This window comes from Aulonocara sp. 'chitande type north' Nkhata Bay, linkage group LG6 (assembly GCF_057382095.1).
Source record: "Aulonocara sp. 'chitande type north' Nkhata Bay isolate Kocher_YH1m ecotype deep benthic linkage group LG6, A_spYH_male_GT1.1, whole genome shotgun sequence".
NCBI classification, from domain to species: Eukaryota; Metazoa; Chordata; class Actinopteri; order Cichliformes; family Cichlidae; genus Aulonocara; species Aulonocara sp. 'chitande type north' Nkhata Bay.
Window position 1 is genome coordinate 36,450,500 of NC_141349.1, and position 144,179 is coordinate 36,594,678.

The 144,179-nt window shown below is 40.8% G+C and overlaps 1 protein-coding gene across 1 annotated transcript; it reads left to right on the forward strand.

The window, feature by feature from the left end:
- Positions 1–24,882: 24,882 nt before the first annotated feature.
- Positions 24,883–103,134, forward strand: xylt1 (xylosyltransferase I). Its single transcript, XM_086296714.1, has 11 exons — positions 24,883–25,261; positions 66,407–66,983; positions 72,338–72,510; positions 72,610–72,812; positions 78,807–78,887; positions 80,109–80,325; positions 80,690–80,866; positions 86,619–86,884; positions 91,438–91,636; positions 97,179–97,512; positions 101,709–103,134. Exons 1-11 carry the CDS (start codon positions 24,983–24,985, stop codon positions 102,029–102,031), a joined length of 2,829 nt encoding a protein of 942 aa, XP_086152840.1. The 5' UTR covers positions 24,883–24,982; the 3' UTR covers positions 102,032–103,134.
- Positions 103,135–144,179: the final 41,045 nt, after the last annotated feature.

A 144,179-nucleotide genomic window follows, 5' to 3' on the forward strand; every position in this document is an offset into this window, starting at 1 on the left:
AACTTTGGAATTCTACTAGAAACAGTCGATCATATTTGTTTGTCAAAGCTGAATCCAGGGCAACCTACGCTAAATTAGCGTTTTTAGCTAACAGCTACAATAAGCATAAAAGTTACCTTACAGCTATCATTTGTTAACATGACGCTTGTTCTTATACATGTAATACATTTATTACCAACCTGAGAGTTTATCCGCTGGTCATTCGACATGACGAATGACTTCTGAAGTCTTAATTCAGCTCAAGACGCTGTAGATTCCCATCAGTAACACTTTCTAGTAAAACTTAGTTCTATTAATCATTACTCTTGAACCGGAACCGGATGTAAGTCCCAAAAAATGAATTGTAGAACTGAAACTGAATGGTGGGAAGTGAATCTGAAATTATTCGAGAACTAAATTTTTAAAGGATAAAATACAGTTTCAAAGCAAATGAATTCATTTTCAAAATATAAAATTCAATTTCAATTTAGTGATAATCATTTTCAAACCAATAAATTGAATTTCAAATTAGGCTAATTCAAATTCAGTTTTTAAAAGCATTTATTCAAGTTACAATTCAGATTCAATCTGAGCAATTCAAATTCAAATTTAACTTGTTCAAATTCAGTTTCTGATGGCACAGATTTCTGCCCATAGGTTTAGCTCCTCTGGGCTGCACCTTGGCACAGTCCAATGTTTAGTGCTTTAGAGCAAGAAGGTCCAGGGTTTGAATGTGATGGCCATTATCTTGCTCAATGTAAGAGTTCTCTTACTTTGGTTTATTCCCACAATCTAAAGATTATTACCATGTGAATGGCTGTCTCTTTATATTAAATGGTAAATGGCCTGTATTGTAGCACTTTATTAGTCCCTAAGGACCCCAAAGCACTTTACACATCCAGTCATCCACACACACACACACACTCACGATGGCAAGCTACATTGTAGCCACCGCCACCCTGGGGTACACTGACAGAGACGAGGCTGCCGGACACTGGCGCCACCGGGCCCTCTGACCACCACCAGTAGGCAACGGGTGAAGTGTCTTGCCCAAGGACACAACGACCGAGACTGTCAAAGCCAGGGCTTGAACCGGCAACCTTCCGATTACAAGGCGAACTCCCAACTCTTGAGCCACGATCGCCCATATTAGCCCTGCGTTACACTGGTGACCTCTATATGCTCTCTTGACCAACATCAAGAGAGCTTCAGCCCTGCTAAAACCCTGAAATGGGAAAGACTATAGAAATGGACGAAGAGGAAAAAATCAGCAGGCTTATATTAGAAAATATTGGACAATTATGGAAGGGGGAAGTTGGCTGAATTTTTTGTGCACAGAAAAAATTAAAAAACAAAGAACTTATTTCTGTTGAATATATGACTAAAATGGCTCTTTTCAAAGGGAGGGATCCAAGTGAGTGAATATCTGTAGAAAGTAGGGGTGAAACGATACTCGTATCGATATTGAACTGTTCGATACAGTGCTTTCGGTTCGGTACGCATATGTATCAAACAATACAAAATTTGTAATTGATTTTATCAACTTTCCTTCCGACGATGCTGTCTGTGTTGAGCGCTCAGTGAATCTGAGTTCGACTACTCCGCCTAGGCTGCACTGTCGAGCGCAGATCCACTGAGCGCTCAACACAGACAGCATCGTCAGAAGGAAGAGCGCAGGGCAAGCTAGCGAGACAGAAGTTAAGCTCTCCTTGCAACATGGCAAATTGAACCTCCCCCACCCTCATTCAGATCTGGTGTTTGGAATTATTTTGGTTTTCATGTGACGTATGACCCTGAAGGTAAGCGCGTCATGGACTAAAGTACAACAGTATGTTGGATGTGCCACGCAATGCTCAATTACATGGGTGGGAACTAGTGTGTTAGCGCAGTTAGCTCGTTAACGTGTTGGCCGTCTAGCCCCATGCACGGGGCGATCAGGGGTAGCTCGTTAACGGAGATTTGCCGTGTTGTGGCGTTAACGTCATTTCGACGAGATTAACGCTGACAGCACTAGTGGGAACACAACTAATATGACTGCACATTTACGCCGACATCATCCTAGTGCAAAGACAAGTGGAAGCAGACAAAACAACAAGCATGCATGCTACAAACTTTACCCGAGTCATTTAGACAGCCGTTTGCACATGATTCTCCTTATGGGGACCTGATATGTTTAATATTGTGGTGAGCTCAGACAAGGAGGAGACGGAGGTGTCGTTTGGTCTTGCTTCACGTGAGCTAGCCAGGGAGCACAGCCGTTTATTGACATCTGCAGAAGAACACTGCCACAAGCTAACTGCTCAGCGCGGCAACCGCACAGCAACAACAACAACACACAGGGCGCCCTCTGATCCCGGAAGGACACACCGTCGCAGCGAGAGGGCGTCACCCGTCACTATGGCAACATAAACAAAACATAACTGTACAAACAGAACCCCGAACAGCCCTGACCCGCTACATAGCCCCCACCTAAGGGGTCAGTCGTCCCCGACGACCCCATTACCCCACACAAAGTCCTGCAAATGTCCAGGTGCCTTCTTTTGGCGCACCGGCCGGTCACGACCGGCGGGGGAAAAGTCACTCGGGTCAGAACATAGGGTGCCACCATCATCCCACTTCTGACACCAATGTGGCGAGCTCAGACAAGGAGGGGGCGGAGGTGTCGTTTGGTCTTGCTTCCCGTGAGCTAGCCAGGGAGCACAGCCGTTTATTGACATCTGCAGAAGAACACTGCCGCTAGCTAACTGCTCAGCGCGGCAACCACACAGCAACAACAACAAAAACACACAGGGCGCCCTCTGACCCCGGAATGACACACCGTCGCAGCGAGAGGGCGTCACCCGTCACTATGGCAACATAAACAAAACATAACTGTACAAACAGAACCCCGAACAGCCCTGACCCGCTACAGAAGAAGCGTATAGTATAGCTTTTATTTTGGAAAGAGCCATTTCTCTGTAATAAACTCTCTTTTCCAAAGATGAGTGATTCCTCAATCAGGCTTGCAAAATCGCTAGCCCGACGTCCCGGGGCTAGAACACCAGGAAAAGTATTGTAGACCTGCACCAGACTGGGAAGAGTGAATCTATAATAGGCAAGCAGCTTGGTGTGAAAAAATCAACTGTGGGAGCAATCATCAGAAAATGGAAGACATACAAGACCACTGATAATCTCCCTCGATCTGGGACTCCACGCAAGATCTCATCCCGTGGGGTCAAAATGATCATGAGAACGGTGAGCAAAGATCCCAGAACCACACGGGGGGACCTGGTGAATGACCTGCAGAGAGCTGGGATCAAAGTAACAAAGGTCACCATCAGTAACACACTACAACGGCAGGGAATCAAATCCCGCAGTGCCAGACGTGTTCCGCTGCTGAAGCCAGTGCATGTCCAGGCCCGTCTGAAGTTTGCCAGAGAGCACATGGATGATACAGCAGAGGATTGGGAGAATGTCATGTGGTCAGATGAAACCAAAGTAGAACTTTTTGGTATAAACTCAACTCGTCGTGTTTGGAGGAAGACGAATACTGAGTTGCATCCCAAGAACACCATACCTACTGTGAAGCATGGGGGTGGAAACATCATGCTATGGGGCTGTTTTTCTGCCAAGGGGACAGGACGACTGTCCTGCAAATGTCCAGGTGCCTTCTTTTGGCGCACCGGCCGGTCACGACCGGCGGGGGAAAAGTCACTCGGGTCAGAACATAGGGTGCCACCATCATCCCACTTCTGACACCAATGTGGCGAGCTCAGACAAGGAGGGGGCGGAGGTGTCGTTTGGTCTTGCTTCCCGTGAGCTAGCCAGGGAGCACAGCCGTTTATTGACATCTGCAGAAGAACACTGCCGCTAGCTAACTGCTCAGCGCGGCAACCGCACAGCAACAACAACAACAATACACAGGACGCCCTCTGATCCCGGAAGGACACACCGTCGCAGCGAGAGGGCGTCACCCGTCACTATGGCAACATAAACAAAACATAACTGTACAAACAGAACCCCGAACAGCCCTGACCCGCTACATAGCCCCCACCTAAGGGGTCAGTCGTCCCCGACGACCCCGTTACACCACACAAAGTCCTGCAAATGTCCAGGTGCCTTCTTTTGGCACACCAGCCGGTCACGACCGGCGGGGGAAAAGTCACTCGGGTCAGAACATGGGGTGCCACCATCATCCCACTTCTGACACCAATGTGGCGAGCTCAGACAAGGAGGGGGCGGAGGTGTCGTTTGGTCTTGCTTCCCGTGAGCTAGCCAGGGAGCACAGCCGTTTATTGACATCTGCAGAAGAACACTGCCGCTAGCTAACTGCTCAGCGCGGCAACCGCACAGCAACAACAACAACAACACACAGGGCGCCCTCTGATCCCGGAAGGACACACCATCGCAGCGAGAGGGCGTCACCCGTCACTATGGCAACATAAACAAAACATAACTGTACAAACAGAACCCCGAACAGCCCTGACCCGCTACAGAAGAAGCGTATAGTATAGCTTTTATTTTGGAAAGAGCCATTTCTCTGTAATAAACTCTCTTTTCCAAAGATGAGTGATTCCTCAATCAGGCTTGCAAAATCGCTAGCCCGACGTCCCGGGGCTAGAACACCAGGAAAAGTATTGTAGACCTGCACCAGACTGGGAAGAGTGAATCTACAATAGGCAAGCAGCTTGGTGTGAAAAAATCAACTGTGGGAGCAATCATCAGAAAATGGAAGACATACAAGACCACTGATAATCTCCCTCGATCTGGGACTCCACGCAAGATCTCATCCCGTGGGGTCAAAATGATCATGAGAACGGTGAGCAAAGATCCCAGAACCACACGGGGGGACCTGGTGAATGACCTGCAGAGAGCTGGGACCAAAGTAACAAAGGTCACCATCAGTAACACACTACAACGGCAGGGAATCAAATCCCGCAGTGCCAGACGTGTTCCGCTGCTGAAGCCAGTGCATGTCCAGGCCCGTCTGAAGTTTGCCAGAGAGCACATGGATGATACAGCAGAGGATTGGGAGAATGTCATGTGGTCAGATGAAACCAAAGTAGAACTTTTTGGTATAAACTCAACTCGTCGTGTTTGGAGGAAGACGAATACTGAGTTGCATCCCAAGAACACCATACCTACTGTGAAGCATGGGGGGTGGAAACATCATGCTATGGGGCTGTTTTTCTGCCAAGGGGACAGGACGACTGGTCCGTGTTAAGGACAGAATGAATGGGGCCATGTATCGTGAGATTTTGAGCCAAAACCTCCTTCCATCAGTGAGAACTTTGAAGATGAAACGAGGCTGGGTCTTCCAACATGACAATGATCCAAAACACACTGCCCGGGCAACAAAGGAGTGGCTCCGTAAGAAGCATTTGAAAGTCCTGGAGTGGCCTAGCCAGTCTCCAGACCTCAACCTCATAGAAAATCTGTGGCGGGAGTTGAAAGTCGCTGCTCGGCGACAGCCCCAAAACATCACTGCTCTCGAAAAGATCTGCATGGAGGAATGGGCCAAAATACCAGCTACTGTGTGTGCAAACCTGGTAAAGACCTATAGTAAACGTTTGACCTCTGTTATTGCCAACAAAGGTTATGTTACAAAGTATTGAGTTGTATTTTTGTTATTGACCAAATACTTATTTTCCACCCCAATTTACGAATAAATTCTTTACAAATCCTACCATGTGGATTCATGGATTTTTTTTTCACATTCTGTCTCTCACAGTTGAAGTGTACCTCTGGTGCAAATTACTGACCTCTGTCATCATTTTAGGTGGGGGAACTTGCACAATCGGTGGCTGACTAAATACTTTTTTGCCCTACTGTATCTCACAGCAGAACATGCAATCAGTACTGTTCACTTGAAACAATTCTAATCTTATCTTTAGAAGACTTAGTGTCCTTCTGCTAATGGCTTTGGTGACAAATACAATGAAGAACATTTAGGTACTTGATGGTTTCCCTTTTATAGACATACTCTGTCCAAAAGTCTTTGCAAGTATCTGTCATGTGAAGGCTGTGTGCAGGCAGGAAAAGGACTCAAAGGGCAGACACTCGGAGACAAAAGGTGATCTTAAATACAGCTTTAACCCTCTCAAGGCAGGCGTTGCCGATTTGCAACAGTTAAAAACTAACAACCTGATTACCCCACATACATATGTGGTACCACTGCAGGACTTGGTTGTGCATTAGCAACAAAAAGTTTAATTTGAGCCTGAGACGGTTAATGGTGAACTAACAAAACTAAGACTCCAAGGTAAACTTACACAAAAAGAACACACAGCAAGATAAGGGTAGATCACAACACGGACACAGAAACACAGGGCTTAAATACACAGAGGGAGCAATCAGGGAATGGGTAACAGGAGGGAAACACAGCTGGGGCAAATCAGGCCTAACGAGACAAACGAAGCAAAACCAGACGCATTTACATGAAACACGGACTTTCAAAGTAAAACAGGAAACATAACACAGAGACGCGAACTTGACAAGGGGATACAGCTGACAGGGGAGACAGAGCAACTAGAGAACACGGCGACATAAACCATAAGACAGCACTCTAAGAAACCAAAGACTAGAAATGAATAAATAATATAATAAACTCAAAGCCCTGGGTCACCGGCTCAGGCATCCTAACACGATCAGGTTATATGAAATCCAATATCCTCCTGTTTACATAGAGGTCACACATGGTCCAGCTGATAATCACTTCTGGCTTCCATGTCATATGAATAATCATTCTCAAAAAACAGAGAAGCGGATTCCAGTGCAGAAAAAAAAATCATTTTTTGCCTGTCAGACATGGAGATCCAGTCATATCAATTTAAATGTGGTCTGTATTATGTCAAACTAGCAAAAAAGATGAGAGAGGCTGGATTTGGGAAAGACAATTTATTTGGTGCTTTAATGAAGATGCATAGAAGCAGATTTTTCTGTAAAATGGAAAGCAAATTCACTGAGTGACTCGGGACAAACAGAATACCTTTAAGGTCATAGAATATCAATATTAATAGATGTAAAACTACAGAGAGCTGTGCTATTCCCCAAAGGTTAATGCTACTGACAGGATACATGACATAACATCCATACAGTCTGGCTAAAGATGAAAACTGTAGTTAAAGGTGCCCTTTTTCTGGTGCCTTATGGTGACAATTTGTGGCACAACTAATTACAGGATGGCATGACGGAAAGATACTGCCATGTGTTCAAATGGTATTCACATTGTGTTCCAAATGCTCAACATTGCATTTGGCTTTGCAAAACTACTTCCAGGGTACTAGTGAGCATTTTTACTGATGTGAAAACAGCTGACACAAATTATCTACTGTCATGTGCTGCTTGTGAGAATGAAAACAATGGACTACAGCCAGATCCAACTCTACCAATATTTTCTGGCGTTAATCTTGTGAGAGTAATTTACATTTTTTCAGTAGCTATTAATATTAATAGAAATGTATGATTGCTCGTGGTCTGGTAAATAATTCCGAGTGACCCTGCTCATCCTCTGACTCTTAACCATCACAACATCCTTTGAGCTGTTTAAAAAATGAAAACATTTAAACAAAAGTTTGCTTTCCAGTGTAAAAAGCCTTAGCCTCTTTTCATTTCTTGTCAAAATTGGACTCTTCCCTTCCTTCTGGGGGACTTTGTCATGTAGAGCCTGATTGTGCAATAATACTGCAGAGTGGAACTGCGCACCATTACTCTTATGACAGCTAAGCCTTCTTGAACCGCCTTTGCAGTCATATGAGGGTTTAACTTTCCATTTCTGCCCTGCAGTTTTATTGGAAAGTTTTCTTGCTCTTTCAGGTCTCTACTGCCGCAGTTCCCCTTAACTGCCATTTCTTAATGACATTTTGGACAGTGGAAATTACAAGCTAGAAGTGTTTTCATATCTTTTTATAGCTGTTCTGCTCTGTAGGCATCAATTAGCTTCATTTTCAGATCAGCAGCAAGAGGAGTTCATGGTTGTTGAGCATTACCGCAAAGTTTGAAGAGTCAGATAAATTTTCATGCTCTGTAAATGTCATTCACTGTCAATTTTTAATGACAAGTCACCTAACCAGTGAATTAAGTGTTTTACAAATAGAATACATGTCGCGCAATTTTTCAGTTCATGAAGTAAAAGTGTATTTTTATTAATCACAGATAGACTGTGCTGCTAGTACAGCAGTACTTTTCTTTTTTTAAAATGTTTATTTATAAGATTTTAAGTTCAAAGTTACACAACGTCACACCAGACAAAGGACATAAGATTCAAAAACAATAACATTTAAGCACAGAAAAAAAAAAGAAAAACCAGAAACCAAACACACAACAACAACAACAACAAAAAAAAACAAACAGGAAAGAAAAGGAAAAAATAAATAAATTAAAATACACCAGTTAGCCAGTACAAATCAAAAGTTCAAAAGAAACACCATTGTCCAAAGAAGATGATCTTCTGTGTGAGTTTAGACAGGGCAACAGAGAGTTCACCAAGACCAAAAGATGTGGGAAACAAGTCCAGGAAGGAATCAGGGTCCGGCAGAAGTGCAGTTTCACACAAACACAAAGTGCAGTCAAATGGGTTAAAGTTTATGTTGAATTCCCATTAATATGATTGAGAAAAGGGCCCCAGATTTTGACAAACTTAAAATGGGTGTCAGCCAAACGATAACGAACCTCTTCAATATACAAACAAGCAATCATCTCACGTAGCCAAACCCTGAACAATGGAGGAGATGGTGATTTCCAGGCTCTAAGAATAAGTCTTCTAGCTACAATCATGCCAAACATTAAGGCTTTCTGAAGAGGACGTCTGAGTGCCAATGAGGTTAGGGAGCAGCCTAGCACTGCAAGTACACCATCCGGCTCTAATTTTAAGTCATAAATCCAGTTATATATATTAAATATCTCTGCCCAGAAACTCCTGAGTGTGGCGCAAGACCAGAAAAGGTGACCAAGGGTTCCATCCATTGCTTTGCATCTATCACACAAAGACGAAATAGATGGAAAAATGCTGCATAGCTTTGTTTTAGAAAAATGCCAACGATGAAGGACCTTGAACTGTATAAGTTGTAGTCTGGCATTAACAGAGCATTCTTTAATCTTCTTCAACCCATTGGTCCACAAAGCATCCGATACGTCTACTTCCAAGTCCTTAACCCAAGCATCCTTGATGTGGTTAGTAGGTGGTATAAGTGTAAAAAGTGTAAGTAAAGTAAAGTAAATTGGCTGATTAGGTGTTTGGAAGTGGGATTTTTATTCAAATAATCATAAAAGTCACTATGAGTAGGGGGCTTATTCAGATGGGTAAAAGAGTGTTTAACAAAATTCCTAATTTGTAAGTATCTAAATAAATGAGCAGAGGGGAGCATAAATTTTGATTGCAGCTGAGCAAATGAAGCAAAACAATTGTCGATGTAGAGGTCCTTAATAGTGTGAAGACCTAATTCTGACCAAAGCTTAAACACAGGGTCCATCAAGCCAGGTGAAAAAGAAAGGTTTTCAGTTATGGGAGCAAAAACGGATAGGTCTGGAAGGCACAGAGCACCCCTAACTTGCTTTAAGATCCTAAGAGAACGACCTAGGACAAAATCAGCAGTACTTTTTAAGCTTTTTTTCTTCTTTTTCTTCTCTTTAATGCACAAAGTAGTAAGGACTAAATATAACAGGAAACAATTATTTATTGTTAACATGGTGGGAGACTGCAATGCGATTTCACCCAAACCACGTTACCACCATGAGCTGCTTTATTCTCTATCTGCTGTTCTAACAGGCAAGAAACCAAAACAGAATTTTTCTTCTTTATCTCTAAATGGTTTACACCTATGAGTGAGAACAAATCAATTATCATGACCGAGAAAACTGTAAAATGCTTTAACTGCCCTGAAAACACAATACTTAGTAATATGTACAATGTGTAATTAGTACCGACGTGGAAATGATATACGCCCCCTAGGATGGTTGAGAATGGCCAAGCTAAGAAGTCCTGTGGGACTTCCGAATACAGATGCACAAATTGGTGATGGCTAACCAACCGGACATAGTAGTGGTGGACAAGCAGAGGAAGATGGCCGTAGTGATAGATGCAGCCATACTGAGTGATAGCAACATCAGGAAGAAGGAACATGAGAAGCTGGAGAAAGGCTAAGACCTGAGAGAAGAACTCGAGAGGATGTGTTATGTTTATCAGACGTACAGTCAGTGTTGGGAAGGTTACTTTTAAAATGTATTCCACTACAGATGACAGAATACATGCCCCAAAATGTATTTTGTAACGTATTCTGTTAAATTACTCAATGAAATACTAAATTTTGCTCTACAAGGTGATATCTACTTACAAGGAATTTTGTAGGTTATTATTTACAAAATGGGCATATTATAAAATATGAAATAATAAAATATTAAAACTTTTTTAAATTATGTTTTTTCACTTACATAGACACAAACTGGTGTTTTCCAGTTTCTATGAAAACTCAGAGCATCTATCTACACTCACACCTTAAGCCAATTTAGAATCAGTAGTTAATCCGCAAAGGGGCTTTAGTAGAAAAAGATCATCCCTGTCAGACCAATGTTTCTTTTTTAATCTAACTTGAAAGATCATTTAAACTTTACATCTAACAGTAGAATTTATTATTTGTCTAATGTCTGTTTGCATTTAGACAAACACAGAAGGTCTCATGATATTCCAGACTTTAATCTAGAAAAAATACTTTCAAGCAGTTATCATTAAAAAACACAAACATGTGCCTTGTACTGCTTGATAACATATACGCCCTTTCAGCCTTCAGAAAGGTAGTCATAATTACCTTGAGGTCCAATAATTGGCTGAAACGTATGCATTCTTGCAGGCTGTAGACGACACTATCCATATTTCTCACAGTTCACTGTCTGTTCCACATTCAAGTCCCATTATCAAGTCAAGTCAAGTCAAGTCAACTTTATTTGTCAATTCTGCCACATGTACAGGACATACAGAGAATAGAAATTGCGTTACTCTCAAACCCTAGTGATTAGAAAAATGCAAATAAAATAATTAAAAAGTAAAAATTTAAATAAATACAATACAATTTTACGTGTATGCTTATATAATAACTAAGTAGTCGGTTAATTTAATAAGGTCTATATTAACTTATTGAAAATCATTTTAAATGTAGTTTTTATTTCTGCAGGGACTAGACATGATCTGTGCTAATTCACTTTTTTTTCAATGTCATTGGAAACACTGTGAAAAAGTAAAACAAAAAAGTGGGAAGGATAAAAATGCACCCCAACTCCACACTGATATATAGAAACACGAAGGACAAGCTGTGCTAACCTTTTCCAGCTCTCCCAAAGCAGTGGCAGCAATGAATTCGTTTTATGGATCCTTAAAAATGGTGTGTTATGTTTGTCATTTGTCATCAACTAATGTGGTCTTACAGATCACTAAAGATATATAAATTCCTGTTATATAAAGAAACAGGAATACCATAAGATTTTGCATTTTAATACAAGTTTGTATAGTTACAGTGAACTTAAAGGGGAACAGAGTCTATTCTTAATAGCAAAACAACCAAAGTAGGTGGGTCTTTTCTTTAACTATATATATAGCATGCTAAATATAAACCCTGTTGCCCAAGCAAGTCAACATTTCTCTTGGATCAAAAAATGTCTTAATGTTGGCTAGCATACACAGCATCTACCTTTGTTGCTTAGCAACAAAAAGATTTTATGGAACTGCAAAAATGATGGGCTGAACTTTTGATTTTCTTTGAAGAGGACATCGGAAACCAGAATGGTTGCTATGGTATTTACTTCACGTCTCCAAAGGCGCACAAAAATCTTGATATAACAAACACGAAAATTTGCCCAATTCCAGCAACACATGAAATCACCACTCTGATGTGCAAATATGTTTCCACATCTTTTGATGGTCTCCCACTTTAGAAGCTATGTGGCATTAATGCACTGTCTTGTAGAAATTTTCTTCTGCCCGACTTCACTTTTTCTTATCCATTTGCCCTTTTGAAGCTGTGGATTCACATTGTACTGGATGGTCTTTTTCCCTGGAGGTGATTTCAGCTTTGTACCTGATAAGAAGTGCTGTGTTCCTCCAGGGTAAGCTGTCTGATGTGAGAGAAGCTTAGTACCCTGGAATACATCCATTTCCTCAGGAAATACACTCACGTTCATACACATGAGCACACACGCCAAAGGAAACCTACAGCTCTTCACTGTAAGGAATACAACAACTTGAAATTATGGTCCAAATAAGCCAATCTCAACAGCAATCTGTACTTATTTACCACAAGCACTTCACACAAAGTAGGTTTCTACAAAGGCAATATTTTGATTCTGCCTTCAACTATATTTTCTTTTATTGTTGTTATATATGCTTTAGGATAATTCAATTCAATACAATTTTATTTTTTAAAACGCCAAATTACAACAACAGTCGCCTCAAGGCGCTCTATATTGTAAGATAGAAACTACAATAACACATACAGAGAAAAACCCAACAATCATATGACCCCCTATGAGCAAGCACTTTGGCGACAGTGGGAAGGAAAAACTCCCTTTTAACCTCCAACAGAACCAGGGTCAGGGAGGGGCGGGCATGTGCCACAACCACTTGGGGTTAGAGATGGATGACAAGATAAAAGACAGATAAAAGTGGTAAGAACTAGTCTTGTGTTGAACAGGCAGGCACAGTGTTAAGAGACTCTGATTGGACTTATAAAATGGGTGCACAGGAAGATACTAATGGCAATGTTGCAGCCAGAAATAAATCAGCAATGAGAGATGAAATAACTGTTAGCGACACAGACTGCACAAGTCCAGAGCTAAACTGGTCTTAACTCTGGTGAAGTCTGAAATGTTTTAGATGGTTACTTATACAACCACAGTCTGGAATGGTCACTAGAGTGGCCTTTTGTCAAGTGCAAAGCAATATGAAATGTGACAGTTTTAGAGGTAAATCGGCCTTTCGGCTAAGTAGGTATGCCATTTTCTTAAAGCAGACCATCTAAAAATCTAAAAAACACTAACTAAAAATCCAACTCACATATTTTCTACACTGTAGTGTTTTTTTTTTTTTTTTAAAGGCACAAGTTAACTGTCTTTTTGAGAAGGATTGCCTCATCCTTTTCACAGATATTAATAATTTAAGTCCTAACTTATATGACGATATGAAAAAAAGTCCTCATCTTGTTTGGGGTAGGCTTAACATATTAGTATTTGCCTTTTCCACAAAGAAGCAACTTTCCTTAGCATTTAGATAAGAGGTCATTTCACAGTTAGGAGGTTTCCTGTAGAAGAACGAGGGACTCTTTGACCTTGTCCTGTGTCCGATTCTGTAAATCCTCTCAGTGACCGTTTGCTAAGCTCACCCACTTAGTGTTGCAACACACATGTAATTTACAGTGAATGTGGTGCTATATTTAAACTTGGAATGTACAGTAATTAAAGAGTACACAGAGATCTAGAGAAGAAAAAAAACAACAAGACTGCATGCAGCATTGTTCATGAATTTGCAAAGTGGAGCTGTTAGTCTTTTTTAGAAAAAGAAATGCAACTGTCTTTTAACCCCTGGTTGGTTTTAATGTTTGAATGCATATATAGACAACACAGAGCTAATATTTGCAATTTAGCATTTGTGTTTCTAAGCTGTGTCTATTCACCAAAAGGATTTTATGGTGTAGTGCCTCTCTGTAACCCCTATTGCCCTTGCATTGGCAATGCAAGAGTCACGTCTGGACTAATTGTCTGCATCAAGGCATGCCTGGGTTAGCTTGGGAGATGGTTTTCACCAGACCTTATAGCCTCTTTGTCTTAATAACATTTAAAACAAAATCTGTGTTTTTAAGAGCTTTCAGGACAGTGTCCACTGTAATATTTGGAATGTGAGTTGGGTCAAGAGGAATCAGTTAATCAAATAAAGAGCAGAAAAGAGCAGCTAACATTGTTCATATCTCTGATAGGGAGCGTCTTGGATTCTATTATGCAGATACTCCCTTCCTTCCCTTTCTTTTTTGATAATATTACCAATAGCTTTATTGAATCAAATAATAAGCATAATGCTAAGCTTTTTGTTTGTAGAGGGCCATTTAGTCGGTGGGATAGCTAAAACCAAAATGAACAAAAAGCGTATCGCTTAATACTGAGCTCAAGACTGACATCACCTGAAATGTGTACCATAGACCATATGGCCATGTACCATATAGCATTTTATTACATGTTAAACAAGTAAAGTAAATTAAAATAAACCTTTATTGATTGTGAAAATTTTTTTGCAAATATAAAACTGGATTAGAAGCAAGGTGTTCTCAACTTTTTGATGATGCCATTTTCAGGCTTTGACACAGCAGTGATTACATGCGATGACACGTCTTATTCTTTTAAGCATCTTAAACATTACACGGAGAGTCTAGCAGCTTCTTCTCTCCTGTGCATACCGTGGCCTCAGCTATGTATGAACAATGTCTGCTGCTTTAGTCTCTTGTCATATCACGGTGAGAGAAAAAAGACTCCCACTGGTCCCCTGGGGCAGCTCTGTCAAGGACACCTGTCTGCTACTGTGTTTCGCTGTGTTCGACTGCACTCCAGTCAGCACGCTGGCTGATTACATAAAACACTGAGTGCAATAAAGTGTCCTACAGCAGGACGCCTAAGGCTTCACCAGTCCTGTTGTGCAGGGCCCATCCAAGTTCCTCTCCCTCCTGTCCCAGACTCACTCCACCAGCTGTCTGCTCATCTGTCCTCCTCTCTGCCTCGCTGTTATTTATTCCTCAAAAGACACAGGCGGGCTGTTTGAGAGGACAACTGCATGCTTGCTTCAATATCCCAGCAAGTTCTTCTGGTCAGTCGATGTGTGTGTGCCTGTCTGGTAGAGTGACAAAGAGGTCGGCTCTAATTAAAATCAGCATTTGTTGCCGCCGGGAATGGTAACCATCGTTGTGGCGATAGTCAGCCCACTTGGTCCCCTAAGCAACAGAGCTAATGAGACGGGAAGACATGGCTCTGCTGCCAGAGGAGCAGTGCCGCTCTCCATTTCATATTATTTTTTTCTTTTCTCTGGCTTTAATCTCTTCATATTGAGTTCATAAATGGTTTTGTTTTTCCTGCTCGCTGTCTTCCAGTGATTATAACATCATCTACCTCTCTCTTTTACTCTTTACTAATTTAGTAGACCTATAGGCACACTTGCCATGCTTTGATTATGTTTTCTATTCTCCCTTCCATTTTCTGACTTCACCCCTACTTTCCAATTACATCTATTTTCGTCCTTTAACTATTCTTCATCTGGCTCTTCTTTCATTTTGCTCTCATTTGTTGCAGTATGTGCATCTCCTCCCTCACTGCCTTTCCTTCCTCCTTCCTTGTTCTCATCTCTGTCGTAATTAACACCTTTACTTCTCTGCAGTTTGCAGCCTCTCTTCCCTCCTCCTGTCTCTCACTCCTCAACAAAGTAAGAATTAACATTTATAAGATGCTCAAATATTTTTGGAGTGCCTGCGTGCATATAAAGAGATTTTGAAATTCAGTGCAACAGTCTGCGGTCTGGACCCTTATCTCTGAAATGTTTGCATTGTTTGCCTGCAGAAATGTCACCAAGTTAATCACTTGCATGGCAATTCAAATGCTTCAAGAAATCTGTATGATCAGAACGCAGATTAGGTGTTTCAAAATGCAGAAACCTACCGAACTTTACTTTTTGACAAGGACTTCACTCAAGCTCCATTGACATTACTTTTCTTCCCATCTAACTGCATGATAGAAGCAAAACAAATTCATTTTCCTCACATTTTCCTTGAAATGGCCCGCTTCTTTTTAAAAGTCTTTCCTAAGCGAAAAGTCTTGTACAAGACAAACTTGGAGTTAAGCTGAAAATAAAGATGGAAGCCTGAGGATGGTAAGAATGTCTTATTGCCTTGTCACAGCGTTAACAGCTCACATTCTTTGTCTTGTATCAAGCTGTGGTTTGGGACTGCGTGTGCTTTGTGTCTGTGTCAGTCAAGGCATTCCTGAAGATGAAAAACTGCAGTGTGAACCTCAAAAAGATAATTTCAAACCCACTACAGCATATACTTTACTTTCCAATTCTGTGCAGGATATATTCACACAATGACTAGTGTCAGAATTTTTATCAAGAATATTTTGTCCATTCTACTTCAATTATGTTGTTTTGACTTTCATTTAGCTACCAAGTTGCCAGAAAGCTATAGCCACTGTCTGTGTCCCACGTGTCTTCTTATTTATTCACCTTGGTGTTGTGTTACTCCAAAACAAAGAAGAATGAATAGCTCTCACGAAAGACTCGATTATGAAATAAAGTCGCTAGTGATGTCTCATATATCCAAAAGCTTTCTGATCCTTAGTGCACAACCAGCACTTAGGATTTAGCCAGGGTCAAAGAAAAAATCAAAGCACTATAGAAGTACATTATTGTTTAACGACATGTTTAACTGACATGAATAACTAACCCAATTTCAATCCCAGGTCCTCAAATAAATTGATTATAATGGATGATGAATATAATTGGATACAGTTTTGTGTCATTTTTCTTTAGTGCAGAGGATAGTCTGATAATTAGTGTATTCCCTCAATATTGGGCACATTGAGTGTTGTAGGACACAGCCATGGAAATGCTGGAAAATCTTGTTCCAGCTGGGAACAGTTATTCTTTCAATATGCATTCAACATAGTATTGAAAATCAACACTAAAGCCTTGAAAAGAGCATTTAAATATCTCTTTTCAAGGCTTCCTGACCACTCAAAGCTATTTTACATGCATACACACCAATAACAGCATAGGGGGGCAATCTGGAGTTCAGTATCTTGCCCAAGGATACCTTAAAACATCAAAAAGAGGAGGTGGGGATCAAACGACTGACCTTCAAATAATTTGGCAAACCACTCTACCTCGAGAGCCCTCGTGCAACCGAGGAAGTGGATCTCATGTGCAACTTCTTGGATGTGGACAAATGGGAAGGTGTAAAGGTCTAAGTAAGTTTGACATGAGCCACAAGATTGGGTTGGAGCCAAACTGCAAGGCCTGCGGGGTGCTCCCAGGCAGCAGGGATAAGAGCCTACTAACAGTGGTTCAAGTAGGTAGGCACAAACAAGTGATGGGGTGTTGGGGGATGCTGGAGTCCACGGTAGCTCATACTCCCAGCTTACAGGACATAATGGAACTGCTGTTAAAGTAGATCCTTAATAATACAGGACACATTTAGAGGTCTCAAACAGCCCATGCCTAACACAGTAGGTTTTGGTAGACATAATGTTTTGACACAATTTTTTTAAACTCTCCGGACAGTAAACCATTTTAAATTTGCCTTTTGAAATGTTTTTAATAGTCATCCTCATTTTTCTTTAGTCGCCTAAAGCTCAATCACTTATTCAACACCACAGAGTAAACATGATAAATGCTTCAAGTAGGCAGCAGGCTATTTTTTCATTTACCAATTCTCAGGGTCTGATGTAACTGTCCCTGGTGTGTTATGTCTTGAAAAATACTCCCTAGCCCAGCAGCTTGCATTAAAAGCTTCAGTTTATGCTTGAATGTAAGACAGATGAAACTGGAACCGTTACATCAAATAGAGCTGTTCATTTTGAGTGATTAGACAAACTAATGGTATGGCTGCTTGAGCTTTAACATCAACAGGCTCGGTATGTTGGATCAATAGTAATTGTTGATCACGATGTCGCAGTTGTAAGCCACAACACTGTGAGGGTTTTACTTTCATCATCACTCATTCTTGTGATGTGTCTAATCAAATTTAAGTTTAATAATCAGTGTGTGAGTGGATCAAACAGCTGTATGCTATGTAAAAGCTGTTGCTTTTAGACCAAAAAACAAGACAAAGTTAGTGACTTGCTAATAAACACTGTCAAGTATTTGACCCCACCATGGCTAAAATAAGCTGAAATTAGAGGGATGCCTCCCATGGTGTAGTTGTTAGGGCATTTAAGGTTGTTGGTTCAATTCCAGCCAGAGACAAAAATCTGCCCTTAGGAATATTTTGGAAGAGGATCTAGTAGAAGTCTGCCAATTCAAACATGCAGAGCTACCTTCTGTGGTCAGCCCTTGTGGCAAGTACCTGAAAGTAGGCCCCAAATATGCTAGATTTTCTTTTTATTAGAGTTGGAAAAAAAGTATAGAAATAAGTCTGTGTAAATGTTTGCTAATGTTAGATATAACTTTTAGGCTTAACGGTGTTCTCTAGTTTTTTTCACTCTCCCTTAATGCTCAAAATTAGTGAGTTAAGGCAAGAACAGGTAGGAATATGAAGGCTAATCATGATCATAATTATGTAAGATAGCCAGGCACCTTTATCATAAAACATCTGACTGGGAAATGTGAATTTTTCAGAACTCTTCTCTTAAAGAGATGTATATCACAGCCACAGGGAAACTCAAGGCTAAACATCTAGTGGGAAATTGAAGGGATTGTCCTCTTCTTCTCTCTATAGTAAACTAACCAACAGAGAGAGCCTTGTTTTCTGAGTCACCACTGGTGGATGGACTGCAGCTTCATCTCATGGTCAGTTTGCAATACTGGGGCCAGTATACAGTCACCCACGTAAATTACAGTCTTCAGTGGACTTAATGAAATAATCTGAGAGTACATTCTGCATATAATTTAAAAATGTTACATAATATCTTTACATATATAACATGTTAAAACTATTCTCATCCCCTATATGATTTAGGGCACAGCAAGGAATTTATTGTAATGCAGGCAGGAAGTGCACATAAATGTTCTAATATAAAATAAATATGCAAAACAAAGAAATATGCATATATTATATATAGAGACCATATGTCTAATAACTTCTAAAGGAGAATGATCATTTTTAATGAAAGGTCTGTTCGTGTAAACAAAGGAAATTCAATGGCTGTGTGTCAATTAAACTAGGACGTATCAGAATTTGCATTTCCTGGGTTTGACCCAAAAGAACCAACAGAAAATGTAAAATCTAAAACAGTTTGGATGTTTTATAGTGAGTGGCCGCCCATAGGTGTGCTGTAATCCATGTTGGATGGTGTAATGAAGCCCTGATACATTCATCTCCCTGTGATTGGCTGATTGACTGAGCACATTTACTGAGTGTGGTAGCACTTCCTACGGAGCCCACTGAGCCCAGTGGGTAGGCCACTGCTGAAATTCAACACTCAATGAACTTGATTTCAAGATTAGTTTGGATTCAGCTTTAAGTTTTTGCACCCTGTTACACAGTACTCAGCCCTACTTTTGTTATTTTTTTATTTTATTGACTCATAGGTGAAGGTTTGTGACTGCTTTTAGTGATATATTGCATTTATTCTATAACAGGACCAGGTCTTAACCGTGGTAGCGTGAATGTAATCCTACTGTAGAAACGGAGCATAACCAAACTGCAGGTGTAGGTGTAGGTGAAGTATGGGGCTGTGTATCTAAGCTTTCTATCTCTGTTACTCAGAGATAGAAGAGCCAGTAGAGCTCAGGAAGCGTATTTAACACCCATCTCTGAATCACTCCGAAGAGTTCAACTGAAAGTTTGATTGGTATAAAAATATTCGCTCCTCAGAGTGGGACATGAGAGTTATTTGTGAAGCTTCCTACACAAACTCTCAGCGAGCGAATCTCCTTTTAAGTGTGAATGACATCATCAGTGCCAGATTCTTTTTCTTTTTTCTTAGTCTGAATGTAAATGGTAATTAGTAACAGTAGGTGCAGAGTTTGGTGCGGGCTTCTGGTTACTCGTCAGCATTACAGAGCTTTGGATTTTTTCATGGATTCATTTCTAAGGTGTACGTACGCCTTAAGAAATGGTTTTATGTAAGTGATTAAGTGACCTATCCAAGATGAGTCACCAGTCTGAGGAGAACTTTTTGAAATTAGGCTATGAAATTACTGAATAAGTGTGTCACTGGAGTGAAATAAACACAAACACAGTTGCTAGAGAATCAGTGACACTGTGGCGTTGTCACTGGAACTCAAATGGCAAGATTTCCTTTCTTCATATTAACCCATCATAATACCTTACCTAACTAGCTGTATCACATGTTAATTCAATTCAATTCAGTTTTATTTAACCAGCGCCAAATCACAACAACAGTAGCCTCAAGGCGCTTTATATTGTAAGGTAGGCCCTACAATGATACATACAGAGAAAAACACAATAATCATATGACCCCCTATGAGCAAGCACTTTGGCGACAGTGGGAAGGAAAAACTTCCTTTTAACAGGAAGAAACCTCCGGCAGAACCAGGCTCAGGGAGGGGCGGGGCCATCTGCTGCAACCGGTTGGGGAGAGAGATGGAAAACAGGATAAAAGACATGCTGTGGAAGAGAGCCAGAGGGGTAAAGCTAAACTATAAAGCCATTAAAGATATGTCCTTCTTTATGAAAATGCTAATCATTTGAGCATTTCAATGTCACTTCTAGTTGTTTTGAAATGTATTTAAATTCTCCAAATTTTGAAGCCATTCTGGAACAATAACAGAAACTTTTTGTGTAGTTATGTAGCAGCATTGTCTAAAAATTGACTTATAATTTAATGGTTATGTGGACATTAAAAAAAAAAACAATATGTAAAAAAATAATAATCAGTCAAATCTGATCCGATAACAAAAAAACAAAAAAAAAGTTTAAAATGTTTGCTAATTTTGCTGTTTTAAAAGCTTTGAGTGCTTTCACTTTCAGTTTGGTTGTCTCTAGTGGTTTCTGTTTTTTTCTCATGAGTGAGATGTTAAACGCAATAAGCTGCATGTAAATTTAAGATAATAATAATAATAATAACAAACTGGTGCCATTTGCATGAATATTCGCCACCTGCTGATTGTTAGGACAGCTCCACTCTCCAAAGACAGGCATTTTTCACATAAGTCATTTTGGCATGTCACAGCAGGGAAAGCACAGCTGTAAAAGAATAAAATTATTGATGACTGAATTCTATTCAGCTTCCTCAGTTCCAGGCTCCTGGTATTCTTCATGCTGGGTCACTGTTGTGACTTACTGGAACACTTGAGCCATTTTTAATGTTTTTAGCAACACCTACGCTTTTTCTACAATGGCAAGTCAAAATGCCTGCTGTGTATAAAAAGGCCTGTTGGAGGAGATATTATTACTTTCTTTCTGTCATTTATAAAAAACCTGGGAACCATGGAGCGTTTTAGAAGAGAGAAAGAAAGTGTAAGACAGAGAGAGTGGCCAAAGAGAGGTTTCCTCAGAAATACTGTACAAGTCAAAATAAAATAAACTACCAACGAACTGAAGGATGGGAAAATAGTTTCATCTTGAATCTATCAAAGGGTTTAGAAAAGCCTTGGTAAGATGGTGAATCCTGCTCTCAGTCTATTCTGAAATCGTAATTATGTTGCTGGTATGAAGGAAGAACGTTAGAGAGAGCGAGAGACTCATTAAATCCATGGCAGAAGGTGTGCTACAGTAACCAGCAGAGATGGGCAGTAACGCGTTACTTGTAACGCGTTATTGTAATCTGATTACTTTTTTCAAGTAACGAGTAAAGTAAGGGATTACTATTGCAAAATCAGTAATTAGATTACCGTTACTTTCCCGTAGGAACGCTGCGTTACTGCGTTACTAAAACCGTGATTTTTTTTGCGAGAATGTCTCATGACAGTGACGTAAGCAAGTGCGACGTTGGTGACAGCAGCTGTGTGCAGATCAACAATGGATAATATATCGAGTGCGGGAGAGAGTATGAGCGTGCAGCGTTTAAAGTGTGGAAGTACCAGAGGTGGGACCAAGTCATTGTTTTGCAAGTCTCAAGTAAGTCTCAAGTCTTTATCCTCAAGTCTCAAGTCAAGTCTCAAGTAATGTCAGGCAAGTCAGAGTCGAGTCTCAAGTCACTGGTGTAAAAGTCCGAGTCAAGTCACAAGTCTGAAACTTTGAATTTCAAGTCCTTTCGAGTCTTTAAAAAAAAAAAAACGAAAAAATAATGTTGCAGTTATGCTAAATGTAAATATTAGACCATGTAATTTTTTAATCTGTGTTTTTCTCAACACATGACAAAATAGTGAACTTAGAAAATATACACAAATTGTGAAATTGCACCTCTTTAAAATGCAGCTCAATTAAACCTAGCTCCAAGAATAATTTTCACCGACAGTTCTGAGATAAGCTGCATGTTATTCTTGGATGCGGTTGTAGGACCAGCTTTAAAATCGCATGACAAAAATATCATACATATTAAAAAAAACTGAATCACCAACGTAGCCTGGACAACATTTGCTAGTTAGATGAAGTCAGCTATCTCATCTTAGCATATTTATATGCATATTTATAATCATACGGTTCTTGGAGTGAGTGCACACACTCATGAAGTTTAGTAACTTCCGGTCACTGCAACAAGCCCAGGTACAGTTTACCGACGGATGGGTGCAGGACCTTGAAATGCACCGTGTAGAACGAAAGACCATCGTACGTATCATAAGTTTACCAGTCTCACAAATCGTCGTCATAAATACACATTCGTTAACCGTTTATTAATAGGACCTTTGAGCTCAACGGTAATTAATTAGTAGTGGAAATAATTTCTGGTACCCATCACAGAAATGTAGCAGTGACAATAATACTGTATGCTGTAATCGTACTGGGCAATTAGTGATACAAAAAACCTGTTTTATCCTGTGAATAAAAGTATATGTTTTTGTCAATGTACCATAATAACAGAAGCGAAACACAATATTGTGTCAGGACAATTCACTATTTATGCACAATAAATAAAGGAGCATAGCGCGACAATTTCTGTTCAGCGCCAGACTTGCTTGTAACCTATATCACCAATTATGTTATGAAAATGACGTATTAAGTACTAAAAAACACTGACCTTCGTGTAAATGCTTGGAGCAGACTAACCTGTGAGCTGGAGTGTTATATTTGATCTTTGAATGGCTGCAATCCAGACCATCCGTCGCGTCTTTGTTACTTTGGAAACATGGCTCGAACAATTTCTCTTCAACGACGTAATCCGATAACAACCGATCTCTTTACCCGTCGGCTTCCCGTGGCTGTCATGCGACCGGCTATTGCAGTTAATAATACAACAGCTTCTTGACATTTTTGTGTTTCTTTTTATCGCTGTGTGACTGATTTCAATTGAAAGCCTGCGTGCGCTAGTACCGCTTGCCACGAGTTCCCAGAATCCTTTGCGGTTCTACCCGTGAATGACGTCACATTTTCAATCTCTATATAATATGCATGTTAAATTTTATATTTGGGGTAAAATATCAAGTCTTTTCAAGTAAACCGGTTCAAGTCCAATTCAAGTCCCAAGTCATTGGTGTAAAAGTCCAAGTCAAGTCACAAGTCTTAGAACATTTTTTCAAGTCAAGTCTAAAGTCATAAAATTAATGACTCGAGTCTGACTCGAGTCCAAGTCATGTGACTCGAGTCCACACCTCTGGGAAGTACTGACCTTACTTTGAGTTTGATTCCATAAAAAGTGACAAAAACATTAGCGTCCATCGTGCGTGGGAAGAAAACTTCTTTTTACAGCGAAAAAAACCCCTAAACTTCCGAGCAAGCACCGAGTAGCTACGACGTGATGGGAAACTCACAGAGACACTCGCGCGGATTCTTCAACTGACCGCAGCACACCTGCACCAGGGTAACCCTCCGCCTACCCTGCTCCTGCTTTACAGGTGAAAATAGAGCAAAAGGACCGCTGAGTCTTTGACTTTATTTATTTTCTGCTGTGTTTTACTTGCATCTGTTTGAAAGAGTGAGTGAAAACACAAAAAATATTTTATTTTATGTGCTGGAATGTGTAGAAAATAGGTTTAAATGTTAAACTAATTTATTCAAGTCAGAGAATGTTGCATATAATTAAATGTTTTGCTTGATGCATAAAGTTAAAAGATTAAAACTGATAAAACAAGTTAAAAAAGAGACTTTTCCATTTGATTACATTTTGTATGATGGATTATGTAGAAAAAGTAGAATTGGGCTGAAAGATCTATCACTTTATCACCTCTTCAGGTTGTAAATCGTGTTTTTAAAAAGTAACTAAGTAACTAAGTAACTAAGTAATTAATTACTTTTGAAAATAAGTAATCAGTAAAGTAACGGGATTACTTTTTGGGGGGAGTAATCAGTAATTAGTTACTGATTACTTTTTTCAAGTAACTTGACCAACACTGGTAACCAGTCAATGAGCACTTCTCTTCCACACAGTAACAATAAAAAAACAAAAAGTGGCTGTGTGGACATAATCACACAGCCAGTACTAAAAGCATAAATCTGTGCTAGACTTTATGAATTTCTAATATCGTCATAAAGTCCAAACTGTACATTTTCTTCTCGGGGCAGCCACCATCTCCAGCACTCTTCCAGATCTTACTGGGTGAAAGATTAGTGTGAACAGCAGGTGGGTCTATTGGTTAAAAGGACAGTTGACCAGATGACCAGCCCCCATAATGAAAATTATATTTCATTTTGGACTGGGGGCAAATCACCAGCTTCATTATTCAGCTGTAGCACATGGGGGAGGACAAATGTAATTTTCCTATTGGATCCCAGCTGGGCTGCAGCAAATGTAGTGCAAAGGAGATAATCTTTCTAAAACCCAGAAAGGCCCTAAAAAATTCCACTGGGGTGCATTAGATAAAAGCTGCCAGTGTCTGACAAGAACCCATTTAAGCCTTACTAATACGGCTGTTTTCTGCCCTCTAATGATAGTGACATCGGCCATTTCAAACATTTGCAGGTAGCTATTTGGTCATTACCTGAATTCCTTTAAAAGATGAAAAATGAGACTTCAGTTCCTCTCACGGACAGTGAACAGCAGAGACAGCCGTACAGATGCCGGGAGCATCCTCTGCTGCTGGAAAGCTCACCGAGTTTCACCACACGGTGGCCCTGTGTCTCCTTCTCGACGCTTCTCCTCGCCTCAGCCGCCGTAAAACCGAGACTCCCTCCCTCCTTCTCCACCACGACCTCCTCCTCCTCCTCGTCCTCCCTCTACTTCCACTCTTTCCTCCCGTCGCGCTGCGCAGAGCCACAGACGGTCCTCCAGCTCCGTGCAGCCCGGTGCGAAGATGGTCGGCGGCTTGTGTGCTCGCAGGCTGGCCCGACGGTCGCGGTCCGCGCTCATAGCTGCCCTCACGGTGCTGCTGGTGCAGACGCTGATTGTGTGGAACTTCAGCACCCTCGACTCCGGGGAAGAAAGAGAAAACGGAGGGTCAAACGTGCGGGAGAAGAGGGACCGGGTCGCGGGCAACAAAGCCGCTGGCAGCCACTATTTCCAGCACGGGGACAAGCAGCGGCAGCATCTCCCTCCGCCTGGGAGAGGGGGGTCTCGCCACACACAGCAGCCGGTAAGACAGAGGCGCTGCCGATGTATTCATATCGTATCCCCCGCGAAAAAAAGACTGTCTCGCCGGGGATGAATGGGGTTGGCAGGCAGGTCAAACATCTCCACGCACACGGCAGGGCCCAAATGAGTGTTTGAATTGTTGTCAGTAGAGCAAAGGCTGTCTCGCAAGGAAATGATAGGATGTCAGATGCAAAGCGAGCCCTTTTTTTTTTTTTTACTCTACCAGTGCTGGGAGACTGGCATCCTGGATGCTCGCTTTGGTCTGGAGCCACACTGCACCGTTTGAACGTCCGTTTAAATGAACGCACTCGTGTCCAGACTTGAGTTTGAAATGCCAAAGCTGAGTATGAAATCTGGCGTCAGCCCGCACACACGCTGCTCTCTCCAGTGTGGAATAATAGCACAGAGGGGTAAATCCTTCTCTAAATAAGGCTGTTTTAATAGAAGAGTCAGTGGCTGAGGTTGTAGCCTATACCTGTCATGCTCTGTTTGGTATTTCAAGTCAACTACAGTTGCTGCATGGCTCAGCAGCACTGTCTCAGGCAGCAGGCCAAATAGAAACATAACCTAATTTGCAAAGTAGTTTTGGAGTGTACAGAGAGCCTGTTTGTGAAAACAGGAACAGTTTTATTGGTTGTGGCAGCGTGAATCACGAAGCACAAGACAGACGTGGAGCCGAAACAAACTCCCAGACCAGCATAATGAACATCTTCAAAACAATATGAATAAATCAATAATACTAAATCAAGTTAAGTTATTGCCTGTGGGAGTGTACCCATTTACAGTCATTTAGAGAATCTAATTTCACGTTTGACTCTTTGAAAATCTTTAAAAAAAAAACTGGCTTCTACAAATCCAAATATTTATTTGCAGGTTCCACAAAATGACATTTTTTGCCAGAGGCTAACATACTGAACGGTTCCACAGTTCTTCCACACATCGTTTGATTAATTTTCACAACCTGATGTATCAGATTACATTCTCGAAAACCGAGCTTCTGACTGGGGTTCTTGTCAAGCAGCTAGGTTGCCCTGAAAAAGTTGGACACCGTTGTTCCTGGCATGTGTGCAGTAGTTTCCCTTCATAAAGCTGCCAGTCATTCATGTGTAGCCCACTCCTCATCCACCATGCAACCAGTAGATAACAGGCTTTGATGTAGTTTGATACACTGTGCGACAGCCAGTCTCTCAGAGCCGTGCACTGTATCATCTGTCTCCTCCGCAGATTTTCTAGTGATTCACTCGCTTCATGTGGTGGGACACTGAGTTCCACCTGCCGGCATCTCCGCAATGCAAAGTCACGCCGAAGCAAGGTTATATTTGAATCAGTATTCTATTTTTTGACAGAGAATCCTCTAATGAAATATCCCTGCATAACTCCTGTGTAGACAGTGGTCCTTCTTAGTGAGTTTATCTTCTAACGCTTTATGGTTTTATATCTATTTTAATGTGTTGTACATGTATGACATAAGAGTAACAGTTGGGTGTCAAGACCTTTTTTTTCCTCGCTGCTTTAAAAACAATCTGCCAGATGTATATGACTGTTAAAGCACATACAGTCAGCCTGTATCCAGTCAGTACAGCCTATGAGCGCACTTGCTCCATGCCTGTCGGATTTCTGCTTGCTCTCTCCACTTTGGTGGCCCCCCCGGATTCATAAATTCAACTGGTGCTCTCGGCCACATACACTGGTTAATCGCTGCATTTTTTTTTTCGCCTTGTGGCTGGTTTGTGTGTGTGTTTTTGTGTATGTGGCTTGGCATGGCAGAGTTGTCCAGCCTAAGGCTGATGCATAATTACCTGCTAACTGATGCTATATGAGTCACCACATCAGAGAGAGGGGATAGCAGCATTTTGATCCAGAATAGAATGAGCCACAAGCTACAGTATGACAATAGAAGAATTTCTATGTGATAACTTGTGTTGGATGGAAACATTATGCATAGCTTTGGATGTGTCATCCCAGCAGGCAGGAGCTACAGTTGTCATTAGTGGTTGTTTCCTGTCGTGTCTCTTCAGGGAAATTCTGCTCGAGAGTGTAGACATTTTCTTTTCTAGTCCAACAGACACCACGGCTTTCCTTCACAAATAACTGGATTTAATCACGAGTGATATTATGTCAGCTCTGAATTTGTCTTTTCACGCACGCTGTGGCTACCTGTTAAAGATTCATGACCAAAAAGTTCTGCACGTATTAATTAGTCTGTCTTGTTTTGCCTGACATCGGTTTATTACAAGAATTGGTATCATGATTATTATTAATAGGTGCTTATTAAGGCGGTGCTGGTGATAGATGTGAAAAACTGTTAATGTGCCAGAATTAAACCAATCTACCTTCAGCAGCAGACTGAGGAAAGCTCTGAAAAGAGTCTGGCTTCACATCTGGTCGTCAGCGGTTTCTTTCCATCTGCTGCACTAGTCATATACTATCATCATCCCCATGTGCCCAGCGGGTGTCCACCTCACACGTGTTGTAAAGAGTTTTCCCATTAGTCATGGTAAGACACGTAACATTACCACTGATGTACACTTTTTCCATTGTGCTGAGTTTTCCTAATGGTTTCCAATAGCAAATATGGCATTACAAACCATCTGGAGATGTCTTTTTACTGTTTTTTCAACATGTTTCCACAGTGTGGTGATGATATATGATGTGCTTAACCTCAAATTATTATAAATTTTATTGTAATATAAAGATATTCAATACAGAGACACATTTGGCTTTGGTGTATATCCAATTTCTTCAAAGAAGCAAAAAACAGCAGATATGTTAATCAAATTGTTTGTGATTGACAAGGCCTTGTTAGTTCTGAGTCGGAGCAAAACACAAGTTTTGCTCTCAAATTAGGGAAAAATTTTTGGGAGGAAGCTTCCGATTGCTGTCCTGTGAGCTGTATCTCTAGGTGTTCACATCCTTGGCCACACTTTGCTTGAATATCAATATTTTATTGTCATTAAAATGGATTTAAAGAGTGTCAGAATTAACATCAAGTTTAAAATGGAAACATTTTTTCTCTAGTCATGCTGGGACCAACGTTCATCTTGCCATCATGCACACCGCCTCACATGTACACCTTAGATTTGTCATATTTAGGAGCTTTGTTAAAATCCATTGTTGCTACCATCTATCCTCCAACTACCACCACAACCAACACTGTGTCCGTGATCACACTGCTGACTCACACTGACACACATACACACCAGCACGCTCAACAAACACCCAAAATGTTGTGTGCGTGCAGGGAAACAGTTCCCCACAAACACCCACATGCACTTAGAAATTTATAGCTACACACAGAGTGTGCGTCATTTTTTTGTTTTCAAATTTCCCTTTTTGAATGTACATATACATGTAGTGCTGTAGTTTAAAGAGCAGACAGGATAAACGATTGCATTTGTGCTAATGTTGTCTATATTTATGAGCAAATGTTCATTTTTTTTTTCCAAGAAATGTCCACTGCTTGTGCTTCTTGTGCCCCCTTTTGCTAGCAAACACTGGAAAATAATGATAAAAAGCTTTTTAAAAAGTGTAACATGAAAGAGCAGCTCAGATTTACACCACGGTGAAACAAATAATAGATTAAGATACAGCCGCTCACCTAACTGACAGTAATGTTGGCTTAAATCCCCCCAAGTGAAGCAGTAAAGAACTGGCAAGTCTGCAGAGATAGTTAAAGATTAGACTGTGTGCTGTGTTTACATTCATCCATCCATCCATTCCATCCATTCGCTTCCGCTTATCCTTTTCAGGGTCGCGGGGGGCGCTGGAGCCTATCCCAGCTGTCATAGGGCGAGAGGCAGGGTACACCTTTTACATTCATTCACATGTTAATTGTCATTCATGCAAATTTGATTTTTGACTGTGACACTTCAGGCATGCACTGTAAATCACTGTGAAGTAATACAAAAGTGTGATTGTATTATGAGTTTAGGGTCAAAATATTCATTTGTCCTTCCCTGAAAGTCTTTTGTTCACTTTGTGATAAAAGCTGCTTGTTCACCTTCTTCCATTTTTAAATTCAGTGCTTTCTCATGTTGCCTTCCTGGCGGTATCACTTGCCCTGGCGCTACTTCATGCACCAGTCACTGTCAGTGCTGGGTTTTGTATCCTGTCAAAGCCATTTTCACAGTGGTAATTGTCAGTTAAATTGGCACTCCCCTAAAGTAAATCGTTGTAGAGTGCGAGCTATTCTGTTTTAAACAGACCTTTGAACATACATAATTACAGTCCATGAAGATGCACTGTGTGATTTAAAAATTCAAACGTCTCAATCATTACATCAATAAAGTGTTATTTTGTTAAACCTGTAATGAGGCAAAAGTAAAGCACAGCCTGCCCGTCAGTGCATCCAACTGTGGTTGTGCTTTTACACACAGGGAGTTTCTTTTTTTAAGTGCCTTTAGTCACAGAGAGAGGTGGGAACATATTCAGATCTAAGGGAGGAAGTGTGCACCTCAGACTTGAAAGAGACACATCGAAAACCCAAGACACTTTGATGTTGAAGTGTAATTTGTATACGTGACACCGGTGCTTCTTCCAGCAACGGAAAAAACATTTTATCATTATCATAATGCAATACTCTTAAAACCCTGTCATGTTATTTCACTAAGCTGAGCCTACTAAAAGGCAAAAATGTCAGTGTCAGTGTGGCATCCTAAAACTTTGATTATGTGCTCTGTAGCATGGAGACTGAAAGTTTCATAGAATCCACAGCACAGATATTTCCCTGTTTAACACTCTTCCTAGCACACATTATGCATGTATTGGAAGCTTTTTCAGTGTAATCAGTTTGCAGCATTCGCTCCCTTGTCTTCCTCTTCTCCACTGACATTGTGCAAAGGAGGAACAGCCATTTAACTATTCAACAGGTGTCACAGCATGAGAAACATACTTATCAGGAGCAGAACACAGAGAAGAATGACTCACACAGTCCTGTCAGTCATCTTGACTCTTGCTTAGGAGATGAGCATCAAGCGTGTTCCATTAATTAATTATTTAACAGTTCAAAGGGCTAACAGCATCATGAAATTAACTCACTGTCCGGTAGGTTTCTACTATAGTTTACAAAAAAAAACCCGGAATCAGCAGCAATAATTTTGATAATTGTTTAATAGATCAACAAATTTATGCAAGTGCATTTCTTTTATTTATTTTCATTTTCTCAAATTTAAGCGTAAGAATGATGTTTCTTTTGTTCTGTTGGTTGGAGATGATGGTCGATCTCCATGCAAGATGACGACGCTGACATTTTATTCAATCAAAAATTAATGAAAAATCGAACTGATGAGGTTAACGTCCGTAATGACAAGGCAGATGCTTATCAGACAAGCTTCGCAGCTTTTTCCTTAATGACTGTTTTTCTGGACAAGAGGAATGAGAATCTAAATGTTATTCTCCCGTTTACCGAAAAACTGTCAAACGTGTCACTCCAAAATCGGGCTGAATTTTGGGGAGTCCATGAGGGTTAACACCAACTGCGGTAAACCCCTAAGAACTATATACCTGTCATTGATATTTTTTTTCATATTGCATTTGCATCTGCAACTTATTAGTTAGTTAGCTAATGGGTGGCATAGTAATAACTACAACCACAGCAATGACATGAAGTCAGTGACAAAGGGGACCTGGCTTTTGCCCTAGAAAGTCCAAAACTATGGACAACCTGCCTCTTATTTATTTATTTAATTCACTTTTTATTTTTTTATTATTTCTGTATATATTATTTCTGTGAACCTTATAATCAAGTCTTTTTTTTTTAATAACAATTCAAGCCCATGCATTTTCTCAGCTGCATGAAAGCTAAATATAAACTGGATTTACTGTCAGTCCATTTCTACATGTGCTACCCAGCTATCTGTTGTTTACACAATTGCTTCCCAAGTGTTTTTATAGTACCTCAGCTAACTTTTACATTTTTTTAAAAGAAATATGGGAGTTGTTGATGTTGCATCAGGTCAAGCGCACTTAAATCCATATGTATTACAGTACACTCCATCAGGTTGTTCTTTTGCTGATAGTTCCTTTTTCCTGCAGTGCACACACAAAAAGTGTGAACTTCCTCCAAAAGCTATTTGAACTACAAAAGCTTTCTCCAGTCCTAAAGTGCTTTGTGAGTCTTTGTGTCCTGTGTAGATGCCGTTGTGTTGGTTATGTTTGTTCACTCGTTTATGCAGGTTTTCCCATAAATTTGAAAGGGATAAAGTTGAAAGAAAATCAGCTTCGGTGTCTCTCAGTGCACTCTCAGAGTAATGTGCCAACACATTAGACTCTGTATATGGATGTGTTTCTGTGTGTGATGTGCTCTGCTTGATGCCTTTGTTTGCCTCATCTGTAAAACTGCACAATCAAAGCTCATAACTACTGTTCATGGTGCTTCCGCCACGTCAACTCAAACAAAGCTCACTTATTATCACTCATTACAGCTCTGCGTCAACCCGACATTTGCATACACAGAAATCACTACACACCACAACTTCAGACCAGCCAACTCTCCTGCCTCAGTGTGACATACCCCACCCCACCTCTCCGTCACCCACCCTGCCCTTCATCCTCCCATCATCCGTTGCCTGTCGTTACAGATGGTTTCATTCCCCAACACATTAATAACGCATCATCCAGATGAATAAAGCTATAAAATACGTAGCGTTGCCAATAATCCCACAGGTAAGAGGCTTAGCAGACAGCCTTAAGGGAGGGAGAGACAGAGAGACGAACTTTGGGGGGGGGGGGTGAAATTAGATTTATCTAAAATCGGGTATCCATGTTAATATTTAGCACAGAGTTTAAAGGCTGAATATAAATGCACACATACACGCACAAACACTGGTTTGGACTAGAACCTCGCCATATGGAGGGATTATTATACCAGTTTTTTGTTTTTTTAATCTTGCTGTTTTTGAGTTTCAGGGTTATCCCTTTAAAAAGAGCGTTTATTTTTTGTGTAAACAGTAAAGAGATGAATGCCACCCACTGAAAAACTCAGATTCCATATGTAAAAATGTTTTTTAACAAACAATGAACAATCAGTCTGACAAAGCTAGATGTTTGAAGCTCAGTTAAACAAAAGTAATACATATTACCATGCACAGTAATCAGAGATTAGCAAAACTCAAGCGCAGTCCTGTTGATTTTCATTTACTAACGCTTAATAAATTACAAATCTCGTGAGAGTCTTAGATGTAACTGAGAAATATTCTGCCAATTTTTTTACACGATCATGGTTGATTGGCAATTTGCTGATTAATAAAAACAGGTGTGAGCATCTCTGAAGCAGTGCTGTCTGAGAAAATAAACTCGATGATGACATACTGAGGTCATAAGCGCTATCAGAAAACAGAAGTGATGGTTTTTGGTGGCGCTTCTGAGGCCACTATTATAGATCTTGGTTCACTGGCACAGTATGTTAAACCAGTCATCACTAATCTGGGAGTTAAAATAGAGGCAAATCTTAAACTTGAAAGCCAGGTCAGAGCTGTTGTAAGATCTAGCTTTTTTCATTTGAGGGAATTAGCCAAAATAAAGCCTATCTTATCGAAACAGCATTTTCAGACAGTAATCCATGCCTTTGTTACTTCTAGGCTGGATTATTGTAACGCACTTTATTTTGGGGTTAGTGATGCGTCCATTAGGCGCCTGCAGGTTGTGCAAAATGCTGCAGCACGTCTTTTAACTGGAACAAAAAAGTTTGAGCACATTACCCCTATTTTAATTTCACTCCACTGGCTACCTGTACATTTTAGGATTGTTTTTAAAATTCTCTTATTTGCTTTTAAATCTCTTAATGGCCTGGCCCCCCCCTACCTCTCGGAGCTACTACAACCATATACACCTGCCCGTTCCCTTAGGTCCGCCAATCAGCAACTCCTTAAGGTACTGAAAACTAAGTATAAACTTAAAGGTGATCGTGCTTTTGCTGTAGCTGCTCCAAAGTTGTGGAATGATCTGCCCTTGCATGTTAGGCAGGCCTCTTCTCTCTCTGAATTTAAAAGTCTTCTTAAAACATATTTATTCGCTGAAGCCTTTGGCATTGATTAGAGGGGTTGACTCAATTTGTTTTAACATGTTTCAATTTATTGTATCTATTTATTTTATTGTATCTCATTTTAATTTTCTTTACGTATGCTATTAACATGTACAGCACTTTGTGAAACTCTGGTTTTATGTTAAAGTGCTTTAGAAATAAAGTTGGTATGGTATGGTATGGTATCTTAGTCTTTCTGATTTGATGTTAAAAAGCCTATTTTACATTCAGCTTGAAGAAAATTGGCCATTAAAAGACTAAACGCTGTGAGAAATTATCACCCACTATTTTTTTTTAAATATAAAAATCATCTCTGCCACCGGTGCACACAAACTGTTTGAGTTCAGTTTTTGATTGATTTAACAACTCATTTCTGCAACTCTGCAGCTGGTTTCTGCTAAAACACAAACTCAAGTAATCTTTATCTTTTTTCTAAAGGAACATACAGTAAGTGATTTGCTTTCCTCCTGGTGTAGGCTGTCAAGTAGACATGATGAGAAACTGCAGGTCAGATTTTCTGTACTGGCACTCACGTCTCTTTTCTTGCTGATGTTTTGGCCTTGATGACACTGCACACTGCATATGTAGCATCTCTGTTGGATACCCTGCAGCATTCACCATGAATGAGCTTTTGCTGTGGCTCATTAAACAGTATGGAGATTGTTCCTCTTTTAACCCTAATGGTCACATCTTACTTAGGATGACAGTCTTGTCAATGAGGAAGCACATGACAGACTGTCCACTTCCCTTAAATCGTTGCAGCAACATGCAACACACTGGTCCACATGTAAAATGCAAATACATTAACATGTAATCATGCCCACACGTACTAATGACACTGACAATGAGCCAGCGCCTTGCTATTTCCTCCTCAACATGCCATACACTAATCTCCATGTACTGTGTTATTGTAGTAAGACAGAGGGAGGGAGGATGACAGAAAGAGAAAAGAGCACATGGCGGTGTGGTGAAGACACAGGGTAAAGACATGATGGCTGGGTAGAGATAGGGCTATCCGGTCTGTCAGGGAAAGCTTTTGTCCTTCCAGTCCCGTAGAGCAAGAGAAGAAGAACTGACAGCAGTGCTTTTATTCCTCTTCCTCCTCCTCTTTTTTTTCTTCTTCTCACAACTGGAGCTGAATGCCAACAGCCCAGAAGACTTGTCTGCGTGATTAAGAGAGAAAGTCAGAGGGGAAAGAAAAGAGAGATAGAGACATGCAGAGAAAGAAAGACAGATATGTAAGACAGAAGAAAGAAAGAAATGTTGGATGGAAAAAAGAAAAGATGAACGTCTCATCCCTTCTACAAATCCGATGTCGACTCAAATCCCAGCGTAATCCTCTGGGGAACCCGGTTTGGTTTGAAGGCTTGTTAGTGTAGCTTGAGTCCCACTGGCATAGACTTCTGTGGTTGGAGACCGTTTCTGGAAACTAACCTGAGCCCAAATAGTCTCCACTCCTTCAGGGTTCAGGTCTGTAATTTTTCTCTCTGTTGGTAAAATCTTAGATTTAGTGGAAATCTGGTGCCAAGACAGTGATCAGCAGGTTTTATCAACCGTAAATATATAATAAGAGCTCTGATTTGGGATTAGACTGAGGAAGATGTTTGAAAGAATAATCTCAGCTTGATGTTTCAACACAACTGACTTGGTGTGACTCCACTGGTTTACTTCTTCACTCTGACTGATAAGTTGTTCCATTAGGATATTTCTTTGTATTAACCATGGATAAAATTCTAGCATGCAAGCTCCATGCATGCAATGGGGCAGTCACCTACCTGGTTTACTTTAAATAATAAAAATGCAAGCAGGTGAATATTAAAGAACAACATCACATTATTTGCAAAATAATGCAAAAGTATGATTTAAATTCACCTATAAGTATCAGTATAATATGTATCCATTCATGTATTCTTCCCCTTGTGGGGGAGTTGTGGGGGAGCTGGAGCCTATAACAACTGTTGTAGGGCCAAAAGTAGGGTACATTCTAGACAGATAGCTAATTTGTGGCAGCGACAGAGACAGATAAGACACAAATAGAGACAGATAACCCTTCAAACCTTCATTCAATTTAGAATTACCAATTAATCTAACCCCCTGCATGTCTTTGGACTGTGGGAGAAAGCACAAGCACCCGCAAAGAATCCACGCAGAAATTGGGCGAACATGCAAACTCCACACAAAATGGATGGAAAGTACCGTCCCTACACACTGCTCCCCGGGCACCCAATGGCTGCCCACTGCTTCACTGAGTGAATGGGTTAAATGCAGAGAGGAATTTCCCCACGGGGATCAATAAAGTACACTTTCTTTTCTTTCTATGAGGCAATAGTGCACCACAACACTGTGCTTCCTACCCCAAATCAGTCTTTTTTATTTTTTTCTCTTGCTTTAAAATTTCTTTGCTCTTGAATGCTTGACAAACAAAGACACAAACGACAGAATAAGAAACACAAAGCTAAGCAAGCCAGAGTAATTAGGACACAATTAGGGAATTAGAGAAATGAATGAGACAAAGACAGGAAGTATTATGATTAACAAAATAAAACAGGAAATGCCAAACACAGTAACAAACAGCACACTTTGAAGCAGGAAGACAGAAAACTGGAATGGCCAGAATGGTTAAAGACTAAGAAACCTGAAGGAGGAGAACTATAAAATCAACACGAGATCATAAACATAACAAAAACCGAACTAGGACTATTATTTGTGTGAGTTTTTTCTCTCCTCATGAGTGTCCCGGTTTAAGCTCGAGTTTGGTCTCCAACAGCTCCTAAGGTAAATACCATTTCCTGTTTAACTGCATTGACCAGCTAGTTATGGTTTGGCCCGTGGCAGGTTGCAGGTAGAGTCATACATTCAACAGAGCTGAAACCTGAAAACCTGCTGTGTTGGAAATCAAGTTGATTGTATCAAGCAGTCAAGAATAAAAATTGTTGAAAAATAGTCAAATATGGTGTGATGGGGGTAACTGAGTCACATTTAGTCACAAATTGGAGAACAGTCATTACAAAGCAGAGGGATTAAAAAACAGTTAAAGGCATTTGAAAAGGAGTTAAATCTAGATATGAAAGTCTGTAGTAATTAAGAACAAGAGCAAGTAACACTAAAACTTAAAATTAAAATCCACAAAGGAGTTGCTGGATAGTCAAATGTTTGGTTGAAGCCCTAGTTGTATTAATTCAACAATATTCTGAACATTATTTAGATTGCACAGAGTGGTTTAATTAATCTCTTACAAATAAATATTTAGAAAAGCAGCATTAAAGATACATTAAGGATATGTTAGATTAAAATTAATGTGCTCAGATTACACTAACATAAAGAGGTTATCTCCTGTGATAAAATCGTAAAGTGCGGCGATGTTTGAAAGAACAAATCATAATCGTGATCATGACATGTTATGCGGGAGAGTTTATTGCCAAGGTCATATTAAGTAATCCCTCACCATGAAGTCAATTGTAACAGTTCAGCTGAAGCTGCCCTTGCTGTCGGGTAGCCACTGTACAGGAAATTCTCAGGTACACTAGAGACAGCAGGGATGCACCAGTAGATGCAAACACCTACATAAAATGCCTACATGTGCATACACACTCCCACACACTCTTCAGTGTCCCTTCTGTGCTAAAGGCACGCAACAGCAGAATGCATAAAATCATTAAAATGGTCTCTGTCCTGAATCACAAAAAACACTCACACATGCAATCTGCCTCTCACAGACGTACACACCCCTACTGCATGGACACAAAGGTTTTCATCATTCTGCTTTCTCCCTTGGCTCATGCATAACATACACACACTTTGGGAGTAAATAAAATTATAAAGCACCACCTGAATAGCTGCTCTTCAGTATTCATATTAAAGCACCGGGAACAGCCGGAGAGCTGGTACCCATTACTGAACAGGTGTTTTCTCCATCAGCAGCGCATTTAGATCCTGTCTGTCCTTCCTGCCTGCTTCCACTCTGCCGAACACTTTAAGTGCAGAGCTCATGAGATTTCGACGCAGACGCTCCCATATTTTTCACCATTCTCCTTAAATACTCGCTCAGTCTCTTCATACCACTCTTTCACTCCCCGGTCGTCCTCTCCTGCCTCCTCTTCTTCTCCCTTCTCAAGTGGGGATGTCTTACCGCACTGCTGAGTCATTCTCTGGTCCTCCAGACGCCGCAGGCCTCCCAAATCAGCTTCAATGAGGAGCCCTGCAGAGGCTGTCGCTGCCGGGGAGAAATTGCGGTGTAATTGAGCTGCGTGATAATAATACGTTCTTCTCTCTGATTTCCTACCAGCGGTGAATCATCAACACCATCATCATCATGCCATCACATCAGCAACGCTCCGTAGACGCTTCCACACTGCCACCGCCTGAGTTGACCTGCTCTTTCACTAGATTCTCTTTCTTGTCGATTGCTCTCGTTCCACTTATTTTATTCCCATTTCCTCTCGCTTTTACTTTCCCTCACTTTGTGCTCTCCACTACTCACCCTTCTCATCTGTCTCCAGCTATACTTCCAGTTTCTGTTCTACTTCATTGGATACAGGGCCTCAGAGGTATAGAGAAATTACACTGTACAAAAAAAAACATGTATATGTGTGAGCAGGAAACAGGGGGCAAAGGAAGAGAAGTTAATTAGGAAGTGTGATTGTGCAAGCGTAATATCAAACACATTTTGGATACATACTACATAAAGCATTCATGATTCTATTTCAGTAAACAGGGAAGCTTGGTCATTTTTTCACAATAGCACTTAACAATTAGCTCAAGTGTTGCATGTTTTTCACTCTCAAGACCCAAGCTCACGTGTATGAGTTATACTTCATGTATAACGGCCTCTGTGTTTCCTGCAATGGCCGTTACAGGGAGTTTGCTAAAGGTGAAAGACTGGGTATGCCTGCATATCAAAAGAAAGGGAGAGGAAAGGTTAATCCATACACATGCACTTTGTTGTAAAGGAGAAAAAGAGAAGTTAAACGGAGGTTGAGAATTTGCCAAGGCAGGTTTTAGACTTGCGTGTGTTTGTGTTTATATCTGTGTTTGAGCAGGAGTAGAGTTTACACATGGCTTTCAGTGTTTTAAGCATCCTCAGGAGAATTGGCTTTCCATAGAGGAGAACCATTAGGAAAATCATTGACCGCTTATTGGTGTCAGCACTCTGCTAGTGTTTGTGTGTATGAGCTCAAACAGAGAACAATGCTGCTCTTTTTTCCTCTCGCGTGCCCCTCCAAATAGCCAGCCTGAGATTTTCTTCTTTTTTTTCTTTGTCCTCAAGTTTCTTTGCTTAATTGCCGTGGCAACTAGGCCTACAAGAACAATTTTAGACAATTCTCAGTTTAATTGGTGTATAGATGATACCTCTTTTTTTTAGAGGTCTGGGCAGAGCTTCTGTGGGGCTTAAAAGGAAGTACACCAATCCTGGCGTATACATTGGATGGATGATTTTCAGCGTGTGACCAAGTTGGTGTGTTTATTCATATTAGGCTCGTGCACATTTGCTCCAGAGGTATATAGACTGTGCAGATATAATTTTCTTAACTGCTGAGAAAGAGATTTGGTCAAGGCAATTATATTTCAGCCAGGGCATGTCTGCTTGCTTAGCACTCAAGTCTATTTGCCTAAAAGACACAAATGACTGCAATTTAACAGCAATAGAGGGGGAGTGTAATGAGTTGGTAGCTATTTGCCTGATGTGAGTGTGTTGCTGTAAGGTACAAAGAACAATCAAAGGCATAGAACTATATTTTCCCTGGCATTATGTCCAGTGGCAGTGAGGGAGATTAATAAGCAGGATTATTAGCTTCTCTAAATTATTGTGCGTTTTTTGCTAGACCTTCTGTGAGTATTACATTGCTTTAACTGAAATTATTCCTGCACAATCCTGTTTAACCAAAAATGTCAAAATTGTCATATGTGCTAAATAGATAATAGCATGTTTATGAGTGAAGGATTTTGTTACCTCTGAATAAAGCCTGGCTTTCTGTTTCTCCCAGCATACAGTCTGCTTAATCTTTTCTTTTTATAACTCAAGAGCAAGAAAATTCACAAGCAGATCTTCCAAAAATGTCAAATATTCCTTGTAAATTGCCATCCTGGTTTTGATCATCCTTGTTTGTGTTTTGTTGGTGTTTATGGTAGTCCATGTCCACAAATGCATTATGTCATTTTCTGGGATTTGGTGCAAGGATGTTGCAAGAATGGCTCTTTGTCAGATCTTTGATGTCTAAGTCCACTTTTTTCCCCCTGCTGCCTTGACACAGGCAATTTTAAGACGAGAGCAACAAGTGAGACTTTATCTGCTACTACTTCACATGATCCCCTCTAGCATGTTCCTTATCAGCAGATGGAGGCTGCTCATTTAGGTCATGGAGATTTTAATGCTCAAATTTTCCATTATACCAAGCGCCATCTGCTAATAAGGATTGCTTAATATTGTCAAAAAGCAGCAGAATATGTAGGTAAGAGGACCTTGAAATTAAGCTGTAGTTTGAACAGGACCTCCAGGGCTGAAAAATGAATGGAAGTGCTACAGAAACTACAGTTTCTGGAGTGGCCACTTTTCGCTGGCTCAAAAAAAGTAAGGTAATCCTCTTAGATGTCCACCAATACAACATTAAAAAGTATGCTTACAACCAAGGCAGTTGTAGTTTTGCTCTCTATAGCTAATATATATATATAGCCCTTAATACCAACTGTGAAAGGAAGTACTTTTACATCTCACGCAATAAAAGTTGCAGTATTAGGTGTGTGGCCGTGACTTACAGGTAGATGCAGTGCACTGCAGTGGTTTCTGTCTTTTAGGTGCAGTTTATCCCACCTGGTGACAATGCAGTCATCAAAAAAGTGAAACCTAGTTAGGTTATTTCACCCTAATTTATGTAATTTGCATAAATGCAAAGAGTGAGTTAGCTTTCCACAACAAATGTGAGAACAAATTGCTTTTTGCAGTTTCTTCAACATAATAAAGCGACAGCATGTTATAGGTCGCTGCATTCCTCAGTTATATCTTTTTCCGTGCCCAATAGGAAGAGTAAGAACATCCCAGAGAAAGTACATGCACAGTAAATTATAAATGCACTGTGTGGTAAGCGTCAGAGAGATGCCCGAGATCTCACTGTTTGTTACTTGTAAGGCCTGTCAGTGTGTGCTGCATACTATATATATCATGTGCAGAAAACCTGCACCTTATTATGTTTAATGGATGAGAGTTTGTGAATTTATCATACCCCTGAGTATGCGCTCTTTAAGGGTGTATGTGGGTAGGTGGATGCAGCGTTGAACGTCAGAGGTCAGGGAAAGCTTTAGTCCTGTCTTGATATGTTCGTGTGTGTCTGTGTGTGTCTATGTGTGTGTGTTCATGTCATGCTCTGCATGTCGTCTCAGCCTCCAGCTGACTCGTGATTCAGAGGACACAGGCTGCGTGCCATGCACTGTCTTTGACCCTTTCCTATAGCAGCTGTTAATATAACGCTGCAGCTGTGTGTATATTTTTGTTGTAATGCTAGTAAATATGGTAAATGGGGCTACATATGCCTGCTGGGTCACCCCAGGCACTCTACGCTCATACCAATACCCTGCTTTGGCTCCCAGGGGCCCTAGAGGATTTTTGCTGGGATATGTTGACAAATTGATACTGCCGGACTGGCTAACTGCTTCTACTGTGGTTGGCACCGGCTGCGATGTACTCTGAATACCAAGCGACCATGAGCCGTAAACACGTTCTTCTGTCGCTTTGTTTCCTACAAATACGCACATAAACAACATGACATCGCTGAGCAAACCCTGACTTTCAGATGGACCCAGCTTGCGGAAAAAGCTCCAAATCCAGACTAAAATCTGGATCAAAAACTTAATCCTCAGCTCTGGGGTATCTTATCTGACTCGCTCTGGGGTATGACTTTGGACCATTGCTCCCTTCCTCATTGCACTCTCTTTCTCTTTCCCACTCTCCCTTGTTCTCTTATTTCTCTCCAGCTTACACTCTCAAATTTTGGACAGCTGTTTCACGATGTGAAAAAGGGGGAAGAAGCTTTAATTTTGCCAATAATGCCTCAGTCTGTGCATCTGCTATGTCGGAGTGATTAGAGCAGCAGAAGCTGTCTTTACTATGATGACAAGCCCATATGGTTTCCGTATGTACTAGTAGGCATTAGGCTAGATCTGTCACTTTCTATTAGAATTTGTTTTGCATGGTAATAGAATCATTAAATCTCTCCACAATACAGTGGATAAAGGCAATGTTTGCACATTTTGGTCTTTGATATTTTTTGGCACTCTGTTCAGTCTTATCACTGTTTCTGTTCACTGTGTTTTTGTACACTTGTATACTTCTGTATGCTGGACTACTGGGAAGCACTTTGGGTCAGCTCCTGTTGTTTTTCAGTGTATTTTAAGTGACTTGATTTTGTTGGAGGGCAATAAATGCCCCAAACAACAATGCAAAGGTCTGTGGGTTAATCCAAATTATGTTTGTGTCTGCTTAGGGAGGATAGTGGCCAGTGATTTGGTCAGTAAGTGACAGATTTTTCTTTGTGCTTTTTTAGAGTTTGGAACTCTTAAATCTAATCCCCTGAACACATACAAACACCCAACACATGCATACAAAGCAGTCTTTAGATTCATAGTGTGGCTGAACCCAGTGAACCTAGGCTATCCCTGCACTCTTAAGTAAAAGTACTCGCTGCATCGCATTCACACACACATGCACACAGGAGACTCTGTGTGGCTCTTTAAACAGTTTCCTCTCGGAAAGAGGGAGTGTAGCTCCCGACTGGTTTCGGTTTGCCACACAGTGCATCACTGTAGCTGGCTAGTGGAGCCTTCGGCTTCTGGTCCTTCAGTTGTACCAAGAATCAGCTATCCCCCACCACTTGCCAAGGCTAACCACATAATTACTTGTCTGGCAGAATCTCTTCGAAATGGAGTGCAGAGACACAATTCGAGCTGCAAAGAGCTGCTTTAGCTGAACCCTCAAGCACATGAGACAACAAGGCTAGAGCTCAGCCTTTATAGCCCTCACTGTGTGGTGACGATAGAGCAGGCTTTCTCAGCTTATCTCTCTTAGAAGGTCATGTATTAGCAATCTTTGGGCCTTGTAGCTCTGTTTCATTCTTATGGATCAGCACTGAGCGCAGTCAACAGCGTAACAGTTTGAAGTGCTCCGAGTTGTGGTAGGAAAGTCTGATTGGTGGTGGTTGGACTGTGGTAGATCAGGATGTGGCAGGCATTCCTCTAGAGGACTGTGTCTCTATATCAGAGTACCAGAATCGACCAAACAAACTCTGCAAAACGATTAAAGTATTTCTACTTAGTTAGTAATTTAAAACGTTGTTTTCATGGTAATATCAGGTGTATATTTATTTATCTGTGTGGCTGAGTGTACAGATGTCTGTGTCTTTTCGTAACTACAAGTGTGCAAGTGGATATGGAAGACTTGAATTTCCCCTGGCTACATCCCAACTCCATAACAGGAAAAGAAGCAGCAGACAAAACTAAGCCAGGAAATTCTTAAATCCAAAGTCTCACAGTGCAGTCAGTCCTTATGTTTTTTCCTGAGAGCGAGAATACAACTGTAAGGAATACAAGACCCAAAAGAACTTCCTTAGTGGGTCAACTAAATGAGTTTTTATATTTAACCTCCTAAGACCCGAACTCTTTCATGGCATGCATTTTTGATTTTTCTTTGCTATTTGGGTTGATTGGGACCTGATGAATTTAAAAACAAAGAATTACTAGATTTTTATTTTTTTTTACCGAATTTTTGTTTCTGAGAAAAATGAGATCCACATATGAGGACATTCATTTTAAATTTTGATAGAACAGTGACAGTATAATGTCCTCGTAAGTGGATATCAGGACCTTGTAGAGAAAAATTACGTATTTTGGTCCAGGCATCCCAAAATGTGATGCCAGGTCCTGGGAGGTTAATTCACCTTTCTCTGCTTGAAAATGCAGCATTTCAGTTACATTAAGTGTAGCGTGAGTGATATGACCCTGATACTCAGAAACGAGATAAGAAAGGAGTATCAAAAGGCCATCAAGCCCAAGTTGGATTTTAATATTAACAATCAACAAATCATTACTAGATCAATAATCTAATTATTCACTAGCTAGCTAGCTGGACAGAAGAGGTAAGTCCCAAACAAGTCCTCTGTCCTCCTGACTCTCAGCGTGGAATTCCATACTGACTTTTTTAAGCTTTTGGTCCATCTCTTAGCATCATGTTACACTAGCGTGTTTACTGCATTAAAAATTCTTAATGACCTCAATGGAGGGACCCATATCTGGTGTGGACATTCACAGATTGAATGTCGAAACCAGTTTAAAACTGCTTTCATGTGGTTATGATTATAACATCTCTCATCTCTTTCTTTGCAGTTCCTAATTACAGTTTATTGACTTATGTGCCATGCATCATATCACTCGACCAAAACATCAGCCGAAACATGAGTGGCAATAGACAAAACAGCCGTACACGCTACCAAAACTACTAGTGACGGTCGCATGGAGACATTTTACCACGACCTAACAGTCACCATACCAAACAGTCATCTGTCAGCGTGGTGTTTTAGGGCACTTACTCCTACTGACTGATCATTAAAGGGAATTGCAACCAGAAGAGAACTGTTTCTGTTCTGTGTTAGGCCCCTTCAGCAAAGCACTTAAGTCGCAGTGTATGTCCTGCTGCGCCACTGGAAAACGTGGTAAGGATTTTGCCTTGTCTGATGCTTTGCAGAAAAGTAATTTCCTCTTGTTTCCATTGAGGCTGGAGATAAGCCAGAACTCCTGCCACACTCAGAAACAACTTACAGATTATACAGAACATATTTTCTCTTATAGTAGAGAACAAAAAAACTCTCAGAGTACAACTACACACACACACAGAGGTGTGCATAGTGCAGGGAGCCATAGGAACTTTGTATAAGGTCTCAAGGAGACACTTATGCAAAATATGATGTCACGCCTCCACACACACTGCAGACACTAACCTACATTAACATATATAAGCACATATACAGCACAGACCATAGCCAATTTAAAGTTGACAGAAGCACTTCAACTATTTATTTCCACTAATCTTTACATTTTTTTCTAATACATAAATACCGAGAAGACATTTCTTTATTTAAACCCACTTTTTAAAAATGTATTTCCACGATTCAATTATGTATTTACCTCTGCTGTATTTACTTTTGGCAGGAGCAGGTCGGAAAACTACCGTACATCATTAGTGAGATAACCCACTGAGCAAAACTGACAAGTACGAAAAAGGAAATGAAAAGAGAGAGAATGAGAGAAGAAGCAGGCAAATGACAAATATGATGAAATAAAAAAGTTTTTCGGAATAACGCTGCGTGGGAGGAGATTTGGAGTGACCTAATTAAAATGTTGGAATCCTGAGAGGAATAAATTAAGAAAATGTCAGTTAGGCTGAGCCGGAGGAGGAGAGATTAAGAGGCGCAAGCTCATATACTGTCTGATTTCTGCTCTTCTCCTCTTTTATCACTGCTGCATGGGAACATTGGTCTTTAATGACAACACAGTGAGCTGTTGTTGTCTCAGTATTAACTGGTGGAGCGTATGGAGAGAAGTTTCAGTGGTGCATACAAAAAAGAAGGATGCTGCAGATTCAGAAGGGGTTAAGGTGTCATGAAAAAATCAACTGAATAGGCTGTAACTCATCTGATATGAGTGATGTTCTGTTCTTTAAACTTCCTGAGAAAACTCTGAAATAAAAATGAAAAGAAAGGAGACAGAATGCAAGAAAATAGTCCCACCTTGCAGTTTAAGCAGCTTACGTTTCCACATCATTACAGCACAACAGTCACCGGTCTATAAGCATCATCTAGCTACTGTCCCCACTGCCATCCAGGATACATTCCCTCTGTGAGAAAGCTCCCTCCATATGGGCCCCGCCTTTTTCTGCTGTGCTGGACAGGATGGGACCATACAGGTGTTGTTGTTGGACTGCACGGGTCGCGTCTTAGAGCAGATGACAGCGATGGTAATGTCTCGATTGTCAACACGGGGGGAGAGAGATGGCATGAACAACGAGAGGCAGCCCAAGAGGAGGAAGGGAGGAGAAGGAAGAAAGGACAGCTGGTACCAAGATTGGTGTTAGTTAAGGATGACTAAGTGACATGTTGACAAGAGGCTGATAAGAGGACTCCATGGAACAAAGATGAAAAAGGCGAGTATCAGTAAGCCTCTGATGCCAGTGTGCTTCCATAAAGTACAAGATCTTTGATTCTACTTCCCTTTGAAGTGATCCGTGGAAATAACACCATGTGGCATGCATTAATTTCAGCACTGGGTGGAAAAAAAGAGCAAGTCAGGCGCAGCATCTCTAATGCGGAGGCTTCACAATCGTCATTGACTTGCACAGCTACGGTAATTTCCATGTGCTCTGACAACATTACACCCGCGTGCATCCTCGCACTGTTTGGCCAATAAGAACTCACTTTATTTTCAATTGCAATCAATTCTGAGAGCTGGATTCGATAAAAGTTTGAACAATGCAAAACTTCTGCTCCGAAAAGGATGTTATATCTAATCTATTGGGCAATAATCGCTTGCAAATGAACAGCAGTTTCAGTTTACATTTTCAAGCAAGCTGAAATGAAAGTAAATTACCCCCCAACACTTGTGCGCCACACTCCAGCACTCAGCCCTGCACTGTGTAATCCACGCATGGAGTGTTTGCTCAGAAAGCATCTATTTCACTGCTGTGCGCCACAACAACATCACCAGGTCATTTGTTTCAATCTAACAAGAGATGGTTACAACAGTAGGAGGGTAGTTTTTTCCCCGTTCTCTCAATTTCTCCCCAAAACTCATGTCAGCTGGAGGAGGCTTTACATAATTTCTGTCATCATCACTTACCACAACCTCAAATCTCCTGTGGACTGTTAGGTGTGTGGTGCTCTGCTCAACTTTACAGCAGCAGCAGCAGGGTCGGGACTGGTAGTTATTGGTGATACTGTTACAATGGCTGTGGGGCTACACTCCACTTAAGCTGTCACGCCTGTAATAAACAGCAGATTTCAGTGTGAAGAAGCTCATCTGTGGGTGTGTGAGAGTCTGAAAGAGAAAAATGGAGGGTAAGCTGAAGTGTAACACGGCACACACAGTACCTAACAGGAAAACCGCTGTCCTGACCATTGTGGGCTCAGGTGTCATTATCCGCATCGGCCACAACAATCGATCGCTTTTATCCCGTGGAACGTGACAACCAAAACAACATGTTAGCGACAAATAAGACGAGACAAAATAAGAAAGGATATTGTCTTTACCCACAGGTTGGGTCATAACAGCACACATTTGCCGGCATGCATTTGCCAAATCAAATAGGTGTCTTTATATATGTGGTTTGTTTTTTTGAACCACCGTTTTGTCCGATCAACAACCCCTATGTGTTATTACTAGGAAATATCACAGCACTGCACTTCACTGAAGAAAGTGCACGAAAAGCTTTCATTTTATTAGCTCCTGCAGAACTTTTGAATCCACCAAACAAGGAGTTTAGATTTTGTCGTCAGACTATGCAGGGATTTATTCAAGGAACGACTGAGCCAATGGAAAGGATTTTTCAAATTCACTTTCATGTGCAGAATCTGCTTTTTGTGAAGGCTCCTGCTCTGTAGGTTGATTTGGATTTGGATTTGGTTTATTTAATATTCTGCAATCTGTTCTGGTTCATTTTGGTGTCGGAGTGTGAGTGGGTGGTCTCGCGTGTCCCTTGCTTGTCTCTGGCGTCAGCACCTTACAACACTACACTACGTCCTTACACAATTACACTGCCGACACTGCGGATTACTACGCTTTATGTGCACCTCTTGTTTCTGATAAATATTTCATCTTTGCTAACATTTTGCATGACCCATTTTTGTCACAGACCATTAGCTGGTTTATGACATTTTGAAGACAAAGTATTGGCTTTGAGCTAAAACTTTAAAAAGGTATAAAACAGAAGAAGAATAAAAACTGTGGGCTGTTGATTCAGAGGTGTATGTGCCACGAGTGCAAAGCCCAGATGGGAGTCGTAACTATATGTCACCCGTATTACACTATCAGCTGATGAAAACAATCATAAATAAAAATGAATGCATCAGATTTGCCACAGCAATGAGATGTTGTGATTTATGAGTTACAAAGGCTCAATTAATTTTGTAATCTTGTCCTGCGGAATATGTTAACATGACTGTACTTGAAAGAAGCACTTATTCACATTTTATTTAGCAGCAACGTCATACTAATGAGGCTCAATGCCGTTTGATCATAATGATGATGATGTTGTCTGGCAGAGCTCAGAAAGTTTTTCTTCCCCCCACTAATATTTTTTAATCATTTTTAATAATAATAATAATAATAATAATGGATACTTTATTGATCCCCATGGGGAAATTACTTGTTTTTCTTTTCTTTGACCCATTCACTCAGTGAAGCAGTGGGCAGCCCACTAAGCAGGCGCCCGTGGAGCAGTGTGTAGGGACGGTACCTTGCTCAGGGGTACCTCAGGGTAGCCGTTAAGTGGATTCGAACCGCCGACCTTCCGATCATGGGGCGACCACTGTCTCTCATTTGCACAATTCCCTGCATGTTTTTCTCTCCTGCTGTACATCTGTGTCTCATTTGTTTCTTTTTTAGTTTCCTGCTCGTGTTTCCCCCCCCCCTTTCACTTATTTTCACACACTAGCTCTGTCGCCTCAGCACTTCTCACACTGCGTGTGTCTTCTGCTCGGGGTGTGTGTGTGTGTGTGTGTGTGTGTGTGTGTGTTTCTTTTCGTAGTGACATTTCCGTGCCAGGTGTGACAAATGGCAGGCAGAGAGGAAACATTTATTCCCTGTGGTGAGCTTAATTAGCCTATCAGCTAAGCCTTGGCACCAGCTTGTTTTGAAAACCACACAAACACACACACGCAAGGATGCACACGATATCCTCAAGTAAGGATCACCAACAAGTGCACATGTAGGCATGCACACAGCACACATACAGCAGACAAATCACTTCAGTATATGAACTGCACAGATAATTGGACAGTACAATTATATGATGTCTAAATCACTGCTCCAGTCCATATTTTTCCTCTCTGACTTTACATCCAGAGGGACTCAGTTGTAGCCAACCTCATCTTTTCTCTATTAAAAGGTTAAATCATTTACAAATTATAGCTCTCTTCTAGCCATTAGCATATGGTGGGTGTGTAGAGGCCATACAAGGCCAGCAGGAAAGGCTAGAGGAGAGACAGTGAAGAAAAAGCCTGTGTGTCCCTGCTGTGTGCGAGTCAGTGCAGTTTTACATCACACATCCATCTGCGTGTATCTTTGTGTTCATATGTGTATATGTGGAAACATCTGTCCATGCCAAACTGTACAGCTGGGATGGGGGCGATGAAGAAATCCTGGTGTCCAGCAACCCCTCTGTTAAGCAAGATGGCTGTAACGCATTGCTGCTAATTACACACACACACACAAACACAAGCTCATAAATGTGCTTTCAACTAAATGAGTGGTGTCTGAGGGCTTTTCTTTGTCTCTTCTGGCCTCAATCTGTGGACAAATTACAGACATTATTGGCTGCAAAAGAGACTCCCTGTCTACCTCCATCTTTACCTCTTTCACACTGAGCCGGGCTTGGCATGTCCCTGCGCACCCCTGCTGTGGAGAAGGAAATGAGAGCCAGAAATGTTGCTGATGTGTCCTGCAAAGCGCTGGGTTTTTAGGCTTTGATGCCAGCCAGGTGGTGGAGGGGATATTAAGGTGCCCTTTAAGGGTAGAAATGGGGGAGGTGAACATTGTAATTTGACCAGATTGTGTTGCAGCTTGTTTTGGGTGTGGCCTGGTCAGGCAGCCCTGCTGTCTTTTGATGTTGGGTTTAAAAGGTTTGGTGAGATTTTAGAGAGACTCCATGGTGTTTTGAAGTGGGATTAGTTTTGAAAAGTCAACACTGAGGGGAAAAGCTTACTTGTTCTCTAGAACCTTGGCAGTTAATTTAACAGTTTCCACAGAATCTGATGTTGCGTCTATGTAAATGATGCCAAAAGTGTGTTTTAAATATATGCAAAAATAGGTTGATCTTATCGGTATTAAAGGCAGTCCACTCATTCCACTCAGAGTTTGGCATGAATAAAAAGTCACATATTGGCGGGACAGGCAAAAAAAAAAAAGAGAAAATCCATCAATCCATCAAGCAGTGCTGCTTCATAGCTTACCAAAGTCGTGCTAAAACAAAAAATGTTTTGACAGATTTTGAGCGCTGTGTACCACATAAAATCGGTTCGAGGTCAGTAAGCACAACCAGAATTCATACACAAGGTGCACCGGATTATAAGGCGCACTGTCAATTTTTGAGAAAATTGAAGGATTTTAAATGCACCTATTAGTGTGGAAAATACGATATATATTTCATTCTCTTATTTTTTTTGAGACACCAGTTGAACACTGAGAACAGCACTCTCCCATCTCACTTTAACTTTTACTTTGATCTCTGTAAATGTGTGGAGGGCAAACAGTTTCAAAGGGAGGATCTCACAAAGACAAGCTCTGATTATGACACACAGCGGGAGTGTGATGTTATTGTCTGCTAAGAATGGCATAACTTTACAACATCTTTACAGAGCAACTTGTTTGTTGCTAGGTCAGTGTTTCAAATCTCTCTTATCTGATCTTTAATCGAGCGCAATGATGCCTCAAACTCACCATTATGTTCTGTATTTCCCATAAAATGCCAAGAAAAGTGTTATTTTAGAGAACCTTTGTGACCCTGGTAAAACTGTAGTTAAGCAGTGAAATCTCTAGATTTTATAAAAGAAAAACATTCTGTTACAAATTGATGTCTTTTTTGTTTTGTTGTTTTTTTCAAAGCCATAGTGCAAAATTTTCATTCTGTAAATTCTATTATTGTGGCCTGTTGATTTTTTTTCTGTGTGTGTTTCTGATAACTGTGAAAACTGCTTAAAGGCTGAAATCACCTCTGTGCCTCAGGATTGTCTCTGTTGGACAGTGGGGCCTTCAATCATTTAGAAGTTTTAATGATCTGGGTGTCAGGCCTGAAGATCGTATCAGCCATCTGTGCTCTCGTTATTGCTAGCTTAGGTTCTTAACTCCTCACCTTCACTTTCTTCCCCTCCAACTGCTTTCCCTGTTTTGCTCTGATCTTTATCTACCTGTCATTCTGCTTGACAGATAACTTCTGGACTTCTGTGACTTTAGACAGTTATTAACTGCATTCCTCTAAAGCAGTAGATTGTTATTTAAGTCTATTTTATTACATTTTTAGAGGCGACAGCATAAACGTGTTACACATTGGCAGTGTGTCTCACAGGATCACAGCTGTTTGGAGAAAAGTCATTCGTTTGTGTGCATTTTTTGTTCAAATGCAAATCTGACGTGACTTCCAAATGAATTGATTATAATCATTTGGAAAATTATATTCAAGACGAATGTTTAACTGCTCAGCATGCAGAATGCATTAAGCAAATGTAAATGTAACAACTGAACCATTCACACTTTTGAAAAAGTAATTTTTAGAGTTTTTCTGCTTCAGTAAACATTTGTGCTGCACCCTGACAGATTTGCACCCCCAATTCTCTCAGCAGATATCCAACCAGAAACTTCCTCTGCACACGATTTCTGATTCCTGCATGACAGCACCAACTGTTTTCTGTCTGTCTGAGATGAAATCATTATAAGGGACCAGACTTAAATTATCTCCTGGGGAAATAATTGGCCCTCTTAAGGGGTCTTCATTCATACTGTAATGCAGTGGTAGGCAAATAGCAGTAAGGGAACCCAATCTAATCCTCCAAGAAAAATATTTGCCACGCAATAGTGAAGCCGTTTCTTCTTTCATCGTCTAATTCAAGACCTTTGCCTATTTTTCACAAATCTACTGTTAGTTAGCAATGTTATACCACCCAATATATAACAACAAAAATGACTCTGTAACAATAAATATAATTTCATGTTTTAAACATAATTATGAAGCTGAACAACTAACCACAACTGAAGTGAATAAATTAAGTCACCAATTATTTGTTATCTACTGCGGGAACTTGCAGTTCTTTTAGGGCGGCCTGCAGGTTTGTGCGTGTTCAGACTTCACAAACGGCCTCTGAAGGACCTCTTTCAGGGCTGTTTTTTGGGTAGAATTGGTTCAACTCAGAACAAACACCATTTTTGGAAAATAAAATAAAATAAAAGGATCAAAAGCAACAGTAAGAACAGACTGCTTCTCTCGCTCTTGCCATCACAATGCAAAATTCGCCATGTAGGTGGACTAAACAAACAGGAGTGCAGAAAACACTATTTCCTCCCGTTTTAGACATTTTCATTAAGTCTTGCCGCTATCTAAAATTGACAATTTAACATGTGTCAATTCTCCCTGACCATGTAATTATTAGCTCTTGCATAACCTTGTGAGGGCCTCATATATTGATTGCTGAACAGCGATATAGACTTTTGCTTTGAGACTTGAACAGATGATGCTTTGTGTCAACTCATTTTGACCCAATGAAAAGATTGCAAATCTTTTTTCGTTGGCGGCATTAGAAAATACCAGTTTATGTCTCCTTTATAATATTTAAATAAAACATTATGATTGACACCTGAGTGAAGCCAAATAAATCTCTAAGCTTCTTTATCCCGAAGGATCGTATGATTCAGTCATCTACCTTTAGCTCAGGAAGTTGTCTAATCTCAGCTAAATGGTTTTGCATACATGGAGAGATAAATACTCTCAGCTATAACTTCTCCTTTATCTTTCCTGTAGCAATCTGTAGTTTGGCTTGTAAGAACAAGCAAGAACATTATGCATCCTAACTATCTTTTCATCACCTTTTCACTGTGAGTCTGTCAGTTCTCCAGAATTAATTTGCAATCCGGGTATAAATGGACAAGATAGGAACGTAACTTCTGTTCATAATACGCATGTTTGTTGTATTAGTGCGACCCAGGTCACTGGCAATACAGCTATACAGTAGTGCAGTTAAGATAGGTGAGGGTGTGGATAATTTCTACAGAGGCTATATAAAGTGCTAGTGGTTGTGAGTGGTGGTTCACTCCATGTTATTATTGTGTGTTTGAGGGTACAGTTGTCCATTTTGTGTGTGTGTATGTTCAGTCCATGAGTTTAACGTGGGTCAGATGTCAGGAGGCAGAGTTCAGGAGTCTGACAGCTGTGGGGAAGAAGCTGTTCCGGTACCTGGTGGTCTTAGTCCGGAGGCTCCTGTAGCGCCTCCCAGAGGGCAGGAGGGTGAAGAGTCCATGTGATGGGTCACTGGGGTCTTGTTTTTGCCATTTGCAAAATTGTTCCCCAGCAAAATATCTACTGTTATTGCATGGTCCTTGATGTAGTCATGTACCATTCTTTACATTTACACTGAGTAAAGAGGAGAACAAGTTAAAGCATGTGTGGCAAGAGATGCAGCTAAATTTATCCGTGTAATTAACAGGTGCCTTTCATCCCCATGACAACATGTGTATTAGTCACTAGATCAAAACAATTTGAACTAATACCCCGAGCTGTGATTATCTCACACAGAAAGTGTTTGTTTCATGTTTGTTAATCAGGAAGCAAAACCTATAAAGAAAATTATGAAACAGCAGGGAGAAAATTAGGCTGTGGCACAAGAAAAAGGTGATTTTTTTTTGTTTTCTGGTGCCAATCTGTTAGCACTAATCCAGGAACCTTTTAACAGATTAACAGTGTTACACAAGGAGTATTTGTTGGTTTACTGTATGTTTCCATGAGCCTGTGCTGTTCTCATTCTGTTCTCATTGCAATAAAAGATCCCTGTTTGAATTTCAAGTTGAAGCTTACATGTTCACTGTGTTCCCCGTGTCGGTTTTCACTATAAAAGGAGGACGCATCCACCATGACATCACACATTTTGCAGCTTCAGCATTAGCGTTTTGCTCGCCACCATGTTGGGTTTTTTGTTTTGTTTTGTTTTTTCTTAGAGCCAGCATTTGCCTCTTATGTATGGAAGGGTGAAGCGCTAATTTATCAGTTAACAGAAACTAGCTTGGTTCGAAGGCTACGTTCACAAAGTCTGCAACGCACAGATACACATATTCCCTAATTAGTGTCACGGATTGACCTAGTAAAATACTAGTATTTCCCTCACCACTTCTAGGGGGTTGTTACTTCTTAGCAAACCACAATATTAGTCAACCAGTACATGGAAATTGGTCCAAAACACGCAGACAGCACACACACAGTGGACAGAGCCAGTGGATGAGACAAGAGTCAACTCCAGCTGCCTGTCTCAGAACTGCTGTCAGTCAATGCATTTTTTGCTCCTTCTGCGTCATTTTCATTTATCAGCTCTGGAAGATGCCCCGAGGATTACTCTGGGTGCTACAGCTTTCTTCTATAGGCTAAAGACTTATATGTTATTTTAATAATAATGTGTACTTTATTAATCCTGTAGGGGATTGCTTAGTCCTCTGCATTTAACCTATTCACTCAGTGAAGCAGTGGGCAGCTACCAATCCACCACCCGGGGAGCAGTGTGTAGAGACAGTACCTTGCTCAGGGTTACCTCAGGTTTGATTTGAACCCCCGACCTTCCGATCACGGGGCAAACACTCTACCTACTGAGCAATCCCTGCACAACATGCTGTAAATAAAAGCAGTCAGAATATCAAAAAGGCGTACCATAGCAAGAAGTAAAACCGGGGAGAGTTCCTACTATAACCATTGAGTAATACTACCCCAGATGTGACTGAGCTTTCTCTGCAGAGCTATTCTGTCACCATATTTTATTCCACTGACTGCCTGGACCCTGTATAAAATACACCTCTTCTAAACGCTATAGCAGTTTGTCTTATTTCCCAGAGGCTCTTTCTCTGTATTCTGCACATTGTCTTATTTTTTGGACATATATTAAATGCATTACATCATTCATATGTGTGACATGGCCTCATACAGATAGCAGACGAGCCAAGACATGTGAATTTCTCTCTGGGATCAATAAAGTTATCCTTATTCATAAATAGTCCATCATTCTAAATATACCATAAATGTGTATGTGAGCAAGAATAGTTTTGCCCCCATGGCCCACTGGCAAACCAGGATAAAATGGGAATTTAAACCAATGTATTAGCCAAATTGCATTTTCATGTTTGTTAAAGTGAAAGAGAATCCAAATGATTATAAATTATCCTCAGTATATCTTTTCTGTATAAGCAAGACTACAAGAAAGAGGCAGCAGAGTTCGTCATCTGGAAGTCTGCAATTTCACGGCAATCGATGAAAATAGTTTTTGAGATACTTCAGCATGAAACTGGTGGCTTGCCCAACCATTTGTCAGATTGACGTTGCCATTCACAGAGCCTAGCCGTGTGCATGACTAAATACATTTCTAAAAATTCTGAATATTTCTAGAAGGTTTGTCATGGTGCAATTTAGGCCTGTGCCAAATACCCTTTTTTGAGCTTTGAAGCTTCGGGAGTCATCAGTAGTGAACATTTGACGCTTGTAATGTTACTGTGAAAAAAGCATGATGAGGTGTTGCTTTTGTTGCGATTTCAGCTGTTTTTTTATGTGTAAAAAAAGTTTGAAGCAACAAAATGTTTCTTCCTGCCCCCTTTTTTTTGTCCTTTTTGGCATCTCCGATAAAAACGTCACTACCTGTTCTGTCACAAAAAGCAACAGACACAGCTCTTTAACTTAATGCACATTTGCACCCAAAAAAGTCCAGTTGGTCACCAGGGAGTTTTTGTGTTTTTCATGTTACGCAATAATGTGATTCTAGAGGCCTGTCCTGCAGAATTTGTGGTTGCATAGTGGAAGTGGAAGTGAAACCGTAATGCACGGCCTTGATATATTTGCACATCATTAGCATGTTATTCTGAAACACAAGGCACAAGAGTGAATTTGCACATGCACGCTGTATTTAACCCAATCCTTACTGTATATCACAGTCATGAAAGGGCATTGTTTACTGTAGAGCCATATCCAGTCTGACTTCTCCAGTAGGGTCACACTAGGGTCATGGTATACTGCATCACTGCTATGCCACACACAATCCTGGTATTTCAGCTGTTTTCTGACACACTCACTGCAGAGCTTACATCATAATTTCACGTGTTGCTTCCACCAGACTATTAATGCTGTAGAAAGAAAGCAAATGTCCCAGCCCTTTCCTTACCGTTCTGCTTTTTCTCTTGGTCTTTATCCTACACTACCCCCCCAACCTCTTCTATGTGTAATCTCTGTTTATCATTTCCACACCCTTCCTCCCCTTTTCTGTTATTCTTATCCCCTGGTCTCTTTGGATGGTATGTAAAATGTTTGTGAAGGGCCCTTGGTCCTTGTATCATACCTCCTTTGCATTACTATACATTAGCAGTAAGATCCCTCTGTGCTGTCGGACCATGTGGTCTCAATGCATAGAAGAGACCCTGTCATTCCTTTTAGCGGGCACCCATGATGTCACGGGGCCTTCATCTTTCACACACACACACACTATACACAGAGACGCAGCCCCTCCCCCACCCGCTTTTCTTCTCATCGCCGTGGTGAATGGAATTGCATGGCTGTGCAGTTCAATCACTGTCAAGTGCAAAGAAAAGGGGTCTCTTGTGCAAAATTTCATGATTCACAATTGATTAAATAGGGGTGTCATTTCATGGCTGAACAGGGAGGTGTGCAGTGGGGGGAGTAAGGCGTTTTCATGCCCTTGCAAGATATGGCTCAGAAATCGCTTGATGGGGCCTATTCAAAGCTGGAGATGTAAAGTTCTGGGGATTTATTCACAGAGGAAAATAAGAGGTTGGTATAAGAGAGAGAAAGGGTAAAGAGACACAGTGGGAGAATTGCCAGTATCTTCTAACAGCCTGTTAAAGGACTTTCATGCTCTTGTGAGATATGGGCCTAATATACTGTATATAAGCTGTGTGATTTAGATTCCTGTTGTCATGTGTAAATTGCAAACATTCACCCATCTGCGAGGTAGAGGAGGACAGGGGACAAAACGATGATGATGGTTTTAAAGGACTGAGCATAGTTAGACACCAGACAGTCAGACATTCATGATCAATATGTGAAGAGCAAATTTTGAGCATTAATTCAAGTATTTTACACCAATTCTTAAGTAAATGCAGTCATTAACATTTAAGGATTGTTTAATTTGAGGATGAAAATCAGAAGATGACTGCCTGGCTTCACCAAATGCTTTGTTTCCTCCTTTGAGATGCTGTGCCAGGCCTTTACTGCAGTCACCTCCAGCTGCTGCTTCCTTTTGCATTTAGCGTTTCATGTAATACCTGAAAAACATATTGTACTGGGTTGAGATCAGATCAGAAGAATATCCCATTTCTTCGCCTTGAGAAACTCTTGGGCTTCTTTTATGCTTTGTCTCATTATCATTTGCAGTGTGAAACGCTGCCCAACCAGTTTTGCAGAGTACACTCCTGTACACTTCAGAATTGACTTTGCTACTTCTGTCAGCAGTCACATCATCAATAAACGCAGCCTTACATACCCATGCCAACAGGGATGTGGTATGCTTGGGATCATGACCTCTTTTTCTCCTTCTCCATACTTTAATTTCCTGTTATTCTGGATAAAAGATAAACTTTGTTTCAAACTTGCTCATACCTTTATTAATTCTCTCTGTCTTTGTGTGTCTTTCACTTGCAGTGACCTCTATTTGGAGCTCATATTTAAAAATTATGATAAAAAGCTAAAAATACAAATTCAACAGTTTGAATCAACTTCCGACACTATGTCTGCTTCATTTGTCCTGAAATAACAAAGGAATAGCCCTCACCTGCTCATGAAACGGTTTGCCCACTTAATTTTGAGCCTGTTAAAATAGAGAGGACTATAATATTAATTATATTGGTTGCGATTCCTAAAAGGTTAATGGTTAATTTTTGTAAAACCCATGAAAGCTTTTTGCAGCTGGAAGTCTATTCTTCCGTGAAACTGGATTGGTATACAGAGGCAAAATCGGAAAAAGGTGGAAAAGGTCTTTGTCCAAATTATGGACCCAACTCTAAATGTTTGACTCAAATATTTCCAAGCTATCAGAATTGACATGAGGAAATATACAAACTTGAGGGACAAATATATTTGTCAAGAAACAGCAAATAGTGGGGACACAAGAGGGGAAAATACTCCCGGCATTTTATTTATTTCTATCAGCTTGCATCAGGTCAAGACCACAATGTAATTACCACATAATGCACAAGCACAAGCATAAATGCTAGCAATGGTGTCAGCCACTTGCATAGGTTATGTCACATGGTATACAAAGTTTCCCTGAAGAAGTCTAAATCAGTGCTTATTCATCTTATATTGAGCTGTAATGCAGCCATTGAGTCCATCCTCTAATTGACACAAGCCGTCATAGCTCCCTTGTCGCCCCTCTTTAATCAGCCTGTCTTTTCATTGGCTGTCCCTCAGTAAAATGTTTGCTCATGGCCAACGCTAAGTGGCTGAGATAACCATATCGATAATGTCCACTCTCACTAGCATTATACAGTCAGAAGTAGCAACCTTAAAAAAACATGTTTCTTTGTGTCATTTTTTACGACATTTACTAAAATATTTGTAACTTTTTATATTTAAAACACAGTTATAAATGTCAAATCTAAATTTTAGATCTAAATATTATATTTAAATCCAGTGATTTAGCTGAAAACATCGGAAGAGCCATTTTGTCGGCCATCCAAAGGTTCAGCAGTAGTGCACCCTAAGCAGCTGCAGTCTCCACAATCGCTGCAGCACATGTCCAGCTAAATCACTGGACATGTTGGTAGGCAAGAAGTGAAGCAGCTCATGGCGGTGAGAAGTGACCGTCAGGGGAGAGCAGACACACAACCTGACCATTAGCGGCTATCAGGTATAAGTATAAGTATACAGGTATAAGTGGTTAAGAACAAAGCAGCCATCGAACAAAGAACAAAAGAACAGTATAGGTCAGAAATACCATAAAGGGGCATATAAGTACAGTAAGGTGACCTATCATATAAAAGTTGAAAAAAAAAAAAAAAAGTATGCACATACAATCTAGCTACATCAATTGAAAAGCTGCATCAAAAATTCAAGTAAGGTGTGAGCTTTATTTAAGTCTAATGAAGCCTTCCACAGCAGGACTTCATTTTTAAAGCCAGGAAAAATCAGAGTAATTTTCAAGAAGCGACATTTGTGAATGAAAGATTTTGCAACTATAAATAAGTTGTTAATCCCAAATTCTATTTTTTTTTTCTGTTTGTAGGCTAAATCTAATTACTTGAAAGGTTAGAGAAGGGCAGTCAATATTTTTGGAGGTTAACCAGTACTGAAAATCATCACAAAAAGATGTGGAACTTTCACATGAATAAAAAAGATGCTCTGTAGTCTCTATATCAGTATTGCAGAAATTGCATGCGTTCGTATCTATATTGAATTTCTTGTGAAGATAGTCATTGGATGGCATTTACAATTTTAAAGTAATTTTCTTTTGCTTTAGGTGGAATTGGAAAAGAAAGATACTTAGTCAAAATTAGCGGCACACTTTAGCACCGGAGGTTTACATAAAGCTTTTATTTTGATATTTCCGTTGACCCGTACCATAAATTTGCATGTTAGCTAAATATTTAGTTTACCGTAACATTTAGATTTAACATTTAGATTTAAATATAATATTTAGATTTAACATTTACAATTGTGCTTGTAAATGTTTGTAAATATTTTAATAAATGTTGTAGAAAAATGACTCGAAAAAACACGTTTTTGTAAGATTTTGAGCTAAATGTGGAAAAATGTTGCCGTTAATTTCAGCGTGTTTCAGTTTACAAACAGTGCCCCATAGCTTAAACCTATTTTGTCCCAGATATTTTAATCACAATGACTACCAGCTTAGAACAACCTGTCTTAAGTGTGGCATTGTCACATTTAATAACGAGTTACTGTAAGATTTTTTTTTGACTTCATAATCCCATAGATAGTTAGCTGGTTTTACAAGTTATCTCATGTTTGCATTCACTGTTTAGTCTACATAGTTTTTTGCCACATTTTGACTAGTTGTGTGATGCTAGCTGTTGGTTTGGGAAGCATTGCTATCTCAGTGTTACATTTTTGAAGAAGCCTCAACTCGAGTAAGGGAGCAGTGCGAGGATTTCAGGGTAATGGGCCGTAGTTGCTGACCAAAAAAACATTGTCTTACATTGTCATTTAAAAAAAAAAACAATGACTGTACAATAACTGGTGCATTTTCCTCTTTTCAAAGTCTTGATTTAGTAATGCTAATGGTTTAGTAAGCTATTTTTTGCTGTTTGCCATGCATTGAAATATTTTGGTGGAAATTAATTTGCAAATTGCACTTTTCTTTTTTCTTTTTACAGTTCTTTCTGCTATACATAAAAACTGAAACACTCCCAGCATTACTCTCAGTACTCTGCCGGGCTCTTGCTCCTCCACAGACACAAACACAGGCAGTCCTCAGGACAAATGTGACTTGCACTGAACAAGGCTCACATGTGACTGGTGTGCACATGTGTGTGTTCAGACATCTGTGTGTACAGTACTGTGTGGTGCGTGTGTGTGTTTTTATTAATCCATCTGTGTAAGCTTCTGAGCTTCCAAGTAAAGATTTTTAACAGGAGAAGGCAAACCAAACCTTATGAGACTCAGGCGTGCCAGCCTTATTTTTGCCTCATGCTTTGGGGATTTTAGCTCTAACATTGTTCTCGGTATGAATTTCATTGTTGCTGTACACAGTCAGAATAAATCTTTAGGGTTATTTAAGGCTATCTCTCAACTCTATTTCTCTTTAATCCACTTTAGGCAGAAAGTATGAGAAAAGAAAAATGTTGATATAAAAACAGTTTTTTATAATTTTTCAAATGTCGAAGTCACCTAAGGTCATTTTCACAGCATTGAGTGGATTCTAAATTATACTGTGTCCATTAAGTGACTCATTTACATTTTAAACATTTATCTGATGTTGTTATCCAGAGTGACTAATAGTAAATGCAAGAGATGAATTAGCTTAAATTCCTCGATTTCAAATGCCCAAAACAACAAGCAATAAGGATTTTAATGGTGCAGAGTGTAAGCCAGGAATACAAATCTATAGTAATACATGAAGTAAGAAACAGAGAACAGCAAATGATTTCCTGCATTGCAGGAGGAAGGTGATTAAACGGCAAGGTGGGTTTATTGAACATGGCTGAATATGGTGGATAAAGGCCAAAAACACCCAACTGACAAAGAGACAGGAGGGGGATTGGCCGTTAAACTTTTCTGTCATGTTTTATTGACACAACCTTTGTCTTGTCCTCTTCATTTTTAGATAATACTGTTAGATGACCGATAATTCAGCTCATATGTTTATCCACAACAAAATTGCAGAGTTGGTTGAGAATATCGACACTATCCTACGTTAGATAGAAAAAAAGACATCCTGCAGGTGATTAGTTTAGCTCTGCAGAGCTGTGCAGGTCTGGAAAGAGAAGACAGCATTTATTGAAGTATATTAAACAATATGTTTGACCTGCTTACAAATCTGGGACTTTAAGTATTTGCAGGTACCTTTGTTAACTTCCCACGCTGTGATTGGTCCCCCAGGATCACACTGTCATCACAGTGATCCTCTGTGAATTCCTGAGGTGTCTAAAAGATAGAATTCAGTGCAGACGACCTGAACTGGTGTTTTCAGTAATTGTAGACAAACCAAAGATTTTCAGACAAAGAACCTGGCAATGATTATGAATCATGGTGGTTTGCTATTGTTTTGCTTTTTCAGAAGCTTGCGGTCACTGTTCCAACAATGAATTCTGCGTCATATCAAAGACTGCTTAAAGATTATATGAAGCCATGTGTCCGAAGTCTGAAATGGAACCAGAAGAGGGCCTTTCACCGGAATAATGATCCGCACGCAAGCAAATCCACAAAGGAATGGCTCTAAAAGAAGATATGAAGGGTTATGGAATGGATTAGGCGAAGCCTGAGATTTGAATCCCATTAAAATGTTGTGGGAGATTTGAAATAGGCAGCACATGTAAGAAAAGCCACAAACATCTTGTAACTGGAGGAATTTAGCATGGAAGAGTGGTCGAACACTAAGCAGATGTCAGAGAACGGTGCACAGTTATGCGAAACACCTAAATGAAGTTATTACTGCTGAAAGAGTGGAAAAAAGCTATATATTGGGCTTATAAAAATCCACCGTGGAGTAATGGCATGATTTGATTCTTTATATATATAAAGCAATCAAAGGACACAGTTCTTTGAGTGGGCTGAGTATTGTGGATACACAAGAGGGGCTCTGTGGAAACTATTGTAAGGGATCATAATACAAGTACTGTTATGGAATGCAAACATATTGCGAAGTAAGCAAAAGTATTTTTTAATTCCACTGCGGCCTTAAAGAAACCCCCTGGAGAGTCCCCCAGAGTTAATACATTTCTTTGTGTGTATCTTGATGGCGAGCTTCTCATGCAAAGCTTTCCTGTCCTAATTTTTTTTTTAGAAATAGAAACTTGTCTCTTCCTTCTGTCTGTGGTTTCAAGTGGAGAAGTCTGTGCTTTTTGTCTCCTTGCCTAGCTTAAATTCATGCATTCAAATATAGCCAGTAAAATCATATAATTATATTACAAACATGTCCATCAGGAAGGAGCAGGAAGTCTACTGCAGTGAGTTCACCTCTGCCCTCGTGTTCCGAATACCCACAAGGGTCAGCCTCCGGATCATTACATCTGGAAAATATTTAACATTTACTCAGCTGTTTTACATGTATTTCTGCTTTCTTTTCAACTAGAGCAAACTTCCTTCCCTTCTCTGAAAGCTCACATCATTTCTTTTAGATGTTTGTAACACATTTGCACTCACATACAAAGACACAGTCTGCTTCCGATACTTTTGCTCCAGGGACTTGTGCGCACGTCAAACCCGAACTATTCATTAGGAGCTGCTGCTAATCACGCGTAAACTTGTGACCAGCATCTTCCAGTTTTAGCCTCCGGGAAAGAAGAGTGTTGAAGGGGAAATAACAAAGAGAAAGGTACTGGACAGAATACACTGAACATCTTTTGGGATACAAACAAGTAAAACTGCCACATGAGATTTTTTTTTCTCAAGTAAAACATCAGAAAATATCTCTTTGTAAAATGTGACTGTTCTCATTGTGGGTTAAACTACATTTTAGACCCTTTGAAAGATTTCAGACACTTTGTTTTGAATTGAAGGTCAACCTTCTTTGCTACTTTATAAAGAAAAAGCTTCTTTTCTTACCCCCTCCACAGCTAATAAGCTATGATGAGTAAAATCTCTAAGAAGCATTTAGGTTGTCCCCACTCTACCCTGCGTGACTCTCCACGCTCTGTCCTGAGGTGTTTGAGCAGCTGTGAACTAAGTCTGTCAGTATATCAGTCTCCCGTGTCATGCCAGATGCCACATCTTGCTCAGAGTATTGCAGGGATTCAGTTCAGGTAATTAATCTGAGCTCGTTAACCACATGGAGGGCAGGTCGTAGCAGAAGTTGGCTTATAAGCTGTTTAGTTGACATAGCAGCCACTCACTCACGCATGGGCAGTACTGTACTTCTTAAAAACCTCAACTGCGTGTTTATGTACATTTTGCCCACAAAGCTGTCAATACACCAGCTTGTGTTGACAGAGCGCAGCTTCCTGGCACACACAGGAGCTTGTCTCAGCTCAGGCCCCATAGGAATGATGTCTTTTAAAAGAAGCGGGCTGGGAGGGTGGGGTGAAACTGATATGTGCTGCTACCTTGCTCTTCTTCACATCTACCGTGAGGCTGCAACAGCAAATGATGGCATTAGGGAGGTGGGGAGGGTGTGGAGCAGATGAACTGCTTTCCCTCCCAGAGCAAGTGATGATACGGCAGAGGGGAGGAGGACAGGGGAGAAGCTGGACAGGTGCTGAGAGAGAGATATGTGCTTTTTTTCTTCTGCTGCATGGGAGATTGCAGGGAATGGAGAGAAAATGAGAGAGAAAGAGAGCAAAAAAGGACAGGTGAAATATTTCCCCCTGTGGCAGAGGAAATGAGGGAAAGTGGAAAGGGCCAGCTCTGTATTGAGAAATGGACTAAGCCATCCCCAGAGGGGGTTCTGAAATTCCCAGCTCCACAAGGCTTTCTCTAAATGTACCCACTAGTGATAGATGATTTTTACGTTTACCCCCTCTGCTTTTGCCTCAGTCCTCAGCAGAGCTCAGGAAGCTCACTGTCTGCAAGTGTGTGTGTGTGTGTGTGTGTGTGTGTGTGTGTGTGTTCACGGGCCTGCGCAACCACCTCACTGCATGCCAGACAATCCTGGCTTCACTTCCCCGACATTCCCAAGGAGCAGAAAACATATCCCCTGTAACAATCGATAGCTCCCCCCAGCTCCCCGCCCCATCTGCAGCCTAACGCAGCTCTGTCTCCAATGGCCGCCACCGCTATTAATTCTGTGCCCCTCCGCTTCCTGCTTAGTGCCTGGTCCCTGAGATTAAAGAGCAGCGCAGCTACTGGAGTCCTTTACTCACAGGAGGAGGGAGAGGGGGAGGGAGAAGGGAGCCCAGTGTAAAGATTGTTTTGCTAGCTTACAAACACCACTCATTTCTACTTTAGACCACACGGGACCAACCGTGTGGGGCTCTTTGCAGTGTCAGTTAATTGCAGGAAATCTAAACCTGTGATCTTCTTCCCATCCCTTTAAGTGTGTGTGTGTGTGGGGGGGGCAGTTATGGGAGGTAAAAGAGTTAATAGTTTAAATAGAGTAATCCTATGCTAAAAACTAATGCCACACATTTGCTCAAATGTGATGATTTGCTGTGTTTGTCTACATGTTTGCAAACTGAATATATTTGGCTTTTGGAGTGTGGATGCTTCCACACCTGACTCTTGCTGATTCGGCTGTTTGTCTTTATTATTCTCAATTCGAAAGAACTTTAAAGGTTGCTTCTTCTTTTTTTTTTCTTGATGCTACAAGACAAAGCTCTGATTAAATAATGGAAGAAATCAATCAATGAATGCCAACTGTTGAGCTCGATTTGAAAAGTTCCCCCACACAATTATTAAATAGGAGTTTTCTTTGTGAAGCTTAGCACAGATTAGCTTTGATCAGTAACTTCCTGGATCCACTGAAACGGAAATCACCTAAGAAACAACAATTTTCATAATAGTAGTTTAAAAAAATCACGCAGCTAGTATTTGGACTAAATCAGATGATCAGCTGAAGTTTCTTACTTTGCCTCTGCTCACTCAAACGTTATTCCAATTTAACCGTGTCCCTCATCTTCTCATGTCTTTCACTGTAGGAGTCAGAGTGGGAGTATCCCTAGGGCAAACATATGCTGCCTCCACTTTGCTTGCACACTCAAGTCTACATTTCTTTTTTTTAATCACAAGAAGCTTGCCCAGTCTCCCATAATCATGAGTGCACACATACTCATTCTACCTCTGCAAACAGCCAGTGACTTGCACTGCATGGATTAGCCTTCTAAAGCATTCCCTTTGAAACTCTGCAAGTAAGGATTTCTTTTTAGGTGATCACTGGCCTAAGCAGCTGTTACACGCAGGATTAGCAGGTTCTGCCATTCAGACAAACATGTTCTGTTTAAACTGGCAGGGCGAAGGAGGTAGAGAAAGACAAGGAGGAGAGGAGAATGGGCGAGGTTACCGGAAGGAGCGGGGATGAAGTTGAGAATAATAACAGGGAAGCAAGAGAGTGGTAGTAAAGGAGGTGTGAGAGACGTGAAATGGGGAACAGATGATGAGAGAAGTGGACCGATATGTGGAGCAGAAGGGATGAGAGGTGAACGGAGCAGAGCAGAAGTGTGGAATCGGGATGTGTGAAGAGAAGTGTGAAGGGCAGGACAGGGGGAAGAGGCAAAGATTTCAGGAGAGGAGAGGCAGAAAGCTTCAATTCAGTGTTGTTAGAATCAAATCTCTGCCAAGGAAGAAGCTTAAAAGGAGCTGATGATAAGCACGTTGTCTTCGCCTTGTTTTCACCCAGGTTTTTGTTTTTTGTCTCACCTGTATAATATCAGCCCTCCTTCTGACTCTCTGAGTGTGAAAGTGTGTCATCCAGCCACCTCTGTAATTGCGCTTGTACAAGGTGTTTACAGAGAGAGAAGGTTGATGGGCCGATAACGGGCCTTGCTTTAGGGCCGGAAAGACATTTCCATGCCGAGCCGCCGGCTCACAATGGCTTCTCGCTTGCTTCTCTCACTTCACCTCCTTCTTTTCTGTCTCACATACATCTTATTGCGCCCATCCCACCCTCCACCTCCCCAGCAATCTTTTCTCTTTTCTGTATCTGTAAATGGAGAAACACATCTGGGATCTCTGCTGTTCTGAGCTTTATATTTTCACGGCTGCTATTGTCATTTCTTTCCCCCTCGCTTTTTTCCCCCCTCTCTTGTGTGCCTAGCAAGGGGGATGACAGTGGCGTGGCAGGCAGGCAGCTTTCTTAGTTTTTCATTTGAAGCATCACAGCACATTTCACTGGAACGCGCCGGCTCTTCCCGGGAGAAGAACTCATGCCTGGTGTCAGCGCTCCTTCCTTGCACTCCCCACTATCAGTCATTACCCTTTTTCCTCTTTCTGCTGTGCCCCTCTTTTCGCTTTCAGGCTATTCTACTAGAAAGATACTGAAATTGTACGTTCAGACATGTGCAAACACTATTTGGTAAATGTAGACAAGTTCAGCTTTTCCAGTCAGATGCCACGACGCTACAATTTCTTGGGATTCTCATGTGGCTCCAGTGAAAAAACTGTACACATGTGCGCACACACATACACAAACTGACAGTCATATTTTGGCTCTTTATCCCTACTTGGTAATCTGTTTACGGAGTGCTGGGCCCATTTGAGGGAGAATTTAATTGAAACCGGGGCTAATCTGATGATGGCACAGAGCAGCAGCGCCCTCGGCCCTGCTTCACCTCCAGTTAGGTTTCACCTTGTAGCCCTCACACATAATACCTTGCTACTTCATTTCATGCCTCACGGTTCAATGCAGTGCTGCCCACTCTTACATGCCACATTGATTGTTAATCCAACACTTGATATGCGCTGTTTTCACTCAATTCTGATCTTGTTTTCCTTGTTTATGTCCCCCTTTTCTTCTTCTTATCCCCCCTCCCTCCTCCTTACCCGTTGCTTCCCTTGTCTTTCTCCTTCCTATCTATGTCCAGGATGGATATTACTCCCACCGCCCAAAAGAGAAAAGTAGAGTCGACAGCAACAATGAGAACTCTGTGCCCAAAGACTTTGAAAATATAGACAATAGTAACTTTGGTGCACGCTCACAGCCGCACCGACAGCCTGCAGGGGCCATCAGCAGTAAGCAGCAGCGGGAGCATCTGCAGGAGAAGGCCCACGCCCAGCAGCAGGCCTGGCGGGACAGCTCCCCCGGTCTGGGCCGCAGCTCAAATGAGGTTCTGCCATTAGGCCACCAGCCACTGGCAGTTGGCAACAACGCCTCTTATCCAGTTGGTGGAGGACCGCAGCAGCGCTACCATGCCTCGCAAGCGCAGCAGACCCAGTCACAGCACAGACATCAGCATCCCCACAGGAAGCAAGCAACTGCAGCAACTCTGGAGGTGACCTACGACCAGCCACCTAAGTGTGAGATCAGTGGAAAGGAAGCCATTTCAGCTCTGTCTCGAGCCAAAAGCAAGGAGTGTCGGCAGCAGATCGCTGAGGTGTACTGCAGACACAAGGAGGGGCAGTTAATGCCTGAGAAGGTCACTCGCTACTGCCCAATTGAGGGTAAGTTTTTCATTTTGATTGAAAGAACTGATTGTTTGATTTTAGTGAAAGGGGAGTCGTGCCAAGCTGGCACAGTCACAACTGTCAAACGTCCCCTTTTTCCACTATATCTGTTTGGAGCTCTTAAAAAGCTGCTTTCCAGATCTGAAATACTTCTTTTTTAACATTTCATTTTTATGACTAAATATACACTAATCATGACCTTGAAATAGGTACATATCAAGAAGTTATTGAGACTGTGACACTCAAAAATGTAACTAGTCTCTTTCAAGAGTTCTGTGTGGATTTGACTGACTGGCAGCATAAGCAAACAACCCCACAACACATATGTATTGTAATTGTTGCTAAACTCAAGCCCCCAGTCAATCCAACCAACTTAATATCAGTTATAAACACGAGGACAATAAAAGAAATCAGGAAATCTCAGATATAAAATAATCAGGGACATTTATCACTTTGTAGATAACCCAATTTATTGCAGTAAGTAGTCTGAATGAAAAAAATGGGTTTCCAGGATGTTCAACACCTCGCAGTTTAATTATTTACCTGGGATGTATACTTTTATATTAAAACTGCTTTAGGTTTAAGTAAACAAAAAAAAAATCTGATTTACTTTAAAGGATGAAGGACATTTATTCTCGCCATCATACTGTAAAATACACCAGAACCAATCAAATCAAACAGCTCTATGACATATAGAAATGTATTAGATGGTGAGTGGGAACTGCTCTTATTCTTTGAGTATTTCTAAATCTCAAATTTAAGGACTACTCAAATAAATTCAAAGTCAGATAAGTGATCGAGTTTGAGCTGATTTTAGGGCTGTTCGATATAACGATATATATTGGATGACGATATAAAAACGTCTATCGTTTCATTTTACGCTATCGTTTGTTTCGTGCTGTTGCGAAATAAACTGTTTACGGCAATATTTTTTCATCGTTTTGATGGTCACTGTAGTGGCTATATTCATTTCCTAAAGTTCTCTCCTTCTCTTATATTTAATATAACCACACTACAGACGGACAAGCGCCTGTTTTTATGTATTGTCGTTAGCAACAACGACGGTAAAACCATCACGTGTCCGCTTGTTTATTTTCCACGTAAGCCTTTCACAATAAAGCCTGTTGAGACTTTTCAAAATAAACTGAATCACGTGAAAGAGCAGATTATTTACGGATGAGAATGAAAAAAGAGCCGCCAGGTGCTAAAAAATAGACCTTAGAGTCAAACGTTAGAACAGGCTTTTCCCCGCAGCACGCCGTGTAATAAATACTCACAAAGAAAACGGCGGCTGTTACAACTTATGTCTAGAAATGTGTAGTTTAATGCATTGGTAAAACACTCGACTCCAGATACACTATGCCCAGCTGGAAACACTTCACATACCTGAGATTCACAGAATTTACAGAAAATGTTACATTTTTGTGATTTATATCGTTATCGGACGATAGATGTTTTATATCGGGATATGAGATTTTGGTCATATCGCACAGCCCTAGCTGATTTGTCTAGCAAACAGACTTTACTTTTTTATTATTTTAAAATATACCAACAAAGCTTGGTATAAAGGGTGTAGTCTGACAGACATGGATGGTCAAACAGTTCCTGCTCTTGTAATTGCAATTTCTCATCAAAAGCAAGAGCTGTCCTTTTTGCTGATGTCTGTGTAATTGGTGAAGTAAATTTGTTGGAGGAAATTGAGATGCTGCCTGTATTTGATTCAAATTGGTTTTCCATTTTCATTTGTTTTTTCAAGCTGGCCACAAAACATAGGTTCCCCTTGGTTTTGCACACACACACAGACACACACACAATTTTTCCTAAGAGTTTATAGACATCTGCAGTCTGGTTGTAGATTCTGTAAACAAAATCTGTTGCGGCTGCAGCCTTCAGTGAGCACCACGCATCAGCGGCCATGTTTAAGTGAACATCACATACACACCATCACATGTGCCCGCATGGGAGTGGACTGAATACAGCATGGACAGCAGGGGAGGAGGAGAAAGCTATTCAATACCTTGTCTGTCAGGCACCTTCCCAGCCCTCGTTCATGTTTTATAACTTGAAGAGGCACGTATCTAACTGTAGCTACTTTTGTGCATGTCCCGTCCCAGGAGCAGGAGAATGTGCCTCCGCCTGAGCTTGTGTCATCGCACACAGCAGCTCACCATCTCACTCAAACTGATAGTTTGAGCAAAAGAGACATAGATATTGAAAAGGGCTTTCCCCTGGTGGCAGGGCTGTGACAATACGACGACAAAATTAAATCACTTTTCTTTCTCTCTGTCTGCCAGCCTGCTGCCTGCCAATGTGTTATTCACAATTCGAGTCCTAATCTCGTTAGCCCAAAATTGTCCAATTTGATTTAATGTGCATTCTGTCCTTGAGGCCTTTGCTAAATTAGCAATTGTGTCAGTTCTTTATTTGCATCATTGAATACAGGAGGAATGTGTTCACTCTCTTAGCTTCCCGTGTGTAAACTTTTTCTAATAATGATGTTACCTGGCTACATTGCTCCAGCAGGGAAAGCAACTGGCAGCTGATGCATCATAACAATCGAGTGATATCATAATGGCTTTGTAGTGAGAACGATTCCATACTTAAACATGCTATAATGAATGTTTTTGAAGGGAAAGCTCTGTAATGTGAATGAGCTCCAAATGAATCCTGTAAGTGCCAGAGCTGCACTGTGTGTAACAGAACCTTTATGTGTGTTTGTGTGCGTGTGTACATATTAATTTGGAGAGGATTTGTCAGAATTTGAATATAAATTAGTTATTTTTAAAAATAACCTGAGTAAACATATCAAACGTGGTCCAGTTCCCGAGGGAAAAGGGAAAATACTTAATGTATTTATATAAATAAAATCCGTCAGTGTGGTTTATATCCACAAACCTTGCTTTGTGGCTTGTTTCAAGCAGCTGGCACTATCCCTGAGACATTTTTAAATGCAATTTGGTACAATCCCTTTGGGATATAGCTCGGCTCTTGTTATAAGTCCTCATATGAGCAGTTAAGAAGGGGTGGGTAAGAACTCCAAAGTTATACGAGATGATGGAGGAAGAGAGTGGGGTGATAGCAGATGAGGGAAGGGCAGTTTAAAAGATTGATGGTGAAGGAAAAGATGATGAAGAGTGATGAGTTGAAGAGGAGGCCTTCTGTTTTCTTCTTTTTTTTTTCTTCCTTTCTTTACAGCGAGCGCTGTGGTGGCTGCAGGTACATAGTGTGATTTTTAAAAACTCGACACGTGAAGCTCTTCTGCGGATAAGCACACGTTTGACAAGTCTGACAGCAAAATTTAAGCACACACACACACACACACACACACACACACACAGCCATGCTCATTAGTTCAGCTAGCTAGCATGGCACACACTCTCAAAGTGCTTTGTGAAGCGACTGGCCAATTATCCGTGTGCAAAGCAAACCAGTGAACCTTCTTAGCTGGCCACCAATTACTGTTCAATCTGATACGGCCCACAGCAGATTTTCCCCTGAGCAGTCACTCACACACACACACACACACACACACACACACACACACACACACACACACACACACAAACGCACGCACGCACGGAGACAGAGAGAAACAGCAGCAAGAAAGATGTGTGAGTGAATGACAGGAGCCATGGCCAATTGGAGCTAAGGGAGCATATCATTACCTTGACCCTTGTTGTCAACCCTTAAACACAGCCATATTGGACACCTGGCCTTAAATTTGAATGAATAAGATTAGCTGGAAAAGAGGGACTTCTTAACCCTGTTTCTAAAGAGTATACATGTCAGACACAGTAATTAAAGGACCTCATAGCCAGATGCAGGCAGGAGCCAGGATGGGCTTTTTCTTTTTCTTTTTTTTAGGAAAACCTTACCCCAGGGGAAAGAACAACCCCCAGTATTCCCTCAGCTTCCTCTGCTTCTATAGCAAATACAGGCTCTTGGGAACTGAAGTCCCAAATTATAGTCATTAATCTCCTTAAGACACGCTCTGTGAACAAACATGTCTCGAAAGCTGCGTGTATGCATTTGCTGTAATAACTGAAGATTCAAAACAAACAATGTGTGTAAATGTTGGGGGGCTTGACAGTGTAGAACAGCTTGAAGGAAGGTTGTTTTTTTTTAAAAAGATAATTTTTTAAAGTGTTTTTTTTTTTAGTGGTTAAAGGCAGTAAGAAACCACACAGTGGAGCTATGTGAGGTTAACAACGACTTTCCAGAGATTGCTGGAATTGTTCTGTTTGAAAGTGGCCTGGCTGGCCACAAGCAGGGCTGTGTTTGTTTGCACGCTTATTGTTGTCATTTGTGCAAAATCCCATTCATCTTTTGGGAGTTTCGCTTTAGAGGAATGGTGGCATATTGTCAAACGATGCTCCACCCTGAAAACCCAAAAATCCCAGTGGATTCGCTCGTAGGATTCCTGTCAAGGGGAGGATAGTCGTTAGAGTGGTTATTGTCTGGCTGAAAACTGTCATAGTTCCAATTTAATTACATAATAAATGGATGAATGGCTTTGTGGTCCTTTTGTTGTGTGGCTGAATTAGCTTTCTAACATTTCTGTTCTTTTTTCACTCACTTGTCAGTACCACAGATCTGACCTAGCTTTCTTGTAGATGTGCATATTTTGACTCTAATCCTAACCTAGTGGTATCAAAATGTGTGATTTTAGCCCTGTGATCATTTTTCCTGGCAATCAAAAACTTTTTTTTTTCAAAAACTAACTAAATAAATGCCTTTTGTTCTACATTTAAAGGTTAGAGTTAGGTGAAGTGTTATTGCTCATGTCTAATAAGAACACAAACCTCAGAGGGTTATGGCTAAAACTGTCTAAAATATGCATATGTACAAGAAAGATATAACTCGGTCAGTGTTTTCTTCTTACTCTTACTGTATATCTTCATATTTACAAGAAAAAACAGTCTTTCTCTATCAGGAAAACCGTTACTCAGTGAGCATTCACTTGTGACATAGCCGTTTAATTATTTTGAATATGCTAATCATTACAGAAACTTGTACTCGCTGTGTTGCTTAGCAACCTTGTTATATAGCTATTTCCTTGAATTGTTTAATAAGAGAATGACATTTAATTATCATTACTATTTATAATCATTATGCTTTGGATTTCTTCATCCTCTGAAGATACGTACAGGTGCTCCCCATCGTGTACTGACTGATACACTGTTTGCACGGCCTCTCACAGCTTCCATGAAATAACAGATTTGATTTAGTAATTAAACATGTAAACAACCCACGAATATATCACTGATGAAGGATCCATGCAGTCTTGTGTGAATTAAAAGTGCAACAGATTTATAGGAACGTGAAGACATGGTGTCTTTTTACATGCATAGGTAAAGCCAACGTGAATATCCAGTGGGATGAGGACTCGGCTGAGAGCTTTCCATCAAAACCAGTGAGAATAGCGTTCGTACTGGTGGTTCATGGACGAGCCTCTCGCCAATTCCAACGTCTCTTCAAAGCCATCTACCACGCCTCTCACTACTACTACATACATGTCGACCAGGTAAGGCGCAGATGGCCATTTTCTTTCATTTCCAATAAGTGAAGCTTCTAAAATGTATGTGTACCGTTAGTCCATGTTTGATCAATCTCTTTGTTTCAGCGCTCTAACTACCTGCACAGGCAGGTACAGGCCTTGGCTACCCAGTATCCCAATGTGAGGGTGACTCCATGGCGCATGGCCACCATCTGGGGTGGAGCCAGTTTGCTGACCATGTATCTTCGCAGTATGGCTGACCTGCTGGCCATGAGAGACTGGAGCTGGGATTTCTTTATCAATCTCAGTGCTGCCGACTACCCCATAAGGTAACAGCAGAGGACCTAATAATTAAGGCACCTCAATAAAGAAAGATGTGAGATGTTTGAAGGAAAAGTAGTTACTCCTAGTGACTCCGTAAAGAATTGTCCTGCAAGGAAAACTGCAAAAGGTGCAAGCATCCACTGAAGGTCAGAAATCTGTGCGCTTGGTTTTCTCTTTAGGAAGCCATGCACCACAGTAGTAGTTCACAGCCAATATGGAAGAAATTCAATACACAGTAGTCTGAGCTCTTGTGGTTAACTGTGAGCTTTAAATACAGAGTCACTCCAAAGCAAACAAATCAATGGAGCCGAACCTCTACTTTCTCCGACAGCATTCATTCACACCTTCCACATCTTCCAAGTGCCTGCTTCAGCGGTGAACTGATTGCAGTTTAATTGCCAAGGGTCAGTGCCTAGTGACTCTCCAGGCCTGTTGTGCACTGTATAGTCTAAAAGTCATCTTTTTACTCAAAAACCTCCCACTTAAGAAGCTGCAAAATGTAATTAAAAGCTACAAAGTCTCTGTGAACTAGAAGTGAAGTCAGGGAAGTAGCCTACTGGAAGAGAAATTTCATGACTTTTAAGGTTTTTTTAATGTGAGTTTATAGTCCTTCTGGGAGTTGAGGGTCTGCCGGGTTTTTGATGTAGCTCTGCAGCAGCCAATTAAAATCCTCCTATTAAGGAGCGAGTTATCTTTTCTGCACAGCCAGATGTCCACCAGTTGAATTTAGACAAGCTGTAATGGCCAGTGGGTGAAAGGAAGCTGGGTGTGATGTCTCTACAGCTGGAGCCAAGACGCTGAAACAAATGTGGATTTTGTTCATGGGTGGGTTCAGTCTTGTTGAGTTAGTCAGTTTCACCATATCGATGAATGCTGCTGACATGCTGTCCATGTGCGTTTGCCTTTTCGTGCGCGTCTATGTTTCTGCACCACTTTGTGCAAGCCTGCCTTTCTGTCTTGCCGTCTGGATAGTTCGGTGTGTCTCAGCACCTGCCTGTACGCAGTTGTGTGTGTTAGGCTCTCTGTGTGTCTGTCAATGCATGATTAAAGGTATTTGCGAGTGTGCGTGCTGTTTTCTTCCCATCTTTTGTCTCCTCATTTGCATTAGGGTGATGTTGTTGAGAAAAGGGCTGACGTTGGAGGTTTTAAGCCCCATCTGTTGGGAGACGAAACGATTGATGGAGCGAAAGAAGGAGCCGAGAGGCAGAAATTGCAGGGAGTGGCGGAGGAACAAGAATAAGTTAGAGAAAGGAAACAAGACGAAACGGCATGATTTGGATCCATGCGATATAAAATTATGTAAACTGAGTTGTATCTTTGCTTAGTAAGTGCATTTGTAACCACAGCTTGGATTTGACTAAGTCTATGCAGTGCCCATCTACAGAGTTAAACTTGCAAATATAAACCTTTAAGTGGCACGGCTGGGTCCCAGTCAGAGAGTGAGTGCTGCTCAAGTGTCTTCAAGCAACAAAGTGAAGCCCATTCAGCTGGTTTTTTTTTTTTTTCTTTTTTTATGACCAGACAATCCCTTCTCATCTCTTTAGGAAGGAGATCCGGAAAAGAGAGCCGCTCTTCCTTAGGAATAAACACATCAGCATTACATTATCATTATGGACTTAGGTTACTAGCTAGGGATGCCACAAACGATTATTTTGATAGTCGACTAGTCACCGATTATTTATGCGATTAGTCGACTAATCAGATCATCATCCACTGGACGTAAAACTACAGCTTATTGCACCAGCAGCATCTGCTCTTATATAACTATCATTAGCTTACAGCTTTAAGCTTTTAAGGTGCTAACTAAAAATAAAGACAAGATGATAGTTTATTCAATTTTAATGAAATTTGCAGATTGTTTTGGTAAAGTTTAATAAACTCCTTGCTATCTAAAATATAACAGGACACCGGAGTATATTCTCCAGCATCTCACACTTCTGATAATCAGCTGTCTGCTTGACTATTCAGCTGTGTAAAAACTATAACTTTAATCTCAGCCAAACCGATTTACTCAGGAACAAATAAAATACTAAAAAAAAAAAAAAAAGCCAAACAACAACATTTTTAATTTATCTAAGTGACTCATATATTTAACCTGAGTCGCGAAAGATGGCAGTGGGTTTGAAAACAATTTGCCGGGAGTCTGGTGTTCTCACGGCGCTAGTGACCTAGCCCCCGGCTAGCTATCGAGCTAGTGGGTAACAGACGTCTCCGAAAACGTCGGAGCGCTTTTGAAAATATGTGGTGTCCTGATAAACTGAGCCGATATTTGAGGTTTACACAGCTACATTCTCGCCTGAAAATATGTTAAACGTTTATTTTGTGACCCAGAAAGAATAATAAGAGTAATATTAAAACTAACTAGCTACCGCCATTGTTGGAAACTAAGCTGGGCCGCGCTATGAATTCTGGGACACAGCTGCTTCTTCTTCTTCGGGGTTTAACGGCAGCTGGCATCCTTGTACATGCAGTGCTGCCATCTTCTGTTTCAGTCCGTTATTACACTCTTAAATCCTGCTATTATTCCTGCGTCTTTTGCGATCTTACAAAGCTTCAAACGACACGTCGACTATTAAATCAGTCGTCGACGATTTTGATAGTCGACGTAATCGTGACTAGTCGACAAATCGTGGCAGCCCTATTACTAGCGCAGAAAAACATGTTGGAATAAGCAGATGTCTCCCTCCTGTGCAATGGCAAACCAATACAGCCACATGAGTTAATTCATCACAACCCATAACCCATTACACAAATTGATCCTATTAAATGTATCCAAGGAAAACTCAACCATCTGCTCTAAAATTTCCTTAAGATGCAAAAACTTTGGTCACACATTTTTTTCCCATATTGATCGCACTGTGTTTTTGCAGGCAGGAATGTCAGGGGCTCCCCTGCCCTGTGCTGCTCTGACTATAGCTGTTGTTATCAGTGGGACTGGAGACAAGCATTATTTCCCCTCTAATTCCCTCATAATGTCTGTCCTGCCGCATGGATGGCTCTCAAAGGCAATCCCACAGCCCCTCACACCAGCAGAGGGTCTGTGTGTCCAGGGGGAGATATACCGTGTGGATGTGTGTTTGTGTTTGCCTATGTGTGTCTGTCTGTCTGTGTGTGTGTGTGCATGTCCAGAGAGGCCAGAGGATGAGTTACACGCTTGCTTTGTCAGAGAATACAGTCCCCTTTCCCAGCTTTTATCTACACACTCTCCCTGCTTTTTACCTCTTTTCTTTAAAGCCTCTTTCATAGACTTTACAGCAGCTTTTAAGAAGACTGAGCTTTGTGAGGCAATGACTGGCTGCAGGCATCATATCTTCTAATCTCTTTCGCTTTGTCATCCGTGGCTGAAAAAAAAGTGCAGCATCTCATACTTTACCATTGCTCATTAGGTGATAGGTGTCATTTCCTGCTGCGAGAAGAAAATAGAACATTAGCCCATTTACAACAACACCAACCCTTTCAAGATCCTGCTGAAAACATCTAGTTCTTTTATTTGCTGAAGTTTTGTAAGCTTCTACAGGCCAGATCCACGTATGAAGGATCCATGCAGTCTTGTGTGAATTAAATGCAACAGACTTACAGGAATTTATCTGTTAACATGCAGAGTAAAAAGACACTCTGCGTGCATTCAAACTGTTTCAGCTGTTGCATTCAGCCATCCCCTCTTGAGCTGCATATTAAAAATGTTGGATTTAAAACAACACATAATAAATATAACAGTATGATCACAGCTGTCATACAGTGGCATAATAATTAAGTTTAATTGGCCCTTTTATTTAAAAGGTGCATATTTTTTCAGTGACAGGTGGGGTTAAAACTAACAGCGCTCTGTGTGTGTGTGTGTGTGTGTGTGTGTGTGTGTCTGTGTGCAGAGCAGCCACAGGGCCGAAAGTAAGCAAACTAGACCCAGTGGACAGGGTGACCACTCAGGTGGCAAATCTGGAGGTTGACATGAATTCCCTGTGTAGTGTGCATGTCTACAAGCATTTGTTCGTCTGTGAATTTGCATTGCATTGTCACTTGTAGTCACAGTAGCAGATACACAACGCGTAAGCATTTGTTTGTGTGTGTGTGCGGAGTTGAGACGGCGAGGACTGCATGCGTCTGTACAGCACATCATCAGTTAGGGTTTATGGCTCAGGACCTCCTGAGATAAGCCCCCCAGGCTGTGAAATTGCTCCTTGAAGAGAAAATGACATTAATATGCGCTTGTCCCTCCCCCCACTGATCCTTGAGCCTCGCTGATCTTTTAGAAAGGCAAGCCAAGCCATCATGAAAGGCTCCACCGCAGATGAAATGTTAGAACCACTGACTGGGGCATAGCCTGTGGAGCAAAGCTTTTAGCCTGTCTGGCCTGTATATGAGGAACTAGACTGCTCTACAATGTAAGAGCAGCATGAAGTCATTCATCAAAATCATGGATAGCACAATCTTTTGTATAATCCTAAATAGCTTTAACAGCTTGAAGGAACTCAGAGACTGATCCTGGGAGCAGCTGAGGCCTTTTCTTCTAATTGATTGATATGTGACTTTAAGCCCTCAACTATTTCCTCATTACAGTAAAATTCCCCTCCGCTTGAAAATGTGTTTTCATTGTTGTTACATCACTTAAATGTTCGAGCACCATTGTGCTGAACTGGACACAGGAATGCTGTCTAACATGAATCTTCTGAAGGGTAAAGTTTGCAGTTACAAATACTTTGCGATGTGAAAACTCTGACTCTCCAGTGAAAATAACAATGCCTAATAAGTTGCATATTGCATATTTTGCGATTTTATGTGTCATTAAAAGTGTGTGGAGATGATCAATAAATAAGACCTTGATAATACAGCTGATCTGCTAAACTGGGACTGTGGGTGTAGTCGATCAAATATAATTGTTATTGGTATTACATAAATCACATTTTTTCCCCTTTTTTCCATGTGACCAACTAGAGAACTGTAACACATATACTGAATGTTTTTTATGTGAGGCAAGCAGTCAGCAGAAAAGAATTACGTGTTCATGATGAATCACAACAATCACAATCATTTTCCATGCCTTTAAAGTTACCATGAAACACAAATGATCGTTTTTCCCTTTGTAATGTGACGCATTTCAGAATGAGACTGAATTTATGGGAAAGGGCATTTAAATCCGATCACATGTGTAGAAAAACTCACATTAGTCACCTCCCTGTCTGGTCCAGAATGGTTTCTCTTAATATATCATATTTAAGCTGCAGCACCTGTGAACTAATAACCAAAAGAAAAAAAATACAGTTATGTCCGTAACTGTAAAAGATGTAATTTTGTTCAACTTCCTCTTGTACTGGAGCAATTGTGTATATAAGAATATGGAAAATGAGTGTTGTGTGTCTATAAAACAAAGAAATAAAACAAAATATCAAAATGTGGAATTATTTCTTCACTTGAAATTAAAATGGCACAAGTGAAAAAAATCGCTTACTCAGAGGCCCTGGCTCTACTCTGCATCTGTTTCATGCCTCCTGCCTAAACCAACAAGTTTTACTTTTCAGAGGCGCCCTGGGGGGACAGGGGCATAACTTTGTAGATTTCCTATAGAATCTTTTCAAATTAAAAGCCACCGCTTTGTTTTGAGGGGATAAAAATACTCAGTGACCTCGTACTGTAACTGGTTATGGCCACAATGATGCTTCTGACCTCCGTGAGGGTTAAAAGATTTAAAAGGTTTGATGACTCTGCTCCGAAATAAAATGCAAAAGCTTCTTTACTTCTTCTATGGTGCAGGACACCATAAATATCTATACAGGATTTCCTGAGCACTGATTTAATGTCTACTGCAAAGTTAAATTCAAGATGTGTAATCAGAATTGTGAAAACAAAAAGAAGTCAGTGCTATCATGTGTTTTTCATTTGTTAAAAGATAGTTTGCATAATTCTCCTCCAAAACTGATATTTGTGCTTCAAAATCAGTGTTTCCAGCTGGATGCTACCACATGTTCCTAGTCATAAGTAAATCATTATCTGTTATGTTTCAGGACCAATGACCAGCTGGTGGCCTTCCTGTCTAAATACAGATACATGAACTTCATCAAGTCCCACGGCAGGGACAATGCAAGGTGAGATGCAAATTCTGAAACGTAATTTTAATTTCTCCACAGCAGCCCACCCTCTCCCTTACTCTCTGGCTAGCTCCGTCTGTGTTTCTCTCACACACATACAGCACCTATGTGCACGCCCGACGCGCTCCTGCCAGCACGGTGTGGTCACTGAATCATAATACAATTAGCTCCCATCTGTGGCTTCATTAATTAACCTTCTTGGTGGGGTGAGCCAGAGAGGTGGCTGCCAGAACGTTTGTCTCTGCTGACGCCACCCTGCCTGCCCCCCCCCAGCTTTCAGCCACATCACACCCCGCTGGCAAACCAGTCATCACCAAACACTGTGGGCAAAAATACCCCATAGCACATGGAAAAAAAATGTCCTGCATGAGTCAGCATGAGTCAGCACTACCTTTTTGTGTTTGCAGTCAGTATTTTATCAGTGCTGTATGATAAGAGTGCAGCTGTTTTGTTCCTCGTTTAACCCTTTATTAACAATTTGAGTGTGTCTGTGTGCCACAAGTTCACCCACTGTCACCTTTCAGAAGGTGAGTGTGTGTGTGTATGGGTGATGTCACCACATTTATAAAGTCCTTTATAGCCGAGCTATTATGACAGTCTTCACCTGGGGCACTTTCTTGGGCGACCGTGGCTCAGGGGGTTGGGAAGCACATCTGTAACCGGAAGGTCGCTGGAAGGTCGCCTGTCCTGGTCGTTGTGTCCTTGGGCAAGACACTTTACCCTACCGCCTACTGGTGATGGCCAGAGGGGCCGATGGCGCGATATGGCAGCCTCGCTTCTGTCAGTCTGCCCCAGGGCAGCTGTGGCTACAACTGTAGCTTGCCTCCACCAGTGAGTGAATGAATAGTGGAATTGTAAAGCGCTTTGAGTGCCTTGAAAAGCGCTATATAAATCCAATCCATTATTATTATTAATTTTTCCAACTTTATTAAATACTAAGATTTTATTTTTAAAGAGAAAGTGAGACTTTCTAAGTTTTGTGTCCTTCCTACAGGAAGACGGTTGCCCTTTGCTATAAATGAGCGGAGCTTTAAAAAAAATCTGTTTACAAGAAAGAAATTGGAGGAAAATATAAATATGCTGATGCAACAGTAACTGACCTTTCTGAGCTTGTTTTTATGTAAATGATATCTCAAAAAAAGAAAAGAGGACTTCACAACAACAAGCTCTCACATAGTCACTGATATTACCAAAACGTTGTTCCCGTGTGCTTGCTAGGTTCATCCGTAAGCAAGGTTTGGATCGTCTGTTCTATGAATGCGACACCCACATGTGGAGGCTGGGTGACCGTAAAATCCCAGAAGGCATCTCTGTGGATGGTGGGTCCGACTGGTTTCTTCTAAACCGCCTGTTCGTGGAATATGTTATCAACTCCAAGGACAATTTGGTCACTAACATGAAGCGCTTCTACGCCTACACTCTGCTTCCTGCTGAGGTAACACACACTGACAGAAGCTGCTCTCACAGGTTCGAGTGTCTCTTAATCTTTGACTGACAGGTAAACACTGCTTTGGACTTGCACCGTGTCATATATAGAAAAGTTTATTCTGTTCTCGTTTCATTGCCTGGAAAAGAATTTGACAGCAGAAATAAGATGAGAACTGAATGATCTCTGTGGGGAAATTGAATGTTTATCACGAGCTACTGTGAATCTCCTTTCTCTGCTCCTACTCTATTTCCTTATGTGAATTGGATGGTGTAAAAAATAAAAGGTATACAATTTTCTAATTTCGTCTTTTTGTCTTTGCTCTCCGCCTCCCCCTCCCTCTCCCTATTCATTTCTGTTTCTCATTTTCCAGTCATTCTTTCACACTGTGCTGGAGAACAGCGCCCACTGTGAGAGCATGGTCGACAACAACTTGCGCATAACAAACTGGAACCGTAAACTGGGATGCAAATGTCAGTACAAGCACATTGTGGACTGGTGTGGATGCTCTCCTAATGACTTCAAGCCAGCAGACTTCCATCGCTTCCAGGTAGTAACGATACACAAAATACATTTAAACAAAAGCTCTTTTGTGATCATTCAACAATAACTGTTAAAGGAGTCATTTGTAGAAAGGATTCTCAATAACAAAATGTTTAATCTTTTTAAGGCTGGGCCTTTGTTTTTTCATTTTTAAAGACAGTGTTTAAACATTGGTAAAAACAAATAATAAAAGGCTTAACATAGCAGTCTCCTTATTTGCATCGTAGCTAATTTTCAGTATCACTTAAGAATAAGGCGGGGTCAGTCTTTGGACCAATCACATTTGAGCAAGACATGTTTGCATATAGTTGAACAGATGGTGTAGAGAGCCAAAATGCAAGATTGAAACCATCACCTATCAGTTTAATTTTTTTAAATAGCTGTTTAAAATATATATTTACTGAGCTGCAGGCTGAATATGAAGCCCTGACATTTTTTGCTAATGTCTCCAGAGGTTAAGTAAGTGTTTGCAGATTGCTTAAAACCAGAAATCATACATCAAAATGACATACTTGACGTGCAGTTACAACATATCTATGGCATAGATTTAACGAGTGAGCATTTCAGGTACAGTAGTGTCTTATGTTTTTGCATGAGATTGCTAATCACAAAGTGCCTAAAGATACAATTTAGAATTTGTTCTTTGCTAACTTTTCTAACGGACTGCAACTTAGGAAAAAAAAACACCAGCAATGAGAAAAACGCTGCAAAACACAATGGAAATAGAACAAACAAAAACGGAAATAGGAAAAACGAAAACATAAATAGGACAAACGAAAAAAGAAATAGGAAAAAACAGGTTTCCAAAAGCATGAGGGAAGTGTTTCTGGGGAGACAATAACCTGACGGACCAGTTGCAGGAACCAAAACATGCTAAGAATAGCACTGGGAGACACTTAAAAGAAGTGGAGGATCAATCAGTTTTGTGAAGAAAGAAAAGATGAGAGGTAAGTGTGTTAGCCTAACTAATAACCTAAAAATCTGCCATCAGTATTATATGAATCATGAGATTAAAGCACACTTACCTAACATATTTTGGTTCCTGCAACTGGTCCGTCGGGTTATTGTCTCCCCAGAAACACGTCCCTTGTGCTTTTCTGTTTTCGTTTTTCCTATTTCCGTTGTGTTTTGTGTGCTTTTGCAGCGTTTTTCTTATTCAAGTCAAGTCAAGTCATCTTTATTTATATAGCACATTTAAAAGACATCAAGTGTGGGCCAAAGTGCTGAACAGAGGGATAATATAATAAAAAGAATTAAAATAGATAAGATGAAAACATTATAGAAAACATTGTAAGACATCCATATATGTTTATGTTTATTTTTGCTGGTGTTTTCTTAAGTTGCAGTCCATTTGGCCTCTCAGGGCCACTGTACTTTTCTGTTGTGTTCAGACACAACACTGGCTAATCATTAAGTTAGGTCCCTTTTTTGTTCTCCAATTATTTATAGAACAGTGTTAAGTTCCTTAATAAAAAAAAATCATTACTCTGAAAATGCTCAGGTAAAAAGGAGTGAAAGTGAGTGGAAAAAGCAGCCAGAAAGTTTAGCTCCTTGGAGGGTAGCTCAGGAGTTGTGCACAGTCCTGTACTAAGTTAACTATTAGCACTTCTTAATTAAAAAGTCTACCTTCTTGTCCAGATATGGTTACTTCCAGCCCAAACCCAGATGCTAGGCACAGTGCTAAAACTGAGGCTTTACAGATGTCATTCTGTAAACATTTAAATTTTCTGTGTTTGATTTAACTTAGAAATAAGGGAGTCAGCAAGTTGAAGCAAGACTAATAGGTTTTAAATCCATGAGAAGGGCCAGAGAAAAACTGATGCTCCATTTTCTTTTTTTGTTCGCTTTGGATTTTTATTTTTATTTTTTTTATTTTTGATTTCTTTTAAGGAGGAGGAGGGAAAAAAGGATTACAGTCAAAAAACGACTGTACAGCAAAGACAGAATAACATTGTTGTGGCTTTTCCTCATCATAAGCATGAGTTGGCAGTATTTATGCAAAAACTCTTAGAGCCACAGCAGTGGGCTAATGGCTCTGCACTACAGATTAAAATATCATAGAAAATATAGTGCAGAGAAACGTCTGCATTGTCCATTAAACTATATGACCATATATATGAAAACAAACTACCCTATCATAAAACTACAATACGAACAAACATAAAATGCAGTGAAAATGGAAAGAATTACGTGGCAGACAAGATGCAACTTCCACAGTTTAAAAAAAAAAATCAAGCTAACAAAAAGTGCAGTTCCTCTAATGGCCACTTGAGGCTGACACCAAAAAGCAACTCGGTGTTAAAATGTTCAGCCTATCACCAGAAATAGACGTTTACACGCTGGTGTTGATTTACTACTACTTCTCTACCTTCTTGTCCAAATATGGTCACTTCTACCTCCAACAAACCACAATGGTGATAGCCACAGTACTAAAACTGAGCCTTTACAAACTAATGGGTGGCATCACCATAGCAACGTCAACTTTTTATGCCCAGTCTTTTGTTGTCAACCTGCTAATTTAGCTTTAAAGTAAAGTTAAGAATTAGAACAAGGCCTTAATATGAATACAAAGGCATGTATCAAGTGACTTTCTTTTGCTGGTCATGTAATTTTAGTCTAATAACTTTCGCCAGATGTCACAAAAGAGGGCGAGATGGGAAATTCTGCAGCTACAACAGGCCGCCAACCTGGGTGGTTGTGTTTAGTTATGAGGTGAGGAAAGTGAGGCATGTTAGTGTATATGACGCAGTGCAGTCGACTTTCCAGCCTGAACTAGCTCACAGGCTTTGCTCCATAAAGTGTAATAGAGCAGGTTTCTGTTTATCACATGATTTATCACATATGCAGTGTCTTCAGTCCAGCAAAAGCCAGTATTGTTCATTCTTAAAGAAAAGTCAAGAGCAAGAGCTCGTATAATTTTGACATTTATTACTGTTTCATTCGTGGGAAATTTGTAATATTCCCCACAGCTATTAACACGACTGCCTTTAGCTTCCAGCCAAATGCTATAGGCAGGAATGAAAGGATTTGCAAAAATGGAAATTCCAGCTGTCCTTTTATCCCATGTTAAGGAAAAGCTGCTGCTTAAGAAGAAAAAAAGTATTTAATAAGCAAAACTGGCAAAAGGCCAGGGGAAAAGACTATGCAGCGGATCCTCATCAGAGATGTCAATCAGACACACCTTCAAACATACAAAAATAAATGTTAAAAACAGCACTACTTTCAGCAGACGGTTGCAGCACATCAGTATGTTGCAGGAAATCAGCAGCAGTCAATCCTTAAATTCTTTGCTCACAAGGTCTGTCCTCTCAACCTCAGCATCCAATGTATTCCCACAGCTTTCACAGTCGATATGTGCAAAATTATGTCTCAATTAGTATGACCCTGAAAGGAAAAAAATGGTAGGAATAATTAGATCTTCTCAGCCTTGGGTCTGTGATTAAGGAGACAGTTAGCTAGCCTTTCAAAATGAAAGTGAATGAGTGGCAGTGACTCTAGAGCCCCAGAGAAAGTCAGCGTCACACTTTTAATGCGCTCCTAAAATCTTAAAGCTGAATTACAAAGTGAATACAAATGTTCTGCCTCAGCAGAATATCACTTTAAGTCGTATCCTTCAAGAACGGTGAGTCATTTCATCTCTCCTCTTCGTTATATACCAGTCGGCGCACGGAGCTCAGTTCTCCCTTCGCCAAAGCTGTCTGCCGCATGTCTAGCCTCAGTCTCAGTTTAGTGCCAACCCTTTACCCTTGGCACTGCCGCTGGGTCTGGTTGGCACCTTGGTATCAGTGAAGTCCAATCCTGGGAAAAAAGACTTTCCAGAAGCAAGCCAGAGCTTGGGATTACTAGGACTTAATTTACCGTAAAGTAATCTCTTTGAGACGGTACAGCCAAGTATAGAAAACTTTCATTTGTTTTCCAGATCAGAACAATTTTTTAAAGTCAGTATAGCTGTCAATTTCCTACCATAGTTACTTTAAACTGTACTCATTAGAGGAGGAGTTTTATTAAGGAAGATTGGTGTAATGTGCCTTTTCTCTTTGTGCGTCTTTGTTTAGTAATGTGTTTAGAATGGGTACATTTTGGGAAGAATGTGAGAAAGACAGGCTGTGACAGGCTGCTGCTTTCAGATGATTCCACAGAGGGCATATCAGAACACCCACAAGCTCTAGGACTGTCTGGGAACTAAAACCCACTCCTTTGCATTTCCTTTGATATCTCGAGCCAATCTCTGAGTGTTAGGGCAACATCTGGTACTTTGCCACGCCACACAAGCATCCAACAGTTTCTGTGAGAAAAAAGCACATCTCTCAGAAATGTGCCACAGCGTGATTTGGTCTCCTTTTTTAGCAAGTAGCACCGATGTGTTTGGTGCCGGTTGAATAGTTTGGTGTCTAGGACTTAAAAGATGTCTTTGTGTGGAAGCCAGGCTGTGAAGGTGGCAGATTTCGTGATGCACCATCAGCTGCATAACCAACAGCGTGGCAGGGACAAATACAACGTGGCTTGAGTGGATGATTCTAGGCAGAGCGATTAATGCAAAGAACTGATAAGGAAAAAGACAAATAATGGATAACTAAAGAAAAGCATGCAAATGTTTATAGGGTATAGCTTCGTGTCTAGTTCTTGCTTTTCTTTGTCTACTAGTATTGACTGTAGTTACTATAATGAAGCTGTCTGATACTGATACCCTAAGTGACTTACAAGTCCAGTGATGCACCCAAAGTCCTTCTATCAATAGCAATTGCACCATAATGTGATTAACCTTTAAACATCTGTGTTATTGGCGTGCAGGTGGATTTGCTTGTTCTGCCTCACAAGTTTCAGAATTTGTAGGATCATCTGCTGATGTGAAGTGACGTGCACAGGAGCAGTGTGAGGTTTTCTACGGGTTTTATGTCAGTGTTTTTAGTGATTATTTGTCCATTAATCATATGCATTAATAAATAAGGCGTTAATATAACATGTTTTCTAGTTTCTTTTGTTCTTATAAGCAGCTGTGTGATTATTTTACACATCAAAGTCTGTTTACAGGTCTGGATTTGTACTAAATTACCAATCATGTGAAAACTGTTTTTATAAAGCTGTGTTACTGCAGGGGGAAAAAATTTAAATTATGTCAATGTCAATAAAGAAAGGAATTTACCAGAATACTGTGTGGCAGCTTGAGGCCAATGACTTGAGGCTACATTAGCTGCTACAAGGCTACGCAGTCAAATTTCCAGCCAACTGGCAGCAGAGCTTCATTGTGGGTAACATAAGCGCCAGAGCCGATGAGGAAGAAAAGACTATATTTGTGGTTTGACATTTTTGTCTATGGTGATTTTGTGGTGTTAAATTAATGGGATAATCTTTTAAGCTCATCTAAACCCTCCAGTTTATCTTAACATCCCTTGTGGGGCAATGACCAGGATGCTGGGAACCGCTAAAGTACAGGACACCATTTGTACTGCAAAAGAATGAAATAGAGAGATAGTCTTGGGAGAGAGTATATTTGATTTAATACATAATAATTAATTCACAAACCCATATGGTAATGATTTCCCTATTTTTATCTGCTACTTTCACTCACTTTTATACTACCTCCTATCTAATTCTCTTTCCTGCCCACATGTCACTTCCTCACATATCTCACACATCGCATTTGTTCGGCTGACGTCCTGGCGCACAACCATTTCTTAATCTTCTCCTTTTTTTCTTCTCTTTATCTCATCCGTCTTTGCTTTGCTCTCCCCCCACCTTCCTACGCTCTCTGCCTGCAGCAAACAGTGCGGCCCACCTTCTTTGCCAGGAAGTTCGAAGCCAGCGTTAACCAGGAGATAGTGAACCAGCTGGATGCCTACCTGTTTGGACCATTTCCCCAGGGGTCGCTGGCATTGAACTCATACTGGGAGAACGTGTACGACGAGCCAGATGGCGTGGCCAGCCTGTCCGACACGCAGCTAACGTACTACCATGCTTTCTCACGACTGGGCCTGGCCAGGGCTGCCGCCTCGCTGCAGGGGAACCCAAAGGATCACAGCTGCAGGTTAGTTTAGTGAAGATGTGCACAATGCACAATCCCCGCAGACGTCCATGTATGCATGCTAATAGTTCTCAGGCCCTTGATCTTCTGTCCAGCCACACCCACACGCACTCATTATCATTATTATTACGCCGCACCTGCACCTACATCCACAGGTGCATTCAAGTTTGCTTTTGCTGTCAAAAGCAAGCCATACACGTAGTATACGAAACCACAACATAGAGTATACAAAAGCCTTTTGTTTGTCTGCTGATGCATTATCTCACATAGATCACATGTCATGGAAATAAGATAACAATGAACAGTACCAGTCAGCAACTGGGAACTCTGGGTAATGCTATTCATCTTGTAACACAATATGACACTCAATTTATCCGTCAGATAATGACGCTATATAGGTCATAACATTGAAAGCTGGCCTTTATGCTAGGGTATAATTAGTGGAAATGCATGAATTCCAGAGTGCTGTTAACATACAGTGTGTGGTTAAATTAAAAGGGAAAACCACAGTATGCGTTCATATTTAACAGGCAAATGGAACATTTCAGCTTCATGTCTTTTAGTAGGATTTTTAATAGCATATGCTTTCATCAGTTTAGTTTATTTGCACAGTGATGAGACCTGTATGCAAAAGAGTCACAAATTCAGTATGCTAATGTGGAACAGAAAGGGGAAGCGTAAACTGCTAATTTGCGTACATGCGACACAAGGCCCCATGTATCTCAGTGCATCCAGGAAACAAACGCCTACAACATCTTAATGATGTCAGCAAACATTAACACAGCTTGGCCCCACATGACCAGGAACAAAAAAACATAATAGAAAACAGCATGAAGGCAGGCTGTTTGAACAGCGTATGGTGGCGAAAGGCAATATGATCTGTCGTGGCTTTTGTTGGGAGTCATCCAAGCTGCCAGTCTGTGTTTCCTCTCATGAAACTTTCAAAAGTCATCAGGTGTCTTCGAAGGCAGTTTCAGTTTCAGTTTATAGAGTAAGTCAAGAAGGCAACTCTCGCCCTATGACAGCTGGGATAGGCTCCAGCGCCCCCCGCGACCCTGAAAAGGATAAGCGGAAGCGAATGGATGGATGATGGATGGATGGAAGAAGGCAACACGAATGCCATTACCTCAGCTGGCGCGCGCTGCATGTGAGCTGAGATAGTTTGCTCCTCACAAGCAAGTCCCCACTATAGCAAGGCGTCCGATGCCCCGCTGCATTGTGGGTGTTCTGTGAAATCTAGTAGGTAAAGCCAGGCAGTGAAAGAAGGCATGGTTTCAAAGTCAAACTTCAAAACCATCTCGCGGCGACAGCTCTTGTTATTCAAACACTGTGCATCTGTTAAAATAGAGAGCTAGAGCACGGGACAGGTGTGCGTGTGTGTGTGTCTGCACGAACGAGAGAAAGTAGAGGCTTCAAACACACAACTTATATTAGTTTCCAATCACTGAGAGGGCAGAGGTCATAGATTAAGAAAACAGAAAGAAATGCTTTAAATATCTGCATGTGTGTGTGTAGTGTGGGTTTGTTTGTGTTTAGGTAAGCGCCTCATAATTGATGCTGTTAATGTGTCTGTTAACATACATGGTAAATAGACTTTGTCATATAGCGCTTTTCTACTCTATCTCAGCCCTCAAAGCATTTTACACAACTTGCCTCATTCGCCCATTCATACAAGCACTTTTCTTTTTCTATGTCCTTTCTATGCAAGTGCTTTCTATCTAACACGCACACACATTAATAGTCCACTGGATGCATCAGAGAGCAACTTGTGATTAGTATATATTGTTGATTAGCAGATGGCATGAGTTGTCAAACATTTTTCCTTCATGCCCCACTAGAGAAGACAGAAAAGTTTATACCCAACACCCCACAGTTTTTAGCCATCATTAACAATAACAAGGGATCCAGGTTGAAATTATACTGCAATAAAGGTCAGTACAATAGCATCGGTAAAGTGTTTATTTTCCCTAAAATAAAAATCTATTCACTCAGCTTATTCGACTACTTGTACCTGCATTTAAATAATTGATAGCTTAGAGAAAACGAGTGATTACGCTGGTATGTGGGGTTCTTTCTTGAATTACCACAAGCACAACAGACGGTTTTCTTTACAGTAACCGCTGGTGTGTTTTTTCCACAGTGAGTGACAGGATTAGAAAAAAGTAAACCTGGAATCTTACCCAACATTAGTCCCAGGTTGTACCTTTCATGTATTAGCATTGCATTAGAGGCATGACAACACCTCTACCTGGCTATCTTTGAAAAACGCAGTAGGTTTTTTAACCACACTAAACCACTTTGAGGTAATCCCGGAATCCTCACAGCACCTTTTCACCACTGGGAAGATATATGTTTTTTAAATTAAATATGTCTGCTGTACAGTAAATACAAAACATGTAACAAAGTCTTGAAGGTATATACCTGACGATATTAGAATATTGATAATCTGTCTGCATTTTATGTACAAAACTGTGTTAAATGCAACAATGTGCATTTATCCACTTTGATTACTAAAGACAGCAATAGAAATATTGAAAAAAATATTCTTTGTTTAGCACATTAAATATGTTAAATGTGTTAAATGTGTTTCACTTTGATTTTTATGTAGTGATAACACATCAGAGAGGCAGGCTGGGCCTAAAGAACATGTACATGATATGCTGTGTGAAATGTTATGATGTGATATTTTAGTCTCATAATGTGGTCTTAATTTTCCATAGCGTCATATGATGTCATAACTTAGTGCTTGGTCTCACAGTCCTCGCTTGTCTTTTGTGTTTTACGTCACATAAGTGTTTCCAGCTGAATCGCTTGCTTGTGATTTTTGTAATTCCACCACTCTGTGGTTTATTAACGTAATAATTAAACACACAATGTGTGTGCTGGCACTCTGCAAGGCCTGCCTGGAGCTGTCCTGTTTAAGTTTTATTGATCTGTAATTTAGTTCGTGAGCTGAGTAATTAAAGCTGATCACGTTTTTGCTTAAAGCGAGCCCCAGCAAAGCTCACATTTGAAAATATATCTTTTTCAAGTGTCGGTGTGATGTCTCGAGTCTGCTCACATATGGTGTGCGTGTGTGAATGTGTTTGTGTGTGTGTGGCCACGTGTTTTGCATGCATTTCAAATTCAGATGTGCTACCAACAGATGGATGGGTCAACTTCATTGTGAGACCTGAGCAGCAGAGAGAGAGAAAAATGGACACAGAGAGTGATTTGGCTCTTTTAGCAGCCTGCTGTGACTCAATTGGAGAGATTGTGGAGTAAAAGCCTGAATGGAGCTTCTGTGCAGGCTACGCCCTTGCCCCCTGCTCTGCTTCTCACACTGGCAGCCACGTCTCTTTTGGGAAAGATGGGACAGAAAGCAGAATGAAGGAAGAAGAGCGATGAGGGGAAGGGAGGAAAAAGCAGGTGTGAAAATGTAGAAGAGGAGAAAAAGAGAAAGACTCGGGGAAAAGGAGCTGGAGTGGAGGGAGTGTGCAAGGCTATTCTTGTGAGTGTAAATATTTGCTGTTCTGCTTGTCAGGGTAGCATTTACCAGGACGGGTTGACTCCTGGTCCTTTACTGGAATACTGATGAGGCCATAGGCACAGGGGAGCAGGGAGAAACAGTGCGTGGATGTGCGTTTGTGTGTGTTAAGCTGTGCAACCAAAAAGGAGGAATAAAGAGGAGTTTAAGGAAGCAGAAGGATGAGAAATCTGGGCGAGAAGGACTCAGGACGTGTGCAGAGAGCAGCTGCAGCGTGCTCCCCAGCAGTGCCTGCCCTGGCCCCTTTTTTGTTTTTCCAGAAGTCACTCCGGCTGGCTGCCCTGAGGGCAGACCCTCTGTCACGTATGAAGCGACACACACAAATAAACAACAGACTAATCAGAGGGGCAAGACCTTTATTCAGCTTCAGCTGACTGGATGACCCAGTTCAACTTTGTTCAGCTGTCTTGTAATGCTTTAGTTGGGTTTTGTTCGTGTGTGTGTGTGTGTGTGTGTGTGTGCGCGCGCGCATCTGTGACTAATCTGAATATGCTGCCAATGCAGCCCATGACTATTCTGTAATTTTCAGACCACTGTGGTGCCGCCTGTCACGTGCCTTCTTAATGCCATCCCTTCCACTTCAGAGCACATGTTAAAGCAACCAGCACATTGTAGCACAAGAAACTTTGTTGTTTACTCAGAAGTTCATATCTGATCTGAGATCTACTGCAGCAGCAGTCATGAACCCACAAAGTGTGGACACAGCAACTCGCAAGCAGTGCGGTTTGGGAATTATCTGCCTAGTTGACACATGTCTTTTACCAATTGGATTTCTGTTAAAGGTCATTGAATTAATGTCGGCCGTGTCACACAATCACACAGCACATTGACTCTCCACTAACCTTCACGGCAAGCATTCATTAGCATCCAGCCACATTAGCATGTCCAAGGCCCCCCAGACCTTATCCACATGAATCTTGATATTCTCCTCTCCTTACAGTATCAGCTCTGAAAAGCAGCACCGTCAAGTAGGTAGGTCAGAAGGTATCGGGTTTGCTAATGGATTCTCATTTTCTCAACGCTCCATCAGGTATTTCCCCATGGGCCACCCAGTATCAGTGCATCTCTACTTCCAGTCAGACCAGTTCCAGGGCTATCTGGTCAAGCACCATGCTACTAACCTGGCAACAAGCAAGCTGGAGACCATGGAGACCTGGGTGGCACCCACAAAGAACTTCAAGTTAACCACTCCTCCTACGAGCACATTCAGCAGGTTGCAGTTCGCAGAGGTGAGTCAGCATATTAGTCTGCATGCCCTTGCATTCATTTTTAACTTGAATTCGCTTGTTTGGCGTGAGTCACAAAACAATCAGTCAGCTGCTGCCAGTGTCAGAAAATGAGTTCCATTAAAACTCTGAGCAGCACACAGCAAAAACACACTCCTCAGCATATAATTAGAGGTGAGATATACAGCTCATTGCCATGGTGACCTCATATATCGCCCTTGCCAAGACTCATAGCAGTGCATCTCCACACAATTAAACTGGTGCCTGTAATGGCCTTGTAAAATGTAAATTGATTGAATTCATCCCAGTTTACAGGGATGAGCGCTTCATGTGCTGCTTATTTGTTGTTTCCTAATAGAACGTCTTCTCACCTTCACACTGGAGTGCTTCCCTTGATTGTCTTGTTATGTTAATGTGTGTTTCTGTTTACCACAACGCCTGTTTAGGATACAGCCGCTCGGCTGTGATGTGACAGCCACAGAGTGTCTTTTTAAAAAGGACAAAATTAACTGAGTGAATGCAAATTGACCTTTTTCTCTGCTTTTATCGTGCAGAGCTTTAGTAGGAGGCAGACATGTCAACAAATTTGCGAACAAATTTGTTTGTGCCCGCGGACAATGCTCGTGCACCTGGATACACTTTGACCACGTTCGACCTTTTGCGGCGCTCTCATTCTGAACACGAAGGGATGCAGACGCCCGGCCGACGTGTGGCTCCCTCTTGCTAAGCCCTGTTTGTCTGTCTAACCTATGAAACCGTGAGTGACAGAGAAGTGATGTGAGCTGTGGCTTTTATCTGAATGCTCAGCCTGAGAAAACATTCTCTGTCTAGCACTGTGTAGTGGCTGTCAGTCAATCAGTTTGTCCATCTGTCATTCAAAATACAAGACGACAGCACGGCGTAGCTGCAGCAGCGCACTGCCTTTTCTCAAATTTGTAGATATGGACCATTATGCTATAGCTATATACTGGGGTTTGCTAGATAAACCATATGGTTGGCTTAACAATGGTTTCCTTGTCCTCCTTTGGATATAAAGAAAGACAGATATGTCTTTTCACTCCCCTGTTGCTGCCTTTATAGGCCTTTTTTACAGCACTTTAGTACAGGACCGCTTAAAACCTGCACATTAAAAACCAGTATTTCACCTCAAGTCAGATTTGACATTGAGAGGCATTTTAAGCTGTGCATAAATCCTACAGCACCATGACTAACTTTAACTGAAGATTACGTCCTCATTCCACCACAGTCTAGATAATTTATGTGGACATACATGGGAGGAAAAAAGAGTAGCAACATATTATGATGTAATGTAACAGAATACAATGTAGAAAAGCAAGAGTAATGCTTCTGACAAAGTGTATGCATTTTTGAGCATTTTAGCTTGAAACAGCTGGGACCTTTCTTTGTGGAGCGCTTCCCATTCTCTCCATTATTCCCGTTACGTCCCAAAGACATGTAGGTGTTTAGTTAGCTGATAGACTTTAAACTCATTGTAGATGTGAGTGGACAGATGTCTGTGTCACTCCTGCAATAGACTGGCAGCTTGTCCAGATGTCCACAGCAAGAAGGTGGACATCTGGTGTGGAGTTTGCATGTGCTTCCTTTGTTTGCGTGGGTTTCATCCGGCCTCATCCCACTCTGCTTTTTCTTCCACACATGAAATTTGGACAATGATGTAACTACCTTTAAATTTACTGGACTGGTACATGGACTATTCTCACAATAGCACAAATCATTTATTGTCCCATTCGTGTCAGATGTTTGCATTTTTCTTTTTTTGGATAACGTCTAGAAACGTTTAGCTCCAGAAAAACATGTCCAAGAATAACTCCAGTTTGTGCTTTTATAACAGAAATTGTCTTGTTTTCTCTTGTTTTCTACTCATTGCATCACTGTGCATGTTTATTAGGGTCCTTCCATCTTGCCTCGGTAGCGTAATGTGTGCCCCCGGAGAGTCCTCTGGTGCTGCTAGTAGACACCTGTATTTGATTACCACTCCAAAAAGTGTCCCTAATAAGCCTGCAAATGCAGCCTCGAGGGGCATTTGTGCCCTATGTTTTTAAGCAGGGCCAGATGTAGAGTGGGACTGTCCATGACCTTGCTTGATAAAACTGACCAGACTTATTTAATGGAAGTGTCAAACTATAGGCACCGACTGCCCGATGACATGGAGAAGAGGTTTACAGGGTTACTGGGTCACAGAGAAAAAATGAACTGTAGCTGGATTATGAAATAGAGTGTTTTATGCGTTCTGTTAAGTCAGGTACAGAGCATGAAACAAGTAATACAGGTAATAATGGTGAACAATGAATTTGGGAAAAGTAATCCAGGTTATTATCAAGTTTTTTTATTTTTGTTTTTTGTCAGGTCAACAGCAGACGATAAATGAGGGCTAAATGTTTCAAACGTAGCAGAGGCTGTTAGTAATTGCTGGTTAAGAGCGGAAAATCTGAATAAATGGTCCAATTGGGTGGAAAGTGTGAGTGAACAGACTGGTAGAAAAATGTAGTAATTGGACAAAGAGCGTAGAGCCACAATGAGGTTGCCAGATCAGCATTTGTTCCACCTAAGCGTGTTCTTCTAAGTACAGCTATAAGCGAAAGAAGGTCGTGAGCCCCTGACTTGGTTAGCACTCATAAGCCTTGATTGAGTGTTGGTCTTAAGCCAAAGCTTATAGGGTAGGAGCACCAAGGGACAGGTTGAGTGTGGAGGTCATCGTAAGCTATAGGCTGAAGTAGGCAGGAAGTTAATCCCTGTTCGACCTACTTTCATACTCGAAGGAAGAGTTTTCTGGTACTGGTTCCATCTCTTATCCACAGATATACCTTGAACGTCATCACCAGGAGAGAAATAGTTGAAAACAATAATTGCAGTCTTTAAAACAATAAAATGAATGTAGTTAAAATGTTCCAGCCAACTTTTGCTATTGTTAAAACACTGCCATGTCTTTGCAAAAAGACCTCAAGTGTTCTGTATAAATAAACAGCAGATCAGTTTATACACCAAGCAGTCACAACATTAAAACAAGCCTAATGTTAAGTAGTTCTGGCTTGTAGTGTGGTGTCTGGCCTCGGGATGTTGGCAAAGGATCGTCCATGTTCCGGCACATCCAACTGATGCTGTATTGGATTAATATCTGGGGAGTTTGAAGGCCGTGAGGCCTTGTTTGTGTTACTGAGCAGTTTTTGTGATGCGTTAGGGTGTATTCGTCCTCCTAGAAGAGTTTGTTTGGATTGCAAAACTGTTTTTGTGGGTGGTACGTGTTAAAGTTACATCTCAATACTTTTTTTTTTTTTTTACACTTTTGTGGTAAAAATGGCCTTCTGTCCAGTATTTCTGTTGTAACCAGGATAGACCCTGACCTTTGGTCATGAGGCCAGACAGCAGTCAGGCAAGTTGCCTGTGCATCTTATTAACTTGGTACAGAAGTCTGTGGAAGGAGACTGCCCACTCGTCTGACCTGAAACGGCTTAGAAAAAAATGCAACTTGGAATGCAGATGTGCATATTTTATATTGCGCATAGTAGATGCTCAATAAACTGCAAGAACTAGAAGCAGGTCTCAGAGGGTTCCCCTCTAGGCACGTGAACACTGTCACAATCTTCTTCTTACAGCTCAGTTTAGACAGCCATCTGCAAGTTTCCTGGTAGTGGAAAACGGTGTTATTTCTCTCCAACTGCTCCTTTTAACTTCCTCCTGGGGCCTTGAAGGAGAGTGTTGCTAGCCATATGAGCGTTAGTGTGCATTAGCGAATCAGTATTGAATAAAGTAATGAGCTACAGAGGTGCAGGACAAGAGAGCTGATTAGTAATTTAAGGGGCAAGGTCCAAGGGGCAGATATGGCAGAGGTCAGTCCAATAATTGAGAGGAAAGTGAGGTGTGTTTTAACTGATGACAAAACACACACTGTTTCTGTGCGTGTCTCATTTATGCAAGTGGTGTCTATTTATACTGTACATGGTAATCGCAGTTCTCAGAGGACCTAATGCAGAGTCAATTCCAGTCAGGCATTGATCGTCCGGCTGGGTGAGGCTGTGTTAATCAGCTACTATTGTAAGGATGAGCGCTTCTTAAAGCCGCCATCCCTCTCACATTTCTGCAAACACCCTAGACATCTTTTATTGTCAGAGCCTGTGTGTGTGTGTGTGTGTGTGTGTGTGTGTGTGTGTGTGTGTGTGTGCGCCTCCCTCTCTATCACTCTGTCTCACAGTTTTGCAATTTAGATGACTTTTTTAAGTTGACCACAGCAAAGATATTAAACACAATTACTGTAATTGTGTTCCTATTGTTATGATTTGTCTGTCTTACCGCTGGATCTCGTTTGTTCTTTCTTATTGCGGGATGTTTTGTAGCGGGACTTTTGGCAAAATATAAGTTAGAAAGACATAACCAATAACCTGCAAACATGTGTATTCTAAATGTTAATTATGTAAGCTTAGAGGACATTATAATCTTAAAGTGGCTCATTGTTCCATTGGCAGCCCTCCAGTGTTTTGCAGGCTGGCAGCTTCTGCAGCCAGAGGCACTGTATGTCTCCTAACTCGCCAAAGATATATTTGACTTACTTCTACAGTTTGTTAAATTTATTCATCTCAAAATTCACGCAAAGAAAAGCGCTTTCTCTGATTTTGTGGAAGCATTGAAACCCAGTTTTTATTGAGCTTTTCTCCCTAGATGCTTTTTTTATCCGTCAAAAAGCTGCAGTTCCCTGTCTCTGCATATAATCTGTGTCTTCCTCTATTTGAGATTTTTTACTTATTTAGGGTTTTAATAATCTCCACTGTTGTTTCTGTTTGAGACAAATAGTGTTCACACTGGTGTTGGTGTTCACTGCCTTCTGATTTTGTCTTTGTGTGAAACGGGAGTGCGTTTGGTTTTCACCCCTTTGAGATATCTTTTTTCAGCATGACTCCTTAGCCTCATAGAGTCAGTCATAATAGCAAAACTGTAGCCAAATTTACTTAAAAGTGCTTGTCAGAAGAATCAGACTTGTCAGCTTTTGCAGATTAAAATAGTATATAACAGCTGTGTTGAGAGTAGGGCTGAAGTGCAGGGCTTTTAAATAAAAAATGCATACTTAAAATGACTCCCTATGATAACATAGTTGAGATATCACTCAACTAGTTGATATATTGACAACAGGTTACAGAATTCGGTGGCCATTAAATCAAAATGTTTTGTTTTTTAAATAAAGACTCAATCTGTAATTAGCTTTTTCATCATTCTGTGAGCAACAGTGATGGTGTGTCATTACTGCAAAACAGCACAGGAGCACTATGAAAGGGAGTTGGTTACCTCGCTGCAGCCTCACACCTGCAGTGAGAGGCTGCACTTTACTCCCTGCAATATTTTAAACTGTCCAGAAAAGTTGAAAAAGGTCGTTGCCTTTTGCATTTTTATGAATAACAAACCATTTCCCCCACTTAAATGTTTTTAATGTGTTGCAGCAGCTCCTGTGCGTTTTTGCTGTAATCTCTCTGCTCGTCTTTGTTCTCACCCCAGCCTATCACCAACTCACGTGCCTATTCTTTCTCTTCTGGGGCAGATTGGGACAGAATGGGATGCCAAAGAACGCATTTTCAGAAACTTTGGCGGCCTAATGGGTCCCATGGATGAGACGGTGGGCATGCAGAAGTGGGTTAAAGGGCCGAATGTCACCGTCACGGTTGTGTGGATCGACCCTACCAACGTCATCGCAGCCACTTATGACATTTTGATTGATGCAAGCGCCGAGTTTACCCACTATCGCCCACCGCTCAACCAGCCTCTGCGGCCCGGTGTGTGGAACGTCCGCATCCTGCATCACTGGAGTCCTGTAGCGGAGATGCGCTTCCTCATTGCCCCGTTGGCTTATAACAAACACCAGCCCATACGACAAGGTGAGAAAGAGATTCAAGTTGTCTCTGTGGTAGAAGGCTCATGTATAAGTAGCACTTGCCATTTGTTTCAGCTTTAGCATAAAATTACTATTGATTGTGTTATTTTCAAAAGTAGCCTTACTAAGCATATTGCACTGATGTGCTATTCCTCAACAAAAGATGACCATTCATCAAAAAAAAAATACAAAGGGTGTTTTTCTAAATGTCAAACATTTCTCTGCTCGTGGAGGTTTAGTGGAAGCTCTGCAATTACTTTATGGACCTTGAAAGTGCAATTCAATACAGCACCACAGTTTGTGATGCATATAATATTGAGTCTTTGTGAAACCGTGTCATAAAAAAGACTTGGGTAGTAATTTTGTGGTGTGTTTTCTGGGTTTTCTGTCATTATACTGTCATACTTTACTTTATGTTTCAAAGGACATCTGTAGTTGCTTGGCGATGAACAGTTTATGAAGTCGACATACCGAGTCTCAGAGAGCCCTAAAAGTCCAATTTTAGTCAGGAGTTTGGCTCTTTTGTGGAACCTCCTTACACTTATTTATGCATCCATGGAAGGCCAGAGGTGAAGAGACCAGAAGCAACATGTTCATACCGAACAAAGCAGGCATCAGTCACAACAGATTGAGTCATACGCAGTACGACAGGCAGAATTGCTGTGGAAGTGGCTTGTAAAGGGGCTTATACATGTGGAACAATCACAGGCAGATTAAAGCAAGGTTAATAGGCAGCCTTACATGAGATCTGCCAATTGGATGCGTGAAAGTGTAGAAATCAGCTGATATAAGCTGGCTTTAAGAATATGGTCCACGAAGCTCATTGTGCTTTTAAAATAATAATAATAATCAAGCAGAACTGATGAGATCACTTTGATAAAAATCAGTCTTCATGAATTTTCTTAAGTGTCCTTTTTTTAAATTTCTGCAGTGATTCCCACATGACAATATCAGCTCAAAGGACTGAATGGGATCAGTTTTATATCGCACTCTTTACACAACAGGTCACGTCTAAAAGAAGCGATTGCTGATTTAGGTGTTTCGAAATGTCTGCACAGGCACGCACACAAATGCACACAGCCTTGCATTTGCAGCGATGCCCTTTCTAATCAAGCCTCTGGGCCTCGGTAGACCCTGGTTATTTGTCATCAAGTCAACCCTAATAACCCAGCGAGCTGCTCATACATACTAAGCAGAGTGTTAAACAACAGTGCACTTAGCCCTCCGAAAACAGTGACACAATTAAATCAATCAGTCAGCATGGATAAGGGGCAGCACTGCAGTCTTGTAATCCATAAGCAGCCAAGTTGCTTTGAAAGTCACATGAGAGCTGAGACGCCAGCTTTGGCATAATCATGTCTTTCACTGTTTAATAATTTCACTGAGCTTTTTAATGATAAAGGGGAACAGCACATGGCATTTTTTATTTTTCACCTGAATCTCTGTGGCACACTGGCTACAAGAATAAGAGGAATATTAATAAAAAATGGTGATATTATAAATATCACGGTTAGATGTTTTTTTTAAATCACTGTGCATTATGCAGTTATGTTTCTACTGATGTATGGATAGAAAGGGCTGCTGCGTGAGCTCAGTCTTTTTGTCCAAAACAAAGGGCCTTCTTACAGTTACACACTGAACCTCTGTTACAGTGCATCAAGAAATAGTAAATACCACAATGCTCCCAGGTATTTTGAATTTTTTTTTTTCTTTCCTTAAAGTAACATTGAAACATTGTATTTGTTGTATTTTTAACCTAAAAAAATCTATTTAATATTTTTTCTAAATCTGCAGTTTCTGTTTCTATTTTTAAAAGCACTTATTTTAAGAATCTATTATAAGTGAGACATGAAACAGAACAGACAAAGCTATGTTAATGGTCAACACAGGTTTTTAGGTTTTTGTTTTTTTCAATACATTTAGCTTATTAAAACTTAAATATAGGATTCGGTAATAAAGTAACCATTGATTCCAGCTATCAGGTAAGTGTAAGATAGTAAAAAGTAAAATATACAGTCAATGCAGTGAAGCAGAAATATTCAGTACGATACAAAGATTACACTTGCACTTGAATAAATGTGTCTAATATTGCAAGCCAGCTATACACATTAAGTTGGGCTGGGAGCTGAAAGAGCTCCCTCAGAAGGATCGAGCACTTTTTAAACTCTGATTAGATACTTTAAAGCGGGGAACCATGAAAATTTTGGTTTAAAGTAAAATATCCATGGACATCAAAGAAAAGCTGCTTTAATTTTTCTGCTATAGCCGTACTTTGTGGCAGGACACAGCTTACTGTAACTTTTACTGTAATTTGTAGCAGACTAAAGATTAATATAAAGATTGTGGTAAAGCTGACATTTTTGAATCACTTCACTTACATTCTCATTTCCTCTTATACAACATTCAATTCAATTCAATTTTATTTATACAGCGCCAAATCACAACAGTCGCCTCGAGGTGCTTTATATTATAAGGTAGACCCTACAATAATACATACAGAGAAAAACCCAACAATCATATGACCCCCTATGAGCAAGCACTTTGGCGACAGTGGGAAGGAAAAACTCCCTTTTAACAAGAAGAAACCTCCAGCAGAACCAGGCTCAGGGAGGGGCGGGGCCATCTGCTATGACTGGTTGGGGAGAGAGAAGGAAAACAGGATAAAGACATGCTGTGGAAGAGAGACAGAGGTTAATAACAAGTACGATTCAATGCAGAGAGGTCTATTAACACATAGTGAGTGAGAAAGGTGACTGAAAAGGAAAAACTCAATGCATCATGGGAATCTCCCAGCAGCCTACACCTATTGCAGCATAACTGAGGGAGGATTCAGGGTCACCTGGTCCAGCCCTAACTATATGCTTTAGCAAAAAGGAAAGTTTTAAGCCTAATCTTAAAAGTAGAGATAGTGTCTGTCTGCTCAATTCAAACTGGAAGCTGGTTCCACAGAAGAGGGGCCTGAAAACTGAAGGCTCTGCCTCCCATTCTACTTTTAAATACTCTAGGAACAACAAGTACGCCTGCAGTGCGAGAGCAAAGTGCTCTAATGGGGTGATATGGTACTACAAGGTCATGTGTTTACATCGAGTCTGCTACAGATAAACATGTCAGCTGTGAAACTGCAAGCAGAAATTCAGTGCATCAATATGCTGTAAATATGAAATATTATTAGTTAGTGTTGGACGTGGGGAGCGATGTGGGGCATCTCTTTAGCTTACTTTGGATCCGGACGTTTGTCTTTAACTGATGCATCACCCGAAGTGGCTGACGGAAAATAAAGTTGTCTTTAAAATTTATAACGTAAGGCTACATAATTATTAGACCCGCTAAGTTAATAATGTTTGTGTTTAATTTATAGTTATTATGTAATAATCTTGTTTTTGTTTTTCTTGATGTGTGTTGTAATGTGTTCTTTGGTTATTAGCTATTTCATGAGTCCACATATAATTTATTGCCATGGCTGACATCAGGTTTCCCTCCTAAATGGTGTGCCAGTCAAACTTTACGATGTGGCCTTCCATGCGCAAAGAGAGCGAGCAGCAGACGCATGCATATACAAAAACTCTACACAGATGCATGACTTCATACTACACGCTGCTGCCACAAAGCTGGCTGGCATTGGTTGGCCACTGCCATGTCAGACTGCATCTTTCTGTCATCAGTGTGCAAAAAGTGCTGAAGTCTGCTAACATCTGGATGAGAGGAAGCTTGTGTTAGAAGGGATGGCTAGCACCCCAGTTAGAGTGGCAGTGAGGAATTTAAAGCTTCACTGGAGCTCAGGGTGGAGAGGGTGTTTTAAGGAGAAGTTCTGTCTATGTTTACCATCTTCCTTCAGCGCATAACCGTCATGGGAAGAAAGGATGACTTCATGTCTTGAATATTTCTCACTGTTTCCAGAAAGTCAGCACTGCAGTAGCCTAACAAACCACATCAAAAGAGAAGATTTAGAGGGTCCAGTTGTAAAAAAAAAAAAAAAATCAATGCAAGCATCCAATTTACACTTTTAAGATAATAAGAAAGAAAGTCACGTTCACTTCTTTGATATTGTACTTTTTCCCTTTTCCCCCTTTTCTCCATGCCCAACTTTTTCCCCCTTCTGCAATCCAATCTGCATTTTTGACCACTGACTACCACCTTTTTTGTTCACTGTCTATAACTTCTTTGTCTGCTCTCTCTTTCTTGCTTCCCACAAACCTCCAGAGGATACTCTGAAGCTCCACAATGGGCCAGCTAAGAATAGCTACATGGAGCAGAGTTTCCACGGCCTCAACCCGGTGCTCAACATCCCTGTCAGTCTGAGTTACGTGGAGCAGGCCAAGAGGAACGCGGCCCTGACCGGCCCTGAGCTCGAGCGTTGGATAGACAGCCTGGTGGGCGAGTTGTGGGAGGCAGCTGACGTCTGTGCTGTGGGCCCTACGGCCTGTCCTGTCATGCAGGCGTGCCCCAAGAGCCCGTGGAGCTCCATGAGCCCAGACCCCAAATCTCAGCTGGGAGCACCTCGTGCCAATGGTCGTATCAGGTAGCAGCAAGGCCTCCAGCTGGACAGGAGGTCGTGGCACTGTTTATCTTTATTTATTTGAGGTGTTTGTTGCAGATGACAGGGGGGTGAGTGTTCTCCATCTCTCGCGGAAGATGTTGAAATCAAAAGAAAAAGTGGATTTTGGGGGGACAGAAAGCGCAGGGGAACATTTTCCGCCCACAATATTCCTTTTTTAGGGGATTATGCTGGCTTTGCTTTCAGTTTCTCTGTGTATTTATTTTTCTTCTCACGGCTGAGTTTTACTGTGATCAAACATTGCAATTTTTAAGCATTTATTTGGCTGCTGAGTGAATTATAAAGTCAGCTTTTAATGCCTCGCACAGGGCACATGGGTCAAGTGAGTGCGGGCTATCGACACTACTAGCAGACCAGGTTCTGCTGCGATAAGGCCTTAGTATTAAGACATACACAAGAAGATAGCTGGGTACTGAATTAAATGTGCCTACTTAGAGTTTATGTCAGCACCAACAAAATGACACAGTGTGTGAGTATTCACATATCCCCAGTTGAACAGATTATTTTGTGCCCACTCAAACATATCGTCAGTAAAAGCAAATTTCTCATTTTTAAGTTTCTTAAGTTTGTACATGAGTAGAACAACTCAAAACGTAGTTCATATCAGTGCCTGATTAGATTGTTGAACGTTTTGTTGCTTGGCTAAATCTTCACAAGTCACATTTTGTTGTAAAACTGCAAAAAACAGAGAAGAAAACAAGTACAGTCACTTTCTCAGAGTAATTGGAGGCTACGGGGTTCTATTAGGAATTTCATGTAGACATTTTAGTGTTAAAAATGTACTAAATTCATAAATGCTTCTTTTGTCATAGTTGTACGATAGCATTTTGAGATTTAGCATTTCCACGGTGCAGTTTTCCACACAAACAAAACACCCAGAGGACAGAACGAGAGCTGTTCTTTTATTTTTTAACCAACTTGCCTCAAACTTGAAACAAAACTATGTCACATTAACCTTAAACGTATTGTCCTGGTTTTACGTGTTGCCTTCTTTTTCTTTATTCCAGTTATTTGAACACCACTTTATGTTGTACATAATTCTACACTAAGTCTCAAAAATGGTGTGGATGGAGGGGGGTGGGGGCGGGGAGGTCCATGAAGTCGCTATTTATTTATAAGTTTCTATAAATACTGATATTTTTAGTCAGTGACTAAATAACTGCAACGCTGCCTTGGCAGCTCGATAAATATTTTTTTGTAAAGAAAGCTGCCTTTATTTACAAAGGCCAACACCCCAAACTTATACTGTACCTTTTTATGGCCCGCACCTATGTGTTAGTCAGTGTTGTCCTGTCTGAATAGATCTTCTTGTCTTGGGTTTCTTACGTGGCCGTTTGCCAAGTGCATCACAAGAGAAAGCCACTCTGACCTGTAAGGTAAAAGGTCAGCTGCCTAACAACCTGAGCAAAAAACAGAAAAGCTGAACAAAAGCAGTCTTCACTAGCGAACACACTGGACGTTGTTTGTAGGAGAAACTGTGCTTTTTTTGGTGTTTAATGGTCGCCGTCGGTTTCAGAATGGTTTGAGTGGTAGTGATCTTCATGCTGTGACAATAATGTACAATTTCAAGTGAATATCATATTGTATCTCTTGATTATAAAGTGACTAATTTATTGGATCGGGTCTGTCGCGCCTTTGCAACCCTACATTTAAAGTACTTTTTCTCTCATCAAGACAATCTCTGGACATTTGAGACAACCTAATTACACTAAGTATGGCACTGTACCACAATAAGAGGTGCGGTCACATATTTGTTTTAACTTGAAATAAGTTTCCTCTGAAGCCAATTAGGTTTTCAATCTGTGATTGTCAACATTGTTTAGTCATCACATGAGCTAAATGAGTGCTTTTGAACAGGCTAATTAGCAGACATTGCTGTTCATTAATGTCAAGTTCACCTTGCCTCTCTGTCAGATGTGTGTATTACGATTGCTATCTCTCCTTCCTCTCAAATCTGCATCGTTTCCGGGGTTAGGTTGTAAAGGGCGGCTTTGTTTTCCACTTTCTAGTGCCATCATGCTCTGTACAATTACATCACACAGTACATTATGATGTAAGCTCAATGACCGTTTTGGAAAAAGTGAAATAATTCAATGTAACTAAATGTGAAAGTCCTATTTTGTAACAAAAATGAATAACAAATGAAGAGGATGTACATAGGTATTTTGTATCGAAATAATGTTTAAAGGGTATTGTACGTGTAAATACAGATGTGGTAAAATGACATTGAAAGTGTTGATAATTGGGCACAAATAGTGAATTGATGGTGTTTATTGATCAAAGTACATAACCTGTTTCAGTGTTTTTGGACAGCTGTGACAACGACCTTGTCCTATTTGCCTCTCAGAGAAAATCACATGCCAGATTGTTGTTGTTCTTACTGGAATGTATTGTTGAGCAACTGTTGCACAAATTTCTCTGACTGACGTTTCCCCGTCGTTCTGATTTTTTCTTTTGTTTTTTCGGGGAGGCTCTGTGTGCCTTAGCTGACTTTTAGAACCTTCTCTGTCCATTGAAATAAAATCCTTATTTTGCTGTTTGTTTTGAACTTATGTGAAGAATACCATGAGTCTGTCAAGTGATTCACTGGTACTGCAACACCAAAATGATGTCTGCTGTTGTATATATCATCAGGCCTTCTGTCATTATCAGCTTTTACTTCTTCCCTTTCAGGGATTTGTTTTGTTGTACTTGACTCGCTTGTTTTACTTTTCTCCAACTGCTTTTTGGAAATAAAATTCTATGGAAAAACAACTCACGGCTCTGTGCTGCTGCAGTGATATATACTATGAAGAATATGGAGGCTGATAACAAAACACTAAGCCACTGACGCATGTTCACACTGTTACTCTATTGTTGCTTATTAAATAGTGTACTTTTGCAGCTCCAGTCGGTTGTACTGGGAATGCAAGGACTCCCCATTCAGCGGTTTAATTTTATTTTACTGTTTATTTATGCGGTTTTAGTGTTGTATGTCAGAACACTAGTCTTTACAACTAAGACACACCAATCGACATGTGATTTAAATTGACATTAAAACTGCACTTATTGAAAGATTAATATTGTTAACTGCACAAATAACGTAAAGTTCAATGCTCACACAGAATTACAAGTATATGATAGTTCTTCTCAACTCTGGAACATGTTTTTCTTTCAGCTCAGCGTTTGGGTTATGCAGCTTCACTGTTTTGGTTAAGCCATGTCATCTCTCACCAGCACTGCTGCCATTATAGACTGTACGTAAAAGATGGTCTTTGTCATGTAACTTCATCTTCCTGTTTTGTGTTTTGAAGTCTCAATTATAGCATTTTGACTACCCCACGTTGGGTTTTTGGTTTTTTTGTTTGTTGGGCCCAGGAGTGATCATATTTGGCCAAGAGGGCAGGGTGGTAAATTATGTACCAACATTAGCAAACTTCAAGAATTAAAATAAAAAACAATTAAAATCCAAAAACGTCATTATGTTGCCAAGCTCCCGTTTAATGACACCACTTAGTGGAGTGACCAACAGTGTTGGGATTTTTACTCACAAAAAGTGTATTATTTCACTTAATTACTAACTTTACTAATAAAGTAATACTGTTTACTGCTCGGTACACTACTACTACTACTTCAGTATGTCCTGAGATGTGGTTTCACATACTTAAGTTAACAGTGTAAACCTAGGCTGCAGGCCTCACACTGATATGAAAAACTACTGTAATGAAGAGCGCACTCACAACATGTTTCTTTCAGTTTTTTAGTTTAGTGCAAAGCTGACAGCAGCCTAACGAGCACAGCAATTAAACCACCTATTCTACTGCAGAAATAGGTACAGGAAGGGGTTAACCAGAATGATCCAGAAAGGTGTTTCATCTATTCAATTCAGTTTTATTTATATAGCGTCAAATCACAACAACAGTCACCTCAAGGCGTTTTATATTGTAAGGTAGACCCTACAATAATACATACAGAGAAAAAAGCCCAACGATCATATAACCCCCATTGAGCAAGCACTTTGGCGACAGTGGGAAGGAAAATCTCCCTTTTAAAAGGACGAAACCTCCAGCAGAACCAGGCTCGGAGGGGCGGGGCGGGGCGGGGCCATTGGGGGCAGGGATAGCTCAGTAGGTAAAGTGGTCGCCCCATGATCGGAAGGTCGGCGGTTCGAATCCACTTAACGGCTACCCTGAGGTACCCCTGAGCAAGGTACCGTCCCTACACACTGCTCCCCGGGCGCCTGCTTAGTGGGCTGCCCACTGCTTCACTGAGTGAATGGGTCAAATGCAGAGAAAAACAAGTAATTTCCCCATGGGGATCAATAAAGTATCCATTATTATTATTATCTGCTGCGACTGGTTGGGCTGAGAGACATGCTGTGGAATCTCCTTGAATTACTTAGCAATTAATGCAGACGCAAAAAGTTTGCATTTCAGCATCTAACTAGCACTACAGAATAGGTTAAACCATCAGCAAAGTAACATTTTACGTGGCTCATAATTTCAAATGCAGCTTTTTAAACAGCTCAATAAATATCCCAAAAAACACAAACTGCACAGTATGTGTTCATTCATCTCTAAACATTAACATGAACTAAGATTTAATGTTTTTCTGAAACTGTACTAATCAGTTTAGTGCAGGCTGAATTTGTCATTTTGCAGTTTTCTGAGACAGTATGTTGGATGCAGAGAGAGATTAGATTCATTCACTGAATTAAACCTTTTATACAACCTCTATAGTTTCCGGTGGTGGGAAATCAGCCGTGTAGCTTGTTAAACATCTGCTTATTTTTTGTTAAATTCAGTTGTCTAAATCCACAAAGAGCGGCAGCACAAGTTAACTGATCACAGCTTGTCTACACCAAAAACTAAGCTGGAGCTTGCAATACAAGGGATTATGTGACTTATTTTCCCTGTTTTTCACAGCACCTTATGTATTAGTGTTTCCCAACAACTGGATATGAGGAGGTTGCAGTGCTACCGCATTTAATGCTAATCACTACCTGTGTTGCATTTTGAAAATCCTGCTTCAGCTGCTTAGCAGTCATATACCTCGCTTGAATATCATTCTCAGTCCTGGGGTCTTCACTGTTAGCTCTGTGAAGCTGGAGGGTGTAGAAAAAGGGTTAGCAGTCGTCCGTGTCTATATTTCCACTGTAAAAGATGTAGATTAATATATTATTTTCACTTTCATTTACATGAACAGAAGTCAAATAATGGCATCTGCATTAAGTACAATGATGTGTGTTACAGAAAAGGTAATGTGATCTCAGCTCTAACATGTCTTTAAGTCTATGGGCATTGATTTACTATTGGAGGCAGTCTCAAGTGGCCCCTCGAGTAACTACAGTTTTTGGTGCTTCAGTGTTGGCTTCATTTTCCACTCCTGGAGCTAGCCCCTTGGTTGCCACCTGTTAAGACCAGCTGTTTTCAGCTAAAAGCTCTGATAAGCCCATTCTACCTTACTTTCTCAGAACCAGACAGCAGGCGGACAAATTTAGTAACAGGCTGGTGAACATGGTGGAGCACTTAGCCGCTAAAGAGCCAAGTATTTCCCTCAAGGGTTGATGGAGAAAAACTGAAGCTTAAAGCTGAAGCTGACAGTAATTAATACACTTTAAAGGGTCCAGAAAGGGAGCTTCAGAAACATCGTGTGCTGAATGTGTAAATTTGAATTGTTTTGTATGTTAGTAAATGGTAAATGGCCTGTATTTATATAGCGCTTTTACTAGTCCCTAAGGACCCCAAAGCGCTTTACATATCCAGTCATCCACCCATTCACACACACATTCACACACTGGTGATGGCAAGCTACATTGTAGCCACAGCCACCCTGGGGCGCACTGACAGAGGCGAGGCTGCCGGACACTGGCGCCACCGGGCCCTCTGACCACCACCAGTAGGCAACGGGTGAAGTGTCTTGCCCAAGGACACAACGACCGAGACTGTCCAAGCCGGGGTTCGAACCGGCAACCTTCCGATTACAAGGCGAACTCCTAACTCTTGAGCCACAATCGCCCTTTTATCAGTAAAACAACTGATAAAAGCATATTTAATGATGAAATAAAAACAATAATGGATACAAATGTAATAACTCCGAATTGAGGGGTACAATCAATTTCAAAAGACTATCCTACTAAATATCACTTAAGAGTGGTTCACTGCAGATAAATCTGTATGTGCTTCACAGTTGGAAATCATTTGGGACATTAACACACACTTCATGCCATAAGTATTTTCCTCAGTCAAACCGAGGAGGTTGAATTGTTAACTGTGGGTACATGTAGTTGCTCCCATATGTTTTCCCCCAAATTAGCTTCAACAATTGTTCTCACACGGATTTTCTAAGCCCACACCCACAGCACAGCATAGCTCTGTGAGCTATGTGGCTACAGGGAAAGTTTTAGTATGTTGAATTAATATTGGCTTCAGTTTACACATTGTGCCCATGAATACCAATACAGCTGTATGCAACGGGGCAAGGCAGACCTGGAAAAACTGCACACTTTTTAAATGAAAATAAGCAAATCTACACAACTAAATAAAACAAAACATCCTTTTATTGGTGTGCTCTTGCGGTTTATTTTATGAACTTTAATTTCACAAAAATAAAACACACTCTAGAGTCAAAACTTGAGGTCTTTACTGTGTTGTGAAGAAATGTCATTAGGAATTGTCAGCTGATGAATTTGCTGACTGTTTGAACCTTGTGGTAACATTTACATCCCTTGAGCAAGTACATGTCGATGTGAGAAAAAAAAAAAAAAAAAAGGTTGTGCCTGCAAAGCAGAAAGGCTGTAAAAAGATCTCAGGGCCCTTCCAGCTGGCAGTTAAAGCAAAGTGGGGAAGTAAAGACAAGATCTGTAAGACTTAGAAAACTGCCTGCCTGTGGTGAGCTTGTTCACAATCAGCAAATATACTGTTGCGTCCAAAAGTACTTAATCTCCAATTTAACAAATTATAGCATTTTACAAATGATATGCGCTTAAACTCTAAGTAAAAACAAAGATGAAAGATGTACATCTAGACCTTAATAGTTGATAATGCCCATTACTGCTTTAATGACAGTCAAAAACCTTATAATCCTTGTTAGCTCACCGTGGCTCAAAAGTTGGGAGTTTGCCTTGTAATCGGAAGGTTGCCGGTTCGAGCCCCGGCTCCGACAGTCTCGGTCGTTGTGTCCTTGGGCAAGACACTTCACCCATTGCCTACTGGTGGTGGTCAGAGGGCCCGGTGGTGCCAGTGTCCGGCAGCCTCGCCTCTGTCAGTGCGCCCCAGGGTGGCTGTGGCTACAATGTAGCTTGCCATCACCAGTGTGTGACTGGGGTGGATGACTGAATGTGTAAAGCACTTTGAGGTCCTTAGGGACTAGTAAAGCGCTATACAAATACAGACCATTTACACTGGTCTTGGGTTCCTCTTTGTTCATGTCAATACAGGAGGATGAAGGACATTATACCACTGACTGACCCCCAAACATGCCTGAAATCCAATAGAAGACCTCTGTAACATTATGTTTTGGTCCATTCGACTCACCAGGTTAGACTGTTCAGCTCAACCCTCAAATGGAACAAGATTCCCAAGACGTTGTTGTGTCATTAGGAGCATGCTCTGACATTGTCAGACATGCATACAAGCACTTAGGGGCCAAGCAGACTACTGAGTAGTCATTTTGAGTTTCTGCAGTAAAATTCCAGCAAAGTGGATGAGCCTGCTTCATCACTTTTTTACTGTCTTTAAATTCAGCTCTCTGTAGGTTGATCATTTTAATTTCAAACGATGTGCATTACCCACTCCATATAGATTTCCAGCATGATTCTTTTTTGCACTAATATATGATGTGTTTTCAGAGCATTACTTTATTTTTTTGAGCAGTATATTTTCTATGTTCTATTGTGAATAAAACATGGGTTTAAAAGATTTTCAAATTGCTGCCTTTTTAAAAATTGACATTTCTTTTCATATTTATTTGCAGTTTAACATACTTCCAATACGGAGCATGAAATTGATGTGTTGCACACAGAGTTTATAGCTATTGCTAATTTTCAACTCTTGTACGGTGGCCCTGAGAGGCCAAACGGACTGCAACTTAAGAAGACACCAGCAATGAGAAAAACGCTGCAAAAGCACACAAAACACAATGGAGATAGGAAAAAAGAAAAAGGAAATACGAAAAAACAGATTTCCAGAAGCACAAGGGAAGTATTTCTGGGGAGACAATGACCCGACGGACCAGTTGCAGGAACCAAAACATGCTAAGAATTGCACTGGGAGACACTTAAAAGAAGTGGAGGATCTATCGGTTTTGTGAGGAAAGAAAAGATGAGAGGTACGTGTGTTAGCCTAACTATTAGCCTAAAAATCCGTCATCAGTATTATATGAATCATGATAAAACACACCTACCATGTTTTGGGTTCCTGCAGCTGGTCCGTCGGGTTATTGTCTCCCCAGAAACACTTCGTTTGTGTTTTTTCCTACTTCCGTTGTGTTTTGTATGCTTTTGCAGGGTCTTTCTTATTGCTGGTGTTTGGCCTCTCAGGGCCAACGTACCCTTGTCCTTTGCTGTAGTGATGGGTCGTTCGCGAACGAAATGGCTCTTAGAGCCGGCTCTTTGACGTGAACGACGCGAGCCGGCTCCTTATCGCGAGCCGGCTCCTTATCGCGAGCCGTCACGTGGGGTTTTTTTTTTTTCTTTCTCTCAGCCTCTCTCTCGCACTTTTTTCCGCTTCACTCTGCACGCGGGCCTTGTGCTTTACGCTGGGCAGAGGGGGGAGGGGCGGTAGTTACACTCAGTAGCACAGGAACAGAGCCAGAGAGAGAGAAAGAGAGGCAGGGACAACAACATTAGAAAGGTATAGTAATCATCCACAACTATTTTCGGTTGCAGATGATAAAGGATTGAGAAAGTTTATTCATGCAGGTCCATATGACAGAGAATATGCATGTTCTTTTAGTTTTCATATTATAATTTATATTTAATTGTGTTGTGGTTTGCAGTGTTTTGTGTTCTTTTCACTTTAAATTTGTGAAAGGAAAAAGCTGAAAATTTAAATAGTTAAAACTTGAAATGTGAATAGTTGATTTTTGTATTATATGATTTATTTATTACATTTTATGTGGAGTGAATAAATAAAAGTATATTTACGGTGGCCCCTAGAGACAAAGCACATACAAACTTCAAATCACGTACGAACTCTGAAGCATGTACAAACTCCAAAACACGTAAAAACACGTACAAACTCCAAAACACGTAAAAACTCCAAAACATGTAAAAACACGTACAAACTCCGAAGCACGTAAAAACTCAGAAGCATATAAAAACTCAGAAGCACATAAAAACTCAGAAGCATATAAAAACTCAGAAGCACATAAAAACTCAAAACACGTACAAAAGACAACAGAAGTGCTCCAGGATGCTGGGCGCAGTGTTGAGCCTTTGTTATCTTGTGGCTACACAAGCCAGCAAGTACCAACGACCGGATTTGGTGTGTGGTAATAACAGGTAAATGAACTTTTTTTTAAATTATTTGAATATATATATGAGTGCCTGTGTATAAATACACAAACAATACACACATGCTTTCAATTGTGTAATTTAAGTGATCTAGTAGCTCTGCTTTGGAAGTTCAGTTCATGCTAGAAATGTGTTTTGGAGTTTGTACGTGTTTTGTCTCTAGGGGCCACCGCATATATTTATATATAAACATATATAAATAAAACCACTTGTTTTTACGTTAGTAATTCCTTTTGTGCATAATTTTATATTATTGTTAATAATAAATTAATTAAAGCAACAAAACAACCTGAAGAGCCGGTTCGGAGCCGAAAGAGCTGGCTCTTTTTAGTGAGCCGAACCGAAAGAGCCGGATCTCTAAAAAGAGCCGGAAATCCCATCACTACTTTGCTGGGCTTTAACACAAACAGCATTACAACACAGTGCATTGTGTCAGTTACCTAAAATCATAATACACTATCACTACAAAATTACAAAGAATTCAGTGTAAAATATAGTGTAAAAAAAGGGAAAGGGAGAAAAAAAAAGAAAAGAAAATTATTTTTAAAAGTATGGATACTAAAAATATAATATGATTATCTAAAATGACTACAGCTCTGATTTACCTTTAACCAACAATTACTGTGAAAGATTTCATATCTGTGATCAATTTGATTTCAGTTGGACGTGTGTTCCATAGATGACAAGCCTTCATAGAAAATGCCGCTTGCCCTAATTTAGATCTCTGATATAGTATTGTACAGTTGTACATGCTCATACTATTGCGCTCTATGTATCTAGAAAGACTCTCTGGGGCCAGATTGCGTGAGCATTTGAAAACTAATTTAAGAAAACACAAATAAAACTCTCAAGACTAAAGTAGTACAAAATATTTAATTTGCATACAGGATCCCAACCCTCTGATGATGAGATTAAATCAAACTATGTGGTATTTAAATACTGCAGAAGAAGATATATTTTAGGTGAAGAAACAAATAGAAATTTATGTACAAATTAAACTTTAAGAAATGTAACTTAATTTAACTTAACTAGCACTGAATCCTTTATGTTTTCTCTTCATTTTCTATGTCATTGATTTTGTTCTTACTATTCCAGATTAACTTTAATATAAGTATTTGTAAGACCTGGAAACGATAGATGAAAGAAACTGTCCATTAATTTACATCACATTCTTAAGAGAAAACATTATATGTATTTACGTCATCGTCGTAATATTTGCCAAAACTTTTGCGTCATTCATATGATGCAGAGTAACAGTCATTCTGCCAGCAGCATTGAAAAACAAAAGCAGAAGCCTGTCAGTAGATAAAGAAACCGATGTGTATGTGCGTGTGTGTGTGCGCGCGCGTGTGTATCCCCTGGAGGCTTTCCAACATAAGGCAGTACTGTCCAGTGTTTGACAGGCGTTGATCAAAGGAACAGTGCCAACAGATCCTATTTACTGTCCCGTAAGATAGATTAGGTCCACTGGGACACGCAGTCTAATTAGTCCACACTTACAGTGTTGTACGTTTATGTGTGTGGAGGTGTGCACATGCTACTGAGTAATAAAGTACTAAAGTCACAAAAATATAGCACGCAGGTTTACATCCATGTGTGGGTGTGATGTTTAACATGGATGTGAAGTGTCGCTGCTGAATTCACAGGCAGCAAGGCAAGCAGTATTATGTTTGTTCGACTATGATGTGAAACACTAAAAGCTATCCTGCTGGTGTTGAGAGGAAATGACTCGGATTAATAGCACATAAACATTTTGATGATCATTTTAAGCTTTTAACTCTAGCTCAGTGACACACGCTGCTTGATTAACAAGCATCTCTTTACGCACAGAGCCTGTAATAACAGTGATGGAAGACATCTTTCTCACTTTGGTAACATCTGCACGAGAAGAGCAGAAGAAGCCTTTTTGTGAATACATTTGAGCCACATATAAAGATCACTTTCGATGCACGATGTGTACATTTTATTCTTAAAACCACATTTGTATTAAGTGATAACACATGTTTTGTGCCAATCTGAAAGGACAAAGGCTGTTTTTCACTGCAAACAAAAATTTAATTTTCACTAGATTGGTAGAAGAACATGTTTTCATTGTTGTCTGCATATCTCTTAAATGTTAACTGATTTATTGATCTTAACAGGAAGCATTTACTGAGCTGATACTTTCTGCTTTATAGATTATTCCTCTGTTCCACGAGCCCTCGGTGTTGTTGTAAAGACTATTAAAAACACATCAGTGAGTCACACTGCTGCAAAGCATGGCTTGTTCCTTCATAACAACGAATATGGGTGCTGTAGTATTTTCCTGTAGCCCTTCTGTCATAAAATATACATCAACCCACAATTGAAAATAGTCTTTAATAAATTCCAGTTTTATGCAAAAAGCAAACACGCACACAAAAATTGCTGTACCCAGCTGCAAAATGATTAAACATGGGCCAAAACAAAATGAATGTTAATTAGTGTCTCTATGTGGTTGTTGGGAGTAACAAAAATATAAAGTATCAACAGCTATATTCCCATTGTTGACTGCACAAGTGACTCATGAAAAAATATTTTTGTGATGAGTAGTTTGCTGCTTTGGTCTCATAATTATTGCCTTACAAATACTTCAAGAAATGTGTGTTTTAACAGTGAGGCACAGAAACTTAGAATATTTGAACATGAGTGCATTCGAGAAATTCATGTATTGATGACCCATGTGGAAGAACATGATCCCAGCGGTGGTAGGATTTAGGACAGGCACCCTCAGGAGTTTAAATGCTGGTGGTGGTGAAGATAAAGATTGAGACTTGAATAGAGCCCTGGCTGAGGTGTCTGAGGTGGAGACGGGGAGGAGGTGGGTTGCACAAAGGAGGGTCTGAAAGGGAGAATGATGGAGAGCAGAGATTTAAACGATGGGAAGAGGAGGCTGATTGGCTCAAAGAAGGTGGGTGAGAAGATGATTGGACTAGAGAAATGATGTTGGTATTGAGATTGACAGCGTGGAAAGCAGGCAGATGAGACATTGCAGATCATAGTTATTGAACTTGTGCATAAGCTTCTGTCATGGCTGCACTGGCAGACCATGGGGATGTGGGGAAAGAGGACCCAAACGCTGGACTCTTCAATACAGACAGTACATTTATTTACAGTAAGGTAAATAATCACACAACAATAAATCCCCGTGCACCCCAGACTCCTGTGCCGTGTCTTCCTCCCAGTGTCCCTGCTCCTTGTCCTCGCTTCCAAGTGTCCGTGCATCCTGTGCTTGCTGCCCTCTTATTTCCATGATCTTCCTGTGAAATCACAGAAACAGACGTTAGACACTCTTAATGTAACCAGCTCACACTCTCTGAATAACTATCTGGAAAACTGACGGGAATTCTCATGCAACAATTCAGCATCGATGGGAGCGCAGCCACACTGCTAAGTAGCTCCCCTGACAATCCTGATCAGCTGCAGGTGTGCATGATCATCCTCCTCAGGTGTGGCCAGCCTGTCAACGGGTCACACCCACCAGGCCTGACAATGCCTGTAAACTGGTCCTCCGGAACACACACACCCCCACACCCACGCGCAAACACCTATACACACAAACCTGGAAATGAGGGACACAAGCGCCACACACCAGCAAATATGCACAATTCCACAACCTGCTCAAGAACCCTGGGTTTGCACACCCAGGTCCCTGACAGCTTCATGTTAAAAGTGCAGTGAATTCTCTTATCACCATAAACATTTTAAAGTTTCTTTTAATAGGAAAGTATGGGCACACTGTTGTAGATCTAAATTAATTTGGAAGTGTAGTCACTGGACTGCAGCAGTAAACTCATGTGTGCTGCCTGTGTTGCTGTCTTCACGCTCTTTTTGCTTATAAATTCCTCTGTTGCAGCTGATTTGCCCTCATCTCTCTTTTGGTGTTATCTTCTTTCTGTCACCTGCAGAGTATGACATTTTGAATTTCAAGCACAGTATGTGCTCATTGCCTCTGATTAATATCCTTAAATAAAATTAATCAGAATAACTGGCCATCTTACTATTAGATGGCCAGTTAGTGACTCCACTAACTGGCCATCTAATAGTAAGATACTCAATGATTGATTTCAACTCTCATCCCTCATCGTCCATCTGTGCAGCCGGCAGATCTGAGATACTTAGCGTCAAGATTTCACATCCAAGACTGCTTTGCAGTCAAACTCGTCTTTAAATAAGGCCAATATCCTCAGCGTTTACTGAATCTGAAATACGGCGTATGATGAGTATAAATTTGATTTTGAAAACCAGAACAAAGGAAAACAATGTTCATTTGAATATTTTTTGCAAATGCACTAAGGAATAAGCACAAGTTTAAATGAAAACCTGTTATCTGAAAGAGACATAAAAGATTGTTTTATGTTTTTTAACTGTTTCACTGATCCCAAACAAATTGAGTTTAATATTACAGTGAAACTTAAAACAGTCATCTTCAGAGAGGTTTGAACTCATTCCACTGGCACTCTGCTCTGCTTGATGCTCGATTTCAAAAAGCCGCTTTGCATTTAGAAACAATGAAGACTTTAGCAGTAAAGTTTGCAGCCATCTAACCATAAAACTCACTGCCAAGTCAAGTGTCAGTCCAAGAAAGCATCAAGTGGCCATCTGGTCACTATTGCCAGTAAGTCTGCAAATACACAGATGGCTGTTTTTATGCTTTTCCATATAATTTAGGGCTTCTCTCTTTTGAAAAGCACATTAGAGAAGTACTTAATACTGAAACTTGCCTTTTGCTGAGGTAAGGTTTGCTGTTTCTTTGTTTCTTCTACTGTCCAAATCTTAAAGCTAACTTAGGAAAATCACACATTAGGTCTGTCAACAATTGGCAGTCCCTTTGTAAGTACACTCATGCATACCAATTACAGGCTGAGCTTGGGATGTGTCCCGCTATGTACCTCAATGAACCCAGAGCCGCACAGTATTCCAGGCTTATGAAATAACCACACAACTCTGAAGACTGAATATAACTTGGGATTTTGGTCTGTCGTGTAAATTTAACTCTCAAAGAAAGCGGGTGCAACAGATGCACAGAAGCAAGAGCTTGCTTACAGTGCACGCTGTATTTTTGCAGTTATATGTAATTCAATTCAATTCAGTTTTCTTGATATAGTGCCAAATCACAGCAACAGTCGCCCCAAGGCGCTTTATATTGTAAGGTAGACCCTACAATAATACATACAGAGAAAAAAGCCCAACGATCATATGACCCCCTATGAGCAAGCACTTTGGCGACAGTGGGAAGGAAAAACTCCCTTTTAACAGGAAGAAACCTCCAGCAGGACCAGGCTCAGGGAGGGGCGACGGGTTGGGGTAAGAGAAGGAAGACGGGATAAAAGACATAAAAGACAGTATATATATGAGATCTTTTTACTTTAAAACGACAAAAAAAAGGAAAAATACACTATTTACAGTAAAATAAAATGTTATTCTACTCTGTTGATGTTCAAGATTTGTAGGAACCAATTTCCCATCACTCTCACTCTACAGGACAGTGTCCATGTAACCATAACAAGAAGCTCAAACATGACAAATGTGTTGTTAGCTAGCTTCTTTTGGTGGTGGTTGTAGTCAATAGAAGTCATATAGTACAGTATGAACAGCTACTAAGAACCATCCTACTAAAAAGTACATCCCATCAAAAGATGTTGGCTTTTATGTCATAATTAGATAAGCAAACATCTTATCAGCTTTGCTTTCCTGATAGAAGAAGTATACAGGGTGGGCCATTTATATGGATACACCGTAATAACATGGGAATGGTTGGTGATATTAAAGTCCTGTTTGTGGCACATTAGTATATGTCAGGGGGCAAACTCCTCAAAATGGGTGGTGACCATGGTGGCCATTTAGAAGTCGGCCATCTTGGATACAACTTTTGGTTTTTCAATAGTAAGAGGGCCATGTGACACATCAAACTTATTGGTAATGTCACAAGGAAAACAATGGTGTGCTTGGTTTTAACGTAACTTTATTCTTTCATGAGTTATTTACAAGTTTCTGACCACTTATAAAATGTGTTCAATGTGCTGCCCATTGTGTTGGATTGTCAATGCAACCCTCTTCTCCCACTCTTCACACACTGATAACAACACCGCAGGAGAAATGCCAGCACAGGCATCCAGTATCCGTAGTTTTAGGTGCTGCACATCTCGTATCTTCACACCATAAACAATTGCCTTCAGATGACCCCAAAGATAAAGTCTAAGGGGGTCATTCAACTGGCCCACGACGACCAATCCACTTTCCAGGAAACTGTTCATCTAGGAATGCTCAGACCTGGCACCCATAATGTGGTGGTGCACCATCTTGCTGGAAAAACTCAGGGAACGTGCCAGCTTCAGTGCATAAAGAGGGAAACACATCATCATGTAGCAATTTCAAATATCCAGTGGCCTTGAGGTTTCCATTGATGAAGAATGGACCCACTATCGTTGTACCCCATATACAACACCAAACCATCACTTTTGTTGGTCCAACAGTCTTGGAGGGATCCATCCAATGTGGGTTAGTGTCAGACTAACCCACATGGTTTTGTTTGTTAACTTCACCATTCACATAAAAGTTTGCCTCATCACTGAACAAAATCTTCTGCATGAACTGAGGGTCCTGTTCCAATTTTTGTTTTGCCCATTCTGCAAATTCTGTGCGCCGATCTGGGTCATCCTCGTTGAGATGCTGCAGTAGCAGTAGCAGTGTTGGCAAATCCAACACTGAACCAGTTTCACGAAACTTAGCAAGCTGTTTGCTAACTGTAGCATGGGAGATGGGTGGTCTCGTAGGGTGTCTTGCACTGAAATCTGCTGCAATGACCTGGTTACTGCGTTCACCAGATATCAACACAATTTCGATCGGCTCCTCACGTGTTAACCTCTTCGACATGTCAATGGCTGTGAACAAAGAGAAACTTGTAAATAACTCATGAAAAAATAAAGTTACGTTAAAACCAAGCACACCATTGTTTTTCTTGTGACATTACCAATAAGTTTGATGTGTCACATGGCCCTCTTCCTATTGAAAAAACAAAAGTTGTATCCAAGATGGCCGACTTCTAAATGGCCACCATGGTCACCACCCATCTTGAGGAGTTTGCCCCTCACATATACTAATGTGCCACAAACAGGACTTTAATATCACCAACCATTCCCATGTTATTACGGTGTATCCATATAAATGGCCCACCCTGTAGATAAAGAAGACAGGGAAAATAGTTTATCTGGTAATTCCTTCAGCAAATATATGAAGAAATTACCTCCTGTGAAAGTACAATATCATCCATGTAGTGTTACTATCCAATCATGAAATTATTAATCTGCAGTGTGCAATTTTCCATTTCATTTATTTTTCCATTTCTATATGTATCAAAATGCAAGACTATTTACTTGCTCACTGTCACAGTCTTCAGGAGTTTTTGTTTTGTTGACACTACATTTATCACCCAACCACCACCACCACCCCCTATATCCACTTTCCCTTTCCAGGACATTGTTGATACATCTGCAGCCTTGAAATTTATTCAGTTTAAAGAATTTGTTACAGCTCGAGTGTGCATGTATTCTTTCATCAGCTACACTGAATATGCAATGAACCTCACCTACTTTCTCCTTGCATGTTTGTTATGGTCCAACCCCACTGTTATGCCTTTATGAACAATTCCTTGCTGCATCGTTCACCCGCACAGCTCAAAATGTTGCTTCTTTGTGAATTTCAAAAATCCACGCCAAGGCCAGAATCAAGCTGAAAACTGGGATGGGGCAACTACCGTTTCAAACCACCATCATCAGCCACTAAAAGTTTTAAACAAATGGAAATAGTTAGACTTTGATCACAAGCTGCCTAGTAACAGTGCTTATCTTACCAGTGGACAAAATAATGATGTTAACTTTCAGTTTCGGCATGATCCAGATATTCTTTGGAAAACAGCAAACTTTTAGCTGCACGTCAGAAAAAAATTCCTTAACAGTCGACTTCGATTTGAAGCACCTCCTCACCATACAGCTCCAAGTTAAACCACCAAGCCAATATATATCCTAACAGGCAGAAAGAAGGCAGTACATGCTTATGAGTCAAGTGGGTGCTAAATAATTCAGTAACAGCTTCCAGACAGTGAGAAAGGGCGAGCGAGTGCAGGGGATGCAGCGGGGCTTGGTGCTAGACGCTATGGGAGCAGCAGTGAGGGGCGACAGGTTGGTGCTGGTGTTACATGAGGAAGTGTCTAAAAACATCAGCAATAGGACGAATAACAACACCTGGAATGTAAAGAGCAAGAAGGGATCCATTGGGTCTGTACTTATACACCTGCTGGTACAAGGTGTTGGTGAGCATTAGAGAGGCAGGAGGAGACAGGCTTTTCCTCTCACAGACAACATGACTCGAGGCAAAAAAAACCCAGCAGAGAATAATGCGAGCTCATACCTCAGATTCATAAATCTGTGAAAGGAGAAGAAGAATGTTTGCTGTACATCACGCAGAAATGAAATCAAACAAAACAAACAAACAAAAAGAAAAGTGTGAAGGTTGATGAATGCTAGACAGAGATCCTCTGAAAGTCTGCTTGAAAAAGTGCAAGTAAATGTAATTTATTATTCTTGCTGGCTGGTTTAGTGCTGAACCCAAAATCATATATAAACTGCAGCAAACACAAGTCAAAATCCGCCTGCATCCTTTTCCATTCTTCAACCAGAACCAGCCCTGCGTGCCAGAAGGTTCATCTGTGCTACAAAGTTGACCAACTTACCATGTTGAGAAAACCACTGCTGTCTCAGAGATACATGCAAAGCAACCTTTGGCACCAATGCTGCGACACAGCAGCTGCAGTACTGGATGCCAAAAGACTACAGCTCAGCTCGTGTTTTGCTTTTACACTTCTTGCTTTTACTCACTGTTCAGTCTCATTTTCACTTGTGGTTTGGTTCTGTTTAAACTCTAAATTGCTCGGTTAGGTTTTGGAAAATATGATTTTGGTTATAAAATGCCTGTTAGAAATTTTAATCACCCACACTGAAAAATTAATGGCCAAACAGTGTGAAGAAATGTGGTAACAAGGGCTCCATATGTCACCTTATGAGCATGAGCACTGGCTTAGATGATACATTGGTAACTCACAGTGGTCCACTGAGGTCACCTGACCTTTCAAGTAAAACAGTGAATGCCTGTTCTTTCATCCTGTCCTCTTTTTAAATCCCGGTGTTGTTAGTCTGAATTTTATGCTTCATACCTTTTCGTACACCAGTCGTGGAAAGGAAATACTTGTGCCTCATTTTCCAGTCAGTCCACTGGACAGTAGCTGTTTTGTGCTGTGTTATGATCTATTATATTATCTGTTATATCTGGGTTTCTTCCAAAAGGGGAAAAAATTCAATAATAATGAAAGCTAAACTGGGAGCCCATTAAAACATACATAATGACTTCATACTTTTCAAAAAAATTAAAACTGCTCAAAATTAGAGAGAAATTAGAAAACTACATTCCTGCTGACTGATTTTGATATAACAGGGTACTGTTAAGGTTCAAATATTGAGGAAGGAGAGTACAAACAACCATTGGTCCAGAAGAGCGTGGTCAAACAATTGATTTTTGCTCCACAGTACTCTATATCCACGATTCACGGTTGATTTACTATGTGTTTTAACATACTTGTCTATATCTGATGTATTCACCAGACAGCCCCTTTTCACAAGTCTTGGAAGAACGATGGGCACTATAAACACAATGTATGCATGTTGTTGCTTAAAACTTCAATTCAGCTCAATTCAATTTCGTTTTATTTATATAATGCCAAATCACAACAGCAGTTGGCTCAAGGCACTTTACATTGTTGGTAAAGACACTACAATAATACAAGGAAACATCAAACGACCCCCTTTGAGCAAGCAATTGGCAACAGTGGGAAGGAAAAACTCCTTTTTAACTTGAAAAAGCCTCCAGCAGAATGAAGCTCAGTGAGGGACCGCCATCTGTCGCAACCAGCTGGAGGTGGTGGGAGGAAGACAGAATAAAAGACACACTGTGACAGACTGATCTTCTTGATAGCTTTTTCAATAATATAAATGCTTTTCCCAACTTGTTATCAGGTTGTTACACTATTGCTAATATGTAATTTTTTAACTGACCTATAATTAAAAAATGTTACATATTAGCAGTAACTACATATAATTCATTATAAATCACTCTACACCAATGTCAAAAAAGGAAATGTAAGCAAATAATAATAATGATGATGATGATGATGATGATGATAGTACACAATATGTGAATTTGCACAATTAATCAAATTTCTTATTTATTTTCTGTCTTTCTTATTCAAATAATTAGTATCACACTATATGAATGACTCAGTTTGATGAGGCTATAATTGCGATGCTATTATTACATTATTAGGCTGTAGACCGTATATAAATAAATTTATATGTGGTTCAAGGACTATACTGGCTGCTTTTTAAATCTTTTTTTTTTTTTTTAAGACAATAACAACATATACGGCTCAATTTTAGCTAAAGTGGGCTAAAAGAGTAAATCAACACAGTTTAGTTTTTCTTCATTACAAAGAAATTCTGCTTTGGTAAAGAAACGCGTCAGCAGGACTCTTTGGGCTCACGCTTTCAAAAGCAAATACAGTGAAACCCCGACTTACGAATACCCCATTTAACGAGAAATTCAAGTTACGAAGGCACTTAACGACAATATTTCTGCCCTTGTTACGGCAAAATGCCCGCGTAACGAAATCCGCTGGCTCTGATTGGCTGAGCCCAAAATGCCTACAATGCCCACAATGCCTTCCGAATCATGTGACAACCCCCTTGGCTTTTGTAGTAGTGATGTGCGATACCACTGATTTCCTTTCCAATCCGATACCAAGTAAAATTCAGGGTGGTATCGATGATACTGATCCGATACCGATACTTTGTAAAAACACATGTTTTATTTATTGCATCTCAAATTATAGCGTCATAATGATTACAGGACATCAGATTACTTGTTCTTATCACTTAATAATACAGAATTCATCATATAGAAATAAAAAAAAACCTGAAGCTGTGCGCTATTTGAACACCTTGCCTGCCTGCAGCACTAAAGGACTCCATGAGAGACGTTTGTCTTGCCCTAGCAGCACCTGTCCCTGTCCTCCTCTTCAGTTCGCCTCAACATACGCTCGTCATATTCTGTGATATTATTTACTCTGAGGTGTTTGACAAATTTGTGGTGTTGCCACAACACCTCACTTTCTTGCCACATGTATCGCAAACCACGTTTGTGGATGTAAAATACATCCGCACATGACTCCAGTTACGCTCAGCCATTGTTGTGAGTGCGCACGCCAAGGGGCTGCGCCACATTTATACAGCCATATTTCGCACATGACTATGAAAGGCAGAAGAGGAAGTAGTTCCTTCCAATGTAGACAATCTGAATGAAATAGGTTCTTCCCACTGTGTTCCTGTTAATGATAAACTACAAATTTACCCTAAGCATTTCACTACATATCGTACTGTGTATGACTGTGTACGTGACAAATAAAATTTGAATTTGAATTTGAATTACTAAAGTATCGATATTTTAATGTGAGAATCGATTCTAGAACATAAATGACTGGCATCGGAGGAATCGATATTTCACATCACTATTTCGTAGTTGTGCTTCACTGTTCCACTTGAACGACGTATTGTTGGTGCAGTTAGCAATTAGCCTATAGCCTATCGTTCACTCAAAAGGGGCAATGGGTGCTTTGATTTACAAAAATTTTCGACTTACGAAAGACCCTCGGGAACAATTTAATTTCACAAGTCGGGGTTCTACTGCCGGGAAAGGAGAGTTCGTCCGTTAGTCGAACCTCGGATACAGGAGGAACAATGCGGTTTTCGTCCTGGTCGCGGAACACTGGACCAGCTCTTTATCCTCTCCAGGATACTTGAGGGTGCATGGGAGTTTGCCCAACCAGTCTACATGTGTTTTGTGGACTTGGAGAAGGCATTCGACCGTGTCCCTCGGGGTGTCCTGTGGGAGGTGTTGCGGGAATATGGGGTGTCTGGCCCATTGCTACGGGCCATTCGATCCCTATACAACCGTTGCAAGAGCTTGGTTCGCATTGCCGGCAATAAGTCGGACTCGTTCCCGGTGGGTGATGGGCTCCGCCAGGGCTGCCCTTTGTCTCCGGTTCTGTTCATAATTTTTATGGACAGGATTTCTAGGCGCAGCCAAGTGGCGGAGGGCTTTCGCTTTGGTGGCCTCAGAATCTCATCTCTGATTTTTGCAGATGATGTGGTTCTGTTGGCTTCATCGGGTGAGGGCCTCCAGCTCGCACTGGAACGGTTCGCAGCCGAGTGTGAAGCAGCGGGAATGAGGATCAGCACCTCCAAATCTGAGGCCATGGTTCTCAGCCGGAAAAGGGTGGAGTGCCCACTCCGGGTCGGGGATGAGTTCCTGCCCCAAGTGGAGGAGTTCAAGTATCTCGGGGTCTTGTTTGCGAGTGATGGGAGAAGAGAGCCGGAGATCGACAGACGGATTGGGGCTGCAGCTGCAGTAATGCGGACGCTGCACCGGTCCGTCGTGGTGAAGAGGGAGCTGAGTGTAAAAGCGAAGCTCTCAATTTACCGGTCGATCTACGTCCCTACCCTCACCTATGGCCACGAGCTGTGGGTAGTGACCGAAAGAACGAGATCGCGGATACAAGCGGCAGAAATGAGCTTCCTCCGAAGGGTGGCTGGCCTCTCCCTTAGAGATAGGGTGAGAAGTTCGGCCATCCGGGAGGGGCTCAGAGTAGAGCAGCTGCTGCTCCACATCGAAAGGAGCCAGCTGAGGTGGTTCGGGCATCTGACAAGGATGCCCCCTGGGCGCCTCCTGGGTGAGGTGTTCCAGGCATGTCCCACCGGGAGGAGGCCCCGGGGCAGACCCAGGACACGCTGGAGAGATTATATCTCTCGGCTGGCCTGGGAACGCCTTGGTATTCCCCCGGATAAGCTGGAGGAGGTGGCTGGGGAGAGGGAGGTCTGGGCCTCTTTGCTTAGGCTGCTGCCCCCGCGACCCGGCCCCGGACAAAGCGGATGAGGATGGATGGATGGATGGAGGGTTCTACTGTATGTAAAATTACAGAAAAAAACTGCTTATACCTCATTAGTCCAGAAATGTAAATCTACTAATTCAAAGAAAATGTGTTTGACTGTAAAAAAAAAAAAAAAAAGAAAGAAAGAAAGAAACCCTAAATTTCTACTGTAAAAAAACACAAAAACAAGAATTTAATGTAATGAAAAAAAGAAAATGTTTTTAAACCCACAAGAATTTCTATCATTTAAAGATTTCTTTCCAATTTTTACATTTTCCAGAGACATCCACTGGGCTGGATTGGGCACTTTGGTCATGTGTTTGACACATACACGTCCCATTTAACCCTGTATTTTGAGTTTTAAAGACAACTTGCAATATAGAAGCTAATCTTAATTAGCAACCAGCTGATTTAATTTAACATGGTTCATATCAGTTCATAGCTGTAATTACCCAAGATTTGAGATTGTGGTTACAGGCCAGCTGTTACAGGCCTTTGTTCATTAAGTCTACATGTCACAGGAAAAGAAGATGTTGTGTAAGCCATATCTTATAAAAACAACACAACACAATACTGAAAAGAACAAATACACCTGAAAGGAGGCTTGTTAAAATAAATTGATACGCCTACAGAAAACAGACAGGAAGAGGTTGTTTTTTTAACAGCTCCCGTCCTGAAACAAAACAGTTATTTTTCCCCAGCCTACACTATGTCGAATTAACATACTAGAATTATTCACTCCCAGTCTAACACAGCCATTGATTCACTCAGAGCAAAGAGCCCGAGGTCAATTTTAAAATGCTGATCAGCTGCACCTTAGAGTTAAGATGTACAGTGGAAATAAGTCAGCAAGAGGGGAGTGGATGGAGACTGAGAAGGAGCTAGAACGGTAGAGACAGAAAGAAACAGGAAAGAGTGTGTATGTGTGTGAGAAGAGTGAAACAACTGAGAAAGAGACAGAGACAAGAAGACAGCTCCCAGCAGAACTCTAAAACAACAGCGCGTCTTGCTGACGGATGATACGCAGAGGCCGGCTGACCAGTCAAGCGAGCAGTCCATTCCCTCCTGAACAACCTGTCACAGAATGGGATCCACATCAGCAGCACATGAGAGGAGAGGATAAAGCAAAAAGTAGAGGATAGGAAGGTCAAAATAGGGCAGAAAGAAGTGCAAGAGGAATAGGTGAGAATCGAGATGATGGCACAATAAGGGAAATACACAAATCGGGCGGGGAAGAAAGATGAGAAGGAAGGAGGCAAAGTGAATCACAGAGGAGGCCATGGAGATTTGAAAAGGGCAGTTAAGCCATCTTTCTCAATTATTCATTCAGAAATCAATACAGCCTCTGTGCAGTAGAGATGAGAGGTTAAAGAAAGAACATCAGAAGAAAGGAGCTGGGTGAATTTCCAGAGATTTACTTTTTAATTTGTTCAATTATTTAGCTTTGGATGCATGGAAAATTTGGAAAATTCCTATGAATGTTGTGACCTGTGAGGTCAATTGTCCTCTCTGTTGGTTTACAGCAAATCTAAGGTTAAGAATGAAATGCTGTTGGAGAAATGTGTTCTCAAATGACCTGCCTGGCTTAGGGAAGAGGTTGTAAAAAAGAAAATGGCTGTAAAAATAACAATAAAAATACACCATGAATTTACCTTCCAGGGTTCACTCATGGTCTTTTATTTGTTAAATTGTAAAACTGCTGACTGGCATAACAAGAAAAATAACTCATAAGTGAGGGTATTAGCCTTTTGTTTGTGATCAGATCAAGCCATTACACCCTGTGACTCATGGGGTCCTTACAGCCTCCTCTCCAAAGTTTTCCTTTGTGTGCAATGGCTAGGGGGATCGAGGGATATATCTCTTAAATGTCATGAAGACTGATGGCGGGTGTGTTTAAGTGTGGTGACATTACTGCCTCTATACTCTCCCTCTTCCTAAGTCAGGCTTGTCTGCTTTCTGCACTGACATTTTGCCAACCATGTTTACGTGGAACTTGCCGGCCAAAATGTCACTCCAAGATTTATAGCTGTGAACATTGACCGGTGGAGCAGAAAGAAGGTGTGTGCAACCAGGTAGAGAAAGGCAGAGAACAAATTAATCTGAGCAATCACCGGGTCTCCATCTTCGTCTTTTTCCTTTTATAATGTCCATTGCCTCCTCTTTTCTTTGATGTCCACTATCATCTCTTCTGTTCTGTGAAATTCTCTTGCCCTCCCAGAAATGTGTTTGCTGAAAATAACTGATTCTCCTTTTGGTTCAACTTTTCTTGTTTTGTATACGTGTTAATATTTTTGATTTAATAGAGAGAAATTAGCATTTTACGTTTTACCATGGTGGTTTTTTTGTGCTTTCAGATTTTGCAGTAATACCATTTGTTTCTTCTAAATATTAAGGTTGGTCATGAACATCGACAATTTGAACGTTGAATAAATTACATACGCTCCCTTGTTTACCAGGTCCTATCTAGTTGTATGTATTGCAATGCATGTTGTGTCACTGGTCCTCTTCTACACTTCCGTTGCATCACATCTTGAAGCTGCCAACCACCATTAAACAACAAAAGAACAGTACCAAAAGACACCAATGCTAAAAAATGCTGAGGTCTGGATTTGGACCGATCCAATGCAGCACCTTGATACTTTTCCTTTTTCAGCTACTCTGTTGTGGATGGTCTGTTTGGGATTGTTGTCTTGTTGCATAACCCAGTTTGAGCCAAGCTTTAGCTGTCAGATAGATGGACTCACATTTGACTCTACAGTGCTGTATGCAGAGAACTTCATGGTCAACTTAATGACTGCAAAGTTCCCAGGGCCTGTGGCTGCAAAATAAACTTCAAATCATTAAAGGCTTGCAGTTTGTTCAGATGCAACTTTGCAAACTGAAACCATGCTGCTGTGTTCCTTTTAGAGAGGAGAGGTTTTCTTCTGGCAACCCTTCCAGTCAAGCAGTACTTGCTCATTCTTTTTCTAATTGTACAGTCATAAACGTTAACATTTAACGTGCAGTTGTAATGAGTTGTACTGTAACTCTCTGTTTTTTTGTAGTTTTCCTCTTTTGGTAGGACATCCACTCATGGGAAGATTGTTGCATTGTGAAAAGACAATACCAGACCAAGAAATCACCAACACTTCTGTTTTTATCAAGGAGGTCACACTAGCTGATGATCAGTTAATCAAGTACAGTCGGTTGGGAGCACCTGGTACATGGAAACAGCAAGTGTGTCTTTACTTTTTCACAGGACTCTAATCAGTGTTTTTTCAGATGAGTGTAAAAGATGGATGTAGTTTCTAGGTTTGTAGAAGGGAAGACGATGTCAAAGTGCCTTAAACTACCATTCTTTCTAATGACCACTTGGGGACAGCTCCCCTGGTTGCGAAATATAGTCTGATTGTAAAGAAGTTTATTGGAAAGCAACCCTACATTCTCCTTCTTTTATGGCTTTAGTAAACACATTCCTGAAGATTTTATGGTCACTGAATACAACATGATGTTCGTTTTCTAAATTATGCTTCCATGAGAATCAAAAAAGAGGACAAAGCAAATTGGGTTTTACCTTGTGACTGATTAGTTAAAATTGTTTGAGTATCAGACAGTTTCTAACTTCAGTCCACACCTCGTTTGCAAAATCCTGTTTTAAAACACCAAGATGGTGATGCACAACCAATGACATCATCTTTTGTAGTTATTTCTCATTTCAGTCACATGATGGTTGCAGGTTAGCACCTATAGTTTTCCATTGTTCTTTTTCCCCCCCTCATAATTACGCCAAAAAAACCATCCTGTTTTTACACAGCAGTTTATAGTTCAACAGGGAACGATTACATGATACTGGATGGATGTGCTAGTTTTTCAGCCAGCTTTTGTTATTTTAAAACTCTCAGATACTCCATCATTGCAAAGGTAAGAGCTTGTAGGATAGCATATTGTTGGTCAGTAGTATTGATTAATTATTACACAACAAGCCCCCGGGCCCCAACTTCTCACTTGAATGTTTTTGAGTTTGCGTTGGTGGTATTTGATTCTCTTCAAGGTAATTTGTTCCTTTTCTATTCTCTGTTTTATTTTGAAACATTTTTACCCAATTTGTGTTCATTCTTTATCTGCTTTTGACACTTTTGTGTCACTTTTTATTTAATGTTTAGGCTTTATTGTGATTTTACATCTCTTTGTAGAAATATGCTTTTGGTGTCATAGCAGTCCTTTTGCCCTTGTTTGCATTGTTTTGCATATATTGTTGTTGTTATAAAATGTTTTTCATCTCTTCTGTCTCTCTGCATCTCTTAATGGTTCTTCTATAATAAATACAATGAATAAATGAAATACTTCCAAACACTGACGTTTTTACTATTGCAATCAGTTCTTTTATCTTTATTCTTCTTTATTTTGCAATAAAACAATTTCAAAAGGCAGTTTATCTCCTGTCCTACCATATTTAGGGCTTTATCACTTGTTCTTCCTGATGTTTATGTTGTTTCAGATTCTCCCTTTTCCCTTTTTCTTCTTTTCTGCTATTTTCGTATGGTCCTATTGAAAATGTTAAAAGGAAAGTTGTGATGACTACATATCACATATCACAGTTTCTCCCAGGCCTAAATCCTCCCCTGGGGAGAAACATACACCACATGACAAGAATATTTAAAGCTTACCAGCTTATATGTTAGCGGTAAGATTTCGCTTTTGCTTTTTCTTCTCGTTAAATGACTCTTTTAACATTCCTGGCGTGCAAACGTAGAATCAGCCAAAAGAGGATAATTATAGGGGAAAATGTGAGTGAATTCACAATAGAAAAAGAAAGAATGTGTAAGAGCTGAACTTCTTGCATACATTCAGGATCGTATGACGTGCTGTGCACAAAGTTATATGATACAGTCCTAGTGGGACCGGGTGGTGGTGTCCTCTGAGGCAAGAAGTCACATCTTAAGGGCATTGTTTCGCTTCCTTTATGGGCTACGTGAAAAATGTCCTATCTGCCCTGCTTTGGCTCTAAACGCTGTATGTGACCCACATAAAACAGTCAAAAGGAACAAGGGCCCCATCCTATGTGCTCACTGTTTGTACACACATCATATGTCATGCTGCACTGAGTGTCATCATTGCATGGTGGGGAAATCAACTTCCTCTGTGGGAGAAGCTCTCTGTATAATGTGCTGGATGCATCATCCCTCAGCCTCTGCGCCAACCTCAAACCACCACAATCTCTCAGTGTGAAGAAGTGATCTGTCATGCAGGCAAGGTGGCACACTGAATCCCACTAAAACATGTACTGTGAATGATTTCTTTATGTAATGGACCACATCTCACTGACACTATGTGTGACCGTTTGCTCTAAATATAATTACAATGTACCAGCACTTGCTATATCAATGCATTCTTGCATCTGTTTTTCAAAAACCCCTCCTGTCATTATCAGCCCTGGAAATATCATTTCTCACATCTACCCAGAGAATGCACAGGAAGCACAAAGTTTTCATCCGAGTGACTTCCTTCTGGTGTAATATAAACTGACAGACACCCATTATCCTTTGTCACAGCTGCCACCACACTGTGCTCCACTGGTGCTTGAATGCACACACTAATCATATGTTAAATGAGTAACAAGTAGGTTGCAATTGATTCTCTATAGATATAATGTTGTTAAGCTTTGGTCTTTAGCTCTGTATATTATCGTGGTCCCCTCCATCTATTGCCACGTTATTGTGGTGGGGGGGTTTTGTGTTTCCTGTGATCTCAGAGTTCATGTTATTGGGGGCAATTTGCCCCTGGTAGGGTTTCCTAAGGCAAATTGGTCCTGGGTTATGAGCCAGATGAAGACTGATTCAGAAAATCTATGATGACCAAAGATCAAGTGATCAGTTTACCCAGGACATGTTTATTAGGGTTCCACCCTGGAGCAAGGCACGGGGTAGGGGGCTCAAGACCATGGGACCTGGCTTGCCTGAGACTGAAGGGGCTACATGAGTCACACTCATAAAGCTTTGGTGCCTTGTGGATTAGGCAATAGCCAGAAGTGGAAGTGATAGTGGTGAAATAGACAGCTTTCAAAACTTTATGTGGCTGGTGAAGATTCTGAGCTAGTACATAGCATAGTGTCTCTAAAGCTCTAAGTAATGACCGAAAGACTGAGATCACATATACCAACAAGATACAGTTAGTCTTCCTTGAACAGCTCTGAAACCACGTTCCTGGAGAGGGGGTGGACCCTGTTCCACGCTGGAGTTGTAATATGTGAAAGTCAGCAGGTAGGGGTGTATACTTGTATCCCTACAGGTTTGGTGCATGTACATTGGGGTTTTCCCAAGTGAACAAAGATTTGCTTCCCTGGCCTTTGGGTCAGGGAGCGAATCCTAACTGAAATTTGTGCATATGTATCAAAGAGAGTATCCAGCTTTCCATGAGCGACTGGGCACGGTGCTGGAAAATGCTCCACCTTGGGGCTCCATTGTCCACCATGACTTTAGTGCTCACATGAGCAACAACATTTGGAGGAGTGTGACTGAGAGGAATGACCTGTTCAGTCTGAACCAGTTCTGTTATTGAACCGCTGTGCAAAGCACAGTCTGTCCATAATAAAATCCATGTCTGAACATAAGAGCATAAGAGCAGTTGGCACCAGGTTGCAGATTGATGATTGATTTTGTAATTATTCATCAGATCTGCTGACACATAGCTGAGCTGTCAACTGATCCCCAACTGGTGGTGGCAGAGAAAAATGTTGGATATGCCTAATGTACCCAAAACATATCATGTGGATGTGCTGGGAGCACCTGGTAGAGCCCCAAGTCAATGGCATCTTAAATTATCACTCATCATTCAGGCAGGACCTCAACAGCATTTCAAGAGAGGCTGGAGATACTGAGTGGATCTCCTCAAACCCACTGACACGCCTCTAATGGAAGCAGAGTGGACCATGTTTAGCAGTTCCATTAGTGAGGCACCTGCACGGAGCTGCCAGAGGTGAAGGGAGCTGTCAGGCTGTCAGACCACAGAGCAAGACGTCCGGTCAGTCTCAAAGCAATTCTGGAAAACCTTCAAGTAAGTCAAGAAAGGTAAGTAGTGCTCTACTCACAGGGAATACGGTGTGGAGTCAACTAAAGATACAGTCAGATCCTCAAGGTGTCCCTTCTACTTTGAGAATCTCCTCATTGAAGCAGAGTCTGGAGATGAAGAGTACAATTTGGTTCGTCTTGATGCATGCTCAATCACCCAGGTAAGTAAATCTCCAAAAGTTGATTCTGTTCATCTGGACGTAGCTGATAGGTTTGTAGCTTGAACCCATCCGCTGGAACGTTGAAGACAATATAATTACACTGCAAAGCAAGACACAAGTAGGCAAGCTTCTTCATGTTTCTCGTGCACGGGAGAGAACCGGACAGACGCCGTTCCTTCGCTTGACCCCAGTTGCTCTCGTCCGTTCTCCCGTACCACTGTTCTTTTATTGAGGTTACATGAATATGCATAAGTTCATTAACATATGACGTCTACATACACACAAAGAGTACCTTGCCTGTGTGTGTGTGTGTGTGTGTGTGTGTGTGTGTGTGTGTGTGTGTGTGTGTGTGTGTGTGTGTGTGTGTGCGGACTGCTGATCAAAGGGTCAAACATCCTTGGTCAGGAAGAGGGTAGCCTCCCCCTCACCCTAGATGGTTCATCCTAGATAACACGGTGAGGAAGTCCTGCAGTTCATCTAAACAAAGAGCACTTAGACTAGAACAGACGCAACTACGTTAATCCTACCATAAAACAATAAGACACGGTATGACCTCTCATGCTCCCAAAGTGCTGTCTAATACACACAAAGTTTGCAGACTATCAAGGATCAAAACCTCTACCAATCTACAACTAATTACAAAACTCTAAGCATATATAAGTAAATATTTCTAAGCATAAATGACAATCAACAATACAAATCTAACAGTAGCGTTTTGTGGGAGAAACATTTCGTCACTCATCCAAGTGACTTCTTCAGTCTCAGCTGACTGCAGGTTTCCCCAATCTTATAAACAGCACATTTGCATAATGACTGAACCCAGCCCACTGGAGGAACAATGGGCTAGGAGGTCAGTTCCTTAATCTTAATTATGCAAATTCTCATGACCATTGATCAACAACCACTGACCAAAACCCACTGATCAATGGCCATGAGTACTATTCACAGGGAGTTGGGGAATGGCTGCAATCACAGTATTGTAAGATGGCGAAAGATGTACCCTTAGGCCCCCTCCTCGATTCAGAGATGATCTTTTCCTTTTCACGTAAATGGCCTCCTTCTTCTCCCCGCTTAAACCAGCGTTCCTCCCTGTCGATGATGTGTACATCCTCATCATTGAAAGAGTGTCCACTGGCCTGTAGGTGTAAATAGACTGCAGAGTCCTGGCCTGACGAGGTATCTCTTCTGTGTTGTGCCATCCGTTTCGCCAGAGGTTGTTTGGTTTCCCCGATGTACAGGGAGTGCAGAATTATTAGGCAAATGAGTATTTTGTCCACATCATCCTCTTCATGCATGTTGTCTTACTCCAAGCTGTATAGGCTCGAAAGCCTACTACCAATTAAGCATATTAGGTGATGTGCATCTCTGTAATGAGAAGGGGTGTGGTCTAATGACATCAACACCCTATATCAGGTGTGCATAATTATTAGGCAACTTCCTTTCCTTTGGCAAAACGGGTCAAAAGAAGGACTTGACAGGCTCAGAAAAGTCAAAAATAGTGAGATATCTTGCAGAGGGATGCAGCAGTCTCAAAATTGCAAAGCTTCTGAAGCGTGATCATCGAACAATCGAGCGTTTCATTCAAAATAGTCAACAGGGTCACAAGAAGCGTGTGGAAAAACCAAGGCGCAAAATAACTGCCCATGAACTGAGAAAAGTCAAGCGTGCAGCTGCCAAGATGCCACTTGCCACCAGTTTGGCCATATTTCAGAGCTGCAACATCACTGGAGTGCCCAAAAGCACAAGGTGTGCAATACTCAGAGACATGGCCAAGGTAAGAAAGGCTGAAAGACGACCACCACTGAACAAGACACACAAGCTGAAACGTCAAGACTGGGCCAAGAAATATCTCAAGACTGGTTTTTCTAAGGTTTTATGGACTGATGAAATGAGAGTGAGTCTTGATGGGCCAGATGGATGGGCCCGTGGCTGGATTGGTAAAGGGCAGAGCGCTCCAGTCCGACTCAGACGCCAGCAAGGTGGAGGTGGAGTACTGGTTTGGGCTGGTATCATCAAAGATGAGCTTGTGGGGTCTTTTCGGGTTGAGGATGGAGTCAAGCTCAACTCCCAGTCCCACTGCCAGTTTCTGGAAGACACCTTCAAGCAGTGGTACAGGAAGAAGTCTGCATCCTTCAAGAAAAACATGATTTTCATGCAGGACAATGCTCCATCACACGCGTCCAAGTACTCCACAGCGTGGCTGGCAAGAAAGGGTATAAAAGAAGAAAAACTAATGACATGGCCACCTTGTTCACCTGATCTGAACTCCATTGAAAACCTGTGGTCCATCATCAAATGTGAGATTTACAAGGAGGGAAAACAGTACACCTCTCTGAACAGTGTCTGGGAGGCTTTGGTTGCTGCTGCACGCAATGTTGATGGTGAACAGATCAAAACACTGACAGAAGCCATGGATGGCAGGCTTTTGAGTGTCCTTGCAAAGAAAGGTGGCTATATTGGTCGCTGATTTGTTTTTGTTTTGTTTTTGAATGTCAGAAATGTATATTTGTGAATGTGGAGATGTTATATTGGTTTCACTGGTAAAAATAAATAATTGAAATGGGTATATATTTGTTTTTTGTTAAGTTGCCTAATAATTATGCACAGTAATAGTCACCTGCACACACAGATATCCCCCTAAAATAGCTAAAACTAAAAACAAACTAAAAACTACTTCCAAAAACATTCAGCTTTGATATTAATGAGTTTTTTGGGTTCATTGGGAACATGGTTGTTGTTCAATAATAAAATTATTCCTCAAAAATACAACTTGCCTAATAATTCTGCACTCCCTGTATAAATCCTGGCAATGCTCCTGGCACTTAACAGTGTGCACTTTGCTAATCACTTGGAATGAGATTACTGATGTAGTTAGAGAAAATAATTCATCTATTAGTCAAACCTCAGATTCAGGAGGAACAATGTGTTTCCAATTCATTCATTTGGTCCCTGTAAAAACACAGTCAGAGCTTGGTCTGTATTTATGACAGTAAGTCATATCCTCTTCATAGTTTTTACAGAAAAAAAATCCTTGGCATAGTGGAGCACTTCCACAATCTCATCTTTGCTTTGCTGTGGATGATGTGGTTCTGTTGGCTTCATCGGGTGGTGACCTGCAGCTCATGGACCAGTTTGCACCTGACTGTGAAGTGGTGGGAATGATGATTAACAACTCTAAGTCTGAGGGCTCCCAGCCAGAAAAGGGTGCAGTACCCATTCAGAGTTCAGGACGAGGGAAGAGTGGAATGCAAGACTGACACTGAATTGATGCAGCATCAGCAGCAATTTGGATGTTGGATAATGTTGTGGCGACAGGAGAGCTGGTCGATCTACGTTCCTTTCCTCACCTGTGGACATTAGCTCTGAGTTGTGGCTGGGTAGAAGGCTGGCTGGGCTCTCCCTTAGAGATAGGGTGAAGATCTTGGTCATTTGGAAGGAACTTGGAGTATAGCCTCTACTTCCACCTCAAAGCCACTTAAGTTGGCTTTAGTGTTGATTGTTTCACATCGTTTGTTCCTCTTTTGAGGATTCTACTCCGACTTCTGATTAGGACGCCGCCTCCTAGGTGAGGTGCTTTGGACAAACCCAGGAAACGGTGGAGAGATTATATCTTTGGCTGGCTTGGGAACACTTTGGGATGCCCTTGGTTGAGGTGTAAGAGGTGACTGAGGAGAGAGAGGTCTGAGCTTCTTTGCTTAAATTGGTGTTCCCACAACCCAAAACCAGATAAGCATCAGAAACTAGATGATGGATATTATCGTGTTGTCTCATTGTTCATCTGATTTGGCCCGTAAAATGTTTTTTCTTTTTCTCTTTCAGTGTTTTAAAAGCAAGTCTTTGAATGCATTGCATTTGCATTGCAGTTGCACAGAAATATAATACACAGTACATCACACTTACATTTTTAAAATTTTATCAAAATCAATGCTAGGCAGGGAGCTAAATCAATAAATCTTACACAGACATTTGTGAACGATGCTTTCAAGCAATTACCCGGTGGAGCTTTATGTGAGAAAACACACGTGTGATGAAAATTTAAAAAGCTCTATGAAAGTCTGTATAATATCCAGTTGAGCCAATGTGTGAACAGGTCCAATGGATTCACAGCAAGGAGTGTGACTGGGAGGATTGGGCACTGTGTCCTGCCTCCTCCCACTCCACTCAGGCCGTTCCCTTGCTTGAACTTGCTTGAAGGCATCTGACACTGACTGTGTCCTACTGTCTTTATGCCACAAAATGTCACACAATGTCAAAACCTGATTCACTCAATATTATCCAGACTTAATGTGCGACACAAGGATGCTGTTTTACACACGGTATACAACTGCTATTTTTTACTATACTGTGATACGTATGCACGTTTTGCTGATAGGGCTTCTAACCTGATTTTTAAATAAAAAATCTTTACCTGAAATAGAGCAGTATGTTATATGCTATCACCTCTATGTAGTGATTATATTTCCTATTTTTCCTACAGGCTCCATTACCTATAAATGCAGTCTTGTCCTTGCGCTGACACAATTCAACCCATTGCAGAAACCTTGTAAGTAAGAGTGTCTCACATCGCTTGTTCCTCCAGCCTTTTGAGGATTCTCCTCCATCTCCTGTTTCCTTTCTTCCTCCTAGGGCCTACCAGTCTTTCAGTCCTAACTGCTCTCCAGGATCACCAGCCAGCCAGTCATGATGAATGTGGGACAGGGTCTAGCCCAGGCTCCTGCCATTACCCTGTGACAATTTATTACCCTTTATCTGTAGGCGCAATTAACCCAGGCCCAGGAAATAGGGACTTATCAGTCCTTCATTACTAGGGCCTGCCCATGTCCCCATCCTTCTCTGTCACCTGACACACACACACAGACACGCTCACACACACACACACACGCACCTCTCAGCCTGTGCGGGCTTTAAGTTTCCCTTTTTAGTATGACTGGATTTTTCTTGTACAATCTCCATTACTCACATAGACTCTGTCTCTCTCACACTCCCTTAAACCCTGTATCTTTTACACGTCCTTTGTTTTCTATAACTCCCCCACACTGACATTTTCCCTTTTTTTAGATTTTTTTTTTCTCAAGAAGCATAATGAGTGCCCAGAGTGATATTGCAGGGCTGGTATTCTGATCTTTGTGTTCTAATCCATTACAAATGTGAACTCGCATTTGGCACAAAATAGAAGAGAAAAAGAAAAAGGCTCTACTGTGGACAGTTTACTACTGAGGCAAAAGAGTCTGTGAAAGTAAGTGATGGTGTGTAGTGAGAATTATCCAGAACAATGGAGACATTGTTTCTGAAAACAGTTGTCCCTGTGGATTCTTTTATCCAATGTGGTGAGCATTAGAAATGAAACTCGCTTCAGTTGTACTGTAAGGGCAGAAATGTCCAAATAACATATTTGCATGTCTAGATACCATTAGAAGTACAGCCAGAAGCAAAAGAGTTTCATTTTGCATTTATGAGGCAGTCTAATTTATGTTTTTTAAAGCTAAGCTCAAGTAAAGCTGTGGTGGAAGCTGTGAACACTAAATTGATATAAAATAGCTAAAACAGTGACTTACCTAACACGCAGTTTCTTGTTTCTACATCCAGTAAATACAAAATAACATTTACAGACAACCAGAACAATGAGGCCAAAGATCCTGTAGGCTGCTGATAAGAATGAAAAACATAATTCGGTTTGGGTTCATCAGTACAAGAAAGCACCTTTTCGTATTACATATTTCAACTGTCGTCATCCTAAACATACTAATTGGATCTACTTCATCAGGACCGTGGGTTTAGTTTCGCTGGCAGTGAAATCAACTATAGAAAACCTCTCCTGTCACCAGAATCTCACTCAGACATCTCTACATCTTGACTTGTGCAAGGAAAAATGTGAAGTCACCTTTTTGCAACAGAGCTCCACCCGCTCCAAACCAATCTGCGCTTAAACAAAAGGACAAATATACAAATCTCTCATATAAAATCAACACTTTGTCAGAAAAATAGCTGATAAATGAAGCCAGTGAAGGAATGCCAAAAAGCTAATGTTCCTCTACCAGTCACTCGAGGGTTGCTCATAAATTAAATCAGTCTCTGCAGACACCCATGTTAAAATGCCCAATTATACAGTGGAAATAAACATGTTTACAGCCTTTTACAAAATAAAGATTTTAGCATATCAGTAATCATGATAATAGTTTATATAATTCACTCATTTAAATTGTATTACCTTAAAGTTATCTGTGATTAATGAAGTGGCTGCTTAGAGTGACAAAGCAGGTTCTGACCTAGATGGTTATAGCCTCTACTTATTGGAGCACTTGTAAAAATCCTCTTACAAAAAAGTTATTTGTACTAACCGTGAGAAAAGTCTGCTTTCTTAGGGAGTGTAATTCTTGCTTTACTGTAATACATTAGCATTATTTGGCAGGTATTCCCTGGGTGTACTTTGCTAACCAAACTTGCTTGCATTAACCAATAAATTAGCATTTACCTTCCAGTACAAAGATCATCTCTCTTCTGGCTTAAAAAACTGCTTTAATGGCTTAGATTTAAAGCTGTGCCAAGAAGCCAGGTGCAGTTTATTGTTTATTGCATATGCATTACACAGAAAGAAGTTGAAATATGCATACATGGCCTTTAAGGTGATAAAAAAAAAGAATACCCTACATAATGATATTTTAAAAAAATTACCACAGAAGCAGAAGCTACAAGAGCCCCTGTGCATGATTGATAGTGCTAGTCCGCTCGCATTAACCATGCATGTCAAGGTGATATCATCCTACTGCGCATTCAGGCATTAGACAATAGCCTGCTACAGTTTGTACAGCACAAACCAGGTTGTTATTCTGGCTGACTCAAAGCTAATCAGTGCCAGCGTATGAGTGACTGCTGCTGGCACCAATAACTGAGCACTACTGACATTTTAGACTGCACTGCCGCACTGCAAAATGGAGGGACGTATAAAAAGCCACAGTCAATCAGTTCGGAGATGAGCCAGCTCTCCTGCAGACCAGAGCAGGCTTCGCTGGAAGCTCGGGGCCTCTGTAGTCACATAAACTATTGCTTGTAAATATTATATAAGAGCATGAAGTAACTAATGAATGTGGGTCCTGTCCAGTTTGCCAGGAGCGGGAGGATGATGACAGCAAGGCTTAACAATACGGCCATTTAGCAGAGCTGTTATGCATTGGCGTGTGTGGGTGAGAGCTTGGGAGGTGTTCTTCATTTGCAGCTTTAAGCGCCTATAAAGTGGACAAAACTAAATATATGCGTTACATAAACAAGTTATAGTTAATGATTTATAAATCCACCTCTCCTCTGGTTCCTAACTCAAAATGTCTCCTGGTCCTTTTTAAAATTTCCAGCAGCTCCATTATAAAGCATTGGGGTTGACTGTGTGCGTGTGTGTGCATTGACTTACATCAGAGCCACAATGATATGTTCTGAGATTGTTAACTTTCCCTCTAACACAGGGCAGGGAGGGGGTGATAGAAAAGCTGGATCCATCCAAAAGCTGGGAGCTGTGGGAGCTGAGTCAGAAAACACAGATTTATTTGAGGCAAAGAAGGATCAGAAAAGCCAACACTCCAGCTGCCAAATCATAATAACATACACATAGTCCTAGATGCACACCCTCTGCATCTTATATTCAAGTGCTTGGTATACAAAATGAAGATTTCAGAGAACAGATTCTCCAAAAACGGTAAAATGCATCCACCTGTAGTCTCAAATTAAACAGAACTGCTGCCTTAAAGGAATCTTTTCAATAAGCCTCCTACTCTCTGTGGGCTGCAGTTAGAGACAGAGAAGGATCTAAGAGAGCAGTCAGTCAGTCACTTCGGGATGAAAGGATGATTTCAGCAAGGAAAAATAGTGAACTCCAAAAGGATCTGGAGCAGCAGCAGCAGCAGCTTGTTATTCTAATAGAGATGTTTCCTCAAAGATGTACTTTGCGAGATGTAACGTCAGAAAAATATCTCAAATGTCATCATGAAATGAGCAGAATCAATACATGAAACTCCCCTTGTGGAAACAGCTTTCATAACAGAACGCTCTTCCTTTCGAAGAGCTTTGAAAATCTGGCAAATTGACAAACACATGAAGAGAACAAGAGCTCATGCCTCCCTCTCCCAGAGGCACACCGCTAAAACTACAACAACGCATGTGTTCCTGATGGTAGCAGCCATCGACGCATGCTGGAGGTAACATGCCCAAACGAATGTCCGCTGGCAGCCACTGCATCCTTTATAACTTACAAGCTGCATCTTTAAGCAAAGATTAGCTTAAGGATTATGGGGCTGGAGGCTTTTAGCTCCACAAGAGTGCTCGATCTCTTTCCTCTGAGAGTTATCCTCCCTCGCTTTTCACTCATCCTTTATACTCATTAAACAGAAAAGAAATGTGTGATCGAGCAAAATGGCAGGGAAGGAGAGAAAGACAGAGGGAGAGAGTGAAAGAGAGAGAATTAGATTCTCTGACACCCCGCTAATTGAGCGATCTCCTCTGTGCTCGGCCCATCCTGCCAAGTTTTAATTAGCAACTAATCAAATCAATATGGAGGCTGCCAGGCGAAGGGGAAGGCACCTAGATGGAGGGATGGTTGCATGGATCACAGCTGCATCTGACCTTTGCACCTGGGTTTAGTTTGCAAGGCTGCAAGTGATGGAAGAGGGTGGTAGTGGTAATGATACTGGATTCGTCTCTGTGAGAGAAGGGTGGAGCAGTTCAGAGACAGGCAAAATTACAATGTCTGGCATTACCCAGCTGCTTAAGATAACTGAACAGAAGGATAAAAGCCGGTATTCACAATGATATGTTGTGTTACATGAGAGGAAATTCGTGGAGTCAGAGTCCCCCTTTGATTGTAGCTGTGTTAGTCGTAACGTAGTTGTAGTTGTAATGAAAGCACAAATGCTATTTTTACATCTGCTCTACAAATCTGTGCGAACAAATTTGCAAATTCATTAGGCAATTTTTACATGAATGGATCACACATAGACGCACCTCCTGCCTTCCTTTGGGCACACCTGCCCTTCAACAAACTCTTGAAAAGTGTTAATTACAGAGAAACTTGATGTGATGTGTTGTGCCATCTTCAGAGACATCTACATAAGCTGGAGATGAGAGGCAGAGCCACTTCTGCTCTCTCATCTGCCTCAGGAAGCTGTCAACACATCCTGACCTCCCCTGGAGGCGGCCAGCTGGGTCTGACGTCTTCTGGAGCCCGGGGGGGCCCATGGCTCCTCCAGCTGCCACCTCTCTCTTTCTCTTTCTGTCAAACACACACTAAATACATAAATACACACATAAAAACACAAACATTCACATATTTAGAGCATCACAAATGTCCTTCCGGTTTTAAGTTAAGTGTACAGTGGGCCCTCAGACCACAATTGTTCTTCAGTAGCATCAAAGTCAAAGTAGACATTGGCTTTTACTGGCCAACAACATCTATATATTTATTTTTCTGCAAGGAAGGAATAATGTAAGTGGGAAGTGAGATCATTTCCCAAAGTCCTTGGTATTGAGAAGTCATTAATGGCAAGCCAGAACCACATTAAATAACCATCATTGAAAAAATAAGCAGAAATAGCCTCTGAAAGCCGTGCTCTGAGTGGTTAAAGACAGAGTACATTAAACTAAAGTCAAAAAACAGTATTTGCATATTACTTTTGATGAATATATATTTTATTATAACTTTTCTTAAATGCCAAAACTGCACAATATCTAAAGAATATGCTGAAAAGTGAAAAACTTTTTATTAATTTCACTGCCTTTCTAAATAAGGTCACGACTTCCCTAAAAGTCTTAAATCTCCAGATTGCTTCAGAGAATGTTGAGAGCATTAAGATATTTGGAAAAATTTCTTGGCATCAACAAGGCTCTGTTTTTTTCAATAGGTATTCCAGTAATCTTTGCAAAGTACAAACTCATGTTCAGGGGGCATGAGGGGAAAAAAAAGATTTTGTTTGTGAAATGTCAAATACACAACCCCAAAGAAAATGATTCACCACCTCTGAATAATAAACCTACTGAGATGTTGGAGCAGTGACAACACAGAAAATGCCCTTCAAGTATATGAATGTAAAGAATATAGGGATTTTTTTTACAAAACAGAAATAATACGCCAATCTTCTGCTACAATTTCATGGTTATAAATTCAAGTGTTGCGTGAAATACTGAAATAGAGACAAGATGGGTTGTGAAATGAGTGTTTGCAGCTACCGAAGGGACATGCATGAAATATGTTGCGGATGTTCATGTTTCTCATGCTAGCAAATGCTGTAGATTAGTGAACTTTTTCTGTAGTGCAGTCATCAGGTCAAAAAGTCTATTTGACACCAAGAACGTTTTGGCCAAGTTAAAGACTTTCACTTTATTTTTTGCCTTTCCTCATCTACAGATACTTACCAAAGCAAAAAAGATTTACATAGTCTGTAGATAATTTATGGTGTTGTTCATGTGGACACCTGGTGCTTTACTTTAGACTTAGTTCCTCCTATGCCGAGCGGCGCATCGGGCAGCTAGTGATCTCCATCGATGTCGGTCAGCAGCGACTGCTTCAGCTTCGTCCCAGGCAAGGACACATGGTGCTAACATCATATTATCAAAATGCATTTAAACTAGTAATAATCACCGATTTTTTGTTAAATCGGTGTGTTTTGCAACTTAGCAAATGTTAGCAAGCTAACACCCAGATTCTGAACATTATAACAGTTAAGAAATGTGCATACATGACATAAAGATGGATTAAATAAACCTCTGCATTCTTTATTTTCATTGTGTCTTAAAGTATTGATTGAGTGATAATTTCAGTGCACATAAAACCCTCTTTGTTCTAAAATACAAGTTGGCTAACAGTCCTCAAAATGGCAAACCTGTAACATCACTTAAACCGAGTTATATGTTTGCCAGTTCGCAAACATGTGGCCCTGTTGAAGTGATAACCACTTGTGTGCAGGTTATCAGTTATAATGACATCAAAGTGTTGTGTGCAAATTGAAATTGTAGCTGTGACGTGGTCATGCTAGGCTAACAGACTTTTTGCTGGCTGGTAAAATGAACTTCAAGCATACAGCAATGCTAACGAAGTACAAAGTGCTCGTTTTGGGAGCTTAATGGATGAAGAACTGATTAAGATGTTCAGTGGGTAAAATGTTTTCTGTATCTGTTGTTTTTAAGTTAATATGAGCTCACTTTAGTGGGTGTAATTCAGGTATACTTGGTCATGACTCAGTCATCTTTTTTAACTCAATAAAGTTACTTTGTTACTTTGTTTAAAATGTAGCAAGCATATAACAAGCACTTCACAAAGCATCGGGCTTTATTTCACTCATTTGCTGTGCAATCGTAGTCACAAATTAATTAGCAAGTTAACTTGTGAGGGCTAGCTCCCTGATTTGAATATTTGTCCCTAAACACTAGTGTTCACACAAAAGGTTGCAATAGTTTACAAACACAGACATGTTGCTGAAATGTTCATTGTGTGCTTCAGGTACAAGAACATGAACATTCATGGATATTCAGGTTTAATTCACTGTGCTTCCGTTTCCATTCATTTTCTGCAAATGCAATAACATCTATCACACTGTACTTTACAGTAAGCTGCTTCCTTGGTTAAGGAAGCAGAATAAATCACCCTACATCTATAATGTATAACCTCTGTAAACACTTTCCTACTAGGTTTATCATCTCAGTTGCTACTTTCTCTTTTTTTACAGAATGATGTACACTTTTAAAATTATGGTCCCATTTAAAATAAAATAGCTGACGCAGAAGGGTGAGGGCGGGGCTACACTGTAATTGTCACTGCCTTATAGGTAAGATAAGATAAGATAAGATAAGATAAGATAAGATAAGATAAGATAAGACTTGATCCCACAACGGGAAATTTTTTGCGTCACCTCAGCTCAGGTACAGATATCAGAAAGAAATACAAAAATACAAATAAGTACAATCAGTGAAAAAAAGTAAGATAATACACTATATACAATGGTAGCATACACAGTATGTGATTATGGATATGGCTGGAAATATGGAAGACATAAACTATATAGCTTGATATGACTATTGTACCACTACTATTCCTATTTATAGACATGTACACACACACACACATGTACACACTAAACATACATATGTATACATACATATATACCTGCACATGTCCATACACATGGAAGGCCCATTATGTATGAAGTGGTGACCGTGGATGTTCACAGTGTCCAGTGACTTATGACATCGTGATTGAGGAGTTATAGAGTCTAACTGCTGTTGGGATGAATGATCTGCGAAAGTGCTCCTTCCTGCAGTGAGGGTGTTTCAGTCTCTGACTAAAGGAGCTGCTCAGCCCACTCACATACTCATGCAGTGGGTGATGTGGG

Bases quoted from the DNA above. Each gene is read 5' to 3' on its own strand.
- xylt1 (XM_086296714.1), top strand. From the start codon at position 24,983: ATGGTCGGCGGCTTGTGTGCTCGCAGGCTGGCCCGACGGTCGCGGTCC. The intron at 78,888-80,108 runs GTGAGATGCAAA...TGTGCTTGCTAG, and splicing joins CACGGCAGGGACAATGCAAG to GTTCATCCGTAAGCAAGGTT. The intron at 80,867-86,618 runs GTAGTAACGATA...CTCTGCCTGCAG, and splicing joins CAGACTTCCATCGCTTCCAG to CAAACAGTGCGGCCCACCTT.